General features: G+C 55.0%; 4 protein-coding genes across 7 annotated transcripts; all 4 read right to left on the bottom strand.

Annotated features, from left to right (window-relative positions):
• Positions 1–26768: 26768 nt before the first annotated feature.
• Positions 26769–57679, bottom strand: UBE2G2 (ubiquitin conjugating enzyme E2 G2). Of its 2 annotated transcripts, none has more exons than XM_081234449.1 (6): positions 57568–57679; positions 42918–42953; positions 42779–42824; positions 32973–33091; positions 29945–30085; positions 26769–28596 (listed from the first exon to the last, which is right to left on the bottom strand). In XM_081234449.1, the coding sequence occupies exons 1-6, from the start codon at positions 57608–57610 to the stop codon at positions 28484–28486; spliced, it is 498 nt and encodes a 165-aa protein (XP_081090575.1). In that variant the 5' UTR covers positions 57611–57679; the 3' UTR covers positions 26769–28483. The 2 variants fall into 2 exon arrangements, with proteins under 2 accessions (XP_081090575.1, XP_081090574.1); XM_081234448.1 differs by having other exon boundaries at positions 29961–30085.
• A 3595-nt stretch (positions 57680–61274) lies between these two features.
• Positions 61275–72576, bottom strand: SUMO3 (small ubiquitin like modifier 3). Its single transcript, XM_081235983.1, has 4 exons — positions 72435–72576; positions 67659–67787; positions 63791–63862; positions 61275–62581 (listed from the first exon to the last, which is right to left on the bottom strand). The coding sequence occupies exons 1-4, from the start codon at positions 72453–72455 to the stop codon at positions 62489–62491; spliced, it is 315 nt and encodes a 104-aa protein (XP_081092109.1). The 5' UTR covers positions 72456–72576; the 3' UTR covers positions 61275–62488.
• Positions 72577–80837: 8261 nt separating this feature from the next.
• Positions 80838–98408, bottom strand: PTTG1IP (PTTG1 interacting protein). Its single transcript, XM_081234146.1, has 6 exons — positions 98194–98408; positions 91100–91152; positions 89166–89274; positions 85407–85581; positions 84541–84587; positions 80838–82618 (listed from the first exon to the last, which is right to left on the bottom strand). Exons 1-6 carry the CDS (start codon positions 98291–98293, stop codon positions 82572–82574), a joined length of 531 nt encoding a protein of 176 aa, XP_081090272.1. The 5' UTR covers positions 98294–98408; the 3' UTR covers positions 80838–82571.
• A 7265-nt stretch (positions 98409–105673) lies between these two features.
• ITGB2 (integrin subunit beta 2) lies at positions 105674–131274 on the bottom strand. Of its 3 annotated transcripts, none has more exons than XM_081235610.1 (16): positions 131165–131274; positions 121382–121442; positions 120959–121047; positions 118071–118251; positions 116622–116792; positions 116144–116385; positions 115088–115243; positions 114228–114323; positions 111775–111864; positions 110836–110976; positions 109390–109577; positions 109062–109306; positions 108632–108851; positions 108235–108437; positions 106301–106467; positions 105674–106139 (listed from the first exon to the last, which is right to left on the bottom strand). In XM_081235610.1, exons 2-16 carry the CDS (start codon positions 121437–121439, stop codon positions 106077–106079), a joined length of 2310 nt encoding a protein of 769 aa, XP_081091736.1. In that variant the 5' UTR covers positions 121440–121442; positions 131165–131274; the 3' UTR covers positions 105674–106076. The 3 variants fall into 3 exon arrangements, with proteins under 3 accessions (XP_081091736.1, XP_081091734.1, XP_081091735.1); XM_081235608.1 differs by lacking the exon at positions 131165–131274 and adding an exon at positions 121741–125332; XM_081235609.1 differs by lacking the exon at positions 131165–131274 and adding an exon at positions 121741–125332 and having other exon boundaries at positions 116159–116385.
• Between the last annotated feature and the right edge of the window lie 1131 nt (positions 131275–132405).

The following is a 132405-nucleotide window of genomic DNA, read 5'->3' as shown; positions in this document are numbered from 1 at the left end:
TGATACAATTTCAATTTTCTTAAAATTACCGAGGCTTGATTTGTGACCCAAGATATGATCTATCCTGGAGAATGTTCCATGAGCACTTGAGAAAAATGTGTATTCTGTTGTTTTTGGATAGAATGTCCTATAAATATCAACTAAGTCCATCTCGTTTAATGTATCATTTAAAGCTTGTGTTTCCTTATTTATTTTCATTTTGGATGATCTGTCCATTGGTGAAAGTGGGGTGTTAAAGTCCCCTACTATGATTGTGTTACTGTCGATTTCCCCTTTTATGGCTGTTAGTATTTGCCTTATGTATTGAGGTGCTCCTATGTTGGGTGCATAAATATTTACAATTGTTATATCTTCTTCTTGGATCGATCCCTTTATCGTTATGTAGTGTCCTTCCTTGTCTCTTCTAATAGTCTTTATTTTAAAGTCTATTTTGTCTGATATAAGAATTGCTACTCCAGCTTTCTTTTGATTTCCATTTGCATGGAATATCTTTTTCCATCCCTTTACTTTCAATCTGTATGTGTCTCTAGGTCTGAAGTGGGTCTCTTGTAGACAGCATATATATGGGTCTTGTTTTTGTATCCATTCAGCCACTCTGTGTCTTTTGGTGGGAGCATTTAGTCCATTTACATTTAAGGTAATTATCGATATGTATGTTCCTATTCCCATTTCCTTAATTGCTTTGGGTTCGTTATTGTAGGTATATTCCTTCTGTTGTGTTTCTTGCCTAGAGAAGTTCCTTTAGCATTTGTTGTAAAGCTGGTTTGGTGGTGCTGAACTCTCTCAGCTTTTGCTTGTCTGTAAAGGTTTTAATTTCTCCATCAAATCTGAATGAGATCCTTGCTGGGTAGAGTAATCTAGGTTGCAGGTTTCTCTCCTTCATCACTTTAATTATGTCCTGCCACTCCCTTCTGGCTTGTAGGGTTTCTGCTGAGAGATCAGCTGTTAACCTTATGGGGATTCCCTTGTGTGTTATTTGTTGTTTTTGCCTTGCTGCTTTTAATATGATTTCTTTGTGTTTAATTTTTGACAGTTTGATTAATATGTGTCTTGGTGTATTTCTCCTTGGATTTATTCTGTATGGGACTCTCTGTGCCTCCTGGACTTGATTAACTATTTCCTTTCCCATATTGGGGAAGTTTTCAACTATAATCTCTTCAAATATTTTCTCAGTCCCTTTCTTTTTCTCTTCTTCTTCTGGAACCCCTATAATTCGAATGTTGGTGCGTTTAATGTTGTCCCAGAGATCTCTGAGACTCTCCTCTGTTCTTTTCATTCTTTTTTCTTTATTTTGCTCTGCATCAGTTATTTCCACTATTTTATCTTCCACCTCACTTATCCGTTCTTCTGCCTCAGTTATTCTGCTATTGATCCCATCTAGAGTATTTTTCATTTCATTTATTGTGTTTTTAATCGATGCTTGATTCATCTTTAGTTCTTCTAGGTCCTTGTTAACTGTTTCTTGCATGTTGTCTATTCTATTTCCAAGATTATGGATCATGGAAATAGAATCTTGGATCAGCTTTACTATCATTATTCTGAATTCTTTTTCAGGTAGACTGCCTATTACCTCTTCATTTGTTAGGTCTGGTAGGTGTTTATCTTGCTCCTTCACCTGCTGTGTGTTTTTCTGCCTTCTCATTTTGCTTATGTTACTGTGTTTGGGGTCTCCTTTTTGCCGGCTGCAGATTCGTAGTTCCCGTTGTTTTTGGTGTCTGACCCCAGTGGCTAAGGTTGTTTCAGTAGGTTGTGTAGGCTTCCTGGTGGGGGGGACTAATTCCTGTGCTCTGGTGGTTGAGGCTCGATCTTGTCTTTCTGGTGGACAGGTCCACGTCTGGTGGTGTGTTTTGGGGTGCCTATGGCCTTATTATGTTTTTAGGTAGCCTCTCTGCTAATGGGTGGGGTTGTGTTCCTGCCTTGCTAGTTGCTTGGCATAGGGTGACCCGCACTGTAGCTTGCTGGTCGTTGACTGAAGCTGGGTGCTGGTGTTGGGATGGAGATCTCTGGGAGATTTTCGCTGCTTGATATTATGTGGAGCTGGGAGGTCTCTTGTGGACCCGTGTCCTGAAGTTGGCTCTCCCACTTCAGAGGCACAGCACTGGCTCCTGGCTGCAGCACCAAGAGCCTTTCATCCACCCGGCTCAGAGTAACAGGGAGAAAAAGTAGAAAGAAAGAATTAGTAGAAGAAAGAAAGAGAGAGGGAAAGAAAGGAAGAAGGGAAGAAAGGAAGGAAGGAAGGAAGGAAGGAAGAAAGGAGGGAGGGAGGGAGGAAGGATGGAAAGAAAGAAGGAAAGAAAGGAGGGAGGGAGGGAGGAAGGAAAGGAAGAAAGACAGGAGGGAGGGAGGAAGGAAAGAAAAAGAAAGTGGAAAGAAGAAGGGTGGGAGGGAGGAAAGAAAAAGAAAGAAGGAAAGGAGGAGCGGAGGGAGGAAGGGAGGAAGGGAGAGTAGGAAAAAAAGAAAGAGCAGGTAAAGTAAAATAGAATAAAGTATGAAATATAGTAGCGTTATTAAAATTAGAAAGTAATTATTGAAAAAAAAAAAAAAAAACCGGACCGATAGAACCCTGAGACATATGGTGGAAGCAAAGCTATACAGAGAGAATCTTACACAGAAGATTACACATACACATTCACAAAAAGAGAGCAGGGGAAAAAATAAAAAATCTTGCTCTCCAAGTCCACCTCCTCAATTTGGGATAATTCGTTGTAAAAAGAGGAAAAGGGCGAGAAGTCTGAAATCTTGCTCTCTAAGTCCACCTCCTTAATTTGGAATAATTCGTTGTAAAAAGAGGAAAAGGGGGGAAAGTCTTAAATCTTGTCCTCAAAGTCCACTTCCTCAATTTGGGATGATTCGCTGTCCATTCATGCACTCCACAGACGCAGGGCACATCAAATGGACCGTGGAGCTTTAATCCGCTGCCTCCGAGGCTGCACAGAGAGATTTCCCTGCCTCTGCTCTCACAGCTCCCGGGTCTCCCAGCCTATTATTTTGACAACAGCATTTATAATAAGTGTTCATACAGACAGATAAAGGATATATGCGCTAGTTTACACTTTTCAAGAATGTATTAGCAATTCTCACGTATTGTCCCATATGACCTTAAAAACGATTGGTTCTCATCTCTGCCTTTCAAATGAAATTTGAACAAATGAGCAAAAAGCATTACAGGAATCCCTATTGGAATGGCAATAAGTTTATAGATTAACCTCAGATTACTGGATATTTTTGTGATATGGAGTCGTCCCACTCAGGGATATGTGTATCTCTCTGTTTATTCCAATCTTGAATTAAATTCATCAAAAAAAGTATAGTTTTGACTATAGAGATCCTGTCCTTTTTCTGTAAAGTCTTTCCTGTAAATATCCTATAAATTTATTTATGATGTTATCATCATCATGAACATAATGCCCCCATTTCCACTTGTCGTTGGTTATTGCTAGTATAAAGAAAATTGGGGGCTTCCCTGGTGGCGCAGTGGTTGACAGTGCGCCTGCTGATGCAGGGGACATGGGTTCATGCCCCGGTCCGGAAGGATCCCACATGCCGCGGAGCGGCTGGGCCCGTGAGCCATGGCCGCTGAGCCTGCGCGTCCGGAGCCTGTGCTCCACAACGGGAGAGGCCACAGCAGTGAGAGGCCCGCGTACCGAAAAAAAAAAAAAAAAAAAAAAAATGTTGGAAACAGTGACAATAACGAGCTTTTCTCATTCCTGAGTTCAGTGGGAATCACAGTAGAGTTTGGAAGCACTATCATATTAAAGAATTTTTTCTCTTTTCCTCTTTTCCTTAGAGGAGGAAGGGCTGCTGCGTTTTCTCAAATGCTTTTGCACCTCGATTGATATGATTTCACATATTTTCTATTTAATTTGTCAATGGAATTAATCACAAGATCTCTTCCTAATGTTGAACCATCCTTACATGCCTGGGGTAAAGCACACAGGGCCGTGGTGCATTCTTCTTCTAATACACTGCCGAGTCCACCCAACGTTGCACTTGGAATGCTTGCTTTCATACTCACATCCTTCTCTTCTCCTCGCTCTCTTCCCAGACAAGCCCCTGGGTCTCAGTCTTACCCCCCGGACGCAGGGGACACAGCCTGTACCTCTGTGCTGAGCATCAGGCTGTATTTGCAGCTACTCACCTGACATCCCCCACCCGCCGGCATCTCAAAGGCACTATCCCAGTGCTCCCCACTCAGAGCAGACCCCGTCCTGGGTGCAGGCTAGAAACCCAGGACTCATCCTTGGCACCTCCCTCAGGAAGTCCCATTGAGTTTACCCCCAAATACTCCTGCCTCCTGCCCCCCGCACTCCTGGTCCAGCCACCCCCGTCCCACAGTGCCTCTGCTCAGCCATCCCCCACGCCCTCTGGGCCTCCTGCCCCTGCCAGTAGCCACCTCTGCAGACTGAGACCTGGCCTGGCTGGTCTCCCTTCAGTGGCTCCCAGAATAAAGACAACATCCAGGGTGTGGCCTGGGGGCCGGCCCTGCCCGCCCCCCAGCTGCAGTCTCACCTATCCACACACATGCCATGTCCAGGCTGTGCCTCTTCCTGCCCTGGCCTGTTCCAGGTGGGGCGGCTCCCCAGCACCCTCCGCCTCCCTGGCCTGATTAACTCCTGTGGGGAAGCCTCCCTGCAGGAGCTCTCTTGTTCAGGTGACTCTTTGAATGATGTCTGAAGCTCCAGCACCCAGGCCACACCTTGTAGGGCTCAACCTTGTATCCTGGCATTCAGAAACATGTAATCAATGAGTAAAGTTACTATCTTGATCATAGGGTGATACTAAGGTTAGCCCAGCTTTATAAAACTAATCGGGGTGCTTTCCAGGCTTTTCCATGGTCTAGAATACTTTGACTATGGTAAGAATTTGTTTTCTGGTGATACACTGGGCCTCATTTGTGAAAATGTTTGAGCCTTCTTCTTCTTGCAACATTTTAAAAAACTTTTGAAGTCTACAGAAAATTTGACAAAAAACGTGCTTTAATGCAACAGTTGTTCACGCTTTGTCATATTTGCTTCTCTCATGCCTCTATGTGCCTATAGAAACTCTTTTTTCTGTTGAACCATTTGGACATAACTTGTTAACATGATCTTCACCCCAGATATTTCTGCATGTGTCTCCTAAAATAAGGACACACTCCAATGTTTCTACAATAAGATTATCATACCTAAGAAAAATACCATCAATCCAATAATGACCATATTTAAGTTCCAGATCGGGACTCTTTCAATGATATATGTTTCAAACAAACTTACAATTTCTTTGATGTTTGTTTGTTTACTCTTTATACCTCTTCACGAGTTAACATTGATGACTTATTTGACGAGAGATCAGCGAAGCGGCCTGCGAGCTGACTGTCATCCAGGCCAGTGCGCACAAGGAACCCTGCTGCAGCCCCAGAAGCATCAAGACCGAGAAAAGATCTCCGGGCTTGGAAAGCGTGGGAAACGATGGAAGAACGTGAATCCTCTTCTCATCCTTCAGCTGTGGAAGAGGAGCTTCACAGAAGAACTGGAATGAGCCATGTAGTAGAGATGCTCGTTCTGCCTTGAGATTAAAGGTGTTTATAGGGGGGTCAATGCCAGTCTTTTCTTTGCCCTTAAGAAACGTTTCACTCTACAACAACTACTTTACCCATAAAACATTACTCATTTTCATTGTATAAAAATACAATTAAGCAAAAAACGGGAAAGGGTGTCTCTCATTCTAGACAATCACTTTTAAAATTTTAGTCTAGATCTTTCCATAAGCCTATATGTAAATATATAGCTGATACAGTTTCACAATGTGATATTATGTCATACATCTTTACCTAGACAGAGGCAATGTAGAAAGGTGGTTAAAACACAGACACTTAAGCAAGAATTCCTGGCTTTGAATGCTGGCTCTATTAATTATTAGCTGAGCAGATCCTAGGCAAATAACTTAACTTCTCTGTGTCTCTGTTAATTCCTGGGTGAGATGGGCATAATGACAGCCCCTGCCTTGCCAGTTTGTTGGGAGGGTTACATGAGGTGGTATATACAGTCAGCGCTTAGAATAGCCCCTGAAGTACTGTGAGCACGAGACACAGAGCCACTGCTGCTTCTGTTGTTCACCTACTGTACTGTGAACAACTTTCCAATAAATACACACCAGTCTCGTCCTTCTAACGGCTACTCCCTGATTCTCCGTGATGACACTCTTGCTGGTTAAATAAGGAGAGTTGCATCACATGGCATTTTAAAACATATGCCTTGAACAGTGCACAGATTTTGGAATTAGAAATTAGAATTAGGGCTTCCCTGGTGGCGCAGTGGTTGAGAGTCCGCCTGCCGATGCAGGGGACACGGGTTCGTGACCTGGTCCAGGAGGATCCCACATGCCGCGGAGCGGCTGGGCCCGTGAGCCATGGCCGCTGAGCCTGCGCATCCAGAGCCTGTGCTCCGCGACGGGAGAGGCCACAACAGTGAGAGGCCCGCGTACCGCAAAAAAAGAAAAAAAAAAAAAGTACCAGGAGAGCCTACAGGAGGGCTCTCCCTTTGGGGACTTGGGGACAGAGTCACGGGCAGGAGACATTTGAGCCCATCCTGAAATTAAACAAAGCCCCATCACGAGGAGCTCAGAGTTCACTAATGAGCTTCACATCAAGTGAGGCCTGAAGCCCAGTTTGTCCCTACCCTTTGCTTTTCCTCGTAAACACCCATTTACCACTGACTGACGGGGAGGTACTGCCCACTGGTGCCCATGACGCACACACAGTCAGGAAGGAAAGGGCTGACAGTCGAGCCCCACACTGTCAGGAAGGCCTCCAGGCTCCCGGGGGGCTGGGACTGCCCGCTCAGAACCCACAGGAAATGTCCTGGGAGCAGGTGCTCCATTTGGGAAATGAATGATGCCCTGAAATTTGCTGGCGTGATGGTTGATTTTATGTGTCAACTCGGCTGGGCCACGGTACTCAGATATTTGGTCAAACATGTCTGGATGTGGCTGTGAAGGTGTTTTTTAGATGAGATTAACATTTAAATCAGTAGATTTTGAATAAAGCAGATTACCTGCCATAAGGTGAGCAGGCCTCCTCCAACCAGTTAAAAGCTTCAGGAAAAAGACTGATGTTCTTTCAAGGAGGAAGGAATTCTGCCAGAAATCTGTATTCAGACTGGAGCTGCAATATCAGCTCTTCCCTGGGTCTCCAGCCTGCCAGCTTGCCCTGCAGTTCTGGACGTTTTGGAGTCGCTAATCCCCACAGTTACGGAAGCCACCTCCTTAAAACCAGTCTCTCCCTCTCTCTCTCCTATTGCTTCAGTTTCTCTGGCGAACCCTGACGACTATAGCTAAGGCAGTGCTTCATAAATTATCTTCAGGACACACCCCAGGGTGGAGAGGGGAAAGCAGAGGGGCAGGGGAAGGAGGAAGATGAGCTGAGAGGGTGAGGCTCCTGGACACTGACCCCTCTGCAAGCAGAGCTCTGCTTTTACTGTGCTTACAAACTGGAGCTCCATGTAATGTCCCTTTAGGGGGAGAGGGTCTCCTATGTTAAGATTTAAGTCTAGAAACCACGGTGGTAGGGAAGTTCAATGTGATCCATTTACGTGGATCCAGATGGGAGGATCTATTCTCAGTGGGCACTTCTATTCCTTGAGCAGGTTACCACACGCCTTAGGCACTTATTTACTGTTTTCTACATTATTCTGCCCTATGATGACATCCCAGAAACTTCTAAGGGACTCTTTGTTATAGACTCCACCTAGACGAACCCTGTCCAAGAGCTCAGCATTATGTCACATTTATGGTTCAAGGAGGCCCTGGCAGTTTTCCTTTGAAGGTCCTGGGCTCAGCCAGGTTTGCCGCAAATGTGGCCCAGGGAAGCCCATTCCAGAAAGAGGGAAGGCAGCTCGCTGTCACCAGGAGCCTGCCTGGAGGAGGAAGGCATGCTGACTTTCTAACACCACAACCCCCCTCCCAACCCCACGTAATTGTTTCTAGAAGCATGTTTACTGCTGGAGTGGTCATCTGTAAAGGCTCCACCCATTATGTTGGGACCAAATGTGAGATGGCGGAGTGGAGTTGGGTAGAAGGAAGTATGACCCTGCTTTTCCCCCACTAACAGGCTTTTGGCTTATTTTAAATACCAAAAGCTGGCTTCCCTGGTGGCGCAGTGGTTAAGAATCCGCCTGCCAATGCAGGGGACATGGGTTCAAGCCCTGGTCCAGGAAGATCCCACATGCCGCGGAGCAACTAAGCCCGTGCACCACAACTACTGAGCCCATGTGCCACAACTACTGAAGCCTGCGCACCTAGAGCCCATGCTCCGAAACAAGAGAAGCCACCGCAATGAGAAGCCCGTGCACCACAACGAAGAGCAGCCCCCGCTCGCCGCAACTAGAGAAAGCCTGCACGCAGCAACAAAGACCCAACACAGCCATAAATAAATAAATATAAGTAAATAAGTAAATAAATTTAAAATAAGTAAATAAATACCAAAAGCTGCATTAGTTTAATCACTCAAGTTCGTTTTATTAGCTGGTCATAAAAAGGGAGCAGACGTGAAGTGGCCAGGTAGCCAGGGCATTCTGCTCTGTGCTATTTCTGTGACTGCTGTGCCCCAAAGGCAGGACAAAGGACGTCGCACATCTGCCCTGTGGAGGCCAGGCTGCACCTCTCAGCCTCGGTGCCGAGGCCACCAGGCTGCTTCCTCCCCCTGGCCCACCAGGCCATCATTTCCAGCTGGCCGGGGGCACCAGTTTCCACCTCCAGGCCAAGCCCATCCTTGCCACACAAAGCATGTTCTTAAAATTCTTTACAGATTAACCCATATTAATCTAAGCCCGATTAAAGCATAGGTTTTACCTTCTACTCAGAGCTGCACTGTAATTTCCCCCCAACAACCTGGTGAAAAGACCAAGAAAACGTAGCAACCGGCAGCAGGGCCTGGAAGGAAGCTGCAATTACTGGGGTGCGAGGCCGAGGCCGGGGGACAGCACCCACTTCAAAGGCTGGGGATGGGGGCGGAGCAGGCAGAGGTGTAATTAGCGAGCTGAGGAGCAAGAAAGCCTTGCTGCTCAGAGCAGCAGGGACAAAGGCCCCACTGCTTGATGTGAGTCAACCCGAGTCCGGGAGGGGAGGCGTGCACCTCCACCCTGCACCCTGCCCCGGGGACCCCGCCAGCCGCCCTCCCTCTGCCGAGTCCGTGCAAACTCAGGGGTGCAACAGGCCAGGCTCTGGGGAGACCAACGGGACTGATCCGCTCCCCATCCGTGCTGGCCCGGGTGCCCCAAAGCAGGATGGAGATGGGCGTGGTCTGCCTCCCACCCTTGGGGGGCATCTGCCAGGACAGGGCTAGGTCTGTGCCCTGGCCTGCACCCTCTCAGGACCCCAGCTGCCCTTGGCAGGCAGAGGTCAGAGCCTCCCTGGGGCTGGGTGTCCCGGGCACCTGAAGAGCAGGGGCCCCGCCCTCCCTGCCACGGGGACCTTGGGATCTGGGGAGGGAAGCCAGGCTTGGGGGGCCTGCAGAAGGACCTACCAGAGAGAAGAAAGCTTGGGGTCCATGGTGACCATCCACAGGCCACTTGCCTGATAGCCAGTTGGCCCCAGACTGGGCCCAAATCACAGTATTTTGGCCTCCATGTTGGTGTCCTATCCTTGTTACCTTAAGACATTTTTAAAACCGTGTCTTCCAAAGACACAGGCTGTGCGAATGCTGCCCTGGGGCACCGTGTGCTCAGATTTAGATGGGTTTCGGGGTAGTGATGGTGAACGCATAGTTTTATGGCTTAACTAGAACTGGACTTTGGGGCATTTGTGGACCCTCAGTCCTGCATCGAGATCTTCTCTCGCGATGTCTTCTTGCCCAGGCAGGCATGGGTGTCACGCTGCCTGGTCAGTGAGGTGGGGGGGCCGGGACCCAGCCTGCCTGGCGGCAGCGGACGTGTGCCAGAGTGCACGCGGCCTCTCCGTTATTCCCACAAACGGCGCCCCGGCCTCGGCCTCCTTGCTGCGTGGGGGACCGCGGGGGACCGCGGGGGACCGTGGGGTCAGAGGCCGTGTGCCCTCCCGGGATCCCGGCACAACCCCCTTCTTCCTCAGCTGAGCTGCCTCACTCTTACCTGACCAGGCCCACACACCTGCCCCCTTACCCTGCAGGTGAGACCGAGTCCCTGGTCGCTGCAGCCCCCGGGGGTGTCCAGTCCCTCCTCCTCTCCAGGCCCTCATTCCTGAGGGCGCCCCTCCCTCCGAGCCCCTCCCTCTCCCCCACAAGGGCCATTCACTCCACCTGCTAAGGGAGGCTCCAGAACAGCAGTTCTGAAAGCCCGGTGCCCGGCATCCCTGTGCCCTGACCCGGGGTGCAGGCTCCTTCCCCACCCTGGAGAGCCCCGTGCACCCTGGGCCCCTCCTCACCCACCCCCTCCTGTTCCTCCCTCTCTCCCCAAAGTCTGCGGAGCAGCACCTCCTGAGAGGAAGGGCTGCGTGCGCCCTGGAGCGGCAGGTGTCCGGGGGTGGGAGGCGGGGAGCCAGCGTGGGCTCCCTGGCCCGGGGGGCTGAGACCCGTCTCAGGTCTGCGAGCAGCTGACCTCCATGCCCGCCGTGCCCGCAGCCTCGGTGTCCAGGCTCTGGCTGCGCCTCTGCCCCGATCACTGGCTTCTCCCTGGTCTGTCTTCTCACAGCTCCACTCAAGGGCGCCTGCTGTTGGTTTAGGGCCCACCCTGCTCCAGCCGGGAAGGTGAGCCAGGCCAGTGCCACTGTCCTTGCGGCGGAGGCCTGGGCCTCACGCCCCCGGTGGGAGCTTGGCATTGAGAGCAGCCAGCCCTCTGACCCAACGAGTCCCGCCGGGGACACGGTCACAAACTACTCCCACAGAAGCACAAGGACAGAGAAGAAGGCTGTCAGCAGCACCGGGTGGGGGGTGGAGGCATCCTGGCCGTCAGCCGGAGGGGCCTCGATCGGGGGGCAGGTGCATGGAGGAGCTGCTGGAGGAGGGGGCTCATCGGCACGTTCGGCACGCCGCCTGCGGCTCTGGAGCCTGGACGGCACCGAGGGCGGTGAGCGCCAAGCCCCGCCGGGCGACCCCAGGGGACCTTGCACCGCGCAAGCAGCTGCAGGCCCGGCGAGGGGAGCTCACCGCTCCCCCCGACCCCGGGCACTGGAACCAGGCGGATGCACTGCCTCTGGCCGCTGCCCCATGTCCCTCCGCAGGGGCCGGCCTGGGACCCGGGAGACCTGGCCAGTCTCCCCTCCCCACCGGCCCCTGTGAAGCAAGGAAGACCATCTGCACCCGAACTGTGCCCTGTCCCAGAGCCCGGCCTGATGCCCCGAGTGGCATGGGCCCCAGGGCCAGCTGCCAGCCTTTAGCGGGGCAGAGGGGAGGGGTGCGGGATGTGCCATGCACAGCCCCTCAGAGGAGGAAGCGAAGATCCCAGACGAGAGATGTGGCCCCAAGGTGGTGGGGGCGGCCCTGGGGGTGCGGGCCGGGAGCTTCGGGGTCGGCCGGCCCAGTGTCTCCCTGTCTCTGCCCAGATCTCTCCCACCCTCATCTCTCTGTCTCTCCCCCACCCCCTCTCAGAGCCCAGCCGCCACGTAAAATGGTCCAGGCCACCCCGCTGGAGAGGCCACGAGGCAGGGCCCTCAGGCACCCAGCTGACGGCCAGCACGACAAGGCTAACCCCGCGAGGCAGCCGTGGACCCTCCAGCCCACGGGAGCCTCCAGACGACGGAGCCCGGCCAACACCCTGACGGCAGCCTCGCAGGATGGCTGAGCCAGAACCGCGCAGCCCGGTGGCTGCGGGTTGCCCGACCCTCAGAGACAGAGAGGAAACGTGTGCCTGTCTCGAGTAGCTAAGTTTGGGTGACATGTCACAGAGCAGGTACTCAGGCAGGTATCCTATTCTGTTCAGACACAGCCTTTCCTCCTGTCACCTGACGGCCACCTTCACTTCTCCATCCAGCCCCATCATCTACCGATTGGCTGTGGATCAAACTAACAGCAATGCAATGTCAACCCCAATTCACGTGAGACACTCAGCCAGTCATCAAAGTACTCGCGTGAGCCCCGGACTTCTGCGTGGCCTGTGACGTGGTCATCAGTTCAGTGTTAATGTCCACTGAGCCTTGTTTGATCCTATCAGTCAGTGACACACGAACCAGAAAAAAACCCAGACAGCCGTCTAAGCAAGAGATGCATTTCCCCCAAAAAAAAGCCTACTGTGGTTTTAAATATTTTATCAAAAGATATAATTAGGACTTCCCTGGTGGAGCAGTGGTTAAGAATCCGCCTGCCAATGCAGGGGACACAGGTTCGAGCCCTGGTCCGGGAAGATCCCACATGCCGCAGAGCAACGAAGCCCATGTGCCACAACTACTGAGCCCACATGCCACAACTACTGAGCCCGTGTGCCTAGAGCCCATGCTCTGCAACAAGAGAAGCCACCACAATGAGAAGCCCGCGCACCACAATGAAGAGTAGCCCCCGCTCACTGCAACTAGAGAAAGCCCATGTGCAGCAACGAAGACCCAATACAGCCAAAATATATATATATACATATATATATATAATTATATTATTTATGCAGAGTTATGCATTTTGTACTAAGATTAATTTAGGGGAAAATCCAGAAAGATCCAAAAGAAATTACTGAGCACTGTGGGCCTGATGTTCACAGAACTGTTCAAACGCTCGTTTCGATGGGCACACCGACTTCCGACTTCCGTTGCAGAGAAGTGTGATAGGATGAACCACAAAAGCCTTTCCCAGGGCTTCCCTGGTGGCACAGTGGTTGAGAATCTGCCTGCTAATGCAGGGGACACGGGTTTGAGCCCTGGTCTGGGAGGATCCCACATGCCGCGGAGCAACTACGCCCATGAGCCACAACTACTGAGCCTGCGCGTCTGGAGCCTGCGCTCCGCAACAAGAGAGGTCGTGATAGTGAAAGGCCCGCGCACCGCGATGAAGAGGGGCCCCCGCTTGCCACAACTAGAGAAAGCCCTCGCACAGAAACGAAGACCCAACACAGCAAAAATAAATAAAAATAAAATTAATAAACTCCTACCCCCAACTTCTTCTAAAAAAAAAAAAAAGCCGTTCCCAGCCAAACAGTGGGACTCTGGTTAAACTGTGAGCGTGGGCAGCTCTGCTGAGGAACAAGCTCCCCGGGCTCCGTGCTGTCCTCTGGGTGTCAGTTAGACAAGCCTGCTCTCGGCGTGCCACATGCAGGCCCCCCGCTCTGCCGGGCCGGCCAGACCTGAGTCAGACCTGCGTCAGAGGTGGGGCAGCACCTATCGGTGCCTAGGCAGGAAGCAGTCGGGGACCAGGCCTCCCAGAGCAGCCCCAGGGGCATCACCTGGGTACTCCTTAGAAATGCAAAGTCTCAGGCCCCACCCTGGGTGCGGACTGGGAGCAGCTGTGGGGAGAGGGAGGGACACGGAGGCGGGAGGAGGAAGAGTGGGGTTTTGTATCTGCGGCAGAAAGGCCGAGAACCCAGACCCTCAGGTGCGGGGAGGCGTGGGCCAGGACGGGCTGCGCTGCAGAAGGCGCCAGGGCGCCGGGACGTGGGAGGGAAGGTCAGAGCCGAGGCAGAGCCCCGGTTCCCCGCGCCCCCCCCTCCCCCCACAGCCCCAGCGGGAGGCCGGGCCAGGCACGGATTTCCCTCCAGGCCACTGTTCCGTAAAAGCCACGCGCCATGCATCGCGGCCAGACCTCAAAACCCCAAGCTCAGCGAAAGCAGCCAGGCCCCAGGAGCACGTGTGCGACTCTGTTTCTGTGAGGTGCTCAGAGGGCAGCTCTGCAGCAGCAGAGAGCGGATTCTGGGGTGCCAGCCGGGAGAGAGGAGGGGAGTGACGGCTGATGGGTGCGGGGTTCACCTCTGGGGACCAGACAGAGGTGATGTCTGTACGGTAATGTGAACGTGCTAAATGCTGCTGAACAGTCACTTTAAAACTGGTAATTTTATGTTATATGAATTTTCCCTTAAAAAAAGCCCGCTGGGGACCACAGCGTGATTCCGTCTGTCTGTCACCCCCCCACACTTCCATTGTCACTTTGGTCACGAGCTGTCTGAGATCCCTTCCCGTCAGCACAGCTGCCCCAGTACCAGAGACCAAAGGCCTCGTTGATCAGCGGGTCAGTGATGCTGGTGGGCTCTGCCCGGCCCCGTGGCCCCAGGAGGGTCCCAGACAGGAAGAACCTCTTAAGGCCTTGGCGGGGGGATGGCACTGCAGGGCTGGATGGAACCAGTGCTCAGGCTGTCTCTTCCCAGGGACTCCCCAGGATGGCAATGGTGCAGCTTCCCCGCGGGGCTGCCCTGAGGCCGAGGGCGCCCGGTGCGTGCTTAGCTCAGAGGCCGGGGCTCTGGGCCAGTTGCCATCACCACTGATAGCTGTCACCCGATGCCGTGACCCAGATCACTGCCTGCAGCCCCTAAATGGGGACATCAGGAACAGGAAAGGCAGGTGCCAGCGCTCAGGCTCAGATGTCAACGGGGTCTGGGGGAGCACGGTGATTGTGGTCCCCTTCAGGGTGGGTGGCTCTTGTTCTCCCCACATGGCAGAGCCTGACCAGGCATCTCCAGACACAGAACACTCGCTGCTGACCCAGCCGACCCCTGACTCCTCTCAGGCTGGTCCCAGGAGTTCCCACCCGGCCAGGGTAGCCTGCACCGTGCTGGCCCTGCCCCCAGTCACCTGCCAGGGACCCCACGTGAAGCAAGGCTGCCTGAGCCAGCCCCACGTTGGGGGCCGCATCCTGCGGTGTCCGTGCTTACAGGGCCCTTCCACCAACCAGAGTCCACCTGAGCCTCGAGTGAAAAAGTCCAGAGGCCTGGCGGCTGGGTCTTTGGAGCCTGTGACTAGAGATAACGTGGGCCACCCAGCCCCTGCCCAAAGCTGTGAAGCACTTGGCTAAATCTTTCCAAGATCTGGGCAACAATCTTGCAGTTCATCCCCCTGCACCACCAGGCTGAGCAGAACACACTGTTCATACCAGATGAGTGAGTGAATGATGTCCCTGCCCCACTGACACGTCACTGAGGAGATGGCGGATTCCTGGGGCTCCCCCAAGCCCCACGAGGCCTGGCTGCAGCCCTGCTGCGCCCCTGCACTCCCCCTAGGACTCAGACCCTGGTCTGGGGCACCAGCCGGCTCTCACTGGCTCTGGACGGCAGGAGGGGCTCCGCTGGAAGCTCTTACGTTTCTGGCGATGGACAGAGACGCTGGGCTGTGGACACAGAGGCTGAGCCGTGTCCCCTCTGCGCATCCAGGCGACAAGTGTCCGCCCAGATGCTCTTCCTCACAAACCAACACAACGCCCCGCTGGTCTCTTGCACTCTGAAACTAGAGCGGTTTTAGGCAGGGTTAACCCCTCGCTCCCGGTGGCGGGTATCGGCGTAAAACAGGCAGAATTAAACGCCAGGCGTGCGTGTGCCAGACGGTCGAGCCAGGGCCACAACCCACAAGTGGAGCGAGGGCAGTGCCCCCACAGAATCTACCGGAATGCGCAGACCAATTACAGGTGAGCACCGCAGACAGGAACATCCTCGTGGAAGCTCCGGCCCTTTCTAACGCCCTGAGCGGTTTCACTCCCTGGGATTTGTGCCTCTGACCTGCCGTGGTCCCCTGAGCTCAGGCAGGACACGTGTGTCACACACTCTCGTGGTGAACTTGCAGAGGCCCCAGAGACGGGATCCTCGGGTTGCAAAGAACAAAATCTGCCCCTGGGGGCGGAAGTGGATGGAGGGCCCCGGGGTCACAGACCACAGGACGTCTGTCCCGAGGGGGACGTGCTTGCGGTGTGTCTGTCCTGGGACCCTCGGCTCAGGGCTCCAGCCCCCGAGGCACGGCCTTAGTGGCTGAGGCATGGATTGCAGGCTCCCCGTCCCACCAACGGCAGCCATGGAGGAAGGCAATTCCCAAAGGGCGCTGGTGGGGGGTGGGGGCATGGCCAAAATAGGGGAGAAGGGGCCCAGGGCGCAAGCAAGCACCTCACGTGTCACACTGCCCCAGCTGTCCCCGTACCCCCAGCCGCTCGGCCGCTCCAGCCAGCAGCCTTAGTCCCTGCCTCTGCTCCTCCGCGGATCCATTGGCAAATCCCGTGGATTCTCCAAAACCAGCCTCGAGTGCCTCCAGTCTCCATCTTCTCTGCCCCAACCCCCTAGCACAGCCTCCAGCTGACCCAGCTTCCGTGCCCCCTGCCCCACCTGTCCCCCACCAGCAGGAGGGGCCTTTGAAGACGCCACTCCACGCAGGTGGCTCCTGGGACCTTGAGGGCCCCACCACCTGCAGAGGGACAGCCACGCTGGACACGCCGCCCACGGTGCCACGTCTGGGCCGCTCCGTCCAGCCTCACCGGGGCGCCCCGTTCCCAGACATCTCTGTGCACATTTGCGTGTGGGCATGTATGTATGCATGTGCCTGTGCACACGCGTGTGGCCGTCTAACCAGTAAGGACAGGGCCCCACGAGATTCCAAGGCCTGTGCGTCTCCTCCAGCCGCAGGTGATGAGCGCTGGGGGCAGGCCCAGCTTTGATAGGATCTGGGCAGACCAGGTGCGCAGGGCAGCTGCAGGTGAGGGAGGGAGCTGGACAGGTTCCGAGCACGCCTGACTCCTGGAGGGTCATCGCTAATGAGGGGCTGGCGACTGGTCTGGACACGCAGTGAGCCCGCCTCTCTCTGTGTGTGTGTGTGTGTGTGTGTGTGTGTGTGTGTGTGTGTGAACATATATACACGAGGGTGAGGGTGGGGCTCCCCATGCCGGTGCTCTGGGCAGAGGTGGTGGTGGAGGCACCCTGGAAGGCAGCTTAGTAGAAAGTGCCTGTTACTCAAGGCCCCCTGCCCTCGAGGACCCCGGGGAGGTCAGCCCCCTGAGCCATAGTGGGCGACGACGGTGACAAATGACAATAACAATGGTCACGGGTCCTGTTTACGTCGGGCCCCTGAGCGCCAGGCTCTAGCTCCAGCAAGAAGGATCCAGGCCCAAATCCAGGTCTGGCTGCTCCTAAGCTAAGTTCTCAGCCACCCCTGGGCAGCTCTGCGAGGCCCTCCATGGGGACTCCACGGTCTGACCTCAGGACGAGTCCTCCTGGGGTCAGTTTCAATCACTACCTCACAGCCAGCAGGGCGGCTCCTCAGGGAATGGGAGATGGGAGGCCCTGCAGCAGCAGACGCGGCTCCGCCTTGAGGACAAAGGCTCTGGACTTGAAGCTGGGCCGAGGGAAACAGAGGAGGAGCCGCAGAGAAGGATGCCCCTCCCTGGGGCCCCCTGGTGCGGGAGGTTCCAGGAGCTGGGACATTCACGCCATCAAGGAGGTACCAGGCCAGTGGGCACTGCAGGGCCCAGACGCCAGGGATGGGGAAGGGGCTGGGAGCCTCCACTGCAGCGTGCTGGGAAAGGGGACCGCTCGCTCCATGAACACTTACAGGGCAGGGAATCCAAGCCAGGCCCGGCTCTCTGCACGGGGCAGGAGGCCGTCATGTCCCCCAGATTCACACACTGAAGCCCCAGTGTGATGGTGTTTGGAGGTGGGAGCTTTGGGTTGTAGCCAGGTCAACCGAGGTCATGAGGGTGGGGCCCCAGAGGGATTCGTGTCCTTGAGAGAAGAGGGGGAGACCTGAGCTTCCACTCCTGCCCTGAGAGGACGCGGCACGGAGGCTGCGGGCCAGGAAGAGGCTTCTCCCCAGGCCCGACCGTGCAGGCATCTGGCCTCAGCCTCGGCCTCCAGGCACCGACCCACGAGCGGTGAACGTCCATTTCTCAAGCGGCCACCCGTGCGTTTCACGTGGCAGTGCCATGCCTTCCCCATGTGTCTCCATAGAGACAGACAAGAGACTAGACAGAAGGGTGGGATGCTGGGGCAGACAGTGGTGGGGGTACGAGAAACACCCCCCAGTGCATTCAGGGCCGAGTGACAGCAGGAGCCCGCGGGTCGTGTGGTGGGGGGGGGACCTGGGAACCCGGGCTCGGCTGGACCTGGGAACCTGGGCGTTGGCTGCCCAGCCTGGCTGAGCCCTCACGTTGGAAGGCAGGACCCCGGGCTCCTGAGAAGAGGCAGGACACCCCGCAAAGGGCTGCACTCTCTGGGTGACCACAGTCCCGAACGCAGGGAGTCTAGGAAGGTGGCCCTCAACGCAGCAGAGCCAGGGACCCCGTCCTGGAGGAGCGGCACGCACGGCATGCTGGGACGGGAGTCAGGACAGTCACACTTACTCACGTGCATTTGCAAACTTTAAAAGGAAACAGAGTTCGAAAATATGCATACAGCTGAGCGAAATCTTGGCTGGTCCACTCCTCCCCAGCAGATATCACAAGCCCCAGGTGAGCCCACGGTCAAGTGCAGGGAGAGGCTCCAGGGGAGGGAGGGTGTGAGGGGAGAGTCCTGACCTAAGACCGGCCACCCCCCAATCCTTCCAGGCCCGGGAGGCCCCATCCTTGTCCCGAGCCCTGTGGGTGACTGCTTCTGGCCAGTGGGCTGTGAGCGAGGTGACCGCAGGCCAGAAGGGTAGGCGGCGGGGGTGGTCCCGGCCCACGTGCCAGGCACCTGCAGGTCACACTCACTGAAGACGGGGAGGGGACACCCGCGAGGGACCCAGCACTGCTCGGTGCAGCCAGCACACCCAGGCCCCGGGCTCAGGCCCTCATCCCGGGAAGGGCTGGCCTGTGGCTAGTGCGTCTGCAGAGCTGGGCCTGGGCCCCGGAGGGACGGGAGGAAGCTCCGGGCGTGAGAGGACCAGGTGAGTTCACCTGTCCAGTCCTGGCCACACAGCAGTGCGGGTCTGGCTGCCCGGCGCTTCCTCTCGTTCTGATGGGCGATAGGTCTCAGCGTGCTCGGGGATTTGCGGATTTGCAGCCCTTGCTGCTGAGACCCAGGGACGTTCCTCGTGACGAAGCACCTCTCGATGCCAGCCCGGAAGGACCCCTGGCTCCTCCTTCTACATCATAGTCAGATGGCAAGTCGCTCCTTTAAAGCACCTTCAGTAAGATTTAGCTGCATTTTCAAAAGAATTAGATTTGCAAAAGCTGAATTTTAATAATTTTGATTTCCATGTTATAATCATTAATTATATTTGTATTTTGCAAATCATCCATTATAATTCGCACTTTCACTTTTTTTTTTTTTTTTTTTTGCGGTATGCGGGCCTCTCACTGTTGTGGCCTCTCCTGTTGCGGAGCACAGGCTCCGGACGCACAGGCTCAGCGGCCATGGCTCACGGGCCCAGCCGCTCCGTGGCATGTGGGATCTTCCCGGACCGGGGCACGAACCCGTGTCCCCTGCATCGGCAGGCGGACTCTCAACCACTGCGCCACCAGGGAAGCCCTGCACTTTCACTTTTAATAGGTACCTTTGAATACCTCGGAAGAGAACTTTTTGAAAACACTGAAAAGTACTTTGTCATTTATCTTTCTATTTAACTTTACTTATTTGATGGAAATGTATTCAAGTTTTGTACACTCTGAATATAATCACAGCTTTCAAGAATATTTTAGAGCAACACTGTTAATAGATATTAATTTAGTGAAAATCTTGAGTATGACGTGATTACTGATTCTGTTGAAATGAGGGAAGGAATATACATTTTATGGGATAAATGCACAACAACGAGGGAATAAACCGTGTCTCTGTTGATTACACATCCGACGTCACCAGCTCATCAACAGATGCCCCAGACCCAAGCGGCCACAACTAAACTGTGTTTTCGTACTTTGCCATCGACACCTCCTGGTCGGGATGGGGACAGACGTGTCTTACTTCATGGTTTATTGTCTCCCCTTCGTCCTTCCCATGCGCAGACCCGACCCCCCACCGCCCCACCCGGTCCCCGCCCCCTGCTGGCTCTGAGCCCCTCCCTTCCTGGAGGGGCCCGTGCAGGGTGCAGGGGAGGAGCCCGCAGCCGAGAGCCCCGGGATGGACAGCGAGGGGCAGGCCCACCCCACCCGCGCCGTCCTGGAGCCCCGCAGCCACCTGGCCGCAGCACGAGTGGCCACCCAGGCCACATCTGGAGACCCCGCAGGCTCCTGCGTCAGAGGACGCCCCTCCCTGGAGCGCTGGGCTGAGGGGCCGGCCACTGCCCAGGCAAGCCCACGGGGCTCCAGGCAGGGGCCCCAGCCTCGGCCACCGAGGCGGCCTGGCATGTGTCAATGCACCAGGACCTCGTCGGCCACCTACGGTCAGCAGGGACGCAGCCGGTGGGCAGGGGCTTTGGCGGGTCCCGGTCCTCCGGATGAGGCTCGGACCCCTCCCCCTCGGCGGCGGGCAGCTGTCTCCCCAGCGCCCCGAACACCTGGAGCCCGGCGTGCACAGGCTGGCAAATCACAGGTGATTCATGTGGCTAATTTCTTTATGACAATCAGGCTAAATTAGGTTCATTATTTTTTAATCATTCTCTCGAGGGTACATGAAAATACCTGAAGCCAGTCCACGAACGTGGAGCGCTGCCGGGTACGGGGCGCTATCTATCTGATGGACAGGATGCCCGCGGCAGGGAGCGCCAGGGGCGGGGGGCGGGGGGCGGCGCTGGGTCCAGGCCTCTGCCCTGCTCCGGGAGGGGACTGAGGGCCCCTTGCGGGGTGTCCAGGCACTTAGCTGTGAGTGTGTGCTCCGGGCACCGTCTGCCTGCCCAGCCCTGCGGCCCCTGCCTCGATAAGCCTGGATGCCAAGACCGGAGTCACCAGCGGGCCCCTGGGTGCTGTTACCATAGTGGGGTCCCCACCCCAATTCCTCCGTCCTGGCCCCCTCGTCCCACCCACCCTCTTCCATTCAGCAGCACAACTGAACTTTCTAGATCAATCTAGAAACCGTGGGATGCAGGGCCCCCCCCCCGCCTGGCTCCTCCCCTGAGACTTCAGCCTCCCCGACCCCCACCCCTGGTCAGAGCCCCGCTCCGGGCCACCTGCCAGCTCAGCCATCCCTCTGAATGGTCTGGCTCCCCCAGCTGACCCTGCTGGGGAGCTCGGGGGGCTGCACACAGCCAGTCAGAGCACCGGCCACGGCTGGCTCCTCCCACCATCAACGCAGAACCTCTGGCAGCCGAGGTAGCCCCGCTGCCCCACGGCTGCCCCGTGAACCTCCCCCTCGCTCACCACTCCATCACTGTGGCGGGAAACCCTGCCCTGCTCCCATGGCCCGTACCTCCTGGGCGGGCTGCCCCACGGACGCTGGGCGCCCTCCGTGCACTAGTCGCTGACCACACCCACCACAGTCCCCGGGCCAGGCACACCTGCACGGTGGCCTTGCCGTGTCAGGGGCTCTGGTTCTTGCTGCTTTGGGTCTTTGGATGGGCCTGACACCAAGGTCTGTGCGAGGCCCCAAAACAGAGTGTGGGTTCATACAGAGGACGGTCAGTCAAAGCCAAAAACTAATGTGAAGCACACTTTAAAAGTAACCTCCAGGAGTCCAGGGTGAGAGAGAAGATGGTGCAGCAAAGTGCCCCGGAGCAAGGATGGCTGACAACTGCTCAAATCTGGCAGACACACCAATCTACACACTCACAAAGCTCCATGACACCCAAACAGGACAAACTCAGAGGGGCCCAGGGCCAGACTCATCCCATTAAGAGAAGCGGAGACGGAGGCCGGAGCCTGGAAGCTGTCAGAGGGATGGAGTGCTCAAGGGACGGCAAGTCCAGCCACGACGGTTCCTCGCCGGATGTGGAGGCCAAGAGGCAGCGGGGACGGCGAGTCTAGTCCGAATCCTACGTGGGGTGCAGCATCTCCAGGAACAGAGGCAAACCCAACAGGCTGGGAGGAAAGAAACCAGGAGGACGTTCTCGAGGCAGAAAATGTCCCCAGGGGGACGAGGCCCCAGAGGCAGGTGCAGAAAACAGAAAGAGTGAACATCTCAACAAGGATAAGACGTTATTTGTCTCCTCGAAAGCCTTTAAAATAACTAAATCCTGAAAGCAAAAACCAGAACATCGTCTGGGTGACCCCCCTCCACCGTGTGCACATGTGGCACGGATGACAAATGGGGGGGTCCTGCACGGCTGTATGGGTTCTGGGTGTCACTGAAAGTGGTAAATCATTAACAGAGACTGTGCAAAATCAGGTATGTCTACTGTAATCCCTAGAGCAATCGTTAGAAGATTAACACAAATAAATATATTTTAAAGCTAACAAACTAAATAGAATACTAAAAAAGATTCAAATAACCTAAAAGAGGGCAGGAAAACAGGAGCAAATACCCCAACCAGAGGAGCAGACAGAAAGCAAATAAAGCTGTAGACCAGATCCAAACACCTTGATGACTTCATTAAACAAAAATATACTAATTAAAAGAGAGATTGTCACATCGGATAAAAATAATAAAAACAGAGAAACAAGACCCCAGGACATGCTATCTATAAGAAATCCACTTTAAATATAATGTTATATATGGCTTAAATGTTAAAAAAAAGAATTCCCCAAAGAAACCAACAAGTCCAGATAGTTTAACAGGTAAGTGCTACCAAACTTTCAAGAAACAGGTGATCCAGTAAGAAAAAAGAACAGAGACTCCCCAAACCATCCTTGAGGCCAGTCTGACTCTGATGCCAAAACCAAGACACAGAGAGGAGAAGCCAACCCACTCCGTCTTCAGTGTAGACAGAAACCCCTCAGCCAAACGCTGCCAGTCAAGTGGAGCAGACAATTTCAGGAAGAACACACTGATTACCCCACAAACACAGGATGGTGCAATTATAGAAAAATCCGGAAATGCAACTCACTTTACGGATTAACAGGAAAAGGGTGCTCACGGGTGCAGGTGGGCGGCAGGGGCAGGGCAGGCATCATCAGAACAAGTGAAGTCTGAGCAGCACCCCGAAAACTACCCGGAGTGGGGGCTGCATCTCGCATGGGGAGGGGGTCGGGGGGCAGGCTCTCCGGCCCGTCCTGTCCTCCAGTGACCGGGAGCCCTCCGGTTTCATAGCACAGGGGCCGCAGGACTCAGCTTCTGCTTTGAAAGACGAGTGATCTGGGGGGAGCTTTGCTTTCCCTGCGGCGACTGGCAGCCCCACTCCGGGTCCCCTTGGCCCTGGGTGGCAGCGTGATGAACACCCAGCGGGCACCTCACCGTACTCATCCACCCTGATTGCACGTCCACAGCGGGGAGTGCTGACGCGACGGGGTGGCCCCGGCCGATGGGGGCGAGAGGAGACCCAGAGATCTGCGCTGAAGGGCAGGCTGCGTTCTCCCCAGAGGTGTTCCAAAGACCCCCCGGGGCCCTGGCCCAAGTACGCACTGTGACCACTCTCTCGACCTCCCACGGGTCCCAGCCCAGAAGAAGGCCGGCCCCGAGGCCCCCCTGCGCGCCCCACCTGCAGGGTGCGCTGAGCCCCAGGACCCGGCCCACCCCTCCTCCCTCTGCTACCCTGGCTCAGGCTCTGCCCTCGGGGGCCTTGGGCCAGGTTTGGCCGAGGGAAGCTCCAGCATGTGCCCGTGGCCCGGAGGAGAGGGGACAGATGGAGGATTCACTCCCACCCTCCCCCGTTGCTGGGCCCTGGTTGGCAGGGGCTGGGCCCTGGCTGGCGGCCGGTCACAACCTGGTGACCTCAGCTCCGGCGCAGCAGCAGGGCTAGGACGCCCTCCGTCTCTCGCCCAGGCCTCAGGGTCCCTGTAGGACTGCCGGGCTCCTGGCGGTGCCCAGGGGCTGCAGGGGCGGGACATGAAGACCGAGCTCCACCCCCCGCCCCACACGGCCGGACCTCGGGTGGTCTCATCCTCCCTGGACACCAAGGCTGCAGTGTGGGCACACGTGGCGGGGGGGGCGGGCACCGGCCTTAAGCAGACAGGGCCGGCTGGGCGAGGTAGTGCCCAGGTCTGCGGGTGGGACCTCCCTGCCACCCGCCGCCCCGGGGAGCTGCTCCACGGGCGGGAACTAGTCCAGGAGGGAGACCCCGGTGAGAGCCCCCAAGTCGGCTCTGCCCTGAAGCTGCAAGTGTGTCCTGTGGTTCCAACGCGTTTAGTACATCACCCAGGATTTCCAAAAGCCACCGGCAAAATATCCTCGGTCTCTCATCTCCACCGGGTCGGTTCCAGCGTCAGGTCCTCTGCCGGGAAGGTAAGTCCACACGTGCGCACACGCTCACGACCGCTTGAAAGGGACGTGTCGCCACCGTTCCCTGGAGCGAGCACGAGTCACAGGGACGTCCAGTCGCTCACACACAGCTCCGCCAAGCCGCGTGGGGTGGGGACAGGCCCAGTCCACGGCCCCCACTCAGCAGGCCCGGGCGCCCTCCCAGTGCTGTTGCCAGGGCCCAGTGGGAGCCGCTCAGACAGGGCAGCCCACAGCCACGACCTGCGCGGAGGGGTGGAGGTCATGCGGTCTCACCGCCAACCACCGCCATCCCCCCCGGACCGTCCCCCGCAGCCTGCACCCCTCCAGGGGCCGAGCTCAGCTCCGTGCAGGGCTGGATGCCCAGGCCTGGGGCTCATGAACACGTCCACCCTTCTCTGGGTCCCTGAAAGGAGATGACACCACCAAGACGCCCTGAGACTCGAGGGAGGACCTCCACCGCGCAGCTGCGCCCCTGCTGGCTCCGCGAGCGCCCCTCGGTGTCACAGCAGACACTCCCCGCCCCGGGGACCTTTCCCTTCCATGCTCCGTGCGTTTTACACGTCGTCCTTCACTTGGCAAGTGTAGTCAGCAGAGAAGGTGAGGCCAAGGACGCCCCACGTGTCGTGTCCGAAGGGCTGCAGGTCAACTTGCCCCAGCAACGCTGCGTCCGTGGGGACACAGCGGAACACGCCCCATGGGAGCCGCGCCCCACGGGAGCCACGGCTGTTCAGATGAGGAGCCCGGGGCGGCGGGGGCCTGCCAGCTCACCGGGCTGATGAGGGCCGCCGGGACGCAGGCCGCAGTGGGCTCCGGGGCCCCACCCTGGCACGGAAGGAGGGGAGTAGCCGGGCGGAGGACGGAGCACCGCTCCCCCGAGGCTGGCGGCGGCGCAGACCGCTGCGGGGAGCCTGCGCCCAGGGCACGCGCGGCGGCCCCAGCAGGGCAGGCGCTGTGGAGAGAGAGGCTCAGGGTGACAGGGCTGGGGGCCCAGGCCGATGGCGCTGAGGGGAGGCTGGAGGGGCGGCCTCGGTGACCCGGCCGGGCTGGCATCCTCAGGAGCTGGGCTTTGCTCGAGCGGGGAGGTGGTGGGCCCGGGGTGAGGCCACACCCAGGACACAGGCCAGGTGCCGCGGGGCCCGGGCAGCGGGGGCAGGGCTCGGGGACTCGGTCAGGGGTGGGGAAGGCAGACTTCTGCCTCTGCGGGCACTGGACCGTGGTCCAGGGCCCTGCTGTGCTCTGAGCTGACTTCCAGGGCCGGGGCATAGACTTCTGGCCACATGGCCTGCGGTCAGGCCTTGGGGGGTGCGGGGGAAGTGGCAGCAGGCGACCCCGAGCCTCCCCCACGTAACCAGGGTGGGGTCTGTGTTCCACCCAGGAGCCCTGACTGATGCACAGGACGAATGAATGCATCACACCAGCACGACCCCTGAGAAATCAGCAACCTGACCTGTACAGAAACCAGACGGAAGGCAGCCACAGCCACACGTGGGAGGGGAGGGCAGAGTGGGCCCCGCGGGCCCCGGGCTTCCAGTCATCCGGGGCCGCAGAGCCGGCAGGGACGCGCCCCTCCCCCAGGACACGCCCGGACACCGCAGTGGGGCTCCCGCACCCAGAAGATCAAACCCCAGAACACCCCCTTTGCGCGCAGAACCAGACTGGCAAACAGGAAAACAAGGGTGGACATTCGCCTCAAATATCCAAACACCCGCAGAAGACCAGTGCCACGGAGAAGGGGCACCAAACACATGAAAAATGAAACACAGAAAACCTAACGGAGCAAACCAACCTTCTCAGGTAAACCTACTTAACATCCCCAAAGGGGAAAAGTTCAGGAGACCTGTGCAAGAAAGAGCACGGCTGGCCTGGGACGGCCGTCCTCAGGCAGCTGGGGACGTGTGCTTGGGGAGGGGGCCCCACGTGGTGGGACGGGAGCGCCTCACTGGCCTAAACGATCTGCACCACGGTGTGGCGTGCACTGCACACCTGCTCTCCCTCGGGGGGCTGGAGTCTTGGTGCCAGGCAGAGGGTGCCCACGTGACCAGCCCCCGATAAAAACCCTGGGCGCTGGTCCCCCAGGAGCTCCCTGCTGGGGAGTCAAGCGCACGCCGTGTGGCTCCGCTGGGGGGTGCTCAGGAGGCCTGTGCCTGGTGCCCCCCGACCCCTCCCCACACCACGTTCCCTGTGGCGCTTGAGTCCCTGGGCCTTTGGCTGTAATAGATCTCAGCCGTGAGGCCTCCCAGGGAACCACTGAACATGGGGGTGGTATCGGGGACCCCAACTCACGATCACGTTGGAGATCTTCAATAGTAAGAAGTATGCTGGAAACTCCTGGGCAAAAGGCAGAATGAAGGCTGCTGGAGGGCGGGCCGAGCCCCTGGCCCGGACACGGCACAGAGGGCGCTGCGGGAGAGGAGGCCGAGGGACATAAGCCGTGACGAGACTGGAGACTCGAGAGCAGGACGGAAGCGCCACCTCCGCACCTGCTGGTCTCTCCTCGCCCGACGGCCATCTGCTGCCAACACTCACAGCTCAAGGAAAGGCCGAGGGTCAGTCGAGGCTGGTGAAGACGTCTGCCGACCCCGACAGGGACACCCGGGAATTCCAGGGGAGACCAGCGGGCAGAAGGAACAGAGAAGAGTGAAGCTTCCCAAAGCTCAGGTGTCTCGGGAAGGAGGCGGTAGTGGGAGTCCTGGCGGCTGTGCCACCTGTGGGGGGGCGCCCCCGCCGGCCACGGGGTTCCCATACGATTATATTAAAATACGACAGAGAAAACACTGCTCGGGACAGGGGGAAAATATAGCTTTATTTTACCATAGGAATTAATAAACTCCGTCACAGAATAAGGACACCATGGGACTCCTTCTCTTTTGTTTCATTTAATAAATACAAATGAATAAAAATACTTTCTTTTGCAAAAAGACTGCCTTTCTTCCTTCTCCAGATTTCCTGAGCCCCCATGGCCACCTGCTGACGTGGTCACAGGCCCACACTCCACCACACCCACCTTTTCCTCTCTATGGAGAGGGCTACATCTCATCCAACACGCCCGCAGATACTATGTAGGTACAATACCTCTCCTTTCCCCATGCCCTTCCGAATACAAGTCCTCGTACTGAATTTCAACTTTTAAATGATTCCCTTCTGAGAAGGAAAGTCTGGTTTCCACAGAAGCCCTTTAGCCAGTACCACTTAACACCAAGAAATTAGCGAGGTTTCAGTAAATCAGACTCCTGCCCGCGGGCACATTGTGAAAGGGAAAGGATAACATGAAGTAAAATGTATTGTACGCCTTGTAGACTGTCCCTTATTTCAAAAATAGAAACTCCTGTTTAAATTTAACCTGTTCAAAACAGGCCAAATATTTAACTGCATGCAACAGATCTGTTATTGCTTGAAACGGAGCTCTGGCCCCTCGGCTGAGCTACCCACGCCAGAGGAATCCAGACCACCTCAAAACCACGAGCCGCAGCTGAGCGCCCCCCACCGACCCGGAGACCCCGGGGACCCCGTGTGCCACGCTCCCACGAGCGCTGGTCAGGTCTGGGATGAAGCACACCTCTGTGCTCTGCGCTAAGACGGGAGGGAGCGTCCCTTCCCAAGCTGCGAAGAACGGTTCTGTCCCGATAGCTGAAGGTCCTGCTGCAGTCACCACGTACAAACGCTTAGCACTTTCCCGTTTTCGGATTGGAAAAGCAAAGCTCCGACACACCCAGAAGACACTCTGACTAACATCTCGGTCTCACGTGCCCCTGCTCTGGTAAATGCACTAGGAACTGAGACACGAGCGTGAACTGTGATCAACACCAGCAGGGAAATCGCCGGTCTTCACGGCCAGGAGAAAACTTCTTTTCTATGTGCCCAATTTTTCATTAGTCCACATTTTAAAAAAGTATTTATTTCCTGAAGTATTTCTAAATGTGATTATTTGTAACATACAACAAATGAAAAATGTGACTAGATTTCAAGAAAAAAATCTGCTTGTAAAACAAAGTCCTGAAACAAAGTCATGTCCTCCTCACGGGGGACAAGGGAACCAGGAGGGGCCCCCAGAGACATCGGCCGCCACCCTCCTCCTGGTCTGCAAGGCCCCACGTCTTCGGAAGGAGCGCTACTGGTTCTAGTCCTTGGGGGCCGGCGCGTACGCCCCTCCCCGCTGCGCACTAAGCGCTGGGTCCGCAGGCACGTCAGCCGGAGAGGTAGTGGTGACAGCTCTCATCACCTCCCTGGGCCACCTCGGCAAGAACGAGGGGCGTGTCCCTCAGCTGCACCCAGCTGTCACCGTCCGACAGAAACCATCACTGCAGAAGAGAAGGCTGTTTGGGGTGGGAAAGGTAGGAGAGAAATAGATGCTGTGGTTCTGCAAGCTTGCCTTTTTTGGTACCAGCACAGAGTGTCACTGTCACTAAGTGTTTTGGAGGAGAAACTCCAAAAACTGCTCGGTGGTGTGCCTGCACGCACGCGCAGGCACACGGCTGTGCACACGTGGGCAAGGCTCAGAGCCCCAGCGACTTCTGCACGATCTGCTTGGCGATCTTGTAAAACTGTTCGCGGTCATCCCGCCACATTTTGGAGGCATCCACGTTGGCCCCACTTTCATCGTTGGGCTCTGAAAGAGAAGGAGACCCTCCAAGTGAAAGGGGCTCAAGAAGGAAGGACCTGGCAAGGCCACCCACCCCCTGTAAGAACATCACTGATCTTCCCAGAGAGGTAACCACAGACAAACCAGAAGCGCCGAGGGATGTGGAACTCCGGGCAAGGACATCAGTTCTGTGGAGACGAGAGCCTTCTCCTGAGGGACGGGGCTGAGCAGCGACGAGAGGGCAGCGGACAGACCCACCCTCAGGGCTCCTCCACCCGAGCCTCCCAAGGGCCCACACCAGCCAACTCGGCTTCACTCAGGAGGCACCAGCTGAGCCGATCAAGCGGCCATTGTGGGCCTCCCCCTCGGGCCTCCTGTTTCGCCACCAGCTCTCTTCGTTCGAGGCTCCTCCGTTTCATGGGCGTTCTCTTCCCCCAGGGCTGCCGGGCTGTTCCTCCCTCGGCTCCCTCCCACCACGAGCCCTGTCTACCTGGACAGGGAACACACCCTCACCTCCACGGCCAGTCCCCGGAGAGCCCCCGTCAAGGTGGCCACTTACACAACACCCCGAACTCTTCTCTCCCCCAAATCCTGCTCCCTCTGGAGTCCTGTCCCCAAAGTCAGCACCCCTCCACCCAGCAGTGAGGGCAGGAGCCCCCCCCAGGACGCTGAGCCCTAGAGCCGGAGTCTCCAAGGTCCCCCCAACCTCCCCCATCCTCTTGGCCTGGGACCCACCCCGCCTGTTTCAAGCACGTGGGCTGCAAGGGCGATCCGTGGTCTAACAGCCCCACGAGCGAGCGTCAGCTCCAGGCCAGTGCAGGTCCACGGGGCACCCCACCCCCAGCCGGGCTCCAGCCATACCTATAGTCCTGGCGCCGCCGCCAGAGGGTCCGTGCCCCCCCCAAGCCTTGTTAACTCCCACGTGTTCTAAACTCACCTCGGGAAGTGGCCCCTGTACCCTGATCTCAGGATTTATCACAGTGGCCTGCAATAGTTGGTGGCTATGAAAGTTCCCTTAGAACGTGGGGCCTTAAGGCTGGGGTGTCACCTGAGCTTTACACCCCAGGACACGGTGTCTGCAATATAGTGCCCACTGAATGAATGAAATGCCCACGGATACTCATGGCCAACAATGTGATACACACAAGACATCTTTACATCCGTAATTACAAAAAGCAGCTTACACTTGGAAAAGTGTGCATGAATAACATTACATGAAAAAGCACAAAAGAAAACAGTATATATCGACTCCTCACGGTGGACAGGGAGTTATAAGACAAGGGTTAACGAGGAAAGAGAAGCAGCACCGAGTGTCGGGTCTCCCCGTCTGGACGTGAACCTGCAGCGTGCCAGGAGCTGGCGGGGCGGGCGTTACCTGCCAGCATGCTCACCACCGACAGGAGGATCTTCTCCACGCTCTGCACGGGGCTCCACCGCTCGGCACTGCTCTCATAGCCCATGGGGTCGTCACCGGGAGCGTGCAGGATGGAGATGCAGACTCTGCCGTCAGGGTAGACTGCGGGGTCAGAGCACACCCGGTGAGCCGAGGGAATGGGCCCGCGATAGGGCGGCTCGGTCAGGCCCACAGAGAAAAGGCAGCAAGCGGCGCAGACACCGAGACGGAGCTGTCTGCACGCGGCACCACCTGCGGCCCCAGCGCCGCGTTCACGGCCATGCTCACGTCCACGCGCTCCCCGCGGGCCCGGCCGGGCTCCCAGGGCACCGCTCACGCACCGACAGGGTGCTGGGCCGGTCTGAACGGCTCTAGTATCATGGGGTGATTCCACCTTCATATGGATTTTAAAAGCATTATATCCAAAGGGGATAAATGAAAAGCTACCTGGCAGCCAGATATTCCACCAAAATATCTCATGTAATTAGACTCTTCACAACACTTTTCATAAAAAGTTTCCTAGATATCCCTCGTTCTGCCATTAAATCCCTAAAATGGACTGTGTAAAATATACGTTGCCATAGCTGGGAAAAACGCTACAGGAATTACTTAAATATACGGAGAAAGACAGATACCGAGATTTCTCTTGGTAACTTACTGTAACAGAAAAACGACCGCCTGTCTTCTCTGGAAATCAGCTATGCCTGAATCTAAATGCATCTCCCATCAACAGCATCACTAACAAGACCCTCAAGATCTGATTCAAGAAAAATAAATTTTTAATTCAAAGTCTAGGGTTGGTCCTGTCAGGAAGGTCAAAAGCATCTGTTATCTTTCTTTTACACATACTTGGGGAAATTCTCAGATGATTTAGTATATGCTCAGATATCCAGGAATCACTTGTAAAACTGTAAGGCTATTAAGTTATAATAATAAGAATACCAGACAATTTTAAATGAAGTTATTTAATTCACCCTCACTCATGAACTCCGCATCTCGTGACCATTTAGAAATGTGAGTCGTTATAAACAGCCTTTCTTTTACACCTGGTCCCTCATTTTCCCCATGCATCCCTTGTTCTAGTGGTTTCTACGCTTTGAAAGTGTAACACACACTCTCACTGAAGGGTTAGGAAACCACGTGCGATCTGTCTCAGACACCAGGATGTCCGTCTGAAGTCCACACACACGGGACCAGGGCGCCCAGAATGCTTTGAACAGTTCTCTCTGCCACGGACAGAGAAGAGGTGTTGCAGAGTTTTCAACTTCGGTGTCACTTCCTCAAGGTGACACACCACGTGATGACACCACTGACCCCAGAAACATCAAAAAGCAGCTGTGTCCCTGTCACCCCCCCCCACCACACCACAGCAGCGTCATTTCCTAACCCTCCCAAGTCCTCGCCCAGCCACAGCGCTTCAGCGCCAACAACTCCCACTGGTGCCAGGCTGGCGGTCTCCCCTCCAGGCCACGGCAGCGGCCCAGCACGCGCTCCGCTCCACCTCCAGCCTGCACCACAGTCACCCTTCAAAGGCCATGCTGGTCATGCCGCCCCTCACGCTCACTCCCAGCCCCTCAGTGGGCCTCCACTGCTCCTCGGATAAACATCAAAATCCTTAATGTTGACCAAAAGGCCTGAACTGGTTTGGCCCCTCCCCCTCCCTCCTCACACTGGGCCTCTGCACCTGCTAGACCCCCTCCCCGCCCCAAACAGACCCCTGGGTAACTCCTACAGCTCCTCCTGCAGGTGGTGGGTTCAACCACCACCCCTGCAGGGGCCTCCCTGGCCTCCCACGTGGTTTCACATCTCTCTGTATGATTCCTTCATCAGAGTCCATCGCTGCCCTCAGACTGGGAGCTCCTGACCGTCCAGCCCCCCACCTCTGACGGTCTGCTCACCACCCCATCCCAGCAACTCTCAGTGAATCTGCTGGATTATTTTTTTAAGTATTTATGGACTGACCAATTTTTATGACATTGGTAGACCTACTGAATAGCTCTTCTCAAAAATAATTTTTACAAAATAAAAGTAACACATACCCACTACAGTAAGGCCAAATTTAAAAACTATTTGCTTTGGGGCTTCCCTGGTGGCACAGTGGTTGAGAGTCCGCCTGCCGATGCAGGGGACACGGGTTCATGCCCCGGTCCGGGAAGATCCCACATGCCGCGGAGCGGCTGGGCCCGTGAGCCATGGCCGCTGAGCCTGCGCATCCGGAGCCTGTGCTCCGCAATGGGAGAGGCCACAGCAGTGAGAGGCCCGCGTACCGCAAAAAGAACAAAAAAACAAAAAACCAAAACTATTTGCACTGATTACCTGAACATCAAAAATAATATTATCAGGCTATTCTTAGTACACACATAATTCAATCAGTTTATTGGCCGTATTTGTCTTTAAACCGCATCACAGGTATCGTTCTAAAGAATGTATTTATCTTCAATATAATCTTATTATTTACTTATTTATTTTTGCTGCGTTGGGTCTTCGTTGCTGCGTGCGGGCTTTCTCTAGTTGCTGCAAGCGGGGGCTACTCTTCATTGTGGTGTGCGGGATTCTCACTGTGGTGGCTTCTCCTGTTGCGGAGCACGGGCTCTAGGCACTCGAGCTTCAGCAGTTGTGGCACGTGGGCTCACTAGTTGTGGCACGTGGGCTCAGTAGTTGTGGCACACGGGCTTAGTTGCTCCGTGGCAATGTGGGATCTTCCTGGACCAGGGCTCAAACCCATGTCCCCTGCATTGGCAGGCGGATTCCTAACCACTGCACCACTAGGGAGGCCCTTATCATTCATTTTTTAATTACCCACAATCCTCTTCATAGTCATATCTTATGGTTAATCGCCTTGAACTTGTTGACTTCCTCAATCAACTCTTCTGACCATAATGAATTTTTAAACTTTGTATTATGGAAAATTCCAAACACAGAGCAAAACAGCAGTATACCATGAATGCCCACATGCGCACAATCTCTAGGCCTCTCCTGGAACCATCGAAACTACTTCAAAAGCACTTACTGTTGGGATGAAACATCTCACAGGTAAATCTCATCTTTGGAGGACTTAACGGGTAATCAAGTGGGAAACTCAGGATGGCAGGAAAAACCCCAAACTCAAAACAGGTGTCTTCTGGGCCCCTAAAAGATACAAAATACAGAGACAGAACTTCAAGGTAGATTTTTTTCAATGTCTACCACACTTCAGAAACGAGTTAAGGAAATATCTATTGCTTTACAAATGTGCATGAAAAGACTATCTAAATATTATAATAACGATAAATTGGTATTTTTTTATGGTTGGAAAGTAACGTGTCATTGTTCCATTCCAATGAGGTTTTCATCACAAAGAGCGGATCACAGGCAGTTTTCACATTAATAAGGTTGCGGGTGGGGCAGCAGGGATTCTGTTTTCTCTGTGGTACAATTACACATCAGGATAAAGATACAGATCCTGGTACCTGTTAGAGCAGGACTCTACTGTACTAATGAATGAGGGGTTCAGAGTTGTTACTTCAAAGGCTACTTTTAATTTTTAAATGTGCCTGAGAAGTGGTTTCGTAACCTTCGAGAAACAGATACAGAGAACAGACAGATCACTGATGATGCTCGTGCGCACGTGCATCAGCCACAAGCCCTGACCTGCAGGCCTGGGCTCGTGCCACATCCTGGGACGACGTGGTCACCTGAGTCCTCACCGTCACCAGGCACATGCCTGCCTGCCTGCCTGCCTGCCTGCCTGAGTTCACGTCCTCCTCATGTGGAAAATGGTAGAAACGGGCCAAACCACTTCCAAAGTCCTGTCAAATTTTAAAGCTCTATGTGTATAAATTAACACTATCTTGACCAACAGACAAGACGTGAAGGCCAGCCGGAGAGGGAGAGGGAGAGGGAGAGGGAGAGCAGCTCGCACCTTAACAGAGAGAGGAAGGCCTCCTCCCCTTACAAACGTCCTTTATAAAACACGCACAACAGCAGTTTAAAATCTCGTTTAAACTCGAAGACCATCTTTCCTCCGTACATCTTTATCAGGAGGGCAGAGCTGCTGAATGACAGCTACACACAGCGACGCCAGACAAGCACTCTGGGAAGACCGGTCAGTTCAACAACGGAAGAGGAATCCCGTTCTCTTTCTGGGCGCGGAGAGGGCAAGGCCCCAAGCGCGTAACACACGAGCCCCGACGACCGGCACAGGGGCCGAGACCCCGCGCTACAGCAGCAGTTCAAGTAGACAAAAACTTCTCCAAGAAACTGTGCAGGCGGCTTCACTTCCACCTGGTGACAACGCCTAGGGATTTCGATGGCACCTGTGCAGTGGAGGCCAGGACTGCATCATGGGGTGGGGAGGGGCTGGTAAAATGGCCAAAACAAGAACAAGGCAGCAAGTGTTTGGTGGAGCCACAGTTTTTTCAATTGAAGACACACATCTGGATTCTGAAAACTGCGTCCTCGCCACTTCTGGGGAAACCAAGAGTGGAAAGCTAGGACTCTGCCGTGGACGGATGAGCGTCCCCGGACAGCGGCACCAGAGCCCCAGCAGGAATCAGGGACAGGACGGCCACACGGAGAGGCGAGCTCGGGGACCGGGGCTCCCCGACAGCCGCCTTCCCCTCTGGAGGGGGTCAGCGCCGACGGCAGGGGACAGCCTGCGTTCCCCGCCCCTCTTCCAGCCTACAACTCACAGGAGAGGATAAACACCACTGCGCCGGCTCTCACACGGCCTCCCGAGGGGAGGTGCCAGGAAGCAGCGCTGCCACCTCAGCGAGGGTCACCTGACTCAGGCCAGGTCCCAGATCAGGTGGCTCAGCGGAGGGCAGAGGGCGGCTCAGGCTGCTAACCCAGGAGCCTGTAAATCAGGGCTGCGGCCACACCAGGAATGCTCGCAGCGCCTCGGTATTCCTGGCACCTCCAAGTTAGAACAGAAAAGAATGTCTGGGTAGTTAAGTGTTTTTGCACTGAGCCAAATGGTATTTTCTCAAGACTTTGATATTTGCTCAGATCTTTGTTTCTCATAATAGAGCTTTCTTAAAAAAAAAAAAAAAAAAAAACCCCACTAGGCCGTCCACAGCTTCAGAAGCAAGATCAAACATTTCCTAAAGTGCTCGCACACCTGAAATAGCAAAGCCATTTTCAAATGCTCTGGTTTGCTACTAGTTTGAAACGGGGGCTTCTTTCTCTTCCATAATGCCCAGTGCCTTGGCCCAGCACACAGGTGCGCCCACGTGCACGGGGGCCTGTCCGCTGGCTTCATGGAAAACGCTATCGAGTAAATTCCTGGACCGAGACGGGAGACATAATTCGTGTTATTTTTGGACAAGCTTTCCTGTCATACTCAGGACAGCCTCACTCCTCTTTCACCAAAGAAGGCCTCACCTCAAAATCAAATTTATCTGAGGCAAATACAAACTCTTCAAAGCCTGCAAGTTATTTTCTATCTTAATTGATTAAAATAACAGCCTGAATTATTTCAGAGCTCTGAGGTAAGTGTTTTATTTCTTTTCTGAGACTCGTATTAAGAATAAAGCAGAACGCCCTTGCTCTCCTCTGTAAAGGCAATAGTGCACTCTGACTTCCCGGCTTTAGGGCAACGAGAGGCCAGGGAGCCACTGGGAGAGCTGCACCCACAGTCCAAGCCCAACCAGGACCCAGCAACGCTCACTCTCCCCAAAGGACAGTGCTGGCTCAACACCTGCAGCCGCGCGCCATCACTGGTGGTCGGTCACTTGCAGAGCAAATAAAAACTGGAGACACGCTTGGTTAGTCTTTCAACATTAAACTCGAGTGAAGCGCCGTTCTTTGCCTTTCATCTCTAAAACTGTACGGAGATGACAAAAGAAGCCCACGGCCTGCATACGGAAGTCGGCAGGGAAGCCAGGGTGCTCCACCGTGGAAGCTGGGTGTGTCTGGGCGTCAGTGAGCCATCTGCCCGCCAGGCATGTTCCAGGACCGCAGCCTGCACGTCACTCCAGCTGCAGCAGGTGTGGAAGAAGCTGTTTTTGCGCTGTTCTTTTTCAAGTTTGTCATAGCACACAGACAAAATTCTCAGACATACATACGAGGCTTGAAATAATGGAGACCGTGAACCCATTCACTGGCGCACACTTGAACTGGATTACCAAGGGACAAGTATCCTCCAAAGCCATGACCACCTGAAGCATAACAAAGCAGGGCCCACGGCTTCACAAACGCCCTCCAGTCCAGGCGAGGGTGCCACTGCCCTCGCTCTCTCGCTGCGGAACCCACACAGAGCACCCGGCGGTGGCATGAGGGCGCCTGGCGTCAGAGCAGGGGCACTGCCTCCTTCCTGCGCCCCTGGCTCCGCAGCTCGGCCGAAGCTTCTTGCCAAAGCCCCCACCTCCCCAGTGCAGGTGGGCTGCAAGCACAGCCCCCAGGCCAGGGGCTCTAGAAGCCACGACTCCAGCTCCGGGGTGCCCTGCTGTGCCTCTAAGCCCCCAAGTCACTGAAGGAGCGCCTGCTGCGTGAGAGTCACCCCGCCAGCAGCGAGGCTGCACAGAAACTGACCAGAAGTTCCCGCTCACAGGACCTTCACACCTGCAGGAAAGCCAGGACGAGCTGCAGGGAGCTGTCGTCCCCGAGACAGTGCCCTCACTGCCTGTCTCCTTGGGAGCCTGGTGGTCTCGGCCGGACTATGTGTCTACACCCATCTGGCACCAGCCCTGACTCAGCGCACAGTCTCTGGGGATGGACCCAAGAGCCGCTTTCCTCTTTTGTTGTGTGCTAAGCACCCTAGCGATCCTGATGTAGAGAACCAGCGCTGGTTTAACTGTGAGGGAGGAGAAGGACAGGGCCTTCCATCTCAGGAACGCACGTGGTGACAAATACAGGCTTCCTTCCATATAATTATTTTCGTGATTAAATCCGTCTGAAAGGAGCCTACGGTCATCCCCTAATTTTTGCTTGCAACAGAAATTTCTGAAAACTTTACCTCAAATATATTTGAACTATATTTAAAGTTCACTAAGTAAGTTCATCAATTACAAGAACTTTGTAGTGAATTCTGACATGGACAATAACTTCTGCAACATAAACTTTGACTCTAACTGGAAAAAATATGTGTGTTAGAAAATACTCAAATACATAAGTAAATAAAGTAAAAAGCAAATGCCTCCTTGCCCCCTTCCTGAATCAGCTCTGAGGCAGCCACTACGGAGTCTGGTCACCCTCCCAGGCTTCCCCTCCGAGTGCATCCACTCACATACCTTCATCCGCAAAAACTGGATCTTTTTTTTTTTTTTTGCGGTACGCGGGTCTCTCACTGCTGTGGCCTCTCCCATTGCGGAGCACAGGCTCCGGACGCACAGGCTCAGCGGCCATGGCTCACGGGCCCAGCCACTCCGTGGCATGTGGGATCCTCCCAGACCGGGGCACGAACCCGTGTCCCCTGAATCGGCAGGTGGACTCCCAACCGCTGCACCACCAGGGAAGCCCCTGGATCATTTTTTATTAAAAACGTATCATGGCATCGCTGAGAGGAATTTTTAAAGGCCTGAATAAGTGGAGAGACACTCCATGTACATGGATTGGAACACTCAAGATTGTTAAACTGTCAACATTCCTCAAACTGACCTAAAGCCTCAACACAATCCCTGTCAAATCCCAGCTGGTTTCTTCACAGAAAATGACAAGCTGATCCCTAGATTCCAATGGAGACGCAAGGGACCCAGAATAGGTAAGACATCTTGAAAGAGGAGAACAAAACACCTCCCAATTTCAAAACTTACTATTGAGCTGCCATGACGGAGTGTATGGTGCTCATGGAGGGTCAAGCACAGGTCAACAGAACAGGATTCAGAGTCCACAATGAACCCTCACACTTAGGGAACTGATTCCGACAAAGGTCCAAGGCGATTCAATGCAGGAAGGATTTTCTTTTCAACAAACGGTGCAAGACAACTGCACAGCCACACGCCAAATAATGAGCCTGGCTCCTACCTAATGCTATACTCCAAAATTATCCAAAATGGGCCAAAAACCTAAATTTAAGAGCTATAAGTATAAAACTTCTAGAAGAAAACACAGGAGAAAATCTTTTCAACCTTGGGTTATATGACATCAAAGGCATAATCTATACAAGGAAAAACTGCTGAACTGCATTTCATTGGAAATGAAAACCTTTGCGTTTCAGAAGACCCCATTAAGAAAATGAAAAGCAGGGACTTCCCTAGTGGTCCAGTGGTTAAGACTACACGCTCCCAATGCAGGGGGCATGGGTTTGATCCCTGCTCAGGGAACTAAGATCCCGCATTCCGCACAGCTCGGCCTAAAACATAAAAAAGAAAAGAAGGGCTTCCTTGGTGGCGCAGTGGTTGAGAGTCCGCCTGCCGATGCAGGGGACACGGGTTCATGCCACGGTCCGGGAAGATCCCACATGCCGTGGAGCGGCTGGGCCCGTGAGCCATGGCCGCTGAGCCTGGACGTCCGGAGCCTGTGCTCCGCAGCAGGAGAGGCCACAACAGTGAGAGGCCCGCGTACCACAAAAAAAAAGAAAGAAAGAAAGAAAAAAACAAATGAAAAGGAAAAGGAAAGCTGCAGACTGGGAGAAAATATCTGAAAATCATATTGATACATCTGATAAAGGACTTTGTATCCAAAATATATAAAGAACTCTTAGGACCAAATAAGAAGACAACCCAATTAAAAAATGGGCAAAAGTTCTTAAGTTCACCAAAAAAGATAGGTGAATGGCTCATAAGCCCATGAAAAGATGCTCAACAGCATCAGTTACTAGGGCAATGCAGTCCAAACCCACAATGAGACCCACCTCACACTCAGCAGGACAGCTGGCATTAGATACCACCAAGAGGGTGAGGAAATGGAGAGCCAAGAACTCAGCACTGCGGGTGGGAGTGTAAAATGGTGACACTATACGCCGGGAGGCCCACTCCTGTGCATCCAGCCGAGGGAGGTGGAAACCCGGCTGCACAGACTTAGGCCCCGTGTTCGCAGCTGCACCGTCACAACAGCTGAAGAGGGAAGCAGCCAAATGCCCATCAACGGGTGAGTGGGTCCATTCACGGTGGACACAGCTCAGTGGTGACGGGAAGGGGCCGCTCCCACAGGCTGCGCCGGGAACCTTGGAGACACCATGCCCAGAAAAAGGAGCCAGACACCGAAGATGCTGCATCGTGTGATCCCACTTGCAGCAGAAGTCCAGAAAAGGCAAATCAACAGAGTCAGAGGGCAGATCAGAGGGTGCCCGTGGCGGAGGGGGAGTGGGGACTGAGTGCACAGGGGCATGAGCACGTGTTTGGAAATGCTCTAAAAGTGAAGTGTGATGACTGCAAACTCTATAAATTTAATTTACTAAAAATCATTGACTTGTGCACTTAATACAGGTGAAACTCTGCATGTAACTTCTATCTCAATAAAGCTATTGAATGCACCCGGCCACACCAGGCTCTCTCGGCCTCAGCACCACTGCCACCTCGGGCGTCCTGGGCACGGCGGGGCGCTCAGCGCTCTCCCACCCGGGGCCAGTAGAGATCTCCTCCTGCTACCCAGTGTGACAGCCACAATGTCTCCAGACACTGCCCAAAGTCCCTGGGGGTGAGGCCACACCTGGTGACAACACTGGTCTAGACCCGTCGTCCAGCGTCTGCCTGAACCACAGCAGTGCTGCCGGCATCCTGCTGATTGGATGCCCATAACTTATACTGGACAATGATGTTTCCACTTTCTTTGATGACTGCAGTGAATGTTGTAATAAACTTCCTCACACAGAGGTTTTCCTAACAGAATGTCTGACGAAGACATTCCCAGGGTGGGAACCGCTGGGTCAGAGAACATACAGTGCAAATCATAAACATCTACTGCAATATCTCAGGTTTATCTGAGCAGGCACAATCCTGACAGGAGCCAGGCTTCTGTAAAGAAGAAAGCCTGGTGTAGAGGGTGGTGCCGTGACCGTGGCCTGGGCACCCAGCATGAGCCAGGCACAGCCTAGGAGGAGCCGCAGCCGGGGGAATCCTCCCCGCTGCAGGTGTGAACCAGCTGGGACCCAAGTGCGCCAGCAGAGATGCGGGGATGGGGTCAGCCAAGGGCCCCCAACCATTGGGGAAGGGAAGGGCCTTCTCATCTCACCACAGCCTTGGGGCCCTGATCTGGAGACGGGACAGCGGCTCGGCCACAGACCAGGCAGGGAGGTCACCATGCGGCTGCTTGAAGAAACCTGGGGCAGGACAGAAACGGGGCAGCAAGACGCCAAGGGCTTCACGCCTCTTCCAGCCACGGAGGATAAACCGCCGTCCTGCACGGCAGGGCTCCTCCTGTCCTGCAGAAGCTCGCGTCGACCCTCCACAGCTGCCACGCCGCAGCCAAGGGCCAACGAGGTTGCACAGGCCAGAGACCCCGGAGCTGGAAGAGGTGGAAGTGAAGCCACTGGTCTAAAAAGGTGTCGAGACTCTGTACTGATCCAAATAAGTGAAGGTCAGAGAGGCAGAGTGACTGCCCAAGACCATAAAGCCAGGCCAGCCACACACAGCTCAGGGGCCCGCAGCCGTCAGTGTCACTGACCGGAAGCCCCAGCCCTCTCCCACTGGGTCACAGGTCAAACTCTGCCCTAAGCTCGGCCGGGAGTCACTAGAGTTCTGTCTCCTTTTAATCAGAGAACAGGCTGTGGTGATTTTATTACTGTTGGTTAATTTGTTGTGTTCCCCATCCTAGTCCCTTAATCTTGTTCTTTCAGGGCAGAGATTTGGGGTCACCTAGGACACGCCTGTATCCTCAGACGAGGGCCCTAATATATAACAGGCACTCAGTATTTGTTGCCTGAACATCTGAAAAGATGTTCTCTTCATTGCACAGCTGAGGCTCCGCAGGTAAGCACTACTGCAACAGCAGCAGACTCCCAGAAACGGAGGCAAGTGTGGTGTTTAGAAGCACTAGGGTACGGAAGAAACTCTGGAAACAATCAGAGAATAAAATGAGAGAAGAGAAAACCTATCACTAAGGAGTGAAACTCAGCCAGCTGGCTGCCAAAACAGCGGAGTGAGACAAATCAATAGGAGGACAGTTAATTCCTTAATAGATGTTTTAAGTACGTTTGTAAACGGCCTCTTGTTTGTGAAAGGATCTGGAACAGGACCAAAACCCACAAACTCACCAGATCGTGAAGCAGGGGAATTCCATACTAACGCAAAAGCCTTATTCAAACATAAAAGTGTTCTACATAAAAACAGTTCTAATTACTTTTTAAAATAAGTTTTCAAAATATTGGTTTAATTTTACTTTATTTATCTATAATTAGTAATATTTATCCTAACAGATTCTTAAGAATAAACCCTTAAAAGGAAACCGTACTGGAAGGCTCAAGTGTCCCTGGAAGGGCTTCTCAGTCGTCTCCTGTGGGTGCGCACCAGCCACATCTTCCAAAGACAGAAAAACCGTCAGGGGCCCGCTGACCTGTGCCCTCACAGAGGCCTTCCAATCATCTGTGCACCCCAGCCAGGACAGCTGCCCTGGGGTGTACTGTTTCCCTAAAGATAAAAAGCTATAGCTGACCCGAGTGCACAATGCCCTGTTACATGAAACGAAGGACACCGCTGACCGGGAGACCCACCACGCAATTTCTAAGTGCTTTAGGGGGTGAAAGACACAACACCATATTAGATACAAACACAGAGTGTCATCATCATGCCAGAAACATTTAAACACAGAAAAAAAAATGGGTATCACAGGCCCAAGCAATTAGGGTATAACAAATGATCAGGAAATGTTAGGTGCACTGTACTTTCTCTGGATAGTGTTTATTAATGATTTTTAAAACAATTTGCTTATGAAAGAAACTCATTTTCACACCAATTTTCATGTATTAATCTAAGCTCCACAGACAACGTTGAGCAGCAATTTGTTTTTCAGACTAAATGGGAAACAAGCACAGGGCAAATGCAGAAAGTCTGATGAGGCTGACACTACATACCCCTCACACATCTTCCAGGCCCACCCCACTAGAGCACGCCTCAGCCCAACGAAATCCCACCTGAAAACTTTCTAGCTAATTTCTCATTTTACTAACGAGACTACTGAAATGGATTATAAATTTCAACTTCCTGAAGTCTACCTAACCACATTTTGTTAAAAGTACAGTCTAAGAATGGCCAAGAATTGTACATCTAAGGTAGAAAGATGAGAAAAAAAGGGCCTGGGTCATAGGGCCAAAGAATACTCTGGAATCAGGGGTCCATTTGGCTCTTTCCAAGCAACATCACTGTAAGTGAAATATGAAATCCAGTCAGGATCTTTCTAAAATGAGGTCAGGAACCACACTGCTCACCTTAGAACTAAGCCGAATCTCTAAGTCAGGGACAAGGGAAGGCCAGACAAGGTACACAGAAAAGGAGCAGCAGCAGACGAGCTGAAGAACTGGGAAGGGAAGGGGAGGGCGAGGAGGAGGGGAAGGAGGAGGGGGACGAATCCTGGGCAGGGCCCAGGCTGCACCGATAGGCCTGGGGCGTCACCCGCACCCTGAGGACCCCTCCGCACCGTCAGAGCCCCAGGCTCACAGGGACTCCTTGAAGCCAAAGCCCGTTCTGTTTGACGCTCCAACCCAACACGCAAACGTCATGACTTTGAAACTCTACAAATACAACACTTACAAGTAAACCTTTCACTGGTTCTAAGGAAGTACGTGCAAGTCTTCTGGACGAACGCACGTGTTCAGATCAGCCGACACAGAAAAGCTCAACGGAAGAGGCGCACTTGGCCTTTTCTCCCCACTGACGCTCCTGATCACTCACACTGCAGCATGGGACTCGTGGCTCTAATTTCCAATAAAGGCTTAAAACCAAACAACACATATGATTAACTTACATGATCAATGCCTCCCATTCAAAAAAATTCTCTTCATTCATGGGGCCTGCAGGAAAAGAAGAAATTCCACAACTTTACTTTGAAGGAAACTTGGCAATCAGGAGTAAATGATAAAGAGGCGAACTTCACACTACCTTACCTGCCACAATTCCTTCCGGAGGATTCAGTGTTAATTCTGCAAGGTTAAAAAGTAAAACCATTATGAAAAAGAATGAATATTATGTTGCATTTTAACAAAAAAACATTAAAACGTATACAAGGCTATAAATTATATGGCATACATATTAGCAGATGAAAATTAAAATTCTGCTTGTCCCAAGTGAACACCTGCTGCAGTTCCATTTCTGATCAAGACTATGTCAACTGTTCTTTACACCAGCAGAATTCCAGAACTGCCAACACGTTCAACTCACAATGCAGAAACAAACAAAAGGTGTTGTTAACTCTCTCTCCAAAATACTCCTGCTGGTTATTTTGATTAAAGCTCATAAATCAAACACAGTATATTATTTCCTAACTGAAGGGATTTCCTGTCATTTTGAGAGTGGGCACACAGCTTTCTGAATGCCACAAGGTAGAGCTATGAGCCCGCGCCAAGGTTTCAAAAGGCTGGTATTATCGAGTCCGTCAGCACCGTACAGGCTGGCTGTCGACCTCCGACACCACGCTACAAGATCCATGAGCCCCCTCACGTGCGAGGTCCCACAGAAGAGCAGACTGCGAGCAGAAACAGGAAGAAAGCATCAGCAGCAGCATTCCTCAGCAACTGAAGGCTAGTAGTTGTTCTAAGGCTTTGCCAACCCGGAAGCTGTCCTTTGCACTCCTGGCCTCCTCACTTTGTATGATACCCGGGAGGCTACAGAACGAAACCACACCTGCGGGCAAATCTGGCAAATCTGGCAAGGCGAACACCGGGAGATGGAGGAGGACTCGGCAAGAAGGCCGGCCCCGGGAGCAGGGGGTCAGGTGGCAAGGGCACCCCCGCTGGGCCGAGTGCAGGGCTGGGACGTGACTGAAACAGTGAGACACACACAGAAGATCAACAAAACAAAAGCTAGTTCTCTGAAGAGACATAAAACTAACAATTCCCTGCCAAGTAAACATAAAGCGTAAGGACTGAAAAAGAAAAAATAATCATTATTCACAGATGCTCTGCTTACCTACATAAAGTCCAAAAGAGTCAAAAGATAAATTATAATAAAAAGTGAGTTTGCCAAAGTTGCTGAATACAAGGTCAATACATACAACTGAACTGTGCTTCTACATATCAGCAAGTTAGAAAAGTCTAAAAAAGACACCAATTATAATGGGAAACATGCAGAAATTAGCTTTTCAAAGATGTGCAAGATCTGTAACAGAATAGAAAACATTAACAAAAAATTCTAAGAGACCTTAATAAACGGAGATTATATCAAGTTCATAGACTAAAAATTCAACATTATCAAGTGATCAATCCTCCTCAAACTGAACCTACGGATCGAGCACAACCTCAGCCAAAACCCCACCAGGTTTTCTTGTCTGACTCTGACTAGGTGAACACACATGAACATGTGAACGACCAGAACAGCCAAGGCATTCTTTAAAAAGGGTAAACTGAGAACCATCCATGGGCCAGCAAAACTCATTACAAAGCTGCAGTAAGCAGGCAGTAGACACTGGCACAGAGTTCAATAGACGATGGAACAGAAGTGAGCACGCCCAGCGCAGGCCAGGCAAAGAGAGGTCCTCCATCTGCTAGGCAGGTCGCCCCACAGGAAAGAGGGGAAAGAACAGAGGTGAAAAAAGAAAACCCTTTTCCCTATCTCAAACCACATACAAAAATCAAAGTATACAAGGAAAAGGGGAGAAGGGGCATGAGAACTAGTAGAAAATATACACATGGGCCTCTGCCCCAGTTCCCAGCAAAGCTCCTAAGTCCCTCGTGAATTCCCAAGCGACAAGAGCACCAGGAGCATCTCCCACTCTGGGTGGCTGGCGGCCCCAAGACCGAGCCATGGTTAGAAGGTTGCAGGCCCACCCCCCATTCTCCAGCGTGTGAGGGGCTGGAGGCGGAGTTACTGGCGAGTCAGGCCCCCCGTGAGGAAGCCTCCACACAATCCCACCAGCGTAAGGTCAGGGAGCTCCCGGGTTGGTGAGCACGCGGCGGGGCTGGCGGGGAGAGGCGCCCAGAGAGGAGGAACCTCGGCCTCCTCACCGCCCCTGCCCCCGGCTTCTCCTCCAGCCGGCTGTGCCCGAGTTCCACCCTTCTACAATAGACTGGATGTCACGCATGTAAAATGCTTCTCTGGGTTCTGTGAGCTGCTCTGGCAGGTTGACCAACCCCGAGGAGGGGGTCACGGAAACCTCCAGTTTATAGCCGATCAGTCAGAAGCACAGGCAACACCCTGGATTTGCAACGGGTGGGGGAGGGGGAGCAGTCTCGTGGGACTGGGCCCTCAGGCTGTGGGATCTGACACACTAACTCCAGGTAGGTAGTGTCAGAACTGAGTGCAATCGTAGGACACCCAGCTGGGGTCACAGAAGTGCCAGGTGTGGGAAAACCCCCATGCGTCTGTCGTCAGCAGTGCTGTGAGTGTGGCAGTTGAAGGAACGTAAAGGAGAAATGCAGGACAAGCGAGGTTTTCTAAACAGGGCAAGAGAATGCAACAGACCCATCACCAAAGAGGGCACGGAGGCAAAGGAGCACATGAGAAGATGCTCGACATGGTGAGTCAGAGGGAAACGGAATTAAGACACTAACAGACACCGCTATACAGCCCTATCGGTGAGAGTGTCTTCACTCAGTACAGAAGAGCTAACATTTAAAAGCCTGCTAATACCAGCGTTGGTAAGTTCGGCAGCTGGGTCTCTCACGCTTCACCAGTGGGAATGCAAAATGCTTGCTGCCCCTGGCAAACAGTTTAAACGTGTACTCACCCTGAGAACCCGCAACTCTACTACTGACTGCCTACCCAAGAGAAATGAAAACTTGTTTTCTGGACTACTTTGTGCACACACAGGAGCCCTGTCTTAGTGGTCAGTGAGCCCCTTCATAGCAGCGAGCAGAGCTCCTGGTATGAAGTGGGTGTTCAGGAAATACTTGACTGACTACGCTGTTTACAGAAGAGGTTTACACTGTACTTTCATTTGCTTGCTTTGGTGCTGTAAATCTGTAATATTTTCTTATTCTTGATTCCCAGGGATTAAAGACTGTGGACAAAGCAAAGTACCTCCTTTCCCTTCCCCAAAAGAAACGTGTATTATTTATCTTAACACAAAATGCATACGTTCAGTTAATAAAAATGATACAAATAGTAGTTTTATCATCAAAATGGTACTGCGGCATTAAGGATCCTGAGATCTCTTGCATTCCTCTCTGGGATCTGACCCCCGGCTGCACCAGACCCAGTGTTCAACACCTGCCGCTAAGGTAGATCCTGCCACACTGCTCCTACCGCGGAGCCAGCGAGCACGAAGCCCGAAGAAATCCTGGAGCCTTGATACCAGCTGCACGGCTGAAACCAGACATAACAGACAGCGCGTGCCGAACTCTGTAGGCAGCTAAGGACCAGGAGAGTCAGGGATGCAGTTGCGCGTCTAACTTGAACCACAGGGAGAACGCGTGCTACTGAGTTGGAAAACCCCACCAGAGAAGCATGTTTCAGAGGGAAGAAAATAGTCTAGTTCTGAAAACATCAAGTTAAAGATGCTGGTAAGTCATCTAAGTGCGGACGGTCAAAGAGAAAACTGGACGTGAGACTAGAGCCCTAAACAGTAGTCCAGGCTGGACACATAAATCAGGGGTCCTGAAACAGGATGGTACCTGAAAATAGGAATGGAATACAAACAAATAAAATTCAAACTTTTGTCCCCACGGACTCGTATGTGAATGTTCCCAGCAACTTTACTCACAACAGCCCCACAGTGGAAGCAACCCAAATATCCATCCACTGGTAAATGAATGAGGGGTGACCCTTCCACACCAGGAACATTAGGCAGCAACAGACAGGAGCAAACCACCAGCACACGTGACAACAAGGGTGACTCTCAAAGCACTGGGCTGGGTGAAAGAACCTGACACACAGGCTACACTCTGCGTCTATTTATACCAAATTCTAAAAGAAGCAAGCTATAGTAATAGAAAGCAAATCCAACATTGCCAGAGACCAGGGGCCAGTCACTAGGGAACTTTCCAGGGCAATGGAAACAGTCTGCCACGATTGTGTTGACAACTATACACAGCATACACGTGTCAAAGCTCAAAGAATGGTATACTTGGGACTTCCCTGGTGGCGCAGTGGTTAAGAATCCACCTGCCAATGCGGGGGACATGGGTTTGAGCCCTGGTCCGGGAAGAGCCCATGCCGTGGAGCAACTAAGCCCGTGCGCCACAACTACTGAGCCTGTGCTCTAGAGCCCGTGAACCACAACTACTGAGCCCATGTGCCACAACTACTGAAGCCCACACGCCTACAGCCCGTGCTCCACAATAAGGGAAGCCACCGCGATGAGAAGCCCACGCACTGCAACGAACAGTAGCCCCTGCTCGCCGCAACTAGAGAAAGCCCGGGCACAGCAACAAAGACCCAACGCAGCCAAAGATAAATTAATTGAAAAAAAAAGGTATACTTGAAATTGACACATTTTATAGTGTGTAAATTTTATCTCAATAAAGCTGACCGCCCCAAATTAATATTTTTTTATGAACTATAAAACAGTAAGTCTCCTAGAGAATAATGCAGAAGAATCTCTTCGTGCTCTTAGTGTAAAGACTGCTTAAACAGAACTAACTGTGAAGTTAATAACCAAAAAGCATGAACATAAAGGAAAAGACTGATAAAATTAACAGGACTAAAATTAAGAACTTCTGGGAATTCCCTGGCGGTCTCGGGGGAGGGAGGGAGGGAGTCAGGCATGGGTTCCATCCCTCGTCCGCAAGCCGAGCAGCGCAGCCAAAAACAAAAGAAACAAACAAAAAGTCTGACGTCAAAAGATATTTTTGTTTTTAACATTCAAAAAAGACAAGGCAAGGCCACCCCCCGCCCAGGGCACAGTCACAGAGCCTCGCTGGAGACATGGGAGCGGATCAGCACTCCCGGGCCTGGGCCTCCTGCAGCCTGACATCCCCTTGAGTCCTGGGAGCCAAGGCCCGGCCACCACCTCCTCCTGACACTCGAACCCACAGTTCTTTTTACCCAGCTGACCCCTGCTCTACCCCTGCCTGAGTCAATGGCACCGACCGCCAGGCCAGCTCCCTCCACTCCAGCCAGGGGCTGCCTAGCCCCAGAGCCACCTCTCCTACCTGCAGAGCCCGCCCTGAGGAAGCACTGCTGACATCCAAGCCTGCACTCCCTCCTGCCCACCCACTCTTCCTGCCTTTTCCCCTGAGAAGACCCTTCTCGGAGGACCCTTCTCAGGAAGGCGTGCTTCTCCCCTATTGCCCACTTTATACAGTTTAAAGCTTGTTCTTATTTTAAATAATATTAAAATAGCTTCATTATCCTAAAAAAACCCCAAAAAACAAAATAAAACCCACCTCTAAGAGAATGCAAAGGTAAGCCTCGGAGAGGAAGAAGACATCTGTAACAGATACAGCCAACAAAGAGCTACTATCTGAACTTCGAAAGAATGCCTTACAAATCAATACAAATATATAAACAACCCAGAAGAAAATCAAGCACAAGCAAGCCTTGAACAGGCACTTCACACACACACACACACACACACACACACACACACACACACACACGACATCTAAGTGGCCAATAAACCTAAGACAAGGTGTTCAACGTCATTAATTGGGGGAAATGCGAACCAAGCCCACAATCAGAGCACCACCCCAGCCAGAATCACCCAGTGGCCACAGCTGAGAGCGCTGACCCTGCGAAGTGTCCACGCAGAAAGGAGCCACAGAACCGGAGTGCCGGAAGGAGTGTGAATCGGTACAGCCACTTTGAAAAGGACGTTGCTCTCACCTCCTATGACCGAGAAATTCCTCTCCAGAGTGCAAACCCACAGATACATGTGCACATGTGCACCAAGAAACATGTCAAAGAATTTTTTTTTTTTTTTTTTACTGTTGATGGCATGACTTAGAAGACTAGCTTCAGAATCTAGGTAGCAACCAACATGCAGAGCAACTTAAAACAAATTACAGCAATCCCCGTATGTGTCAACTTCTGAAAACATGGGGAAACAGCAGGTGAAATGTCACTGGATGTAAGGAGCTTTATATTGTAACATGTGGCAATTCTCCCAAAAGGGACAGAGAATGGGCTCTGACCAAGGATAGTAGCTTAAGCAAGAGTAAGGAGGAGAATTCGCCAGTACCACTGCTGAAGAGTCTCGATGAATCTACATCTTGTAAGACAAAGGACAATCTAAGTATTTCTCCACTGTCATGAAAATATTGTTCTCACTGGTGGTTTAAAGGTTGGTAATGTGTCTCTATTTTGCTATATAATGGTTTTTTGTTTTTATTTACTTATTTATTTTTGGCTGTGTTGGGTCTTCGTTGCTGCACACGGGCTTTCTCTAGTTGCAGCGAGCAGGGGCTACTCTTTGTTGTGGTGTGTGGGCTTCTCATTGCGGGGGCCCCGCCCGTTGCAGAGCACAGGCTCTAGAGTGCAGGCTCAGTAGGTGTGGCGCTCGGGCACAGGCTCTAGAGTGCAGGCTCAGTAGGTGTGGCGCTCGGGCTTAGTTGCTCCGCGGCATGTGGGATCTTCCCGACCAGGGCTCGAACCCGTGTCCCCTGCATTGGCAGGCGGATTCTTAACCACTGTGCCACCAGGGAAGCCCCTATATCATGTTTTAGTTACAATTCTAATCACAGAATCATTCAACTCCAGGTGGTATTTTTCTCTTGACGCTTGCTTTGTGGTGATGATATCTGAAGCTCTGAGGAGCTAGACAAGCCACAGGGCAATGGCTTGAGCACCCACACTTGGCCAATACGATCAGAAGTAGCCAACCACTAATCACATATCAACTGACAAATATCAACTACACTTGCTCTCTGCAAAGCTATTCCCGGCAGCGGGGGTGTCGTGGTGAATGAGACAGACGAGGTCCTGCCTCCAGTGAGCTTCAGTTCTAGGGGCGGAAGACAGGCAGTGAACATGGAGACGTATAAACACGAAGAGTGTTCCAGATACTGACGAGCGCAGTGAAGAACACCATGAAGTGACGACGGCAAGACGCGGCCAGTGGCCAGGCAAGGCCTGCTGGCAGGTGGTACTGCAGGTGGGCTCTTGTTTGTAAACTGAGGTATAACCGACATTGAACATTATATTCATTTCAGGTGTACAACAAAGCGATTCCATACTTGTATCTATTGTGAAATGATCCGCACAGTGTGTCCAGCTGACGTCCATCACCACAGAGAGTTACAGGTTTTTTTCTCGTGGTGAGAACTCTTAAGACCTACTCTCTTAACAACTGTCAAACACACAACACAGAGTTATTTACTACAGTCCCATGCTGTACATGGCATCCCCAGCACTTCTCATCTTCTATAAGAAAAAGCCCCGCGCCAGATTAGGGCGGATGAATTGCAAAGTGCTAAAGAGGGGCGGAGGAGAGAATGACAGTGGGAAAGGGAGCGGGGCACCTGGAGCCTCGAGGAGGAGCTTACACCAGAAAGAGCTGGCCTTACTTCTCCTGTGCGGAGATCCCCTGGGCACTCCCCTCCATGACACCCTCCCTTCAGGGTGACAACTGCCACCTCCAGCAGCCTGCCCACCTGCATCCTGGTCAACAGCGGCATCTACCGGTCAGCAAAGAATTACAGCAACCGAGTTCTCCAGATGGAGGGAATGTTTCTGGATTACATTGTTTCCTTGTTTTTTGTTTTTAAAACACACACCCACAACCATATACTTTCATGTTTAATGATAAAAACAACTTCAAAAAGAGAAACAAGGGCCTCCCTGGTGGCGCAGTGGTTGAGAGTCCGCCTGCCGATGCAGGGGATACGGGTTCGTGCCCCGGTCTGGGAGGATCCCATATGCCGCGGAGCGGCTGGGCCCGTGAGCCATGGCCGCTGGGCCTGCGCATCCGGAGCCTGTGCTCCGCAACGGGAGAGGCCACAAGAGTGAGAGGCCCGCATACCGCAAAAAGAAAAAAAAAAAAAAAAAAAAAGAGAAACAAAATCTTAACAATATCAGAGAAATTTGCAACGACCATTCTTTGCCACTGATTCCTTGAGAACGTTAATTGGTTAATAAAAACACTGCTTTAAATAAATAGTGGCTTTAAAAATAGATACCATGCAAAATAAAATGTAAATATAAACTTTGACCAGTAGTCCCACTTCTCAGAATCCATCCCTCGGCAAGAAAAGACACACGCATAAAGTTATTCATTTCAGGACTTTCTGTAATAGAAAAAAAAAAAAAAAAAAAAAAAACGGGAAACAACCCAAATGTCTTTCAATAGGGGACCAGTCAAATTATGATACGTCTACTGATGGGACACTTTGCAGCTGTAAAAGGGAATGTTGAACACCTCTGTGTCCTAGTACAGAATGAACTCCAGGACATAGTAAATGACAAAAAGTGCAGAAGAGTGTATAACTAGGGTCTTTAAAAAAGAAGTAATTAAATGAGGTCATCGGGTGGGCCCTAATCCAGTCTAACAGATGTTCTTATAAGAAGGAGATTAGGGCACAGACATGGACAGAGGGACAAACGCTGTGAGGACACACGGAGGGGGTGGCTGTCTACATGCCCAGGAGAGAGGCTTCAGGAGGGACCAGCCCTGCTGCAACTGGATCTCTGACTGCAAGGAAATAATTTCTGTGGTTTAAGCTCCTTAGCCTGTGGTACTTTGTTACAGCAGCCCAAGCAAACTAATACAGTGCCCAAACAACTGGACGGCCAGTTGCAAATCATCTGCAAATAAAACTTGACCTTTATCTCATACCACATACAAAACTTTACTCGACGTGGATCACAGATTGAAACGTAAGAGCTGAGAGTATAAGGAAATCATAGGAGAAAACCTTAGTGATCTTATGTTAGGCAATGATTTTCTAAACACAACACAGAAAGCAAGAAATGTTTTAAGTCAATCAATTGGATGTCACTGAAACTTTTAAAACCTTTGCTCTTTTAAAGGCAATGTTATAAAAAAAAAAAAAAAGGCAATGTTATGAAAATTACAAGGCAAACCACAGGAGCTGTCGTTCACGGGACAGAGCCTTTCCGTGCAGCCTAGTCAAGGAGCTGCAGAGCCCTGCCACACAACCACATGCACAGAGCTCAAAACACTGCACTGTACACTTCAGATGGCAACAAGACAACAGTATGTGCTTCTTACCACAATTTTTTAAAAGGCAAGCTACAGTCTAAGTGAAAATATGTACAAAATATCCAACAAAACACCTGTACCGGCATTATATAAAGAACTCTTACAACTTAATAAGGATTAAAAAACTCGATTGAAAACTGAGGAAAAAGGCTTCCCTGGTGGCACAGTGGTTGAGAGTCCGACTGCAGATGCGGGGGACACGGGTTCGTGCCCCGGTCCGGGAAGATCCCACATGCCGCGGAGCGGCTGGGCCCGTGAGCCATGGCCGCTGAGCCTGCGCGTCCGGAGCCTGTGCTCCGCAACGGGAGAGGCCGCAACAGTGAGAGGCCGGCGTACCACACACGAAAAAAAAAAAACTGAGGAAAAGATTCAATACACATTATCAGAAAAGATATATGGATGGCATATAAAAACATAAACTAAAACCACAATAACATGTCACTACACACCCAACAGAATGACTAAAAACTTTAAAACTGACTATACAAGTGTCGGCAAGGAAGTGGAACTCTTGATACGCTGCTGGTGGGGATGTAAAACGGTACAAACCACTTGGGAAAACAGTTTGGCTACTTCTTAAAAATTAAACACACACCTCACATATGACCCAGGAATTTACTCAAAAGAAACAAAAGCATATGTCCACGGAAAGAAAGGTTTAACCCTAACCCTAACCCAAACGTTCACAGCAGGTTTATATGTAATAGCCAAGCACTGGAAACAATCCAAAGGTCCACCAACAGGTGAATGCAGCAACAAGTTGTGGTCTTGAAGGGACTACGGACCCAAGCAACAACCTGGACGAACTGCAACATGGTTAGGCTGAGTGAAGGGCCTCTGACAAAGAAAGTACAAAACAACCACAGGAGCGACCGAAGGCAGCTCAGTCACTGCCTGGGACCTGGGGGCGCAGGCGAGAGAAGGCCGAGCCAGATTACGAAGAGGCAGGAGGAGACCAGGGGGCGGTGGTTACTCAGCATCCTGACTGTGGCAATGGCTTCACAGGTGTGTGCACGTACATCCAAACTCATCAAATGTACGCTTAAATACATCAGCTTACTGTATGTCAATTATACCTCAATAAAACTGTTTTAAAAGGGTGGCTAGAAAAAAAGACACCACAAAGGTTGAAAAGACAAAGCACAAACTGGGATAAAATACTTGTAACACATATAACCAACAAAGGATTAGGAATATAAAAAGGGATAGGGAATTTATAAAGGACTTCTACAAATCAGTAAGAAAAAGAAACCACACTACGGAAATCTGGTAAAAGATACGGACATTTCAAAAAGGGAAAACACAACAGGATGCTCACCTTCGTTCATTAGTCATTATCTACAAATTAAAACCACAAGGAATCACATCACACCCACCGGGTGGGAGGAAACAGACCCCGCACAACACCAAGGTGTCGGTGAACATCCACAGCAATGCACGTGGAACATGCACACAGGGAAGCCTCATCCATAAGGCCGACCCGTGAGCGCTCCAGGGCTGCGTCACACTGCGCACAGGCACCAGAAATGTCCACAGCAACCAATCTGTATAATAAGCAAAGGCTGGAAATAACCTACATGCCCAGCAGTAAAGGACAAATTGTGGCTTATTCATGAAATGAAATACTATGCAGCAGTGAAAAGAGACACAGCTATATGTTTCAACATAAATGAATCTCAGAAAGAGTGCTGAGCAAAGATTCAATCTGCAGAATACATACTGTGCAATCCTATTTCCACTAAGTGCAAACACAGGCAAAAGTAAATAAAATGTTGTGTAGGAGGATATTAAGTGACAAAACTATAAAGAAAAAGAAAAGAACAAGTCACACAAAATTCGGTGGTGGTAACTCCTGGTGGGGGTGGGAAGCAGCACAAACCAGACTGCTCAGTTCCTGCTAACGTCCTACTTCTTAAGCTGGTGTCACGGGTACAGGTGTTCATTTCACTGTTTCATCTGAAAGTACACCTTTTATATCCTTTTCATACGTAACATACTTCACAATAAAGGATGCTTTAAAAAACTAAAACGGGTTAATGACAGTGATGGGAAGGACAGGCTGAGTCTGGTGGCTCAGAGAAGGCGTCTCCAGGGGAGCAGGGCAAGGAAGGGCCCACACCCCAAGAGGAGTGCGCTGCTGCAGCCGCCAAGTGGGGCTGGGGAGACGTGCCAGGGCACAGGCGTCAGTGAGGTCAGAGGCGAGAGAAGGGCCGGGCCGGAGCACACAGAGCCTGAGGAGTCACTGCAAGGGCTTCTGGACAGGGCGACCCGATCTGACTTTGCTGTGCTGAGAACAGAGCCAAGCGGGGCAAGAGAGAAGCAGACCGCCGTCAGGACTGGGCTGCAGTTACGCAGGCCGGAGGTGAGTGGCCTGAGCCAGCACTGGACTCCAGATAAATGAATAACGTCTGAAGGCAGGTCAACAGGTTACACCTGGATACAGAAGAAAGTGAGTCCTCAAAAGACCAATCTAAGGTTTTCAGCCCAAACAGCTGGAAGAATAAGGCCGCCACCGAGACGGGTAAGGCTGTGGGACAACAACGGTGCAGGAGCACAGCGGCTCGGCGCCACGCGTGTAAGTTTGGGGTTCCTACTAGACACCGTACTGGGTTGAACAGTGTCCCCCAGAACCTGTGAAAGTAACCTTATTTGGAAACGGGGGCTGTGCAGATGTGATCAAGTTAAAACGAGATCTCGCTGGATTAGGATGAGCCTAACCAGTGACTGGTGTCTTTATAAGACGGAAGACGACCACGGGAAGACAGGGGCAGAGACGGGGGTTCTGCTACCACTAGCCAAGGAGCGCCGTGGGCTGCCAGCAATGCCCAGAAGCCAACAGAGGCAAGGAAGGATCCTTCCTAGAGCCTCTGCAGGGAGCCTGGCCCTGCCGACACCTTGATTTGGGACTTCCGGCCTCCAGAGCTGTGAGAGGACACACTTCTGTTGTGTTAAGCCCCTAGATCGTGCAACTCTGTTACGGGAACCCTGGCAACTAATACCTAAGTCCATCTCTGATACTCCTAGAAAACGCTAGACGATGCACGAAGATAAAACATCGAGAAAAGATATCGGTTTAAGACACCTTGTTTCTTTTCCCATCTTTCTTTTTTTCTGGTTATAAGAACCTGGGCAAATCATTTTGTCTGCTATTCAATCTCCTATAAATTTGTAAAATTAGGGGCCTGAATGGAATCATATCCAAGGTCCTACCAGCTCTGAGTTTCTGCAGCTCTGTGACTATTCCAAATACAAGACAGGGGGCCTCAACCCCATCCAAATCTACCTAAACCCATTCCGCACAGAAGTTGCTTCTGTAAAGCCTACCTTTCTACTGGATGTGCCACCTTAAAATGCGGTAGGAGGGCAAACCAGATGCTAAGACACAAAAGACAAGAATCACTAAGTGGGATTTTATCATGTTCCTAAGATACCGCATCAACAACCCCCGTCCCCAGCAACACACTGGAGTCATTTTCTACGGCTGACGTGACGATGACAACAAACTCAGTGGCTGAAAACAACACCCACTGATGGTCTCGCGGTTTCTGTGTGTCAGAGCCTGGGCACCGCACAGGCCACTTGGTTCTCCGCCGAGAGCCTCACCAGGCTGCCACCCCAAGTTCATTCAGAGGGTTGGTAGAACCCTGCTCCCTGCGGCTGCAAGACCGGGGCTCTAGGGCCCTCACCACTGTCAGCCGGGGTCATTCGCAGATTCTAGAAGCCACCCGTGGTCCTCAGCTCCTGGCCCAGCCACGGCAGGGCGTCCTCCTCCTGCTCTGGGTCTCCTGCCTCCCCTATCCTGTCTCCTCTCCCGTCTGGGGGCCTCACATGACAGTGGGGTTCCACCTCCATAACCCAGGACACTCTCCCCATCTTAATGTCAGCTCATTAGTTACCTGTAACCAACATCTCCAAAGTCCCTTCACACGGTGCCCAGGTCAGTGTCTGACTGAGTAACCAGGGGACGGGAGTCTTAGGACGGGAGACACCTGTAGAGCTCTGTCTGCGACACACTCCAAAATGTCGTATATTTACACATAAAAACACACATGATACACTTCTGTGATACAGCTTTGGAAGTCAACTGCTATTTACGTTTTATTACTACAAATTGACAACATGGTTGAGATACTGGATGGGACTTTTGTAAGCACAGAAAAGGGGAAAATATTAGGAAATACAAGCTCAACAACGCAAAGACTGGGCTGAAGCAGCCACCTAAATTCCCCATGCAGGGGTTTAACAGAGTCCTTCTCTACAGAAATGAGAAAATAGTACCTGCAGGCAGTCTAGAAACGGGGCCAAATAAACTAAAACAGATGCAGCGACACAGACCAGGATGGCAGGAAGTGGCACGTGTTCCCAGACATCTGACCCCCAGCCAGGTTTCCCATGAGGAGACAAAGGCAACGGCCCCCATCTCCAACCCTCTGTTCAGGGGGAACCATCTCTTCCCCCACTCTGGCCCCCCAGAGTCTCCTCTAAATATACATTCTTACTTTAGAGAACACCAGATGGTTATCTAGTGTTATCTAACCATTTATTTTAACGAGCCTGCATTTGCAACTCCGTGGTTTGCTCTAGCCAAACACTGACACCTGCTGCGCAGGGCCGCCAAGCTGGTTTAGGAAACTCAGCTGCGTGCGTATTTACCAGTTAGCTTTACGACATTAGTTATTTTAGTTTATGTTCAAGTTTCTTCGGAAAGTGTCCTCAGTGTAATGACAACAGGAACAGCTCACGCTGCGGACAGCCAGCTGTCAGGTACCTGGCTAAGCACCATCTTCACAGACGGGGAAAGGCAGAGGGCGACGTCCGAGGTCAAGGTCCACAACTAACAAGCAGAGGCAGGTGTGAACCCCCAGCAGGCTCCCTCCCACCTTGCGCCCAGCAAACACAACGGCATCCATCCCCGGCTTCTCACAGCGACTCCTCCAAGGAAGCCTCCACTGTAAAAGGGAGAACACGCTTCTCGCTTCTCCCTTTGCTTTCCCCAAATATCAGAAAATTCTGCGGGCTAAGAAAGCACGAAGGAGGCTTTTGCAACGCTACCCGGGAAGAATGGCAGGTGGCACTGTCCAAAAACCCTGTTCCCTCGTTAAAGAGAAAACCCAAATCTGACCTTTCGCCTCCGCCTCATCAGTACGTGATTACCCTACTAGGACGCTTCCCGCAACTTCTCACTAGGCCGGTGAGCTGTCCCTCCGCCCGGCCCACCGGCGTCCGCGAGGCTGGGTCGGGGAGCCCTCCGGTTACCGGCAGAGCCGGAGCCCAGGGTCCCCAGACCAGCGCCGCGCCGGCTTCTCCCCGCCCGGGATCGCGGGCGGCCGCCGGCGACCACACGAAACCCGCCCCGACGCCGCACAGACGGGCCGGGCTCGGCGGCAGACCGAGTCCACGCCCCGCACCCGGACGTCGGGATGGCCGCCAGCAGCGGGCGGGCGGGCGGGGGCGCGGGGCCCGGCGGGGGGCCGAAGGGCGGTGCGCGGCCCCGAACTCACGTTTGTACTCGGCCATCAACCTCTTGAGCGCCGTCCCCGCCATCTTCCGGGCAACAGCTGCGCCGTCGGCCTCGGCTCCTCAGCGCTCCTCCCTCCCGCCCGACGACCAGGCCGCTTCCGGGTCGCCGCGGGGGCACAGGAGCCCTTCCGGGACGCGAGGCGCGTGCGCGGGGCGGGGCGCGTGCGCGGCGGGGCGGGGCGCGTGCGCGGCGGGGCGGGGCGCGTGCGCGGCGGGGCGGGGCGGGGCGCGTGCGCGGCGGGGCGGGGCGCGTGCGCGGCGGGGCGGGGCGCGTGCGCGGCGGGGCGGGCCCTAAGCCGCTTTGTGGGATCAGCGCCGCTTCCGGGGGGATCCGGGTTCCAGTAGGGAACGCTGCAGAAGATCCCGGAGCAGCGAGGGCCCGCAGAGTGTGTGTGAACCGCCTGTTCCATCCTCATGGCCTCAGGGCGGCCCCGACGCCGGGGACGGGGATGGAGGATCGTGGACAGAGGATGGAGACGGCGGGGAGGGCGGACGAGGGGGGCGGTGGGCAGGGCTGGCCACTCGCGGGCCGGATGAGCAGATGTCGTTCAGACTATTTGCTGAAGGTACACCGTGGACCGTGTCGGGGCTCCCTCCTGTCACCCGTGCAGTTCAGAGGAGGCGACTTTCAGGCCCAGCTGCAGTCCGAGCGAGAATCCACGCAGAACACATTTGGTGCCCCGGTGGCTACCCTCACACCGCTTTAGGTTTGAAAAAGTGAGATTGGCGATTGTGGCGGTTTTATGCCGTGTCGGCGTGGTTCTGGATTCCACTCGGCCAAGAGAGGAGCTTTGGGAGCTCGAGGAGGGAACAGAGCAGCGGCCAGACCCCTCCCCCGCCCCAGGTGTGGCTGGGCTCCCCTCCCAACCGCGAGCCTGGGGACCAGCAGCTCCCAGAGGCAGTGGGTCCAGACTTCCCCACGGCGCCCTTGGCAGTCCCCCAGGCCACTGCTTCAGGAGGCCAGCAAGGGGCTGTCATCTTCCTCAGGCCATACACCGCCCCCCCCCGCCCCCGCTGCTGCTCTGGCTTCTCCACTGAGTAATGTGCATCGGATAACTAGACGGGCGAGTCTTTTTTTTTCCGAAACATTCATGGTGGTTCTACTGACTGGCCCACTGATCTATCTGTTGATCTGTTTATGCCTCTTAGAACCCCATTCTTACTTCAGAGAAAGTCAGCACCTTTAGTGCTTTGTGGCAAGGATATATGCACCTTTTAAAAAAGAAAAGTTTTCATCTTCGCAACACATATCCAACGTACTCCTCTATAGAATTTCTCTGTAACGTCCTGTATAATTTTCTAGCGCAGTACACAACTTAGCTGTCTCCTGTGACCAGAAACATGTCCCATGAGGGCAGGGTGCTCTCTTCCCGTGTGTTCCCAGATGCAGCCTCAGTACCTGGACGTGGCAGGAGGTCTCTGTCGAGTTGAATAAAATGAAACAATTCGCACAAACCTTACAATGGTGCATATTTTGCGGTAGAGGTGTCACAAAAATTCAGTCTGACACTGTCTTTTCAAATGACCATGGTGATTTATAAAACAACACAGTACTTTTGGACAGTTCCAAAGAGTAGTGGGTTTACACAAATACTCATGTTCTGTTCAAGTAGTTGCCCTCTCTGCAATCAAACCACACCCCATCCCCGCAAGCCTGTCAGGGGTCAGAGGGTGTGGTTCCCATGGAGACTAAAGGAAAACTCCACTTGGTCACCTAAAGGAAGTGTGGGTGATGAAAAGCATTGTCGTCAACATTACGACGCTCAGACAACAGCACCTGTCAGATGCTGGGTATTTTCTTAGCTGCGTCCACGTCTGTGTCGCTGCTGTCTTTGTCACATCATTTTCCTGTTGTAGAGCAGTGTGTGAATTCACAGCTTGTACCAGGATTAGTTTCAAGTGACAAAAACCCAAAATATGAGGTGCTCAACATAACAGAAGGCTCTCACCTCACTGTGGCTGGTGGGACAGCCTCGCCTTCAGGGAAGCAGGCCCCCTCCACACGTCTTCTCTGAGATTCAAGTGTAACTGGGCACCCTGTATTTTATTCACTCAATCTGGCAACTCTCTGCTCGGTCAGTCGGTCCTGGTATCCCCAGGCTTCTGAGTAGCAGGTGTGTGATATCAATACTTAGAGGCTTTGGCCCACTGGACAGGCCAGCAAGTTCAGAATAAACTAGTTTCTTTGGGAACTGAAGTTCTGAAGTACAAAAAGGATCTGCTTTTTGCAGTTCCTTTCCATGGAAGCTGTGTCTCGTGGCAGAGCCAATATTAACACATGCTTCCCCACCTGTGCTGTGCAGCACAGCCAGGCTGGCATCGCCCGTGTGCCTGGAACTGAGGGGTCCTGGGACATGGGGCTTGCAGTACCGAAACTGAGAAAGTGCCAGCTGGGACCCAGGGCACCAATAACAGCATCAATAGGGCCTGTCTCCGACTGAAGCATCCATTTAACCCAGAGATTCTGGGAGTTGGGTTTAGGTAACAATATTTTAAAAACATTGATATCAACAGATTATTCCGAATGCACAATCTGCATACATTTCTAAGATAAAAGACAACCTCCAGGACACTGCCTGCTCTTCGGTCAGGCAGCACTGATCTCAGGCTCCCAAGGAAACAGCGCTGCTCCTAACCTAAGGCCCCCCGACGTGCCCCTCTCGGCACAAGTACAGGGGCTGCCCTGTTGGGCTTCACCACCCGCCGCGGCATCTGGCAAACGACCCAATCCCTGTGCTGTGCCTTGATCCACCTCCTGCTGCTGCTGTAAGTGAATCGAGGGCTCCGTTGCCCGGATGCCCTTGACCTTTTACCTTGTGCTTTACCTCACCTGATGCCCCCGGATGCCCTTGACCTTTCACCTTGTGCTAACCTCACCTGATGCCCCCGGATGCCCTTGACCTTTCACCTTGTGCTTTACCTCACCTGATGCCCCCGGATGCCCTTGACCTTTCACCTTGTGCTTACCTCACCTGATGCCCCCGGATGCCCTTGACCTTTCACCTTGTGCTTACCTCACCTGATGCCCCCGGATGCCCTTGACCTTTCACCTTGTGCTTTACCTCACCTGATGCCCCCGGATGCCCTTGACCTTTCACCTTGTGCTTACCTCACCTGATGCCCCCGGATGCCCTTGACCTTTCACCTTGTGCTAACCTCACCTGATGCCCCCGGATGCCCTTGACCTTTCACCTTGTGCTTTACCTCACCTGATGCCCCCGGATGCCCTTGACCTTTCACCTTGTGCTAACCTCACCTGATGCCCCCGGATGCCCTTGACCTTTCACCTTGTGCTTACCTCACCTGATGCCCCCGATGTCGTCACAGCGCGGCACGCAGGGACGTTCTCAAATTAGTGCCAACTCGCTTCCGTTCCAAACAGATGAGTGAGAAGGTTGTCAGCTGCACCAAGGAAAAGCCTTAAACACCAGAAAAGTCAAGAAGCCCAGAGGAACAGCGCCCCTCCACCCAGGACGCCCAGGAGAGGACGGAGGAGGGTTCTGAGGGTGAGGGGGTGTCCTCGGCAGGAGACGCCACCCGCCTGGGAAGCCTGCGCGGGCGCAGGAGGGGGGCAGCGGTGAACCGGCCTTCAGATCGAAGTCTGAGTGGCCTCGCTGGAGGGTCGCTGCAAATACCGAACGGGACCCAATGCCCAAGCTCCAAACGCAGTACTGAATACAAGCCGAGAGACCGAATACCAAACTATGTTTACTGTTGACAGTAGTAAAGAACAACAGATAATGTACAAACGGGAATAAACACAACAGAGCCGGCAGACGCCCCACCCGCGCCCGAAGAGCGAAACACAAAGGAAAAGCAGACACCTTCAGCGAGACGCCAGCCAGACGAGATGACGGCGGTCGCGCTGCCCAGGTGATCCGCACAGGCAGTGCCGGGCCATCCGGCGGCAGTGGGTCCACACATGAGGGCAACAGGACAACTATCGGAGTTTAACCAGGACAGACCCCAGTGCTTCACAGAACTGAAATCACGTGTAACACGTAAACTCCACAGCAACGCGGGGAGCAGAACACAGTCCACGGGGAGAGCCCGGAGCCGTCTCACTCGTCACCACACTGGGAAGCAGCTCTTTTACACAAAAACGTGAATTGCAAAATCAGCAATACTCCATCTTCCTTTTTTATATACAGACTATCATTATTCATCAGAAGCAAATACTGGAAGAAATCTGAGGCCCCGGCAGTATTACCAGGTGAGACGTGTGGGAATTACTTTTTTCTCTGTTAAGGAAAGGGGAAAAGCCAACTTTCACTGCCCCTGAACAGCATCACCGGCCATGCGTGGCGATGGGTCCTGGCTCCTAGGCCCCAGGCCCCATCCGGGGCCACGTTATTGAAGAACTTCTTAAGAAACATTCCAGTATTTTCCCTTCAACTTTACTATATTCTGACAAAGCTTACACTTGTAATATTTAGCATTAAAAAAAAACTGTGCCAGCAAGAAACAATAAGTGAAAGTTTGTCTCCCATCTCGACTGTGTCCCCAAAACTCGCCCCACAGAAACACCCCCAGAGCAGTGACGTGAGTTCTCTACATGACTGGAATGGGTAGGGGCCAATACCTGGGGTAAGAGCCCCACCTGGACGGAAAGTGGGCACTCGGGCCACAAGTTTGGGGGAAATGTCATAGGAGGGAGAAAAAACAAAAATGAAAGTAAAACCAAAACCAAAACCCCTCGCCATGCATTTTACCCAAACAGAGGTACCGGGGTGATAGGCTGGGGGAAGCCGTGGACGTCCCCGCGGCCGCACTGAAGTGCATCAGAGAGCAGAGTCCTTCTGGGGAATGTCCTCGGTGTCTGAGCCTCCCTGGTGTGAGCACGGTCACACCTTCACTGTTCAATAGCGAACACAAGTGCAGTGACACGAGGGGACGGTGGCTCTAGAGGCTGCACCCAAGAGGCAGCTGGCCTTTCCAGACCCCCCCCGTCTGCTGCTGGAACACGTCAATGGTGTCTTCGTCCTCCATCTCCAGCTGCAGGCACAGAGGGGGCAGTGAGTATCCTCACGTCACAGGAAGAGGTCCCACCCCGCTGAGCACCAGGGTCTTGGAGCTGCCCCCGCCCACGCCAGGGACACCACTCTGAGGTGCCTGAGCCCCGAGCCTGCCCTCGGTGGGCACCCGGGGACAGAGGCTGAGCTGTGGATTTCCAACAAGCCCGCTTATTCCCCAAGCTTCCCCTAACAAAGGAACGGTCAACATTGGGGACTTGACCTGATAGAAACACTAAGTCCTGTTACAAACAAGGACTATAAACAAGTCTCTATAAAGTTTTACTGAAAAGTACAAACTGGCTAACGTTGCAGACCCAGTATCCAGGCTACAAGTGGGTGGTGACCGCACGTGCCCGGCTCGCCCGGAGCCTGCAGACGGCGGCGGGCATGGGCAGGCCCAGGCCTCGTCCCTGTCTCTGGACCACCTCTGCCGGGCACCCAGCCCTCCTGGTCCTTCTCCCAACACAGAAGAGGCTGACAAAGGACAGCTTCCTCATTCGAAAACTGAACCTCAAAATTACAAAGTCAAATGATCTAATAATTAAAGCCATTAAGAAAATGTAGGGACTTCCCTGGAGGTCCAGTGGTTAGGACTCCACGCTTCCACTGCAGGGGGCACAGGTTCGATCCCTGCTCAGGGAACTGAGACCCCACATGCCACAGAGCACAGCCAAAAAAAAAATTTTTTTTTTCGATAAATAAAGAAGATAAAAGGTAAGGTGGGTATTCCCTGGTGGTCCAGTGGCTAGGACTCTGCATTTCCACTGCCGAGGGCCCAGGTCTGGGGAACTAGGATCCCGCAAGCCACTTGGTGCGGCCGAAAAAAAAGAAAGAGAGAAAATGTAAGATATTCTTTCTGGGCTTCCCTGGTGGCGCAGTGGTTGACAGTCCGCCTGCCGATGCAGGGGACACGGGTTCGTGCCCTGGTCCGGGAAGATCCCGCATGCCGCAGAGCGGCTGGGCCCGTGAGCCATGGCCGCTGAGCCTGTGTGTCCGGAGCCTGTGCTCCTCAACGTGAGAGGCCACAACAGTTAGAGGCCCGCGTACCGCAAAAAAAAAAAAAAAAAAAAAAGATATTCTTTCTATGTGAGAAGCAATCGGTGACTCTCAAATGCAAGTATTCCAAATGGCAGTTATGAAATGCAGATCGGAAGAAGCCCTCAAGTATAGACAGGGTTGGCTTTCCTACCTGTGCTGGGGTGTCTGTTTCATTAATTGGTTGTCCATCAAACCTGAATCGAATCTGTCTCATTGACAAGCCCTGAAAAGAAAAAGCAATCATCATTAAACATTTTCAGCTAACACATTAATTCAAAAAGAATCACACATTTGGGGCTTCCCTGGCGGCACAGTGGTTGGGAGTCCGCCTGCCGATGCAGGGGACACGGGTTCGTGCCCCGGTCCGGGAAGATCCCACATGCCGCAGAGCGGCTGGGCCCGTGAGCCATGGCCGCTGAGCCTGTGCGTCCAGAGCCTGTGCTCCGCAACGGGAGAGGCCACAACAGTGAGAGGCCCGCGTAACGCAAAAAAAAAAAAAAAAAAAAAAAGAATCACACATTTATGTGGAAACACCAGATTTCTGAATATACAGATTTACGATGCAGTTGACTACGAAGCCTCACCAGTGGGGCTGCAACCTAGTTCATGTGATGCACCCAGAACCACCTTTCAGACATTGCTGTTCTAGCACCTTCTAGCTCCTGGGGCTCCGCCCTCATCCATCTCTCTCGCTTCCCTCCAGGCGCTGAGCAGAATTTCGACACGTTGGCACCATCACTTCCTCCCCTTTAAACAATTCTCAGAAATAGGTCAGGCGACCCTGAGGCATGTGATGAGCCGCCAGCCTGAAGCTGGGAAGAGGCCCTTCTGCCTCCTGAGGGAACAGCTGGACGTGGTCGGGGGCACAGCCAGTTCATCAGGACAGACAGGATTAAAACACCCATCTCTGCTCCCTCCTGAAACCTACTGATGTGACATAAAGAAACCAAGAAAACAGGAGAGGGGCCAGGCCAGCAGACAAAGGGCGTCACCTCCAGGCTGGAAGCTACAGGGCTGTGGACCCTAGACCCCAAGGTCCGGATGCGGTGCGCTGGGGGGCCGCAGGGCGGACAACAAGAGCCCCGAGAGGGGCAGGGGCCGGGCACACAGGTGTAAGAGGCAGCGATGCAGTTGATCTGGGGTGACTGCGGGAAAGTCCATATCCGACTCCCAAAGCAGGGCCCCCAACCCCAAGGTCGGGCACTGTCCCTCCCACGGGCAGAAGGTCCCCGTTCTGGAGAGGTGGACTCAGAGCCCTGGGCTGGGGACACAGGTACAAACGGGGCAGTGACAGGTGGCCGGCGGAGGCAGGCAAGTGACGCCCAGTACACCCGGCGCCCCGCCGAGCTGCTCCTCCCGGCCGCCGCGCTCCCAGGGCACAGGCGGGAGCCTGGGGGCCACTCCGGGGAGACTTAAAGACTCACAGATTGCAACACTGGGACCCCCACAGAACACCCACCCGGGCAGGCCGCCCTGCGACAACATGCAGGCCCCGTCCACACACCAGGTATGCAGCTTTCCACCAGCTTTTTAGTGCTTCGTGCTTAAACACGAGCCGTCACCCAGGGAGAGAGGACAGTTAAGGAAAGACCAATGTGTGAGGAGTCAAAGCAAAGAAGAAAGAAAAAGGGGTGAGGAGGGCACAAGGGGAGGAAGGATCAGAGGACGCCGGGACACGCGCGCACACACACACGCACTCAAAGATATGCACAGAGACACAGCCGCGCGCACACGCACACATACACACACGTGCACACACGCGCACACAGATGCATACACACACCCGAAGCTTTTAGGGAGATAGAAAACAACAGAAAGTCCCCCTGGGGAAAAAGGAGCCTCAGAAAACAGGAAAGAAAAAGAACTTTTTTTTTTTTTTTTTTTGCAGTACGCGGGCCCCTCACTGTCGTGGCCTCTCCCGCTGCGGAGCACAGGCTCCGGACGCGCAGGCTCAGCGGCCATGGCTCATGGGCCCAGCCGCTCCGCGGCATGTGGGATCTTCCTGGACCGGGGCACGAACCAGCATCCCCTGCATCAGCAGGCGGACTCTCAACCACTGCGCCACCAGGGAAGCCCAGAACAAGAATTTTAAAAATCAGAAATCATGACAGAAACAAGACTGTCCATAAAAAGTGGGAACATGAAGTTGAGAAAACCTCCCAGAACAGAGACCAATAGCAACAAAACCCAATGCACGATGGGAGGAAATGATCCAAATGAACACACCTGGAGCAGGTAACTGCAAGCCAGATGGACATTCCAGTGAAGAGGGACACAAATTACCAAAGAACTAACAGAAGGTCTAGTTCCTGAACTAAAATGAGTTTCTAGACCGAAAAGGCCCAGAATGTGCCCAGAAGAGTAAAGGGTAACACTGCCTTAAAGCACGAGAACAAAGTCCCAAAAGCTATCAGAGATAAAGCAAGCCGCAAACAGAGGAGAGAGAATCAGAATGCCATTGAACTTTCCACACCAGCGTTGGAAACTAGACGAAAATGATGCAATAGCTCCAAGAAAAGAAAATGAACTGCAACCTATGTGCACTCAAACATTCAAGCGTGAAAGTTTATAAAGCAAATCACTTTCCGACGTGCAGTATTTTTCATACCCTTTCTGAGCAAGATACTGGAAGATATGCTCCATCAAAACAGGGGAAGAAGACTAATCCAGAAAATACACAGGAGGCGGCTCTGGGATGATGGCTGAGCAGCAGTCCAGGTGGGGCAGGGAGGGCGGGGCCCTGGGAGGGACGGTGGGAAAGCAAAAGACCCAGGAACACGGGGGACGGTGCAGCACGGCGGGAAATTCAGGGCATAAATTCACAATGGGCCCCCAGAAAATGACACACACAACCACCACCAGACCAGGAGAAACAGGACTCAGACAAGAGCCAGAAATCTTCACAGGCCACTGTGTGGCTCAGGGCTGGTGCTGCCCCAGTTAGGACAGAAGCAGGAGATTCCAGAGCGATGGTCTGGAGCCCAGGGAAGGAGCCATGTGCCAGCGCGGGCGGTGGATGTGCGGACGGCGGGCCAGAGCTGAAGTCCCACCTTTCACAGGCGAAAAAAATCTCCAAAATCAAAAAACGTGAAGAAATAGAAGCGCAAGCATATTTACCAAAGAAAAGTGAAAAAAAAAGTTGGAGTTGAAAGTGATCTCCTCTGAGGAGCAAGCTCTGAAAAGTGGGGTTTTTGCGGTACGCGGGCCTCTCACTGTTGTGGCCTCTCCCGTTGCGGAGCACAGGCTCCAGACGCACAGGCTTGGCGGCCATGGCCCACGGGCCCAGCCGTTCCGCGGCATGTGGGATCTTCCCAGACCAGGGCACGAACCCGTGTCCCCTGCATCGGCAGGCAGACTCTCAACCACTGCGCCACCAGGGAAGCCCTAGGGTGTTTTTAATAATAACAACAAAAAGCGCAAGGCAAGGATTTATCAAAGCCAAGAACGGAAACTAACAAAGGTCCAGTATTTCCGAAGTATCCTGAGAAAAGCTGCCTCACCTGAAAGGACAGGCTCAGGGGGAGAGACTGGGGAGGAGCATCAGAGAGCACAGGGGACCGAGGGGACCGAGGGCACAGTCATGCTCACACGTAACACACACTCCACACTCCACGCGGTCAGTCTCTCTGGTCACCGTGGGAGAGCATACGAGCATCGGCTCCTTATTTTGAAATGTAGTAAACAAAGGGCAAGAATCAAGCATCGTCTGGAAACTGAACTGTGTCGAGGGCAGTGGCCCCACAGACGCAAAGGTGGAAGGATGGAATCCCAGGCGAAGCCACCACTCTGATTCCAGCAGCACCACGAAGACATCACCAGACATCCACCCCTGACCGGGAACAACCGGGTGGCTGAAGAGGGAGTGACCGGCCAGCCTGGAGGGGACAGGTGGAGGGGAGCACCTCCGGGGGAGGTGTGCACACACAGGCACGCGCACACACACAGGCACGCGCGCACACACAGGCACACGCGCACACACACAGGCACACGCGCACACACTCCGGGACCCCTCCCCACACCTGGCGCTCGCAGTAGGCCTTCATCAGCTTGCTGAGCGGCGTGTGCCTCTTGATCTTGAACTGGACGACGGAGCCGTCCTGCCCGGCCACCTTCAGGTTGATGTGGTCGTTCTCCGTCTTCACTCCCTCCTGCAAAGAGACATGAATCTCGGCCTCCAGCCCGTCGCCCCGCAAACACCACTTTAAAGGCAAGTGTTTGCGTGGCTGCTGGTCTTTTTTGAAGTCATTAAAACCAAGCTACTTCTTAAAATTCCCCAGCAATTCAGTCACTCGAGTGATTGTTTGATTTCTACACAAAACTTATTTTTAACTCCTACTTGCTGAGTCAGGAAATGCCCTGCCAGTCTAGTGTTTCCACAGACTGAGGGGGAAAATCTGCTCAATAGATCCAGAAAACAGTGGAGAGAAGATCCATCTTTGTTCTAGGATCGTTCTCATGAGACTAGGAGCCGCATGTATGCACAGGTGAGTTATACTTACGCACGTGGATGAATGAGACCAAACGACAGACGTTTCCGGTTGGGAAAGCGGGGTGCGAGTGGCTTGGGGTCCAGAAGGCCCACAGCTTCCCTGCTCGCCACCCAGGGAGGGCCACCCTCAAGTCCGTTCTGTGCCACCAGTCCCACCTGGACAGGGTCACCGCCATACTCTATCCTGACATGATCCCGTAGTGGGGGTCTCTGGCCCCTGGAAACTACTGGAAGTTGATGCAAGAAGCTCGTGTTCAGAGCAGAGGCTCAGCCTGAGAGGACCGTTGGGGAAGACAGGAGTTGTTTATTTTTTAACAAAATGATGAAGCTGACCCCTGAGTCAATCTGCAGACGAGTTGGGATGGAGACCAAAGCGGGTTTGTACGCTGTCCAGCCACACGCTCTCGTCCTCCTCCTGAGGCTCCGGCAGGTCCGGCCGCCGCAGGCTCTCTGCTCCTTCCCTGCTGCTTCCCCTTCCTCCCCCGGGACCCACTCCCCGCTGTTTCCCCGCCGCCTCCCTGCCTCACGGAGCGGGAGACGAAAGGAGGCCACTCAGCACTCTGGCCCCTGGAGGCCCCAGTAGGTGAGCTCGGGCTGGCCCGAGAAGTGGCCCCAGGAGGTGAGACTCCGGCCAGGAGCCTCCTCTGATGGAGCTGGGGCCCCAGGACCACCCCCCAGAGACTGAGGATGCAGTTGCTTTTCCATTTTTTCAAATAAAGGTTTTATTTTGGAATAATCTTACATTTCCAGAGAAGTTGCAATACCGAGGCACAGTGCGCTCCTACACCAGCCCCGCCCGTTAACATCTCACGTACTGCAGTGCCCATCACACCCGAGAAACCAACACTGGCACACCGCTGACAACGGAATTGCAAGCTCTTTTGTATTTCACCAGGTTTTCCACTAATACCCTTTTCTGTTCCAGGATCCAATCCGGGGTACCACCTTGCATTTACAGATAAGGTTTCTTTTCCATTTATTCATTGTGTTAAAATAAAATGCACATAAAATTTACCACCTTCACCATTTGCAAGCGTACCGTTCAGTATAAAATACAACCATTGCCGCCATCCACCTCCACAACTCTTTTCATCCTGTAAACCCGAAACTCTGTCCCCACTGAACACTAGCTCCTCCCCCTCCAGCCCCTGGCCCCCACTGTTCTTCTGCCCCTATGAATCTGACTCCCCCAGGGACCTCCTGTAAGTGGAATCACACAGTATTTGTCCTTTTGTGACTGGCTACGTCACTCAGCATAATAATGTCTTCAAGGTTCATCCCTGTTGTAGCATGTGTTTAGGAAATCCTAAAAGGATTTCCTTCCTCTTCAGGCCTGAATAATATGCCGTCGTATGCATAGACCAAGTTTTGCTTATCCATTCATCCACGGACCAACTGACACTTCCGTTCTTCCACAATTTTACCTATTGTCAGTAATGCTGCTATGAACATGGGCGCACAAATCTCTCTTTGAGGCCCTGCTTTCAATCACTTTGGGTCTATATCCAGAAGCAGAGCTGCTGGATCACATGGTAATTCTACTTGTAACTTTTGAGGAATTCCCAGACTCTCTTCCACAGCAGCTGCACCATTCTACACTCCCACCACCAGTTCCAACTTCTCCTCGCCAACACTTCTTGTTTTCTCTTGTTTTTTGAAAGCAGCAATCCTAATGGGTGAGGTGGTATCTCACTGTAGTTTTGATGTGCACTTCCCTGATAATCAGTGATGTTGAGCATCTTTGCATGGGCTTCTCGGCCATTTGTACGTCTTCTTCGGAGAAATGTCTATTCAAGTTTTTTTTGCTCATTTCTGAATCAGGTTGCTTATTTCTTGTTGTTGAGCTTTAGGAGTTCTCTATATATTCTGGATACTGATCCTTTATTAGATATACGATGTGGAAGGAAAATCAAAATGGAGTCAGTGTTGCTCAGAGAGCCTCTCAAACAGAGCCAGGAGGCCACTGAGGACGGACCTTACGCTCATCTCAGCCCAGACGGAATCTGACCCTGTGACCACGTCCTGTCCTGATGAAGGCATCCAGGACACCTGCCAGAAACCCAAGATACCTGTGGGACCCAGACCCTAAAACAACTCGTGACAGCCATCCCTTAAGGACAAATATTTCCTTCCTTGAGTCAGAACTCAGCCTCGTGGCTTTCACCTTTATTATAAAGCCCCTGATTCTTTCTCTTCCTCGGAAAGCTCTTTCGGCTTTACCCAAATCTGTGTCTCCCAAACTGCAATTCTTAACACCCCAAATAAATTATTTTCTTATCTGCAGCCTTCTGCGGTTCTTTTTTTGGTTGATAGTGATTTGAAAATATCTTCTCCCCTTCTGTGGGTTGCCTGTTTACTCTGTTCACAGTGTCTTTTGATGTACAAAATTTTAATTTTCATGAGTCTAGTTTATTTTTTTCATGTTACCTGTGCCTTTGGTGTCATATCCGAGAAATCATCACCAAGTCCAATGTCATGGAGCTTTTGTCCTATGTTTTCTCCTAAAAGTTTTATTGTTTTAGGTCTTACGTTTAAGTCCTCCAACCATCTTGACTTAATTTTTGCATACCGCGTTAAAAAAGGTCCAACTTCATTCTTTTGCACGTGGATAGAGAAGGCATTTGCTTTTTTAATGAAACAATATGGGTGTGTTCAAAACAAAGAGATTGCAAGGGCCAGAACACAAAACAAACAGAAAGAGGGCAGACCAGGCAGAGAAAGACACCAAGAACAAATGGCCTGTCCCAGGCCCCCAGTGAATCCCTAATAAACAAAGGAACTTAGGGGAGGGGAAGGGAGGGGAGGGGAGGGGAGAAAAAACCAAAAACCAGAACCACACTTCACACTATCAGTCCCCTGCCTGGGCTCTTGAGGGGAGGCAAACTGTCTTTCCCAACTGATCCACAAGGTTTTCTTTCTGCCAAGATGGCCTGGGAGTGTACCTCCTACCCTGTCCTCTCCAGGCCCAGAGGAAAGAGTGGCTCCAGGTAGGGAGCAGTGCCCGGCAGGCACAGTGAGCACTGGTGGGGCATGAGGCACAACCATCCAGTTGCCTTGGAAGTAGTTAAAACAAGTTTATTCTACTGAATTGGGCCTTGGACGTTGACCACGTGGGAGAGTTAAGTTTAAACACACTGAAGGGATGGTACTGTGTGTATTTCGTTGCCTATAAACTACAGTAAGAGGAGGCCACCTAGAAATCATAAAAGGGCATTTACATTTGGCCTCCCCAAGCGTGAAAAGCAAAGGCAGTTCCAACTGCACCTGGAGGGAGGACCCTCCTGGAGGGTGACTTTTTCTCACAGGAGAGGGCAGCGTCCACCGGAGCCCCACCGTGTGATCCCGACCGGGGGGGTGGGGGGCTCCGTGACCAGGGGCCCCAACTTCAGCTCAACCTCCAGCATCAGCGGGGTCTGCGGGAGCCTGCACGCAAAGCACTCAATGCGCAGCAGATGGTCCACTTCAAAAAGGCAGACCCCAAGAGTGCAGATGAAGAGCTCCAGAAACCTGTTTTTAAAACTAGTTAGCACAACCGCGGGCCTTCGCGAGGACTGCCGTCCAGGGCACCAGAGTGCGGAGCGCGCACCAGAGAGCCCGGTGCGCAGGGCGTGGCGCACACCGGGTGACAGCGACGGGAGGTGGGCGCACACCCTGGGGGCGGCAGTGCGTCCAGACAGGTCCGGCCTCTCAGAGCCCCTGCCCAGCCTGCGCCCTCTCGGCGCTCCGCAGTGAGGACTGAAGAGGGGGCCCCACGCACGCGGGACAATAGGGCCCAGGCCGGCCCGGACCGTGGGTCCCCGCGTAAGAGGCGTAGTGGGGGTGGGTCCCGGCGAGGGAAGAGGTCCTGGGGAGAGGCGGTCCCAGAGAGGGACTGGGGACGGGGTGGGGGGGGGCGATGTCAGCAGAGGGAGTGGTCGCAGGCAGGAAGGCCCGGGCTAGAGGCGGCCGCTCTTCGGGACTCGGCCCACTGGAGGGGTGGAGCTCGGACCGCGGAGGAGGAGTCTGGGCGGAGGAAGCCGGGGGGCGGAGCCCGGGCAGGGGGAGCTCGAGGGCGGGGCGGCCCCGTGGGGCGGGGCCTGGGCGGAGGGCGGGACGTGCGGGGGAGGGGAGACCAGCGGAGCCGGGCGATGCGGTGAGGGGGGGCGGCGGGTGGAGAGGGGAGGAGGGAGGAAGGCGGGAAGGCCTGGCGGCGCCGCTGGGCCTGGGCCCCGGAGGCCGGCGGCGGAGGGCGGCGGGGCCCGGGGCACGGGGGCGACGCGGGCGGGGGGGCCGAGTCCGGGGCCTGGCCCGCGCCCGCCGGCCTTACCTTGGGCTTCTCCTCGGACATGGCTGCGCGCGGCGGGCGGCGGGCGGCGGGGCAGCAGGCAGCGCCGAGCGGGCGACTCACGCTCTCGGCCCGCCGCTCTCCCGCCGCAGCTGCTCGCGGGGCCGCGCTTTGCCCCCAAATCCCCGCGCGCAGGTTGGCCGGCGCGGGTCACGCGGTGGGGGCGCGCGTGCACGAGGCGCGCTCCCGGGCGTGGGGCGCGTGCCCGGCCGGCCGAGGTTCTTGGCGGTTCCAAATGCGTCAGCCGGCGGGGCTCGCGCGGTCCGGCGTCCGTACTTCGGGGGGCGCGCTGGGAGCCGCGGGAACCCAGGGCAGCTAGGGTCGTGGGGGAAGGGGGGAGCTGTGTGGGTGGGGCGCGCTGGGACCCCAAGGGTGCACGGAGAGCCAGGCCATCAGCCCTACAGGTGCGGAGTCGGGGGCAGGCCTGGCACATTATCTTGGCGCCTGAGAATGGCCCGCCCGTCCCCCGAACTGGCCCCTCACCTACTGCTGCTCCGCCAGCTGAGACCGGGTGTATCCACTGGCTTCCTCTGTGATGAGTGCGTCTCACAGGGAAACAAGGAAAATAAAGCCAGCCAGGTGAACTACCTCCAGTGGCCCCGGCGGGGACGACCCCAGGGCTAGGAAAGTCTCGGTTCACCTTCACAGAGGAGCCGAGTGTCAGGTCCTGAGGAAGTGGGGGTGAAGGAAGAAGGCCTACCAGGCTGACCCACCGGGCAGCTCCGTCCACTAAGGACACCCGGCACGTGTTCATTCAGCGAGGCCGCACAAGCTCCAGCTGCTTCCACCCAGAGCTCCCAGTGGACGGAGGCCTAAACGGGGCTTTTCTAGGAGGGGGTCAGGGAGGTGGAAAGTCTCTCACTCCGTCCACTTCTCACTGAGCGCTTAGCCAGGCTGACTCTGCGGCTCCTTTGTCTCCCCTTGTCCAGCCCCCTTTGGGGCCTTCTGAGCCCAGCCAGTGGAAGCTGAGCATCTGGGGGAGACAGCGACCTAGCCCCCTGGGTTCAGCTCATTTCCTGTTAACACTGAAAGGCCATAGAGCCAAGTTTTCACGGGCCTTAATTTCACAAACCAATTTTGACTCTTCAGAATTCATTTCCTGGGCTAGAGGCACCATTTAGGAGAGGGGAGTGCCCCCCCCCCCCCAGAATGGAGCTGCCATGTCACAGGCTGACGAAGTCTGTCCGTTGAAAGTTCTGGTCAGAGCCGACCTCCATCTCAGCCAGGTCCAAGGGTTTGGTCCCTTTCACCCTGGACTGTGGTGCCTCTACCAGGGGATCCCCGGGCACAGTGGCCAGCTCGAGCTGTGCTTCCTGGAGAGGGGAATCTCCAGGAACTGGCCCCTTCCAGGACAGGTGGACAATGGGAACCAGACGCCCCCCCACCCCAGATTATTGGCTGTGGTGTAACTTCAGGTAGGCAGAGCTTGGACCCATCATCCATCAAGGGATGTGGTTTTCCTTTTGAGATATTTAGCGATTAGTATGATGTTTCAGTCAGCTCAGCAGTCGTAACAAAATACCACAGACTGGGCAGCTTAAACAAATATTCTCTCACAGTTCTGGAGGCTGGAAGTCCAAGATCAAGGTGTGGACAGTATGGGTATCTCCTGAGGCCTCTCTCCTTGGCTTGTAGATGGCCGCCATCTCCCCATGTCCTCGCATGGCTTTCCTCTGTGTGTGCAGGGGAGGGGGAGAGGGAAAGGGAGGGAGGTAGACACACAATGCAGTCCCTAATATGTGCAGCACACAAGAAGTTGAGACACTGAGCACACTTTTGAGTCTCATAGGATGGGGGATACAATAATTGGGCAGGACCTACTGCAAGATAAACTGGTCGGGGGTCTTTGATAATAACCTGGACCTGCAGCTGGAACACTGAAACCTACAACAAAGGAGTGAGGCTGAGGTGTAGATCAATCCTCACAGACTGAAACCCAGCATCCAAACGGCTCACTCCCAAATTGCACCAAGCTGATCTGCTCTCCTTCCCATTGCCAGCCTGAAGCCGAAGGAAACCTCTGGAGGACAGCAGCATCACCTGGGGCCTCAGGTGATCCAGAACAGAATAAAAATTCTCAAAGAAAACCAGAAAACAAATGATCCAAAACCAAGGGAAGAAATATGTGTATATTAGTAATAAATCCACAGGAGAACAGTATATTGGCATTATTAGATAGATTTTTAAATAACTCTAATATGTTCAAGGAAATAGACTATGAGATGGAAATTTTCAGCAGATAAGTGAAATCTATAAAGAAATGGAAATTTGAAAACAAATACAATCACTGAAACTATGAATTCAGTAGATGGGTTTAACAACAGATTAGACACAGTGGAAGAGAAGATTATGAACTGGAAGGTAGGTCAGAAGAAAACAAGCAGAGGGAGAGGATTGTCCCAAGGATAGGAGAAATAACTTTCAAACCACTGCAAGAACAATGCAACAAAACTCAACCAATCTGACAACGTCATAAAAACAGATAAAAGGAAACAATAGAAATAACAGAAGACATTTATGTAGCACTTATGTGACCTGCACTCTCATACCTTCATACACATTAATGGAATGAGGTAGGTACCATTATTGTACCATTTCACAGATATGGAAGCTGAGGCACAAGTTCACATCCAAGTTTACCTGGTTACTAAAAGCAGCAGAGCAAGGATTCAAGCAAAGGAAATTATACCAGCTCTACAACAAGAAAGTAGAATAGAGCATACAAAATAAGATAGTAAGAATAAGTAGGGCTTCCCTGGTGGTGCAGTGGCTAAGAATCTGCTTGCCAATGCAGGGGACACGGGTTCGAGCCCTGGTCTGGGAAGATCCCACATGCCGCAGAGCAACTAAGCCCGTGCACCACAACTACTGAGCCTGTGCTCTAGAGCCTGTGAGCCACAACTACTGAGCCCACGTGCCACAACTACTAAAGCCTGCAAGCCTAGAGCCCTTGCTCTGCAACAAGAGAAGCCACTGCAATGAGAAGCCCACGCACCACAATGAAGAGCAGCCCCCGCTCGCCACAACTAGGGAAAGCCCATGCGCAGCAACGAAGACCCAATGCAGCCAAAAATAAATCAATAAAAATAAATAAATTTTAAAAAAAGACTTTACCTTTAAAAAAAAAGAATAAGACCAGCAATCATACTAGATATGTATGGATTAAATTGTTCTATTTAAGGACAGTGGCTCCCTACGTGGGTCAAAAAAATACAACTATGTTTTCTTCTACTGTAGAGTAGAGGAAGGGTAAAAATAAAAGGCAAAAATGCTATAGCTTATAACAGTTTTCATATCAGATGAAATACATTTCAACCTGCAAAGCATTAAATGGACAATGAGAGATATATTACATTAGTAATGGGTCCATGCCACCAAGAAGCAGGTAGAAAAATGCAAATAGGGTCTGTTTTTTTTGATGTTTAACAGCTGACATCTTTAAAGCCTCATCCCTGCCTCTTCTCTTTCTTCCCCACATCTTAGCACGCAGATAAAGACTGGGCGCTGCCTCCTTTGGTACCGGTGGGAAATTCAAACCACTCAAGCACCTGCCCATGCAGAAACCCTCACCATGGCCCCGCCCTAGCACGATAGAAGCCCCAAGTGCATCTCCTTTCCTGGCTCTCAAGCCATTTTCAGGCCAGCTTGGGAGGCCTGCACTGCTCTTCCTAGAAAGCCTCCTTATGTGAGGGATGAACATTTCCATACCCTCTTGGTGTGTGTGTGTGTGTGTGTGTTGTCACCAGTCTTGACAACTGGACCAAATTTTGGGTGAGGTTCCCTCTTCTTTCTGAAAGGTGTCACAATGACAAAGACTAAGTAAGCATATAGAAGATCTGAATAACATAATCAATAAACTCATGATAATGCATAGAGAAAGAATCTGGAAACCAATGAAAAATTTATGTAATATTTTTAATCACCTGTGGAATATTTACAAAGTTTGAGCAATGTTAGGTCTTTAAGAAAACCTCATTAAATTGTAAGAAGCAAAATCATACAGAGGGCGAGTTCTGCCTAGGATGTAGAAAGCTGGAATGATCATTACCCCCGTCTAAAAACAAGAAAAGCTGAACAAGCTCAAAATCGTAACTTTTCCCAAACCTCTCAAAAAGCTGGGATTTCGGCTTCCTTGTCTTTAAGTTTGGGGTCCTCTTCCTAATCTGCCTGCTATTATTAAGCTTTCATAGTCTCAGACAGTTGCTTACTTTGTCTTGTCCACGCCAGAACTCTCTCCATTTTTGAAGGTTAGTTTTCTGAGTATAGAAATCTGAGCTTAAGGACTTCCCTGGTGGTGCAGAGGTTAAGAATCTGCCTGCCAATGCAGGGGACATGGGTTTGATCCCTGGTCTGGGAAGATCCCACATGCCTCAGAGCTACTGAGCCCACGTGCTGCAACTACTGAAGCCTGCCTGCCAAGAGCCTGTGCTCCGCAACAAGAAAAGCCACCACAATGAGAAGCCCGCGTGCAGCAACGAAGACCCAACCCAGCCAAAAGTAAATAAAAAATTCGAAAAAAAAAAAGAAATCTGAGCTTAACATATCATTAAGGTCTCTATACTCAGCAAACCAGCCTTCAGAAGCCAAGGAGAGACTTCTGGTGTGGACAGGACACAACCCTCCGAGGACTCTGAAAGGTCAGTAATAGCAGGCAGCTTGGAGAGCAGACCCAAAACTTAAAGACCTGATGGGGTGACTTTCCAAGTGTTCCCCCTCTTTCATCGGCCAGCTTCGACCAGAGGTCGACCCCAGTGTGGGATTACATACCAGTGCAGGTGTCAAAACCTCCAAGAGAAAGCCTCTCTCTCTGGCCAGAGGAAGGGAGACCCTGCGAGCCAAGGCATGTGAGTGAACCCAGGTTTTGGTTGGTTGGTTGGTTGGCTGGTCTTGTGCTTTTTACTCACCGGATCCTGTCCTGAAGAGACCCCGATCCTGGAGCTGCACTGTGGCCGTAGACCAGGCACCCCACACCTCAGGAGAAAACCCATCCCTCTGGCCACAGAAACCGGGAAGAGGGGTCCTGTGGTCCAGGGAGCGGCGGGGATCCTTCATTTTATCACTCTTCCCTCCCTGCCTGGCCCTCAGGCAGCCCCAGGCACATGACCCCACCGGCCCCTCCCCTAGGCAGGCGGGGCCCCTCCGCTGACCTCCTGCCGGCCCCAAAGAAGGGTCAGAGGTCCACACGTCTACCTGAAGGTTGTGGGCCCTCACCAGCTATATTGGCAGGGTCTAGGAACATCGTAGAACCAGAGCTCACACCTGTCAGACCAGGGAGATGATGCACAAGCCTGACTGGGCTGAAGGTACCTCCGTGAGAACCGCCCCAGGATGCGGGGATGGTGTCACCAGTCTGGCTAACGGAAATGTGGGCATCACCGGCATCCAACCGCTGAGAATAACAAATGTCCCTGGCATTCTAGAGCAATCTTCCCAACGTCCCTGGACCAGCAGCATCCACATCTGCTGGAAACGTGTTACAAGTGCACACTCTGGGGCCCCTCCCAGACCCGCTGGCTCGGAAATTCGGGGGCGGGGCCCCGCCATCTGGGTTTTATGAGCCTTCCAGAAGGTTCCGACGCAGCTCAAGCTTGAGAACCCCTGGTGGACAGCAGTGCTGCTCAGATGGGACACTGTAGACAAATCGTCAGGGAATCTTGGCGAAATGCAGGTTCTGACTCAGCAGGTCCTGGGTAGGGACTGATGTGCTGCAGGTCTATCGAGCTCCCAGGTGATGCCAGTCTACTAAAACTTGGGCCACATCATGAGGAGCAAGCCTCGAGGGCAGTGGTTCTCAGCCTCGGCTGTGCATTAGAATCACTTGGAGATGTTGGGAAAAAAACCACCTGTGAAATGAGACCCATGAGATGAGCGTGGCTGGGAGTGTGGCCTGGCACTGGCGAGCGCAGCGAACAGCCGAGGTGCAGGCCCGCTGCTGCGGAGGAAAGGCCTGGGCTCCCAGGAACGGGGGTGTTGGCGGGCCTATTACATGAGCCTGCGCACCTCCCCTCCAGCTGATCTCAGGACGCTCCCTGCACAGTCATGGAGAAATGCATGGGCAAAGTGCCCTCGGTGGCTGTCCTCTGCAGACCGGGGAGGCTGCCATGGAGCGGGGTCACCCGATCTCCCTGGGGATGAGGGGTCCTGGCATGGTGGTACCAGATGTCAGTGCTTAACACTAGAGACAGACGCAGAGCAAATAATCATGGAAGGAGAGGAATCAGAATTTTTTGAACCTATGGCAGGGACCCTGGGAATGAAACTGATGCACAGCTGCTAAACTAGCAGGCAGGATAATTCTAGGTCTTTTGGTCAAGCCCCAACCCGTCACTGTAACGGGGATGCCTGGCTCTTGCCAGCAGCTTCCAGGACTGGTGAGGAAGGACCCTGCAATTCAGCCACAGGTGAGACCAGCAAGTGGCTCTCAGGGCTTCCTCAGAAGGACTGATGACCATTTTCAAGGGTCACTGTGTCCTGGAGCAAAGGAAAGCCCCGACCCTCAGGGGTTACTACACACCAGCTCTGAAGAGGCCCGGTCAGCCACTGAGGTCCACTGGCCAGAGTGGGCTTGTGGAGGCCGGATGAGAATGGGTCTCACCCCGAGTCTAGCTCACCGTGGGCCCGTGGGAACCATGGACCCAGAACGTGTAGTGGGGACAAGCACACCTAGCACCCTATGGAGTCTCCCCACTTGTGCTCGGGGCCGGAGCGGAGGCCATGCTGTAGAAAGGCCCCGTGGAAGCCCGCGGAGCCCTACCCCCTGCTGCGGGAGGTGGCCCAGAGGCGCCACATCCCCAGAGGGAGTGCTGCAGGTCAGGGCGCCCCCGAGGCTCGAACGCAAGGCTTCCTGCCTGTGACTAGCTGGACTGTGTCCCCCCAAGTTCACAAGCCAGAGCCCTAATCCCAGCACCTCAGAATGTGCAGAATCTGGAGAGAGGACCTTTAATGAGTTAATGAAGTTAAAACGAGGTCGCTGGGTGGGTCCTAATCCAACCTGACCGGGTCCTTACGAGGAGAGACGAGGACACAGACACACACGGGACGAGCACGCGGGGACACGGGGAGGGGACGGCTGTCCACAGGCCCAGGAGAGGCCTCGGGAGGGACAGCCCTGCGACCGCTGGGCCTCGGACTCCCAGCCTCCAGACTGTGAGACGATACATGTCTGTTGTTTAAGCCCCGAGTCTGCGGTGCTTGTCACGGTGACCTGAGCAGATAGCCCACGGCCCACTGAACCCCCTCTGTGGCTGTTACAGACCACGGGTCCTGAAGAACGGCTGTGGGTCACTGCCAGGGCCCTGGGGTCGCAGCTCCTGGCACCCGGGCTTTGCTCTCTTCTGGCCCCGCCGACCGAGGTCGCCAGCCGGCGGGTGCCTGCAGGGGCTGGGAGAGCAGAGCGCCTCCACGCTGACCTCGGCCGGGTGACCTTCTGGTCCGGTCACTCGCGGCGCACTCCGACATCCCTGGAGGTGGTGGGCCTGGTGCACAGGAGGTGGCGGCAGCCCAGACGCTCAGCTAGGACCGGCGGGGGGCCAGGGTGGGGGAGGAAGCGGCCCCGGCTCAGGACACGTGACCCTGGTGGCTCCCCCACTCAGGGGGAGGGGCGGGAACGTGGAGTCGGGGTCTCCGGGGCCTGAGCAGGGGGAGGGGAGGGAGCTGGCCCGGCTCTGAGGCCGGACCCTCGGCCACCATGCTCTGGAGCCCAGGACCGCGGGGTCAGAGTCGCCAAGCGGGCAGGCTCCTCACCGGCTGGCACGACCTCTCCATCCCTTGGGCAGGGGGCGCCCGGACCCTCCTGGGAAAGCGGCCAGCTCCCCCAAGCAGCCACCCAGGCTCGCTCCCACCACGGTTTCCCTTCCCAAGAAGCCGGGTCCTGGGGTGGGGCTTTGAGCCGCTCGGTTCCGGGCGTGGATCGTTCCACCTCCTCCCGGGGGAGGCCGGAGGGGCCCCCCTTCCAGTCACCGTCAGCAGCCCTGTCGCTGAAGGCAAGCTCCTGTGCCCAACGCACAGTGAGGCCAAGCCAAGCAAAACATTGCAGATTGGAGCAGAGAAGGGCCTAGCAAGGAGACGGGGGGCTGGGGCTCAAAAAACCTCTGGGCGTTAGGGTGGGAGATGTCTGTTGCTGGTCACTTGCTTCAAACAGGAGAGCCAAGGACTCCGAGCTCAAAGGTACAGCTGCTTCCCCTGGAGCGCTCTGTACCTGATCCCAGCGCTGCAGGAGGAACACACGGTGGGGCCGATCCCCGCCGGCCGGGTGTTAGGAGGGGGGCTGCTCATTCACACCGATGGGTGCAGAAGCCCATCTTTACCCGGACAGTCCCACTGTCCTCACCCCCCAAGCAGTCACGTCCACACCGCCCAGAAATGAAACACAAGGAACGCAGAGCATCGTCAACAAAAGCGTGTATTAATCTGCCGATTGGAAACTGGTTAAAGATTAAGGCACTCAGGCTTACGGTCTCCGCGAGGTTATGGTTTATGGCTGCTTGGTAGCACTTCAGAAGCTCATGACTACGGCGACGCTCCCGGGGCGGGCTCCGTGCCCTGTGGGAGGGCGGCGCCCGCCGTGACGCCTCACTCTAACCACTCGCGCTCTCAACCCGGCTCTGCTTCCAGCTCGGCAGCCTCAGGTCAAGAGAGTGATTTTACATCCACACAAACAAGTTCACTGAAGTCTATCACAAAGTTTCTTTTCTGAACAAACAGTAGAAAGTAAAAATTTGCAAAATGTTATAAAATACTTAGGAATGTTTCATAATACTTTCGTTGCTATCAAATGCCCAAGAAACCAGAGAAATAAGACTGAAGAGTTTGTTAAAGGTTGTTTGTGAAACTTAAAAGGTAGAATTGTTAAATCAAACAGATCTATGCAGCTAACAAGGCACGTGCAACCGTTTGATGACACGTCCTTTGATCGCTGGGTCCGCACGAACTCACTCACTGCATGTGCTTGTTCACCCGCCTCCCTGAAGCTCAATGATTTTCACATTCAAAGCAATTTGGCAACTAGGACTATTTTCAGATTTAAGAAAGGCCATTCACGGTGACTCCACGGTCTGCTGGCCCTGCCAGGAAGCGCTCAGACCATTTACTGCAGTCATGCATCTTGATCTAGAAGACAAGGAACCACCACGTGTGGCCACTGAAGGAAGTTCCCAGAACACGGCCGAGATAAAGGAGCAGGCCGGAGCTCAGGTTGTTGGCCAAGCAGGAGAACCACCAGCGTCTGTCGTGTGTGGAGATCCCATCAGCGGCCCCGCAGAGCCTGGCCAGTGCAGGCCTGCCGAGGGCGGACCTGCGGTCACCCAAGAGCCTAGGTGACCATCGCAGACGGCAGGGAAGGTCTGATTCAGGAGACTCCGCCCCTGGGGCCTGAGGCCTGTGGTCACGGGGCGGGAAAGAAGGCAGGCGGAGCCTCTTAGACGCGCCCCCTGCCATCCACACGCCAGCACCTGACCGACTACCACCCCTCAGAGAGGTTTTATAATTCAAACTTTTACTGGAAAATTATCTTGATGTTCCAGTAAAGAGACACACTAAAAAATCATCCCATAAGTGGCCTGAACTTTGACAGCAAAGCTTTTTGGTGGAATCTTTTAGGTGGGAGAATAAAATCCAAGAATTATTAAAAAAAAAAAAAAAAAAAAAGACGTAAGCTGAGTTTAACTACGGCTCAATGCTATTCGGTATAGTCAAGGTCAGAAAGCAAACCCTCGTCCAACTGCGTCCAACCCCGATGTCAACGGCAAGTCGTCTGTGCTTTTCTGGGGAAATGACAGGGGCTGGGGGGTGGCCCCAAGACGGACTGCAGACGCCCCACTTCCTGCGCGTGGAGCTGCACGGGCCCGGACGCAGGGACACGCCCTGCACTGGCTCGCAGACGGAGCAGAGGCCTGGGATGTGCAGTTTCCTCCCCAAACGAACAACAGAAAAGCCCTGACGGTCTTAATGTCTCAAGTGACTAAATACAGAAATCAGAGAAGAGGGAACAGAAGCTCCCAGGCCTGGGCCTGGAGGGCAGCTTCCCTCCCCAGGGTCAGAGGCGGATGGGGCAGCGGGTCCCTGCTGACCCACAGCCCGAGGAAAGGCGTGGAGACCGCTTGCCGTGCCACGAAGTGCATCTCAGTTGTTCTCGAATCTAGCGTATGGGTTTTCTTCTCTAAACAAACCTGAAAACAAAACGGGGCTGATTAGAAATGCACTCAGCCAACAGGAAACGAGGGTCAGAAAGCAACACGTGGTGTCTTATATGAAGATTTACTGAGGCCAAAAGGAAGACGGGTATGCTAAGCAAGTTCAAACACTACCCTTAACCTTTTCGTGAAAGTCACACCACAGGTGACTTTAAAACTGAAGTGGAATTTATTGGAAACAATATTTCTAAGAAACACAGATCCTAAGAAATAAGACTTGTTTGCCGATTCTCTCAAAGAGAAATAAGAAATTTAAAGCCACCGTTTCTTCCCTCAGTGGTTGGCTAAATTATACAGAAGAAAACAAAACAAAACCACCTTACTTTAGATATTCTTATAAATGCTGATTAATTTTCAGAATTAAGGCCACACAAAGCAGGTGACTGTCAGTTGAACTGTGAAGGAGCCAAGTACCCAGAGACTCGGAGTTTGCTCTCTGCATCCTGGAAACACACCCTCTCCCCTCTTTAAACATCTGGACTGTACACACACCTATCCGGAGCCACTGCAACAAATCGACATACCACAGGGTTTTGCGGGGTGGGGGACAATGGGGGAAAGGTAAGGGCAGAGGGGAGAAGGCCCTTCCGTCAGAGGAACAGGGTGAGCTTAGCCGGGGGGGGGGGGAGCGCTCAGCCTGGGGGGGGAAGCACTCAGCCTGGGGGTGGGGCGGAACACACAGCTGGTTTTGGGTAAAAAACTATCATGTGCCAAATACCAAATACAAGCAGTCTTGTTAAGGCCCTGTTGGGAAAAAAAAAAAAAAAAACAACCCAAAACCCCCAGCTCCTGGCTCTACTTCTAGTTTAGAGGGTAAAACAGACACAAACTGCTTTGTGATAAAGAAACCAAAGGCCTTGTGAAGTCAAGAGATGGTTTCGTCTGCGGTGCGTTTGGTGTTAATAGCGGCAAGCACCTCCCTCCCCCTCCCACCAGTAGCTCGAAGGTTCCCCACAGCTGAGGCTTCCTTCCAAAGTCCAGGCCACTCAAAGGGCTTTACACAAAGGGCACAAGATAATTCTATCAGTGCAATTAAAGGGCAACTGACCAGCTCCAAGATAGGAACACAGCGAATCCGTGACTGTTCCAGAAAAGGCCTCGTGCAGGCCGGGCAGAGCAAAGCTCCAGGATCCCATCACTACCTGTGCTATGTTGTGTGTGTGCGTGTGTGTACACGCACACGAGCACACAACCATCCTGTCTTTTATTTCCATTAATGTTAATCAGATGCCAAAGCTCCAGGATCCCATCACTACCTGTGCTATGTTGTGTGTGTGTGTGTACACGCACACGAACACACAACCATCTTGTCTTTTATTTACATTAATGTTAAAATAAGATGCCAAAAAGCTCCTTTCCATAATTTCCAAATTTCGTTGGAAACCAAGTGCCAGGGAGCAGAAAACACCAATGATATCAGTGGTTTGAAAATCAGTACAGAGCCAGCTGAACACAGGAGCAGGTTCAATGCTCTCAAACACCGAAAACATAGTCCCCCCACCGAAAACCTCACCAAACAAAAACCCAGCACAGAACCAGGACACAGCTCCCGGGAAACAAGCGGTCCGAGGCCTCAGTGTGGCTACTGCCGACTCGGTCAGGAGGCGGGCCGGGAGCAACTCCAGCACAAGGGAGAAGGCGGGCAGAGCCCCGCAGGTAAGGCTCTCACCCCACCGTAGGGCAAACAAGACCACAAGGCGGCAAAGGGCAACAGCACTTCACCAGCAAGCAGGTGCCCGGAAGGCCGGCAGAGGCAGGAGCACTCGCAGGCCTCGTCTCACGGGGCACTGCTCCCGGTGCAGCCCACACCCCACAGCAGAGCCCGCCGGGCGCTGGGGGCGGCCAAGACGGCCAGGCCAGCTCCTGCCAACGGGAATGGAGAGCCAGGCAATTCTCACCATATTTCCTTCTGATTTCATCGTGTCTTGACTTCATCTCTGCTCTCCTAGAAAACACAGAAATCTCGTTCAGCAGCAAATTACAGTGTCAGTTTCGTGTGTGTATGTGTGCGTGTGTGTGTGTGTGTCTGCACGGCTTGTGGGATTTTAGTTCCCCGACCAGGGATCAAAGCCGGGGCCCTTTTAGTGGAAGCGCAGAGCTCTAACCACTGGACCGCCAGGGAAGTCCCCACAGTGTAATTCCAACAGCTGTGCCTTTCACTCCCTTGTGGCCTCCGGGAGCCAGAACTGAGTGGTGGCGGCTCTGACGTGGCCATGGCCACGCTCCCACCGGGACGGGCAGGGTACTGAGCACGGACCCCTTCATTTCAAGAAAAGCAATTCCAATACCCCGTACCGTGATTGACGACATTTTTTTCCGTATGAAAACGAACCAATCGGCAACGATCTTACTCTTGGTTCTGAAGGTGGTCAGGAGCTCACAGGAGCCTCGGCCCAGCAGCCATGGGCTGACAAGCCCCCAGCCCCCCGCGCACACGCCAAAGGGCTCTGGAACCTGGGACGCACGGTCACCAGAGCACTAGTCACACAAAAGGCCCGGTGTGGCCTCGGACAGACAGGAGACCCCAGGCAGAAGCCTTCCTCCTGCTGAGCCCCCGCGGGCTCAGAACCGGACGGGCCCCCAGAGGCCTCGCCGGCCCAACCCTGAAGTCCCGGCTGGTGGCCACCGGCCAGGTCCCTGCCACGCGGCTTCCCACCCTCCACGTCACCACCGAGAAGCCCCCTCGGACGCCCGACACGGTCCTGACTTTTCCACGTGGAGAAAACTGGGACCGAGTAACCGCCCCCGAGTCGCGGGGCCTCACCGCTCCTCCTGGCGGACCCGGCGCTCCTCTCGCTCCCGAGCAGCCCTCTCCTCGCTCTTGTCCGGCCGCCGGCTCCGCCTCCTCCCGTAGCAGCAGCAGCAGCAGCAGCAGGCGACGGCCAGGAGCAGGGCGCCCCCAAGCACCGACAGGGCAATGATCAGGGCCTCGAAGTTCACTGCCAATGCAAAGGCGCAGAGTCAGGGCCCCGCTCACGGCCACGCCCCCTCCTCGGCGGGGTGGGGGGTGGTGGCGGGGGACACGGACGACGACACCCCCACCTTCCTCCAGCCTGCTTCTGTGACTTAGTCACCATTTCCATCCACCTGAAGCAACAGGTAGCTTTTCTCATCACCTGATGCTGAAAAGCGGTTTCCAACCTGAGAAAAGTTAACAGAACCAGGAAAAAAGAGAAGCTCCGCAGTGCACTCAGCTGCTACAACACTTGAAACTCAATCTCACGCCATCGGATGCTAAGCCCGACGCGGCTTCCGTGATTATCTAAGTCAAAGCCCAGAGCCTCCCATCTGCTACCGACAGGACACACGTCTGCCCGCGTGGGCAGAGTACCAGCTGGAGCCGCGGCCCAGGCCAACGCCCAGGGGCTGGAAAACGGTGACTGTGATTTCCTGTCCAGACCAAACGCACTCAGAACAAGTTGCAATTCTTTCCAACTTCTCTTGAGGATTTACCAATTAAGACCCGTCACTCGGTACTTTTCCACTCCATTCAAGCCAGAGCCCATCACAGGACGGGCTGACACCTTCCAGTTAGCACCGCCCCGCCCTGGACAGCGGTGCGACCATCACAGGACGGGCTGACACCTTCCAGTTAGCACCGCCCCGCCCTGGACAGCGGTGCGACCATCACAGGACGGCCTCCTGCAGCACAGAGCTCGTAAGCTCGGGTGCCACTGGTTTCTTGGTTGGCGGGAGGCGGGAGCGCTTCCTCGGGTCAGGGAGGGGGACACCAGTGCCCCGGTGCCCCCAGCCCCCCTCAGGCTGCCAGCGTGACAGCAGTCGCTCTGCCTTCTGACCTTTGAACCACGTGGATTTTCCTCCTCGGACCTGTTCTGGCAGTGCCAGAACTGCAGGATACAGTAGTAACAGGCGACGGCCACGAGCAGGTGGCGTAACGTTTTGACTAGAGGACTCGAGAACAATCAACTGTATTTTTATTTACTTTTTAAAATAAATTCATTTATTTTAGTTATTTATTTTTGGCTGCGTTGGGTCTTCGTCGCTACACGTGGACTTTCTCTAGGTGCGGCGAGCAGGGGCTACTCTTCATTGTGGTGCGCGGGCTTCTCGTTGTGGTGGCTTCTCTTTATTGTGGAGCATGGGATCTAGGCGCGTGGGCTTCAGTAGCTGTGGTGCACAGGGTTAGTTGCTCCGCTGCATGTGGGATCTTGCCGGACCAGGGATTGAACCCGTGTCCCCTGTGTTGGCAAGTGGATTCTTAACCGCTGTGCCACCAGGGAAGTCCCGAGAACAATCAACTTTAAATACTGGCGAGGGACTTTCCTGGTGGCACAGCGGTTAAGAATCTGCCTCCCAGTGCAGGGGATGTGGGTTTGATTCCTGGTCAGGGAACTAGATCCCACATGCTGCAACTAAGAGTCTGCATGCCACAATTATGGAGCCTGCGAGCCACAACTAAGGAGCCTGCATGCCACAACTAAGACCCAGTGCCCCCAAAATAAATAAATAAAATAAAATTAAAAAGAAACCAAAAAAACCAAAAACCCGTAAGACCAGTAAGACAGTTGGCTCTAAAATACACCTACCCCCACAAGAGCTTTTCTGATTAGCAGCTAAACCCAGTTATAAAACAGAAACAGAAATCCCACCATGATGGGAAACAAAACTATGGGCTTCTTTCCGAGAAATCTACTCTAGGACGTACTAGACCGGAACGGAGAGGGACACCTGTTCCCAGACGAGGGTTCAAACGGTAAAGATCTTGCTGTTCTCCAACTGAACGTGTGTGTGTGTATTTTTGTTTGTTTGTTTTTTGGCTGAGCTGTGCAGCATATGGGATCTTAGTTCCCCGACCAGGGATCGAACCAGGTCCCCTGCAGTAGAAGCGCAGAGTCTTAACCACTGAACCACCATGGAAGTCCCCTGAACGTATATATTTAAGGTCGTTACAATCACAACCCCAATTCTGCCTAGAACTGGTTAAGATTATTCCACAGTTACTTGTAAGAATAAAAGCACCCGTGGCCCAGGGCTGAGTTAGTGAGAGGCGGTGGCCCCACGGGGTGGACCAAGAGGGTCTCCAGTGGCCTGACCGCAAGGCCCCACCGCTCAGCTCCCGTGGATGAGGTCCCAGCTCCCTGCAGGCCCGAGGAATAAACCCGACAAGGTCAACGCACCTTCTCTCAGGAACCGGGGTACCGCACCCTCCTGTTACTACAAAGTCTGCCCCCCAGAGCCCCTGCTCACCCCCCGTGAGCCCATGTGCCCCCATGCTGCCTGGTGTGGCATCAACTGGGGCAGCCACTCTTGAGAAACGTGCGGCCGACCAAGGCTAGACGTGAAAGGGGTGCCAGTCAGCAGTCTGCTCTGAAGCGCACGCCCAGGGCGGGTGGGCGTCTGTGTCCAGCCCCCGCGGGAGCACACGGCAGCTCGCACACAGCCCGGTGTGCACCAGTGCACTGCAGCAGTCGCCCACGGGGTCCTGAGGGACAGGCGAGCACTGGACGTGGTCTGTGTGTTCTGCTGAGTGGCGATAACCTGCAGACTCACGGGAAGATTCACTGAGTACACGGGCATTTGTATATGCACAAGTGTACGTGCATGTGTGCACGCATGTGTCTGTACTTGCACGTGTATACGTGTGCATGTCCTCTGGAGGCCAGGGCCCAGAGAGAGGGAGCGAGGGCTCACGTGTGCACTGTGTTAGAGTCATGCTTCAGTTTAAAAGCATTTTAACAGTTAAGGTCCCAGATGCCGATGGTTGGTTCCCTGGTGCGGGAGCCATCTCTGCGGAACAGACGGGGAGGGAAGGTTCCACGGAGGAGGCGGCCGCCAACATGGAAGCAGACGGCCGTGTGGCCCAAGGAGCCTTTCTGGAGTGAGGGCAGCAGAGGGAACGGCCAGCTGGGAGGACGTGACGGGTGTGTCTGCACATGTACACGCACTCATACACACACACTCCCACAGACACAAACTTCTGGGTTCCCTGGGTTTCAGCTGGTGAAATCAGAAGTGATTTCAGAAATGAAATCAGAAGTTTCAGACGGAGGCTGACAGATTCTGAGATGGAAATCAATTAGAAAAAAGACAGATAAAACAGCTCATCACAATTCTCTGTGAGAGCACTGGCTCCTGTGACCTGTAGCCAGGCGGCCTCCCGATGGCCCCAGACCTGAAGCCATAAAGGAGAGGATTAATAAGCCCAACTCATAAAAATGAGCTCCACGTGGCAACACACACCACAAACCAACTTAAAAGGCCACCTAGGAAACAACCTGGGACTCACCTAGGGATCACTTCCCTTGGAGAAAGAGCACCACTGAGACAGGTGCTGACACACCACCCGCATGGCCCCGGGACGTGGGGCGATGCCTGCAGAGCAGAGCCAAGGCCGTGGCCTTCAGGGCAGCCTCCAGACCCGGGCCGGCCACTTTCCCAGCCGCCACCGCTCTCACCGGCCTCCCCCACCTCCCCACTTCTGGCAGCTTACATTAACTGAGCACAACCAGAATTTTCAAAACGGCACTGGTTTTGCAAGAAGCCAGTGAGAACAGCGACTTACCCCAGCACACGCCCCAGCGCGCAGAGCTCAGCTTGCAGAGAGAGCTGGGCGGCAGGATTTTGGTCACCGGGTAGTCCAAGCACGCCTTGTCAGTGTTGCACCAAAGACACTGCAAGAGGCGATGACAGGGCATCAGACGCGTAAATGCTGAAGGGCAGACGGGCCAGGGTCCGACCCGCGCCAGCCCCGCCGGCCCCACTGCTGTTCCCCCTCGGCCCCCTTCCCAACACTGGCTCAACGCCGCCAACCCACCAAGGCCCTCCTCACTCAAACCTCTTCCACCGGGTGCCCTGCCTGCCTCGCGGCCTCCTTGCTGGTCCCCGCCCGGGGCCTCTGCATGGCCTGCTCCTCCCGCCCGGACGCTCCCCTACCTTCCGAGGCACCACCTTCTAGCACCCAGAGCACCCAGGCGTCAGCCGCCTGAAGGAAGGCAGGCCCTTGTGCCCTTCTCCACGTCCCCCTGCAGGAGGGACCGAGCCGGGCATGGTTGGAGTGGTGTCCGCCCATGGTCATCACCCTGTAAAGATCCTAATTTGATCTCTAGGACTGAACCAAGCGGTCTGTCTTATTGCTGGCTGTCTTAAAGATGATTCAACTAAAGCGCAAGGGCATCTGTCCAGAACCGCAGAGCTGGAGAAAACCTGGCAGGTGTGCCCGAGTCCCTGGAACGCACGGCAGAGACCTGGCCAGCACACCAGCCAAGGGGCCCAGAGCCGGGCAGGCACTGGCACAGATGCTGAGGTTTGGGTCAACCTAACAACCCACCCAGGTCAGGACGTTCAGGATATTTTCAAGCTTGAAGGTAAAGATTTTACTAAGTTTTTTTTCTTTGAGGTTTTAACAGGATGGAAGGTTATGGTATGTTTTGGTCCCAAGTTAGGGTGAAAATCTATTACAGAAAAATGTTTTACTGAAACCTGGGGTCCCAGGGCCACTGACACGGTGTCCACTTTGGTGTCTTGTGTTCAAAATGACGAACAGCAGGGAGGCCCTCTTCATTTTGGCCGTTTCAGAATACCTTCCATTTCAGTGGCTCTTTCCTGGCTTAACAATTTCTGGGAAATCCACCATCTTCAAACAGCTCAAGTTTTAAACACCTAATTTTCCGTTTTTACATGACAGTTTTACCGAAAGCCGTGTGAGCTCGCTAGGAGGATAAGTTCTCTTTGTTGTGGTGTCGTGGCTGTCTGTCGCCCTTGTGTTTTAGATTAATGAGGTACACGCACGTGGTGAACAACGCAGGGGCGCCAGCAGAGCCTTCTGGAAGCCCATGTGCATTGAGGATGGGCACGCGGCGGGGTCTACCCTGGCCCTGGCTTTCATCTGCACTTCTGACCTCACCTGTCTGGGTTCAGAGTGCGGGTCAGGCCTTCAGAGGAGGTGGCGCCCCACTGTGGTCTGGGCACCCCCCAACCCCACACAAGGAGGCCGAGCACGGGCACTCCAGCTCGAGGCCCCCTCAGCACTGCGAGAGCCCGGCGGGGGCTGGGAGGGCTCCGAGCACACCCGCCGCGTCTCGGGGCCCGTCTGTAAGACAAGAGGCCTCCAAGGTGGAGTGAGCCCCGTGGGAAAGCCCTGGGCACAGGTCAACAGTCGCAGAGGAGGGGCTAAACATGCTCCCGCCTCCCTGGCCCCCACCCTGCTGCCGGGCACCTCTGCTCACGCCTGCGGGCCCTGGGGTCTCACACAAGTTCCAGGCTGTGTGAAACTTATGTGTTTTATTTCAGGAGCGGAAGTAGCATGTGAACAACACTCAAGTGGTGTGTGCAGCTTTCATGAGATGGTTTAATATGCCTGAGAAAGGCTGTTAAGAGCCATCATGAAAAATACCTCCACAAACCCCAGACCACAGAACCCGGAACACACACAAGCGGCCCTGGAGTCAGAGACAGCGGGTCTGCTTCTGGATCACGTGCTGACCCTGTGATACTTACAGAGACGTTCTTCAGGCACTCTTCACAGGTTCTGTTTGTGTTCTGAGAACAACCTGCAGGGGAAAGAACAAACATCACTGAGAATCCTGCGGCATCGACGCGGGGAAGGGCAGGCAAGTGATGCTCAGAACCCCGAAGGGACGGCCCCTCCCGCACCAAGCCTTCAAGGCACATGACTGAGCCTCTACTAGCAGGGCCCTGGGAGGACACACAAGCAGCACACATGTGGTCCTGACCCCAGGGGTCTCCTGGGAGAGAAGACGGTGCCGCCCAGCAAGGCCGGCCGCCTACGTCTCACCTGCATGGTCGCACACCACTGACCAGCTTGTCAGCAGACACCCTGGAGCCAGAGGCCTCAGCGATGCCAGGCCAGACTCAAGCCAGGCCGTGGCCCCCTCGCCGGTCCCAACCCTGCGGACACCCCCTGCACCCCCGGGCACTCTTCACTGTACAGGTGCTACGGGAGGGGCTCAAACCCCGAGCAGCTGACAGCTCCGGAAGGCAAGCTAAGCAGAAGTGAAGAGCTGGTGTACGAATAAAGGATTCCAATCCACCACCAAGCAGCCGCGCTTCACCCCACGCCGCCCCTTAAGAGACGCACACACTGGGAAGAGGCCTGAGCACATCCCATCAGCCACCAGGAAAGGCACGTGAGAATCGCAATCAGGCCCCACTTCACACCCACCAGAACGGCTGCATTACAAAGACTGACGATGCTCATGGTGGTGAGGACGGGGCTCAGCGGCTCGACAACAGGCTCGACAACAAACACGTGCTCCTCCGAGACCTGGCAATTCCACTCTCAGTCTCGTACCCACGACAAACCAGAACACACGTGCACAGGGGCACGTGCACAGGGACACGTGCACAGGGGGGCTGATGGCAACTTTACGTATAGGAACAGCCGAGAGCTGAAAATGGCCCAGATGTCCAGGCGCCCCGCACGCCCCTCGGCCTCCCCACTGGTCCTGAGAGCTGCCAGGTGGCTCCCTGGCCAGGGCCTCTGTGCGGCCTGCTCCTCCTGCCTGGATGGAGGACCCGACCCTCCCCGGGACCACCTCCTCCTAACACGCTGCACCCAAGGGGCAAGGGGACGGAGGTCGTTGGAGGATGGACAGGGAAACCGGTCCAGTCCTACAGTGGGACGCTCTTCAGCCCTGAAAAGAAGTGCGCCGTCTACGTCACACACAATGACTCTACAAATGACGTGGGTTGGGGGAAGCCTCCCGCAAAGGCCCGCAGCGCAGGGCTCGGGGATGGGTGAGACTCATCTTCAGGGGCGGAGCGGGGAAAGGATGGGCTGGGTGGGGCCCCAACCCCCTGGAGAGGCCTGTTCTGAGGCTTGTAGGAGGTCAGGGTCTCACAGGTAGGATTCCTGCATTTCACTGTATGTAAACTTGATCTCAAAAGAAGGAGACGAACATTGAGCTCTTAGTGATGAGGTGCACGGCTGGGGGGGGGGGTGCGCGGCTGTAACTTCAAAATGCGACAGACCTGGTGGTGGGCAGAGGGCTGCTCACTGCCCAGCTCTCCCAACTTCCCTCTACTTTCCAAGATTCTCCTAATAAAATGCAGGGGGAAAGAGCTTTAGCTTTAAGTTACAATTGTATTCATGTTTGCTAAGCAGGACTCATACAGTAAACTGCTACTTTGAAATCGCTAGAGAGTTCTTCTATTCAACAGTCTTCTACGTTCCATTTTTAAAAACCAAAATCCGGGCTTCCCTGGTGGCGCAGTGGTTGAGAATCTGCCTGCTGATGCAGGGGACACGGGTTCAAGCCCTGGTCTGGGAAGATCCCACATGCCGCGGAGCAACTAGGCCCGTGAGCCACAACTGCTGAGCCTGCGCGTCTGGAGCCTGTGCTCCGCAACAAGAGAGGCCGCGATAGTGAGAGGCCCGCGCACCGCGATGAAGAGGGGCCCCCGCTTGCCACAACTAGAGAAAAGCCCTCGCCGCACAGAAATGAAGACCCAACACAGCCCTAAATAAATAAATAAATAAATTGAAAAACCAAAATCCTATTTTATTTGAAATGAAAGCTCATCTGTCACAACGCACCATTCTACGGCAGTCGTTATTGAGTAGTACCCTCCTCAGGGCCTCTAGCGGCGTGCTGCCTGGTTTGTGTTCAAGCCGATCCTAAACTGCTTTACTCCCTCAGCCCCAGGAAGGCAGAGCCAGTTGGCGGCCCCCGAAACACCTCCACTTCTCAGAGCACTGCCGAGAGGGGCCCCGGGGCCCTGTGGACCGGCAGGAGGGAACAGCCCCGAGGACGGTTTCACTCACGAGCCGGATTCCCAGTTCTGTGCACCAAGGGCCTGAGAGAGGACGGCACACATGTTGCCAGGTCTGTGGTCTCCAGCCACTGTCCCCACTGAAAGGAAACGGGCGGAACAACAATGCCAGAACCGGGACAGAGAAAGGACACCCCGGCCTTGGACAGCTTGCTGAGCCAGAAAGTGGCACAAGGACCCAGAGGCCGGCGTGGCTCAACGTAACATCAGAGTGAATGACAGTAACAGACTCCCAGCTCCTGAACGCCCATGATTCCACACGGATACAGAACAAACACAGGGAAGGACAAGTAGCCAAGAGTCCCCGTCACAGTCAACAGGGACACCAAGACCACTGCGCCGTCTGCGGAGGGTCGAGATGCTGTGTACGGTCTCAGAGCACCCCCCGCCCCGGTCTATTTATACTTGTGAATAGAAAATGGCACCTGAAAAGTGATCGGAGATATCACCAAGACAACCTGTGACAAGACAACGGCACAAAGTGACAGGAGGTGCCTCTGAGGGGTGCAGGAAAGGGACAGTCACCCAGTGGCTGAATCCTCCCCAAATGCACCCGAATCAAATCAGAGGAAACCAGACAGGACCACAGAGGGGCCTCTGAGCACAAGGACAGGCTGAGGAGCTATTCCAGGGGAACAGAGGTTGAGAGACATGACACCTAAAAGCAACACGCCAGCCGGGGTCAGAGGACCGAGGACGCTATTGAGGTAAGTGGTGATCTGTGTGTACAGGCGTGTGTTAGATCAAAGGTCCGGGATCGTACCAATGGTCTCTGTGCAGACTTGACCGTCACGTTCTGGCTAGGTCCTTCTTAGGAGGTGCACCCTGGCGACTTTAGGGTAAATGGCCACATTACAACGTGCTCTCAAACGGTCTGGTGACAACACTAACAGGCAGCGGCCTCCCCGGTGGCCCACTGGTTAAGACTCAGCGCTTTCACTGCGGTGGCCCGGGTTCAATCCCTGCTCGGGGAAGGAAGATCCCACAAACTGCCAGGCACGGCCAAAAGAAACAGAAACAAGCAGACACAGACAAGGAGCAGCAAGGCAAATATGGCAAAGGCTGTAAGAACAGAAAGGGACTCAGGAGTTCACTGTACCATTTACTCCTTCAACTTTTTCTGCTAAAGCGATGGGCAGGGAGGTATGGTGGGGACCTGCACGACGCCTGCCACACCCACTCTGAGGCCTTCTGAAGCACTGTAAGAGAGGCCCCAGGCAGCAGGTGATGAAGCATGGGCATTTTTTCTCAGGCCTCTCCAATTTAAAAGTCTGTGTGATAACTGGCCTTGCGTGAACTAACAGACCTCGGCTCCAAGATACACACCATAAACCCGTCCACCCTGGGGTCTCTGGGTCACGGGCCAGATGAGTCAACAGAGAGGCCTGGGAGGGGAAGGGCCAAGGAGCCGGCCTCGCCCTTCTCCTGCTCCCAGCACGGCCGGAAACCAGGCAGGTCCTCAACCCGGAAACGCCCACGTTCAACAGCCCTCCCAAAGCAGGTTCAGAGCCGAGAAAAGGTGGTTCCCTCCTCGCCCTTGAAAACACCAGGGTGTTTTGCGTAGTAAGACAGGGAAATACGTTAACCATTTGCAGCTGCTTCAGACTGGGCATCAGCAGTCACTCACTGCATCTTATCTCATCCCGGAAACAGAAAACTTTGTGCCGAAAGCCAGAGACACGTAAACATGTGGCCTGAGTTTCCGAGGTCTAACGCTGAATGTCACTGTTCTGACTTCGGAAGGCCCGTGGCCGGGACTCTTCAGCTTGGACTCCCCTTACCAGTGACTAGAGACCCTTCAGTCTCATGCTCTTGGGAAACTAAGTTAAAAAAAAAAAAAAGGTTCTCAGGACACACTAACCCATGATACATTTGAGTTCCTTCCTAAAGTTTCGGGTGAGTCACTGCTTAAGCACAAAAGGGCACACACTAGTGTGTGTAAAGAGGTATGGTTTTAAAACACAAGGAAGTGAGTAAATATATTTACCGTGGAACACGACAGGCCAGAGGGCTGCATTCGGCAGTGCCCTCGGCAGTGGAAAAGCCCCAGAACCGGGCACTACGGCCGTGCCGCACGGTGACAGGGCACAGAGTGCCTGCGCTGTCCGTTTCACGTGAGGAACGAGGCAGAAAGTTCACCTCGACAAACAGTCCTGGCTGTCCCACCGCCTCAGCAGAAAAGGGGGAGTGAGGAGGGCAGAGGGCAAAGGCTCGGACCCGTGCACACACCCAATGCCCCGCAACCTGCTTGGAAGCCCCAGTTCTCCGCAGCAGGACCGCTGTAAGGAGCCCCCGCCCCCAGCTACCCTGGCCACCACCAGCTCCTCCGGACCCCTCTGTTTAGGACAAGACTGAGGTCCCTTTAGGGGCTGCCTTCCCTCTAGATGTAAAGGTGAAACTCTGGGGTGGAGTCTGACCCCACACACAATTAAAGCGGGGTCCGAAGCCCCTGAAACTTCCTTAATTCAGTGAACTTCCGTCTGAAGATCTCCAACACCTTGTCGGTTCCTAACGTCTCCCCCCCACCCAAGTGCACAGTAGAGAAGACAGACGTTAGACACGGCTGGGTTTGGACTGGTATGATGGTCTCTGAATTCACACACCCGTGACGGTTAATTTCATCTGTCAACTTGACTGGGCTAAGGGATGCCCAGAGAGCGGGTGAAACACTTTGTTTGTTTCTTTCTTTTTTTAAGGTTTTTTTCTTTTTTCTTTTTTTTTTCTGTGGCCTTGCTGTGCAGCTTGCAGGATCTTAGTTCCCCAACCAGGGATGGAACCCGAGCCCCCGGCAATGGAAGCGCAGAGTCCTAACCACGGGACTGCCAGGGAATTCCCCAAACACTGTTTCTGGTAGTGTCCGTGAGGGTGTTTCCAGAAGAGACGAGCATGAGTTGGTGGATGGATGAAAGCACCTGGCCCTCTCCAAGGTGGGTGGGCATCACCTAACCAACTGAGGGCCCGAACAGAACAGAAAGGCAAGGAAGGAGGAGTCTGCTCTTTGTGTGAGAACCGAGACGTCCACCTCCCCCTGCCCTTGGGCCTTCAGGCGTAGACTGGGCCGTATCCCCCAGGCTCCCCGCTGCCTGGCCTTGAGGTGTGGCCTGGACTACACACCAGCTCTCCGGGAAAGCAGACGGCAGCTTGTGGGCTCCTCGGCCCCTCAGTCACGTGATCCAGTCCCTCAAAATAACTCTTTCTCTATAGCTACGTATATCCTGTTGGTTCTGTTTCTCTAGAGTGATTTTTCCTATACACACAGCATCCTTGCGAGGAAAACAAAGTCTCTTAAACAGTGTAGTCACATTCCTATAGCATGACAAGCGGTAAAATCTCACAGCAAGCCCAGGCTCAGTGTGGCTAGAAGAAGAGCCACTTTTCTCCTGAAATACTAGGGTTCGAGTCCAGTTTCACTCCCAAACTGTCACAGGACATGCCCACTCAACCCACAGGGGTCTCTGCCCTTAAGTCCAGGGCTAGGGCGCGGTGAAAAGCTGGCAGTCAAACACACCTGGGGCATTTCCTGACACACCCACTTTAACAATATACAGCCGGTGGCCACCAAGGAGAGGTTCTCGGGTGACTGAGGACTCCTGGCTCTCAGCCACCCAGTTTGGTAAAAAAGCACGCACCACATTTGTGCTGAACAATCCATCTGGACCGAAAGTTCCCTATTCTGTGTCACTCGACTGCTGCATTAACGAATAATATCACAAACGTACACACAAGTATGCTTAGAAGGCGATGAGAAAAGACTCAAGCAGTCCTGCCCTGGAACCGACACCCCAAGAGGTCACAAAGAGGAAAGGTGCTTTGCTGTGATAAACAAAAGGTAACGAAGCCGCAGCTAACTGGCGCTGAGAAAACCCCCGGCCCCTCAGGCTGGCCCAGGTCGGCTAGGCCACCGGCCCGAGGCTCGATTCCCCACACTAGCGACCACGCGGGGATGCCACACACAGCAGCCAGATCAAACGCTCCCAAGATTCCCAGCAGCCTGCAGACCACCGACAGGAAGCCACCCTCCAGCACCAGCGCTTCTGGAACTGCTGGGCCCTTAGGTCATGCACTCCCCTCACCACACCCCCCGACTCTTAACTGCCGTTTCCTAGTCAGGCCCCCCAGGAACTCGTCGCCTCCACTTGCCGGTCACCACCGTGGGCCCGGCACCTGGCACAGGTATTTAGTTACGGAGAACAGGGGGGATCGCCTAGCAAGGCCGCCCACCTGCCCACGGAGCGCGGGCCCGCAGAGCCCAGGAACCAGCGGCAGGGCGGGCTCAGCCCAAGCACCGGCCGCTATCCCTGGAGCTCCTCGGAGGGGCCTACTCCGCACGGTGGCGGGTGTAGGGGCCGCATACAGGCCTCCTCGAAGCAAGCAGGGCCCCCAACACACCAGTCGCGCCCGCACAAGAGCCCGGCCCCTGAACTCCGGCCGCCGACCCGCTGTGGGACAAGCGAGCTCCCCAGCTCTGCTTTCGACCCCGAGTCCACACCCGAGACGGCTCTTTCCGAGGGTCGTGGCGCCGCTGCGTTCGGCCAGGCCGACGCCGTGGTCCTGGACCACCCCGCATGCTGAGCCAGGACAAAGGGCCGGCCCACCGCCGTCCCCGAGCCCCGCCGCCCCAGGCTGGCCCCCCGGCCGCAGGCCGCGCGGGCCCGGAGCAGCGACCCAGAGCGGCTGTGACCCCCGGCCCTCCGCCCCCCTTGACCCCGACACCGCGCCCCCCGCGCCCTCCCCCTCCGCCGCGACCCCGCCCCGCACCCCCCGGCCCCCCCACCCCCGAGCCCGCCGGCTGCCCTCACCCTGCGCGGCGGCCGCCGGGAGGAGCACCAGGAACAGCGCGGTGCCGCCGAGGGCCAGTCCCCAGCGCGGAGTCGGCCCGCGGACCCTGCCAGACGCCATGGCGGCTGCAGCCCCGCCGATCGGTCGTCGTCCTCGTCTGCCGGACGCGCAGCACCTCGGACCCCGGCCAGGCGCCTCCGCCCGGAAGGGCCGCGCGCCGGAGGTGGGCGGGGCGGCGGACGGGCCAGTGCGGAACAGGGGCCCGCCCCTCGCCGCTCGCGGTCCCGCCTCCCGGCGCGCGGATCGGTGCGCCTGCGCGGCGGGAAGGCCGCGGGCTGCGGAGGGCCGCTGAGGCTCAGTGCGCTTGCGCGGCTGGGAGGGGCGCTACGCAACCTTGACCGTAAAGGGGTGGAGGATCGCTCAGGGAGTGGAGGGGAGCCGTTGCTTTCTGTGCTGGTCCCGCGGGCCTCGCAGAGCCAGCACGCTGGGCCCTGACCCCCGCCCGGAAGACCTTCGTCCCGGAGGTCACCTCCCCCGAGTCGGGGCTCGGGCCGCGGGGAGGGAGCGGGCGGGCGGCGGCCGGCTCCTGGGAGGTCCGCTGGATCCCGGCCCCGGACGGCGTCATGGAATGATAAAAACATATACTGCCAGAGTCCAGTTGCTTTCTTTTTAAGATTGTGTTTCCACAGCCAAAGTACAGTGGTGCTTTGGGTATTGTATAGGGAAGCCAGGGATACTTCTCCTAAACTTCCTGGGGTCACTGGCTTGTGGCTTCCTGGACCAGCCTGGTAAGACCACCTTCCCAGTAGCAGCAGTGCTGGGATCAGGGGTGGGCCGTCCGTCACGGGGGAGGTGTCTGCCATCTTTGACCTAATTCAGGGCCCCAACGTCATTTACTGGGTCGTGTTCCACTGCTGTCCCACACCTACCTCAACTCTGAGGGCTGTGGTGAAATCCGGGCAGTGGGCTTTGCAGTCCAATACGGAATCTAGCTGACCCCGGCGAGGTAGGTGTGGTGCAGACTGATCAGAGCATCCCTCCCTCTCAGTGTGCTGGGATTCAGCGGTGTGGCCTTTAAAATCTTCCATACTTGCTCTCCCTGAGACGGCCCCAACTGGTTGGAATGTAACTGGCCCTCAACCCCCAGGGTCAGTGTGGAAAGACTTCTCGGCCAGGAGGACACAGTTGGTTGCAGTGTATTTGTGCCTCTACCATGTGCAGGGACCAAAGGCAAGGTGACCTCATCCTGCCCCGCTGCCAGATGTGGAAAACTGGGCCCAGCAGGGTGCCTGCAGAAGGTCATAGGGCCAGGAAAACAGCACATCAGGACTGTGAGGCTGGCATCCCAACCCCGCCAGTTCCTACCTCCATGACCTCAGCTTTCGTGCGCTTTAGTGGCACAGCTCAGCTCACAGCACTGCTGACCATCACAAGGTCACGGGGTCTCGCACAGAAAGGACCCGAGGGCCACAGGTTGGGGCCCAGTGTTAGCGTCCCTGTGCCTGGCGCTCCTGCACACGGTGACTGCACATCGGTGACGTCACACCAGTGTGGATGTCCAATGTTTTAACAAGCATGCCTTCAACTTGGCTCTGGCTCTTTGTAGAGGGACAAAGTTCCTTCCTGTTATGTGAGGCAGCAAAGCGCCCTTGACTGCAGTAAGCTGTGTCTGCCCCACATCCTCCAGTTCAAACACTTCTTATCTCCCTTTGGTTTGGATCTTCTGTTATAGAAAAAGATGTTTAAAGACTCATTTGCCATTGGAACTGGAGTAAACACCAGCCCGAGATAAACAACAAGGTCCTACTGTAGAGCACAGGGAACTATATTGAATATCCTGTGATAAACCATAATGGAAACTAATATAAAAAAAGAATGTCTGTAGGTGTGTAACTGAGTCACTTGGCTGTACAGCAGAGATTGGTACAACGCTGTAAATCAACTAGACTTCAATTTAAAAAAATTTTTTTTAAAAAGAAAGTTTTGGAATTAAAAACAAAAACACCATCCTGGGCTTAGAACTATGGCCCCAGAAAGCAACATTTTTTCATCCTAACAACCACACAACCACCATGTACTGGCATTTGAAGGACATTGGACATTTGTAAACATTAACCAAGACGCAGTGAACGCTACTGCATCTCAAACAGTGCCATCAGCGATGGCATTTTAAAATACAACTGAGCTGTGGGACAATTCTACAATGAGGAAGTTCAAAAAACACTCCGTAACTGGAGCCCAAGTCCCTGTGAAAAGGGGGAGGATGGGGCAGCATTAACTTGACACAGTCGATTGTCAAAGAGCTTCAAGCTGATAGGAAAGACCCAAAACCACACAGGATGAGAAATACGAAATACAGTGACTTTTCAGAGAAACAGAATGATGATTCTGTTTGCCATCTGGAATTTAAAAAGAATGTATGGTTTTTCCAGAACAGTGGTTAAGGGATGAGATTTGATACAGTTCATGGTGTTAACTTAGGAGGAGTGTCCAACAGCAGCACCATGGACAGGGCTGACCGGGGGTGGACCGGCCACGGTGGGCTGAGGCCTGAGCCCCACTGGCTCTGGAATCCCAGGGCCCCCGCCCCTGGACTGTGCCTATGGGAATCACACAATTTGGGCCTTTTCACCTGAGTTGTTTTTATTTGGTGGTTGAGTGTGCCGTCTGATTTTTTTCATCACTGTTAGTACATTCTTTAGTAAGTTAAATAATTACTTCCAGAAAGGCTGTGTAAAAAGATCGAAGCTTCTACCTGGGCCGGTCACACTTTAACCACCGTAATCTTTATTTAACACTGCAGAGAGCTCATTTGCGGCTCAGCTGAGGACAAAGGGTGCACTTGAGGGCCTCAGACTTTGGAGGTGCCTCGGAGGGATCTGGAAAGGTCTGTGGGTACTCTCAGCCCTGGGGGGCAGCGGGCCTCTGGGGCAGCGGGAGGGATGGACAGAAGCAGAGGACTGTGCCGACAGGCCAGAGCCCCTTTTCTGTGGCTGGGTTAAGAGATGGGACGGACCGTGCATGCACCCAGGGTATGAGGATGGCTCCAAGGGGGGCTGCAATTGGGAAGGGCTCCCTGGTCCCTGCCAGGGTGGACCTCTTGGAGCCCAGGGATTTGCCCTGGACTGAGACACAGAAAACTCTGCCACCTGCCCCCTCCCACGTGGGCAGTCATGATCCTCAGTGCACTTCCTCTCAGGGACAGGGAAGGGGGCTCTTGTGACCCCTTCACCTGCACTTTGACAAGACAGAAAACTTAATTCTTTCAAGGTCATGCAGCCAGCGAGAGGCAGGGTGGGCAGGTAGGGGGGTAGGGGGGCGGGAGGGGAGCGCCCTCTGAGCCTCCTCCTGAGGGGGCATCACCCCCTGCACCCACAGCACCTGCAGCCCCCTTCCACAGAGGCACCCTTATGTACAGAATTAGATCTCCATCTGCTTGCTTTGCCTGACTATACACAAACTATGGAATGTATCAGAATCACCTGCAGGACTTGGCAAAACTCGACTGTGGAACTCAAGCCTGTCCCAGAGCCTCTCATTCAACAGGTGGGGGGCCAGGCCCAGCATCTGCATCTAACAAATGTCCTGGTGAAGCTGAGCCTGCTGTCTGAACCAGCCTTTGAGAAGCATGGTTCTGGGCCAGCAGGGTCTCAACCTCAGCTGACATCACCTGAAGTCCATTTAAAAGTGGCAATGCCAGCTCTCTCAGACAGACAGACAGACAGACACACACACACACACACACCAGCAAGGAAGTCAGAACTTGGTGGGCGAGGTGTTGTCTAAAGCTCCCCAGGCACAGGCTGCTGAGACCCTGGGCTGGGAAGTGCTGCTCTGGAAGGGCAACGATAAGGCACCCGCTATTCTAGTTCCTCAGCTGCCCAGGTGGAGAGTCCCAGGTCCCATACAGTCCAAGGCCCTCAGCAGTTAGAATTTAAAATAAAAGTAGCGGACTCCAAGCCAGATGCCCTCCAGATGTGCCCATTCGCAGGTCTGCTGGGGGCCCAGAGGGTGGTGTGATACTGTGATAGAATAAGAAATATATATTTGGTCTTCATCTGTTCAAGGCACAGAGTTCCTAAAACCCTTGGAATTTCCCAAGAGTGATACAGGAGTGTCTTTGTTATTCATAACAATCCCCTTTCAAGCATATCTGAGTTTGTTCATGTGGTGACCTTTGGAAAGCAACTGTGGAAGGCGTCTGGTTGCCTGGGGAACTTTCAGTCCCCTCTGCATCCCCTGCCTTCAGGGAGGGGAGAGGGGCTGGAGTAATTTGATCAACCATGCCTACGCCTGTATAATGGAACTTCCTAGAAACCCAGAAGCATGGTGTTCAGGGAGCTTCTAGTTGCGGCGGGGAGTGGGCTCAGAGGGCTTGGGGGCCCTGTGTACCTCTTCATCTGGCTGTTCATTTATTACAAAAATAAACTGGTAATCTAGTGAGTAAACTGTTTTCCAGTTCTGTGAATCCCTCTTGCAAATGAACCGAATCTCTGATCTATAGCTGGTTCGTCAGAGGGACAGGTGACAACCTGGGATGGGCAAGGGAAGGGGGGTGGTCTTGTGGGACTGAGCCCTTAATCTGTGAGATCTCCAGGTAGATGGTGTCAGAATGGAGTTAAATTTGTGGGACTCTGGTCAGTGTCCTCAGAGAACTGAGTTAATTGCTTGGCTGTGTGGGAAAAACACACATACCACAGATGGCCCACCGTCCAGATTTGCCCAGACTTCAGGGTTTCCCGGGGTAAGGGACTTGGAGGGTTAAAACCATGACATCCCTTGGGAATTCCCTGGTGGTCCAGTGATTAGGACTCCGCCCTTCCACAGGCTCATCCCTGGTTAGGGAACTAAGATCCTGCAAGCCACACGCATGGTCCCCCCCCAGAAAAGGGACATTCCAGGCCACCCCGGATAGCTGGTCACTGGCACCTGGCTGTAAACGATGCTCCCACGTCATTCCGATACCACCGCCCGCCTCCCCCACCCCCAGTCTGGTGTGTGCCACCTGCCGCAGGTCACAACCTGCCCGTGTGGGAGCTCAGAGTTGTTCACAGCACAAACACCCCGGGGAGGAAGGGCTGGGGGAGGGGGAGGGCCCAGCTGACCCGGGGCCTTAGCAGCGTCCAGGTTCCCACATAGGTGCTGTGGGCACTGGGATGGATCTGGCTAAGGAGGAGACACTGCTGAAGCACAGGATGGTGCACGATGGAGGTTGCATTAAAAAAGGGTAAAACAAACCCACGAAATGGGTTTTATCCTGTTGAAATGCACCCACAGTCCAGAAACAAACGCCCATCAGGTGACGGGCCCATGGTGAGTGACACAGGGTTGTGACCCTAATTGAGTCTCTAAGCCTGTGTTTAAAACAGAAGGTGAGGGTTTCCCTGGTGGTGCAGTGGTTGAGAGTCCGCCTGCTGATGCAGGGGACACGGTTTCGTGCCCTGGTCCGGGAGGATCCCACATGCCGCGGAGCGGCTGGGCCCGTGAGCCATGGCTGCTGAGCCTGCGCGTCTGGAGCCTGTGCTCCGCAACAGGAGAGGCCACAACAGTGAGAGGCCCGCATTCCACAAAAAAAACAAAAAACAAAAAAACAAAAGGTGAATGAGGACACCGCCGAAGCTGGAGGGTGCAGCTCGGGACGTTTTTTCTGGTCCACTGGCTTGTGCTGCCGGAGGAAGAAGGGCACTCGTCTAGCTGGAGTTTTGGGGACCAAGGGGCATCAGGAGGGAACTGCACCCCAGTTGTAACAGAGGGAATATGATCATTGTCTGTGGATGCGGATGCACAGGAAGGGCACGGGGACTGCATACAGGGGACCCCAGAGGAAGGAGCCGTTTGAGAGAGGGTACCAGACTTCCTTGGACATGCCTGTGTGACATGGTGGTGGGCGGGGCGTCTGCAAGGGCTTGGGACCAGAGTGAGGACCTTTGGCTTGCAGACCACGTGGGAGGAGGGGCTCGCCTTCCGGGGGTTATGGAGGGAAGGGTCAAGGCTGGGAACGTGCACAGCCATCCACATTTACCAGGTGGGGAGACTGGATGACCTGCAGCCCAACGTTGTCTGCAAGTGATTCCATTTTGTTCAATTGGGTTTTAACATTTTGGAAAAATAAAGCCTGATTCTTCGCCTAGGTGTGGAAGGATGCAGCACCACTAAGGTGGTAGAAGATTAACCTTTGGTTATTCTGTTTTAAACCCGCTTGTTTATGGACAGGGCAGGAAGGAGGGATGCCAGGGGCACTAGAGTGATGGGCAACAGGCGGGAGCACCCGTGGGCCTTAGCCACACTCCTCGCTTGGTGCGTGGATGGAGAGGCGTAAGAGGCCTTAGGTGGGATGAGGCGACACAGGACGAGACAGGACGGGGTGCTGACATCCAAGCAGCTGTGAGTGGGCTCGAGCAGGGAAGGCAGAGCTTCCCCCCTGCAGGGGAACAAGCAGCAGTGAAAGTTATCAGCTGCGGGAGTGTAGTGGGTGAGATGGTCACTTTTATTTCTTTAAACCTTGCTCTCAATCCTGGACCACGTGCTTTTCCGTCTCAGCGGGCATCGTTTATCATTTTACACTGGCTGTGAGGCTACCCTCTGTGTACCTCCAGGAGGGCAGTGAGGGTCTCTGCTTTTGCCCACTGTTCTCTGCACAGAGATGGGCATGAGCAGTACTCTGTAAGTGCCAGGGCAGACTCTTAACCACTGAACCGCCAGGGAAGTCCCTGAACTGATGTTTTTTTAATAAAGAGTTATGCTGGGGTTTTAATAAAATATTATACATTTTACGGAAAAATATAAGGGAAAATATCATCTGAAGCTATGTCTATGCATGTGAATATATATTCCCAGATATGCACCCCGTACTCACATCTGTCTGCTTCCCTCAGGTCTGTGTAACACGAGCAAAGAGCCAGCATTGGCAGGGCTGCAGAGGATGTGAACAAACCGGAATAGAACCCTTTCCTTGGGGACCCAGGACTGCCCCACCCTGACGGGCCCTCACGGGCCACACCCGGACCCTGACCCACACGGACCCTGCAGAGGTTGGCGGACACGCACACGGCTAGGTGATCACGCTGGGACCTGCCACCTACTACCATCACACCGGATCACCTTGACCTCCAGGTCACCCCAGGAAACAGCCTGTGAGAAACACACTTACTTAAACTCTCTTCCACTCATTATCCAAGAGCGGGTGTAGACAGCCAAGAGCGTGACAGACGCCCGCTTTCCCATCTTGCCTCGGCCCCGTTCAAGCTCTGCAGGGGGACCCCCTTATGCTGGGGCTGTCCCCTGTCTTCTGAAAGCTGCCTAGGAGGTGGCGCCGGGACAGGGACAGAGAGGGGCTTGCATGGCCAACAGGTGAGGAAGGAGAAAAAGAGAACCCTGAGCCGCGGCCCAAAGTCTACACGGACCCTCGGAGTGTGTGAAGAGCAGTGGAGGTGGGGCACAGAGCCCGGCTCCCAGGGAAGCCCCCGCGGAAGGGTTATTAATTTTTTTCTGTACACGTGATTGGGGGCAGCATGATCAATGGGATGTAATTTTACACCCTGAGAAGTTCACATATAAATAAATCTGTACCACCTTTCACCAGACTGCTGTGCTAATTTTTACAAAGGACAACACGTGTCTAACCTTACAGGACGCGAGCAATTCCTTCTTCAGGTTGCTATCAAAAGTCACTCGTATTAGAAGGGGGAGGCTGGCCCTTCCAATGAGTCCCTAGAATTATCTGGCCGCCATCTGTCATTCTGGGGGCAGGAAAAACGGTGGATTTTCAGTTAGTGGTGAAGCTGTCAAGTGTCGTCACCCAAGTCCACCGGGCGACGGGGTCACGGTCGGCCTGCTGGAGCGGACGTGGCGTGGGGTGCTCCCACCTGGGCGGTGCAGGAGGCCCTGTCTTCACCAAGCAGTCCTAACTCTCAGCAAACTTAGGGTTCATGACTGTCGTGGTGGCGCTCTTGAAAAGGGGGTTATCCTGGTGAGAAAAGCAAGCATGACTTGTCAGCGCAGGGAGGAAGGCGCTGGGCTCTGGGGACGAGCTGCGAGGGTGGGGTGAGGCAGGCTCGCACTCCCGTGGGCATGCCCTCGGTGCAGAGGGTGGGAGGTGCGCCTTTGCGGGGGCCCGGGGCCACTCACGTTATTCCACTGGGACTTGAGCTTCTCCTTCTCGAAGCGCTTGTACTCCCTGAGGTCACTCAGGTGGGTCAGGACCTTCCAGATGCCCAGCAGCAGGATGCCGACGAGCACGACTCCGGCCACGGTGCTCCCCACGATGGCGGCGATGTTGGGGCCCTTCACGCACTCTAAGGCAAGGAGGCACACACACGGGGGCGTCAGGCCCGCCCCGTCCCTGCACGGTGTCGGGGCCCCACTGCTGGCTCTCAGCGACAGGTAGTGAGCAAACTGGCCCTGGCCCCGGCCCCAGCCCCCAGCCAGGGAGGGTGCAGAGCTGGGCACAAGGCCAGGCCCTGTGGTTCCAAATGAACTTGAGAGGCCCTTTGTTCATGGAGAAGGAAGGGGGGCCGTGGTGGCCAGTAAGTAACCAGGGCCGGACACTGGCCTCCCACTTGGACAGCCAATGACCCAATCACTGGAACCTAACCTAACCCACGCTGGATCAGAGTTTAGGGATGGGCGCTCTCCTCATAAAGGCTTTCCCAGGAGAACCAATGGCAGCAGCCTTGGGAATGAGGGGGGTGGGGTCCCAGTGCCCGAGGGGCTGCACCCAGCCTCCTGCTGAGCTTGGGGGAGGGGGAGGCTCTAGGCTGCAGCACGCCTGCGAGGCCCGACCGAGGCGGTGTTCAGTGTGAGCCCGTTTGCCTGGCTCGTGGGCACTGGGGTTTGCGGGCACTCCCCCCGCACCATCCTGGCCTCTCCAGGGAGCCTCCATGTCCTCACAAAAGCGGAACAACTTAGCCAGTGCGCACAAAACCAGACCTGACCCCACACGTGCCTGTTAAAACGCCCGCCCGGGGAGAGCTGCCTGCACCAGCAGGCTGGGCTCTGCCGCCCCGGTAACGAAGGGCTTGGGCCCTACCTGCCTTCCTGGGGGTCCTGTCGTGGGGAGGGGAGCTGGGAGCAGGTCTCAGTCCTGCAATGACCCCGGGGTGGACTGCTGTCCCACGTCTGCTGCGGTCGCCCGAGAGGCCGGCCTTGCAGCCTGTGCCCCATCCCCGCAGCCTCTCTGAGCAGTCAAGGGGCGGGGGTACCGAGAGCTGGTATGTCCACACGGCTCCGCGTGCCGCTGATGTAACCCTCAAGCCCATCCCCTCGTGGGTGTGGTACTCTAAGTCCCCACGTTCCACACACACTTTGTCATTGTCCACTCAACCTACCTCCTCGACACTGACCTACCCTCCGTCCCCACTTGTTGCCCTCCCTCCCGATCCCGCCCAGAGCTCCATCCAAGGGCAGGCTCTGTCCACGCCGGCCCCAGGACCCCAGCCCAGCCCTGCTCAGTGCCCGGACTGGGCAGTGGCCTTTCCCAGGTCTGCACCCGGCCTGTGAGAGCACAGCTCACTCCTCTGAAAGCCGGCTGGCAGCCCTCCGGTGTGTCTGGGAAGAGACATAGGCCAAACCCCTCCCACCCCACCCCCGCCCCCGGACTCACAGGGGCCCAGTAAGAGCCCAGCCCAGCACCTCTGGCCCTCTCATCCCCTGATCTCAGCTGCAAGTGTCCTCCTCAGAGAGACCTTCTGATCTCTGAGACACGACCCGCCGGTGTCTTTGCCCCTGGGAACAGGTTCATGTGTCCCCACCCCGTGTCCCGGGAACCTATGAAGACAGAGTCAGCCTCTGGGTCCCCGGCGAGCAGGGAGGCGGGCGGGCCGCAGCACCTGGGGAAGCCGGCTCCGGCTCCGCGGGCCCCTCCAGGGCCAGGGCCGGATGTGGGTCCGGCGGCCCCCATGGTCCCCCGGGCCGGCTCTCGGGGCTTGCGTTCCAGGCCGCGCTCAGCGCCAGCGCTCCAGGCAGCGCCCCTGCGGGACAGCCGGCCGCCCCAGAGCAGAGCGCACGGCGCGCGGGCTGAGCAGCGCGAGGACCCGGTCCTGACTCCACCCGCCCGGGCTCACCGCGCGTGTCGTTCACGTGCACGTCGTATCTGTCTCGCCCCTCGCGCTGCAACAGGGTGTAGGTCATCCAGCAGCCCTCGGAGTCGCGCTCCTTGCACGTGCGGCCGGGCAGTGGCTTGGGCAGCAGCTTCGTCTCCCCGCACGCTGCGCTGCAGTTCTTGGCGAAGGGGCCCTGCTCGAACTTCAGACACTCGGCGCAGTTGCTGTGGGCGAGGCGCGGCGTGACCGCGGGGTCCCGGGTGTCCGCGCGGCGCGGGGCTCGGGCCACCCGGAGCTTCGGGGCCGTGCAGGGCAGTCGGGGGAGGGCCGTACCCAGCGTCCCGCGCCCCGGGTCCGGCCGGAAGGCGGTTCTCCCGGGCGCGGAGGCGCGAGGCGGGCGGGGCGGCGGGACACTCACGCGTAGCGAGCGCAGGGCGCGGGGCAGCCCGGGCACTCGAGGCACAGGGGCGGCTGGTAGCCGGGGTCGCACTGGCACACGTTGCAGCGGCACCGGCCGCGGCCGCTGCACTCGACGCCATCCAGGCTGAGGCAGCCCTTCGTAGACTTGAGACACTGGCACGCCGAACCCTCGTAGCCGTGCTGGCACCTGCAGGTGCCGCAGAAGCAGAGCCCTCGCTCTGGAAGACAGGGGCCCCCCCGCAGACTGAGCCCCGCCCGAACCCGCCCCCCCCCCGTCCCAGGGGCGGCGGAGGCTCCGCCAGTTGGCTTGTCCCCCGCGCTCACTCTCGGCCCCGCAGACTCAGTCCCGCCCGAACCCCAGCCCGAGCCCCGCCCCCCTCCCCAGGGGCGGCGGAGGCTCCGCCCGTTGGTCTGTCCCCCGCGCTCACTCTCGCCCCCGCAGACTTGGCCGTCGTAGCGCTCGCAGTTGATGTTGTCACACTCGCAGAACTGGCCGTAGATCTTCTTGTTGGGCACATCGCTCGTGTGGCACACGCACTGCCCGCAGATGCAGTCCCCCAGCCCCGAGCAGATGATGGAGCTGTTGTCCTTCCGGCAGCTTCCCTCCAGCTCCTGGCTGCTCCGGCCCTGCGTCTGGCACTCGCAGTTCTTCCCCATGTAGCCGGCATCGCACCTGCAGAGGGATGTGAGGTCAGGGCCCTCCCAAACCGGCTCTGCCGCAGCGCGCCTGCGCGGGGGGCGGGGCCGCGGCCTCACCTGCAGACTCCGCACTCCATGGAGCCCCTGCCGCCGCAGAGGCTGTGGTCCCGGCTCGCGTCCCGGCACCGGCACTGGCACTGGGGGAGGACCCGCACAGTCACCATGTCCGTGAAGCCCAGCGCCCGGATGACGAATGACTGCTCCTGGATGCACTCTGTGGCTGTGACCTTCACCTGGAAGGTGATCTGTAGTGGGAAAGCAGGGCTCAGGTGAACATTGGACCCCGGGCACACAACCCTGCTCCCATCTCCTCCCTGGGCAGCGTGGACAAGGGCACGGCCTAGCAGGGTGAGGGTCAGCGTCCTGGGCTCCCAAGCATGGAGGGGACCGCCTCTGCTGGGCCCCCGGGGGAGTGCATGGCGGTGGGGGGAGGGAAGGACATGGACACTCCAGGTGGCTCCAGGACTTGGGAGGGGAGATGAGGGAAGAGAGGAGGAGAGTTGGAAACTCAGAGTCAGAGATGCTGGAACATGCCCCCCAGCCCTCCCGCAGCTCCCCCACCCACCATCCTCTGGTGGCCTGGACTTGGGCAGGGATGTCTTTAGAATACTTTTAAAGAATTTTAGAGTGACTTTGTAAATGATGTATATTTTCTCCATGTATTTTGTCCTGAAGCCTGGAGGCTAAGATGCCAAAATCGCACAGGAAGTCCTAAGTTCTGCAAGTGGGGTTGTATTCTGACCCTGAATGCCCAAGGGGAACCGAGCGGGCCGGGAGAGGTCCCTGCCACTCACACAGCACTGCTGCTCAGCCAGCACTGAGCTTCAGGGAGCACCGGCTTGTCCACGGCAAGCCTCACTGCAAATCAATGTAAGTGAATCTCCAACCCATATGTTAAGACAGAGCAGAAACATCAGGGAAGTAATCAATCAGTCACAAGACTGAATAAATTCCTGTATGGATCACCCAGTATGAGGGGGATACATTTCACTAAAAGGTCACACACATTTAGTAAGTCACATAGTTGAAAGAATTCCGATGTCGTTTAGAAGAAAAAGCAAGTATTTTGCTGAATATTAATTCACAGCTGGAGAAAGGAAAAGTTTAATTGTTCTGGTCACGACAAATTTAAAATATCAGGGAAATAACTCAGTGCCTGTTTATGATCATTTGTGTGGCCTCTACTTTAATGTGTTTGTCAAAAAACAAAAACACAAAAATCAAGAAAATCAAATCAAAGCAGATGGCCCCGTGTAGAAGGAACGCCCTTCTTAGGCGGGTGGCGCTGTACCCGGCATCTGCCCCCAGGGGGCGCTGCCGTCCTCGCGGCGGTCGGTGTACACCAGGCCGCGAACAGTGTGTGTGGATTTTCAAGGGAAGGAACTGGACCCGCGGTGGACTGGACCCCACCTCCTGCTGGTCCCTGTGAAGCCGTGTGCCGGGGTGCACCCGCCCTCGCTGTCCCTGGGGGAGCCCCTTCCAGAGGCCGGGAGGGAGCCTCACCGGCACGTTGATCTGGACGCCGTCGCAGTCCCCTCTGGGCTGGTCCACCTTCAATACCCCGTTACTGCAGAAGGAGTCGTAGGTGACTTTCAGGGTGTCAGGGAGGGTGTTGTGATCCAGAAACACTCTGGAGGACAGTTTCTGTGGGCAAAGAGCATCATGATCAGGCTCATCCCGCTGTCCCCGACCCTTCCCGCCCCTTCCCAGCCGATGGCTGGCACGCCTCTCATCCCCCTCCCTCCACCCGTGTGTCCACTGAGAGCTCCATGGGTGCCGGGTCCTGCACCCCATGCCGCTGGTTACGGGTGGGTTACCCATGCCACGCCCCCCGAGACAGGCCAGTGGAAGGGACAGACGTGGAGACAGGTCATAGCCCTGCAAGAACGGGAGCTTGACCGTCCACCCACCACTGAAACCCCAGTGCCTGGCACAGGGTGGGAGCTGGAAAAACTGTCTAAGTGAATGAGAGAGAGCGAGACAGACCGTCAGACAGGAAGAGAGACAGAGAAACAGAGACAGAGAGAGACAGAGAGAGAGAGACACAGAGAGGTGAATGAGCCACTCACTGAAAGTGGCATCATCGGTGCAAAGACAGAGCCCCCCACGGGCAGCACGTGGAGTTTGGCAGGGCCTGCTCGGGGTGGGGGGCGGCTAGGGCTCCAAGAGGGTACGAGCAGCAAACGGAGCTGCCTCAGTGGGGCTCTGACTCAATGCAGTGTCATCAGCGCTTACTGGGTGCTCCCAGCGAGCTATGCTCGCGAGGCCAGCAGACCCTTTGGCTGGAAGAGGGCCTGATGCTTGTGTCCCAGGGAAGGCACGGAGGGCCTGGGGAAGTGCCTGAGGATGGCCCCCAGAACGCAGGGGCTCTCCTCTCCAGACCATCCTCCCGTTGGCCTGCAGCGGGGCGGCGTCTTGGCTGACTACCCAGGGAGCACTTACGTTGTAGGCGTTCTTAATAAGCTGGACTACGTTGCTGGAATCGTCTGACAGCTCCCCGACTGCAGACTTGGGGATGATCTCCGTGAGCTTCTGTCAGGGAAGAAGACAGGTGGGCGTGGCCAGAACCCTGGTACCAGGACACCTCAGCATCCACCCAGTTTTGTAATAACACCCCAGAGGGTTTCCTTCCTGCTTGTGAGATGGCTCAGACAACCCTGCCCCCGATTTCTTACTGTACTTAGTTAAGACAGCACGTAGTCAAGTGTTGTGCAGGCAAACGTTTAACCACTGGCTCTCAGGAAGGAAAACACCGTGAACTGCAGCTTTTGCCGATTTCCTCGGTAGAAATACTCCACCCTGGTTGATTTCCCAGCATTGAAGGCAGAGCTGGGAAGATCTGCCTCGCCATGGTTAGATGCCACCCCAGGGACTTCCCCGGTGGTCCAGGGGTTAAGAATCTGCCTCCCAATGCAGGGGACACGGGTTCACTCCCTGGTCGGGGAACTAAGATCCCACACGCCACGGGGCAACTAAGCCCGCGCGCCACAACTAGAGAGCCCACGCTGCAACGAAAGATCCCACGTGCCTCAAGGTCTGACGCAGCCAAATAAAATAAATAAATAAATAAAGTCTATTAAAAAAAAAGATGCCACCGCATCACGCAGATGTGATGGGCACAAACAACCCAAGGGCACAGGTAATCATGAAATGTGGCAAAAGATCAGGAAGCGATGTATTCTGAGCATGTGCGTTGACATAATTGAACTTTCATAATGGCTGTGTTAAATAACATTGTGACAAATGGCTCTGGCAGGCGGGGCCAGCTGGTCCAGCGGCACCTCTGGGGTGGGCAGGCCGGAGCCCGGGGTCATGCAGACAAGCCTGGGGCAGCCTCCAGGGAACATCTGTGTCCCCTGCCACCCTTAGCTTAGCCCATCTTTCACGGGAAATTGCACCATCACTTTATCTTGCAGAACCAAGGGTGGGTCACGTCCCTGCCACAAAGCCCTGCTGTGACGCCCCAGAATGGAGTCCAGTCTCCTCCACAAACCTCACGAGGACACACTGCCTGGCCACCCCACCTCTGCCCTCTGCCACCCTCTCCCCTCCTCCTCTGCCTCGGGACCCCGCCAGGGCTCGGAGAGCCCTCCTGGCCACCCGCTCTCCATTCGGTGCAGAAACACATACTGAGGAGGGTCCAGCGTAAGCTGCCCATACACACTCGGGCCTCCTCGACCCCCCCTCCCTAGGAGCCCCGGGAATGGGGTCAGGAAGCTAAGGCTCAGAAGGGCCTGTGACCTGCCCAGGGCCTTGTCCCTGCTGTCAGGGAGCAGGGTCTGGGGTCCGAGGCTCCCGTCTCCAGCTTCTACCCCATCACCGCACTGCCTTCTGGGACACGACTCCTGCACCTAATAGCAAATTACTGGGACCTGCCACCACCTGGCGAGGAGGAGACTGTTACATCCCGTAATACGGTCGGGGACACGGCAGCTGTGAGGCCCTGACTTGCCAGCGCTCGGGCAACTCGTGTGGGCGGCTGGTCTCTCAGCGGCCCCCGGCCACCAGCCTTGCTGTCCTTGTGGCTTGGCCAGCTCCCACTGCCAGCCCCCGGGGGGTCTTCCGGACACCTGCCCCTCCTCCCTCGGCATCCCCTGCAACCTGTCCCCAGTCTGGGGTCTGGGAACGCTCATGGCAGGCGCGGCTGGCCCCACTGGCAAACGCCCCACACAGGCACAGCACGCCACAGGCCTCAGCAGGAAGGGGACCGGGACTTAGGGAAGGAGAGGGGCCAGGAGGCGCTCCCAGCCCATCGCAGCCAGAGGCCACCACGCTGAGCCCGGCAGATGAAAGCACAGCAAGTAAAACAGCCCCACCGTGACTGGGAGAAGGGAGGACGGATGAAAAACGCTCTAAGACAAAAGAAAATTCCCCACGAGAATTCCACGGCACAGAAGACTTTCGTAAGAACAGCAACTCAGAAAAGTCAGGACGGACCCAGGTCTCCTGAGCCGGGAAGGAAGTACTGTCAGCTGCTGGGGGGCCCGCGCGCCTGCTGCTTCCGAGGGTGTTTTCCTCGCGACACCGAGCTGTGCGCTGGGGGTTCCAGAGCCTCCTGTGTACACCTTACACTGCACGCACAGTGTTGACGTGCAAACGTATGTGGACACAAGACAAGGAACTCTCCCTGACGTGAAGAATGGGGTCTGCAGACCCAAAGGGTTTCGTTGAGGCAAAACCATGATCACTGAAGTACAAGGACTTCTCACTGTCATGTGGCCTAAAGAAGCCTCAGCTCCTCAGCAGCAGTGGTCACTCCCCGAAACTCGGGGCCGCCCGCGTGGCCACAGCCCACGCACCCAGCACGGAAGCAGAACTCAGGCTGTGGTCACCCTGGATTTTGTCACCATTCAGTTGCGACACCTTGTCCTGCCAGATTGCTCAAGCCCACCTACCTCGTACGTTTCCACCATTCTCTTGGTCACAGCAAAGATGGGCTGGATGTTGCTTTCTGCCAGTTTGTGCGCCAGCTGGCCCACTGATGGGTAGTCCTAGAGAGGGGACCCCCGGTCAGATGGCTCCCAAGGCTGGGGACAAGCTATCCAGGCTGCCTGTCCGCTCCTGTTGGCAGAAGTGACGGCCCAGGGCGCAGAGGCTCCGCCTGCCTCCTGCTGTGATGGGGCCGTTCCCAATGATGTTCGCAAACGTGTGAGATAATGGGATTAGGAGGGAAACTGACAATATTGAAATATGCTCAAGAAAATATTAAAAGCTGAGAAGTGCTTCCTGATCAATGCGCTAAAAAAGAAATCCAGTGGCGAATAACCGCTCCCAGACACTCAAAGTGGAGAAGGGTGAGCAGCATTTTGCGGTGTCCGCACTGTGGGGCACTGGGGAGACACCTCTGACTTCTCCTGGGGGTGGCATCTCAGACGCTGCCCCCAGCACAGTGGCACCTATTTTCACAACCTCATGACATGCGCAATTTCAGGCAGAGGCTCAGTGGAGCCTCAGATGTCACATCTGTCCTGTCCCAGTCGGTGGGCCCGAGAGCTGCCACCAACACCCACCTCGAGTCTGGAGGCTGCAGGTGGAGGACCCCAAGGGTCACATCTCTAAAGTCCTCTGCAGTGCCTGGGGTTTATGATTCCAGGGTGCCGAGCATCATTGCACAGCAGCCCTGGACCAGAGAATTCTGACCTCTTGGTGCCATTAAAGTGCTGCCCCCAGAGCGAGGGCCCCTCCCCACCCCTCTGGAACCGGGGCTGGGAGTGAGCCTACCTCCCCACTCTGCCCCCCAAGACACTGCACTCACGAATTCATTGCTGCTTTTGTACACGTTGTCCTCCAGGTGGCAGCGGCCGTCGTTGGGAGTCAGGATGGCGCCCAGCTTCCCGTCTCCCGCAAAGTGGAAGCCATCATCCGTGGCAAACACCAGCAGCCTGGTGACGTTGCGCCAGCCGATTTCCTCCTGACAAGGAGAGGGCATGGTGACCTGCCTCAGCTTCCGCAGCGGGGACCCACAGACTGGGGGAGCCAAGGCAGAGCTTGCTGTGTTGGCCTCAGGGCTGTGTGCCCCCCACTCCTGGGTTTTCTGGGGAGCAGGAGGACCAGAGACAGGACCCAGCACCCAGGGGAGCTCGAGAAATGTCTGTGGGACGACAACCTCCCAGATGCCCAGGTGAATGTGTGGGACACCGAAGGGACAGGAATGCACGTTTACATTTGCACACTCTGTGGCCCAGTCAGCTCAGACCTGGGACCACCTCCTAAGGGGATACTCCCAAAGAAGAAAAAATACTTGGAAATGTTTATCTCAGGGAAAAGCACTGCAAACACAGAGGGAGGAACCCACGGACACCGTGATGAGGGGGTTGCCAGAGCCAGGGCACAGGCGCATCATGAACCGTGACATCACACGGAAATGAAAGTGTGTGTCTGCGATGCGGGATGCTGCACCCAGGGACCAGAGAGGCTGGAGGACTGGGGTCCGGTCTGTGAAGGTGGCAGGACTGCGTGGCTAAACACGGGTCGATGTGTTGCAACACATCACAATACAGCAGCGGGACAGGACCACGTGGCAAGGGGTCAGCAGCGGGCAGGGGATGGCCGGCACCGACACTTAAGCCACATAACTGTCGGGGAGCCTGGCCAGGACACCCTCTGTTCCTTGAGGGGCACTGGAAGTAGGGGTGATTCTACTGCAGGAACCACCAGGGTTAGGTAGCTCAGGGGTCTTGCTTAATGGGATCATTTCCTTGTATTTAGGCTTCAAAAGATTTGCACAGGGTCGCAAGCTAATAGTGGAATCTGTGGGTGTCGTGACGGAGGCCCCCAGGTCTGGAGAAATCAGGGCAGGCAGGGGCCTCACCGGGCATGCAGCGACCTGCATCATGGCGTCCAGCCCACCCTCGGGGGCGTCCAGGTTTCCCGAGATCAACTGCTTCCCGACCTCTGTCTGGAACTGGTTCGAGTTGTTGGTGAGCCTCAGCACGTGCCTAAAGGCGAACGGGGCCTGGCACTCCTTCTCCTTGTTGGGGCACGGGTTCCGCAGCTTCTCGGGGTGCGTGTTGACGAAGGGGAGCACCGTCTTGTCCACGAAGGACCCGAAGCCTAGGGGTCGGGCGGGCTGTGAGCCCCGGCTTCCCCACCTCATGCCAGAGGGCGGTGGGGTTGGGGGGAGGAAGCAAGGTGGCACTTGGGGGGTTGCACCCAGGGACACTAGGTCTGGAGCCCTGGTGCCCTGCCCTCGGGACGTGGGGGCACAGAGGTGCCCAGGGTGGGGGCCTGGGGGGTGTGCAGGCAGCAGGCTGGCCGGGGCTCAGGGGAGGAGGGAGCGGGCAGCTCACCGATGCGGCCGGACTCAGTGATCTCGTTGAGGGCCCGGAGTAGGTCGCCCCCCAGCTTCTTGACGTTGATGAGGTCGTCCAGCATGGAGTAGGAGAGGTCCATCAGGTAGTACAGGTCGATGGGGTAGCCCTTGGCCCGCTGGAAGGTCACGTTGAACACAGCCGCCTGACCTGCAGGATGTGGGGATCGCGGGAGAGTGAAGGCACGCCACCGCATCTAGCGGGGCTTGGGGGCACTGGTGCCCCCTGCAGGCCTCAGGACCCTCATGACTTCCCCACTCTCTGAGGCCTGCAGGTAAGATGTAGGGCGCCTACTCAGATTCGAATTTCAGATAAAGAGCACATTCCCAAATAGAAGACTATTTGGGCACAGAGATACTGAAAAGTGTTCGTTGTTTATCTGGCATTGTTGAAATTCAGATCCACCTGGATCTCCCTCAATCTCCCCGGCAAGGCCTTCTCTACCACCAGCCAGCAAGCAGATCCGTCCCGTCCCAGCACGGGCTCCCTGGCCACCCTGGGGATACACCCCCTCCTCAGTCACATCCCGCTGGCCTCCGCTCTTCCTCATCTTAATCACCACCTGTGCCTGTAATTACTTGTCTATCTGTCAATACGAATAGCCTGTGTCCCCAGCTCCCAGGACGGTGCCTAGCACACAGCTGGTGCTGGACACAGACGTGAGGAACCGAGCTCCAAATCGAGTCCCCTCTGCCTGGCCCACCTTCCAGCACCAGCTCCCACGTGTGGCCGCCCCAGCCCTGCCCAGGCCCGCCCGCCACGTCCCCCCACTGCTCCACCGCGCCGCCTTCCTGAAGGGCGTTTCTCGGAGCGCTAACAGGGAGCCATGTCCTGAACCTGGGTCCGTGGTCAAGTCAGGTGGGCAACACTGATTTAAATGGTTACTGGGGTTCCTTGGCTGCAGGACTTGTCAGAGCCTTTACTTTGCCAAGAGTACCTGGCCTTCTGAGAGTGGGACAAATGAGTGCTTTCCAGATGGTTTGTTCTCCCTTTTAAAAAGGACACAGAACTCAGGGTTAAAAGAGACACTAGGGTGCTTCCCTGGTGGCGCAGTGGTTGAGAGTCCGCCTGCCGATGCAGGGGACACGGGTTCGTGCCCTGGTCCGGGAAGATCCCACATGCCACGGAGCGGCTGGGTCCATGAGCCATGGCCGCTGAGCCTGCGCGTCCGGAGCCTGTGCTCCGCAACGGGAGAGGCCACAACACTGAGAGGCCAGCGTACCGCAAAAAAAAAAAAAAAAAAAGAGAGAGACTAGACACGAGCCGCAGACGGGGTTCTTGGGGGCATCCTCCCCTGGGCAGAGAGAAGAGCTCAGACTGGTTCCCAGCAGTCCCAGGGCCTCGCCCAGCCCACCTGGCTGTCTGACCTGGACACATGGATATGTGGCCATCAGGGGCTGGCTCACCCCCAGCCGAGGCCAAACCTACCTGGTCTCAGGTAGAGCGTCACTTTCTGTGGGGACAGCTGCTTCTGGCCCCCCACCTGGTCCTCCTGGGTCGTGGCGTGGCTCCTGGGGTCCGTGATGTCATCCGTCACACAGCCCTTTGACAGCAGGTGCTCCCACGTGTCACAGCGAGCAGAGTCAGGCTCCCCTTGCCCCGTGAAGTTCTGGGGGAGCCAGGGGTCAGGGATCAGGGGCAGAGAAAAGATGGGAGCCCACACTGTGGGTGCTGTGCGAAGCTGACCCCCTCATCTGCACGGGATTCAGGTCAGGAGTCCCCGTGGCAGCGGGACGAGGCAGGGGCTGGGCGGCCTCCAGAGGGCCTCTTCCCGAGGCTCCGCAGCCCAGGAGAGCCCGCGAGCGGGCAGAGGCGACTCAGGATCCTACGGCTCCAGCCCCAGGTGGAGCCACGGGGACTCTCTGCGGCCCACGGAGCATCTGGCCCCGGGTTTTCAGGCCCTTGGGCAACGTCAGCAGCACCCGACGAAGGAGGGAGTGGTTCCCTCCCAAGGGGACGCGAGCACCCCCTCTTGGCCCACGTGTTAGCCCCCAGGCACCACGCGGACTCGGAATACAGGCCAGGGCTCTGGGCCAGGCAGCTCAGAAGGAAACAGGCCGAAGGGGAGCGTGGGGGTCCTGGGTCTTCCCTCGTGACCACTGTGCCCCCACGAAGGCCCCCTGGATGTGGACACGGCAGGGAGAGAGAAGCGGCCGCATTCGGAGGGTCCTGCTCTCGGCTTCCTCGACAAAAGGAGGCTCGGAAGAGCAACCGCAGGCAGGAGACCAGGCAGGTGCAGGGGGCGTGCCCAGTGCCTGGGCGGGGCCAGCAGGGGGGCGGTGCTTCCTGAGCTGCCTCTGAACTGTCCTCGCTTTTGGAACCCTATTAATGCTTTAAGTACTCGAGAAAGAAAATTAACAGGAATGGAGAGGGAAGAAACCCCTAAAATGGAATCCACTCGGAAACGATTGAACCTGACTGCATTTCAAATGCATATGATAAACTCAGGAAGGGGAAGGGAGAAATTCAACCTGAGGAGGGACTTTTTAAGCCGGGACTATGACGGCACCCCAACAAGAGGAGACAACACAGACCACACCCGATCTGCCCCCTGCAGTGGTGTGGGCAGCAACTCTGTAACCACTTTCTGTGAATCGTAGGATTAAGAAAATGGGGAAATGTATTGCGGATGTTGGGAACCTGGCTTCTCATGAAGGGGAACCAGGAACCCTCAGAGAAATGTCTGAGTCCCCAGTGGGGGCGAGGCAAGTGCAGACGGGCCTGGAACTCTGCCCATCCCAGAGAGTAAGAGAGCTCAGGAAGTGATGCTGGGGCGTGCTAACAGGACACAGGGCCGGCCTGGGGGCTCCCAAAGGCCAAACGGGGAACAATTCGAGCTTCAAAATGACAAAATGAAAGTGATAGCTTATAAGCTACTGAATAAAATAAACATCTACAGGTTCACACCGATGAGAGAGACAGAGAGAGGGAGATTGGGGGAAGGAAACATTCCTCCTTACATTAGAAGCCATTAGAAGGAGTAATGAACAGGAATGTCACCATGTTGCAACCATTCCAGTGAGAACTGATTCAGGCACCCAACACCAACAGATGCTCAAGTTAGTGGGTGTAAGCCTGATGGGAAGCAGAGTATTTCCTGGCCTCGGAGTATCTCCCCACAAATTACTTACTATTGCAAAAGGGAAATGGTGGAGAGCCTGGCAGACGCCACCTCAGCTGAGTGGTCCAGGCTGCACCCCCAATATCAGGACGAAGTGAGAACAGGAGCCTTGCATGGGGTTCCTGCCAAAGCACACACCCTGGGCTGAATCAGAGGGAAGGCCAGACAAACCCATATGAGGGGCGTTCTGCAAAACTGCTGTCGTGAACTCCTCAGAACTGTCAAGGGTGTGAAAGACAAAGAAAGCTGATGAATGTTCCAGATTCCAGGAGATAAAGAGACATTTGAATGCAATGTGCGGTCCTGGATTATAATATTGACCAGTGGGGCAGGTGCGGAGTAGGGGGGGAAGGGGGGGATGATATCAAAGACATTATGGGAACAATTGGCAAAATGTGCACAAGGTGTGTAAATGTGATCAGAGTAAAGTACCGTGTTAAATTTCCAATCTTTGATAAATGCATTGTGGTTTTGTAACTGAGTACCTTGTTCTCGGCAAAGTCCCTGGAAATATTAAGGGACAAAGGGGTTTGTGTCTGCAACCTACCCTCAAACAACTGAGAAAGAAAATAATATGTGTGCATGTGTGTGTTTCCAAACAGACCTGTGGCGTCAGAACCTCAGGGACCCCCATGAGGAGGGCGTGGTCAGGATCTGGGGGTCCCTAGGGAAGGGGTCCTCCCCAGGAGGAGGTGGAGCTACCCCCCGTCCTGGCCGTCTTGGGCCTTTGCCTTTCTTCCCAGAGGGTCTCACAAGTAAAATATGAAGTAACTAAGGACAGCAGAGTTAGGTTTCCAGCAGGGAACTTCCCCAGTCCTCCGTGTTCTGGGCGTGGAGAGCGGGGCACACGGGCGGCTGGTAGCAGCTGCCTTCCTGCTGTAAGCATCTCTGCCTTGTCTCTGGCCAGGGCTCCTGCCTCTGGGGCTCGGGCTGCACCTGTCCAGACCCAGCGGCTTCACTCTCCGATCTGCCTCTGCCCGGCTGCCTGGGGACATGCTGTGTCAGCCTGTCTCTCCGACAGCACTGTGTCCCTGGGCTGCTCCTGCCCCACTAGAAAGCAGAGTGGTGAAGCTCCTGGAGGCCAGCAGTTTCAGAGGCAGAGAAAGGGGTCCAGCCCAGGAGGAGGGAAGGGGGGAAGGGCAGGCCAGGCGTGAGGACCCTCAGGGTGGCTGACAGCATTCAGTGAGGCTCTTACCAGCTTCTGGCACCAGGCGCAGCCAGGCCCTGACTCAATGCAGTCCCGGCAGGTGCTGACCTTGTAGTTGGTGCACTCCTGGGAGAGGACTGGGGGAGAGGAGACAGGCTGGTGGGCGTAGCCTGTGGCGGGCACTGGCCGACCCCCCCAGAGACAGCTGGCCCTCCAGGGACAGCAGTAATGGACGAGGGGTGTGAATGGGGTGGTGGAGAACAAGGGGCAGCGGGAGGACCAGAAGGGAGGGGGGAGACCAGGGCCCCAGGGGAAGCGGCCTCCAGCAGGCTGGGCCCCACGGTGGGTGGGGGAATGGAGGAGGGCGGCAGAGCAGGGCCCTTCCTAAGCCTCCACCAGGGGACTTCGGGGCAGGAGGGTGCCAGGGCGGGTCCCATTCCTCCCATGAGGAGCTACCCCCGCGGGACTCACCGGACCGGAGGGCAAGCAGGCCCCCCAGGAGCAGCAGCTGGGGGCGCTGGCGCAGCATGTCCTGTGGAGGGGAGGGGGCGGTGACAGGGCCTGGGACCCCAGACCCTGGGCCTAGAGACGCAGCGCTGGGCGGGCCGTCCCTGCTGCCAAGGGGTGCTCAGCGCTGGGGCGTAGCCAGCACGGGTCAGTCTCCCCGACCCCCCCACCAACGGGGCCGTGCGGACCAGCGGGAGAGGAGGGCTGCGTGGGGCCGCGTGCGCTCCGTGCAGCTGAGCCCCCAGCCCCCGAGGACCAGCAGGGGGTGGGCCTCCTGACAGTGACCCACGCACACATGCTCACACGCACACGTACACACTCACCACGCATGTGCGCACACACGCGTGCCCAAGGTGCCGTGCGCTCCGGGTCAGGGCCCCGCGTGGCCTTCGTGGCCCCGAGTCCTCAGTGAATTGAGCTGAGCTTGGAGCAGAGACTCGGCTGGCCCAGGTCTCCTGGGAGGAGGCTGAACCAGGACTTGGAAGAGAAGCCAACTCTGAGCACCTACCGGCGCCAGGACTGTGCCAGCTGCCCGCTGGGCGAGGATGTGTAATCGGGAAGGACATCTGGGTCCTGCCTGGGACAGGCCCCTCCCCCCATGTCCTCTGCCTGCCTCTTGTCCGTAGAAAAGCTTAGTCTCCCAGGCCTCCCGAGTCACAAAAGCCTGGCTGGAGAATTAACAATTGAAAGGATGTGAACACGTCGTGACAAAAGTAGCAGTTGGAAAAAAAAAGTAGCAGTTGGGCCAGGAGAACTGGTCAGAATTTAAACAGTAAATCAGCCGTAGGGCAGTCACAGAATCTTTAGTTCCTCCTTGAAGTACCTAGCTAAGGGTATCTGATGCACATACCCTAAGCTGTTTTACAGATGCTAAACCCCCTACCAAATGGAAGAAGTTAATTGCACGATGACCATGAACATGCAGCCCCCACACCTACTGGAGCCTAAAGATTGATAATGTGAGCCTCTGTGACCCCGCCTGGTTACCCGGCCATCAGCCAATCAGAGAACTGTGCACAAGCTGATGGCACACCCTGCGACCCCCCTCCCTCACCTGGCCTTTACCGAAACGCTTTGGGGAACTCGGGGTTTTCTGGGCCTGAGCCACCCGTCTCCCTGCTCGGCCCTGCAGTAAACCTTTCTCTGCTCCAGACTCCGCTGTTTCGGCTTGTTTGGCCTCGCTGTGCATCAGGCACTCGAACTTGGGCTGTCTGACAACAGAAGGGCCCGCAGAGCCATCACCTGCTGTGCCCAAGGCCACGAGCTCTAGGCGACCATTATTTAGCTCTTCTTCGTCCACACCTGCTGGGCCTGGGGTAAGGCGTGGACAGGATGTTGGGCCATCACCGGCTGGTCCTGATGCTCCCAGAGGCAAGAGCATGGGGGCGGGCTGGAGGCCTGGCGCTGGGGCTCCAGGTCTTGGAGGTGGAAGCAGCACCTTCAAACCCGCTGCGCAGGGGCCAGGAGGGCAGCTCCACCCTCCCCCGGAAGTGCCCCGAGGGACCCAGGCTGGGCCCAAAGCAGCAAGCCTCCTCCAGGCCAGCTTCCGGGACGGGTGGCAGCGCTTCGTCGGCCCGCGAGCCCCCACGTGTGAGAACCTGGAGGGCTGCTGCCTTTTAATCTGACGCCAAGAGAGCGGAGAGGGTGCTGAGCCGCCAGCAAACCAGAGGCAGCAGGCAGGAAGGGGGGTGTTTTACCCGAAACCAGGGTCAGCAGGCTCACCCTGAACACCCGCAAACGCCAGCTCCTCTCCCCAGCACACTGCTCGGCAGTGCTGGGCCAGCACGGTGGGCTCAGGGTCCCAAATCTGTGCCGGCAGATGCTCCAACCCAAGGCCCGCTTGTGTTGAAGACCATGTGGCCCCTGCCGTGGTGGCCTCTGCCATGGCCTGTGGGCTCTGGGTGCACCTGGAGGTGGGTCCTGCCCTCGCCTCTGCCCTCGCATAACCCCTGCATGTGTACCAGGGGCTCTGGGGTGCAGGAGGACCCCAGGGGGTCCCACGGGGGGACCCAGTGCTTAGAGGTCCCGCCCAGCCCCACTCTCCGGTCGTTTTGGGGGTGACCCCGCACCCCGGTCCCCACCAAGCTTGTAACCAGGAGCTAGAAGTGTCAAAACAGAACAGACCCCTTCCCTTTTCTTTCCTGTTCAGGTCAAAAGCAGAACTCACGCCCTGCTCTGGCTTCCGGGGTCACAGAGCGGGAGCTGGGAAGGTGCTTTCGGTTTACAACACGCGCACCCACGTCTGAAAGCCCCGTGTTGCCCCAGAGCCCCCAGGGTCCCTAACGTTCCGCAGCCGGACGCCCCGTGAGGTCCGCGCGTGCTCACTGACCCCCCGGCTGACCTGGGCGCCGCCGGGTCCAGTCGGCCTCAGGATAGCACCCCACTTCGGAGTCAGAGGCTGCTCCCAGTAGAGGTCGCGGAGCCCCCGCCCCAGGCGCCCCAGCTGTGCACGTAGCCGGCGGGGGGGCAGTCCCGCCAGGGGTGGGGAAGGCCCTCCAAAAGCAGCTCGACGCCCGTCCCTGTGGCCACGGACCCCAAGCAGTCACAGCAACCAACAGGCAAACCCCGGTCCGGTCCCCACCTGCGGAAGCCGAGGCCCCAGCAGCAGCAGGATGCGGACCCGGGGCCGCTCACAGCTGGAGCACCCTCCCAGGCGGTGGGGGGAGCACCTCGGTTATGGCAAGAAGACCCACAGGCCACGGGAGGGGTGGTGCCGCTCTCTCTTCCCCCTTAAGCACTGGGACTCCTGCTGCGACCGGCTCTGTCCCAGCCCCAGTGCCCACGGCCCCTCGGGGGCAGGGCGCCCGCACACGCAGCGGCTCTGGGAACTCGGAGCAAAGAGCCTGCAGCCAGCCCTCCTCTCGGCCCTGGGCAGGGGTGCCAGCGGACATGCCCGGCAGCCAGGACTGGCCATCAGAGGCCCCGATGCCGCAACCAGCATGGCGGGGCCTCACAGACCAAGGCCTCCTCTGGGTGTCGTCCTGGGGCCCGGCCCCCTGGACGGCACAGGGCAGTGCCCGTGCTCGGGTCCCTGGCTGCCCCAGCGGCATACTCTGCCTCGGCTCCCTCTGCGTGCCTGGAAGGGCTTGCGGGCCCGGTCCCGCTCTGGGGGAGGGCAGGCTCGGACCGCCCTCGTGAATGTGAGGCCCTGACTCAGACTCGGCTGGGACAGCTGGTCCGAGAGCAGGGAGGAGGGCGTGGGCTCCAGCTGGGCCACCACCCTCCCTGCCACTCCGACGGCCCCGAGGCTGCACCCTCCCCAGATCTAAGGGCAGCCCCGCCCCAGGACTCAAGGTGCAAAACCCCAAGTCGAGGTGGCTTGAGAAACCCAAGGCCCCACGGGCCTGTGAGGACTTTGCGTCAGAGCTACCCCTGAGCTTGACCCTGCCCGGCAGAGGGTTGCTGGCGCGACCGAGCGCAACTGCAGGAAGTGGCGCATCCCCGCGGGCCCCGGGCACCCTGAAGATCACCCTTCACGATGAATAAAACTCTGAGTGTCGGGGTCCGTCCGGGAACACCAGAAGAAAACTAGGATCTATTCCTTCCAAATCCCACACACTCCACAAAAGCCCATAGTCCCTATTTCGTAAAAGACAGAAGAGAAAGAGGAAACATCAAAAAAGAAAAGTTTAAGAGGCAGAGGAGGGTCCGAGGCGGAATACGCTGTCAGACCAGGCTTGCTGTCAAAAACACGAAAGCTTTGCCAAAGGCAAAGGCCCTGCGGGGCCCCAGGACTCACCCACCGTCAGGACTTCGCGTCAGAGCCTGCCCTTGACTGTTCAAGGTCAGACCGTAAACCACCTGGTGCTGGTTTCCAAGAGGCACGGCCAGCGTGTGACAAGGAACAGAGATGCTGTCAGGAAAAGGTTACAAGAGGGGAAGGCAGGGGTGCGGTATTCATCCCAGGAGCTGAGGGTGCAAGGCTGTTTCATGTAGAAAAAGGCCAGTGCTGACAATGGATCTAAAATAGGCATCAACCTTTTTAAACCAAAAGACAAAGTTAGGATGTGGTCGTTTCTGCTTTATGTAAAGACGAAAAAGAACTGGACAGAAGCGGATTCCAGTGGAGGCTGGAACCCCTTCCCGCCCCGCCCCAGGTCACGGAGTTTCCAGACAGATCAGAAGACAAGGGCAGAGGGGATTGAGGAGGAGGCCACCCACGTATTCTCTGAACACACATTCTCGGCCCCAGGAGAATCCACTGCACGTGTTCATTGCTGCTCCGTTCACCACCCGTGAAGGCTGATGGTGGAAATTTTAAGGGCCGCAGTTTCTGACCAAATGGAATAAAATGAGATGCCCCCCAACATACACATATTAATTAGAACCTTTAAAACACTCTGCTCAATATCCCTTAAGTCCAAGAGGAAATCAAATTTATATGTACAGACACTTCAGAAAAGAGACAACACAACTTTCTCTGTTCAACGGGTCCCCGATGGAGAGAGAAGCCCGAGGCCCTAAATGTTTTTCTGCCTGACGGAAGGGAATGATAAACGTGCAGGACGGAAAGTTCAGACGTGAGAGAAAGAGCCACAAAGCTCAGGAAATAAGGGAAGGGAGGTGGGAAATACACAGACAACAGAAAAAGTCGATGAATCTGAAAACAAACAAAAAAGCTAAAATTGATAAATACATCAAAAATCGTTTCTTTGGAAAAAGCAATAAAATGGGTCATCTGGAAGAGAGCATGTATGGCAGTCGCCAGGGAGCTTAGGAAAGGAAGAGGCAAGGCAGCAGTGAGCTGTGCACTGGCCTGTAAAATGCATCCAGAAGCTTTGGGGACAGAGTCGGTGTGACCCTGGCCCTCAGGCCGGTGGCCGGGGGGAGGGAAGTGAGCAGCGGCACTCCGGCCTCAAAGGCACCAGGCAGAGCACTGTTCCCGGGAAGGCACGCGCCCTGCAGTGCCCCCTCACACCATGGGACCCGTGAACCCAGGTTTAGGAAATAAAATGATAAAAGGAATAGAAGAATGTGTATCTCAGAGTAAGGACATTGAACGTAAAAACTAAGGGAGAAAATACCAAGAAGATAGACTCAGCCTTCCCTGGTGGTCTAGTGGTTAAGACTCTGCGCTCCCAATAGAGGGGGCCTGGGTTCGATCCCTGGTCAGGGAACTAGATCCTGCATGCATGCTGCAACTAAGACCCAGTGCAGCCAAATAAATAAATACCAAAAAAAAGAAGATAGACTCTAAGATGAAAACTCTAATTCGAAAAGATACATGCACCCCAGTGTTCATAGCAGCAGTATTCACAATAGCCAAGACATGGAAGCAGCCTAAGTGTCCATCAACAGAGGAATGCATAAGGAAGACGTGGTACATATATACAATGGAACACTACTCAGCCATAAAAAAAGAATGAAATAATGCCATTTGCAGCAACATGGATGGACCTAGAAATTATTATCCGAACTGAAGTAAGTCAGACAAAGAAAGACAAATAGCATATGATATCACTTACATGTGGAATCTAAAAATTGATACAAATGAACTAATTTACAAAACAGAAACAGACTCACAGACATAGAAAACGAATTTATGGTTTAAAAGGGGAAAAGGGGGAGGGATAAATTAGGAGTTTGGGATTAACATATACACACTATTCTGTATAAAATAGATAAACAACAAGGACCTACTGTATAGCACAGGGAACTATATTCGATATCTGTAATAACCTATAATGGAAAAGAAACTGAAAAAGAATATATACATACGAAACGGAATCATTTTGCTGTACACCTGAAACATGGTAAATCAACTACACTTGAATAAATTAAATAAATAAAAAGAAGACAGGCTCTAAAAACAAATTTTGTACATAAAAAATTGAATAGATGAAAATATTTAGTATCTGTCTCATGCAGAAGGTGAATGGTAATCTTTGTGTCCAAGGAGATTTTAGAAATAATAACAAAAAGGCAAATACCCCGTAGAAAAGGATCTTGTGAACAGATAATTCACAAAAGAAAAAAGGCAGCTTGTTACCAAACATTTGGAAAGGTTGCTCTGGCTGATAATTGGGTATTGTAATCAAAATATCTAGATTCCTGGTCTAGCTGTCAAACTGGACACTGTTTTTAACATCCATGAGGCCCACCCAGTGGAATCTACATGGCATGAAAATCTGTGAATGGCTGATCGCAGCTCAATTTCTACAGTCAAAAGTCGCTGAGTGGGAAAACAATAAATGTAAATAACCAAAATAGGCCATGTTTCTTCTGTGTGGTGGCATTATAAGTATTTTCAATTGTCTTCATTATTCTGGTTTGTATTTTCCAAACCTGCTACAATAAACATATATAATGATTTTTTTAAAATTCATACATTTAAGAAAATCTGAATATCGTGGTGGTTGAGGAATTGCTTGGGAATGTCTCTAGATTCCTAAAGTGGTCCGTTTCTCTGTTCCCACTGCTGACACTTCTGAGGACAGTGACTCCCTGCTGGGACATCTGCTCATAGCTCGTTTGCTCACTCATTCATTCACTGAACAAGTGCTGCCTGTCTGGCCCCTGGGCACTGCTCTCCCGGATTCTAGGATTCCGACCTCTGCCAAGACCTTAGGGCATCTCCACACCCCACACCTCCCCCGGATTCGCATCACACCCGAAAGCCCCACTGCTACAGACACCAACGCATGGCCACACCTATACTACTTAAAAATGAACTGGTGGGTTTTCATCACTAGGTGTTCAGCAAGGGCCTCCAGACCACCGTTGGATGCTTCCAACTTGCAACAAATTATAAAGCATTTGTTTTGTCTTTTGTAACCATATACAAATAAAAATATGTTTACAAAAAAAATAAATTGGTGGCAGCATGGCTCCCGAGGGGCTGCCTTTCTGTGTGCCCCCAGCCCCTGGAGCACTGTGAAAGAACGCGTGGCCCCGGGGCCCACGGAGGTCCGTCAGGCAGGAGCCCTGGCTCGCGGAGGTCTCGTCCGTCAAGGAGGCTGACCTCAGCCCCTGACCTTAGCTCCTCAGCCAGCAGGGAACCCTTCCAACTACTTCTGGCTGCAGCCCAGGGTGTGACACACCCAGATGACCTTCCCATCCAGAAGCTTCCAGAGCAGCGGAATCAGGCCACATGGGTGTGGAGGCCTCTGCATCTCAGACTGGCCAGATCTGAGCATCCGAGGGGCCTGACGCCACATCTGCCAATGGGAAAGGGGCTGTGACTTGCTCTGTGACGACTCCTGGGCAGGGGGCAGTGGCTGTGCAAGGCTGGGCCACAGCGCTGGGGACCACGGCAGACACGGTCAGTCCTCAAGGGAGCCTCAGCTAGTGGGCGGCGGTCCCTGCCTGGACAGCCACTCAGGACCCCAGATACCAGAGGGATCCCTGCCCATGGCAGCCACCCTGCTGGCCTGGCTACATTCTGCACTCACAGCCTCAATTCGCCCGCAGCTGCCCTGGGGGTGGACCAAACCTGCTCCCTGTTCCTAGGGAGGGCTCTGAGACGGTCAGCCCCTCAGCCACACAGCCAGGACAGATGCCAGGACGGGGGCCCACATCAGCCTGACCCCAGGGCTGACACGCTCAAGTCTACGCCCAGCTGCCAAGTGAGTGTGGACAAGTGACTTCCCCTTCTGGACCTCAGTTTCCTCCTTTGTCACAGAGAGCCAAGGGTGCTGTGATGGTGAATTTCACATGCCAACTCCGCTGGGCCGTGGTACCCAGAGGTTTGTTCAAACCCTGGTCGGGATGTTTGCTGAAAAGGTGTTTCTTAGATGAGCTCAACGTTACAGAAGTGGACTCTGAGTAAAGCACATGGCCCTCCATGATGCGGGCGGGCCTCATCCTACCAGTCGAAGGCCTTAAAGAAAAGACTGATGTCCCCCAAGAAGGGGAGACCTCTGCCTCCAGGTGGCCTTTGGGCTCGAGCTGCAATGTCACCTCTCCTCTGGGTCTCTAGCCCGCCCTGCAGATTTGGGGTTTGCAAGCCTCCACAATCGTACAAGCCCCGAAATAAATCTCTGCCTCTGTACACACACACACACACTCACACACGCACACGTGCACACATCCTATTGGTTCTGTCTCTCTGGGGAGCCCGCACTACTACAGACCCCAACACGAGCACCCCAGGTTCAGGGGAAGCTGCTGGAGGGGTTTTTCAGCACCGCTTCGAGGTGAGCGGGCAGAGCCGTGCTTTCCTGCTCTGTGGGTTTCGGAGGCAGTGAGGGTACCGGGCTCCTGCTTCTCTCCACACCCACCAGAGCCCTGCGGAGGTGGCACCCCACCCCTGGGCCTGCTGCTCGACTGCTGGGAGGGTGAGCCGCCCGGACACCCCTGGCTTTTGGTGGGGGGGACCTTGGACCAGGCAGGACAGGCCTCTCCCATCCCCTGGACAGTGGTGCTCCCTCTGCTGAGCTTCTTCAGGGCCCGTGGCTGTCTGGGGTGTCTTCCCTCGTGAAAACTCCAGTAAGTGACCGTGACACGCCCAGGGTCTTTGCTCCAGCACAGTGCAAGCTGACAGCCGCAGGCAGACAAATCCATGCGATTTCAGCTGAGAAACCCGAGGCCAGTGGAGCCGTGTCTGGCTGCTGGGCCGAGCCCCTCAAGAAACGTCTCGATTCACTCCCGTCAGGACAAAGCCCTGGGGCAGCCATGAGTCCCCTCTCCTGGTGCTTGTCCGGGTCCTCGGGCCCCAGCCCCCCCACTCCTAAGGGGACAGGCCTCCAGGGGCCTGGTTGTGGGAGGTTTAGGTCACACGCCCAATGCCTCACCCCCTAAAGCTTAACTGTCACCCAGCGTGTTCACATCGTTAGGCCAGAGCTTGTGAACCTTCAGGAGTCCGAGAGAAGCAGCAGACCCACCCCCGAGACAATGTACCGTGCACACACACACACACACATACACACACAGACACAGACACACACACATAAACATATACACACACACAGAACACACACACAGACACACAGACACACACAGACACACACAGACATACACAAATACATACACACAGAGAGACACACACAGACACACACATACACACAGACATACACACACAGACATACACATATACACAGACACACACAGATATGCACACATACATACACACAGAGACACACACATACACACACAGACACAGACATACACACATACATACACACAGACACACACACAAACATACACACACATACACACACACACACACACACACTGCTGGAGGACAGAACCACCCCAGCAACCACAGAGCTGTGAAGACAGAACGGGACCTGCTCAAGCAGGAAGTGGAAGGCGCAGCTGGGGAGGCCCAGGGACCCTCCTGCACAGCCTGGCCATGCCGGCCCCGTACCCACCAGACGGGGGTTTTGCCTGTCCCCCAGCCTCCTCCTGGCTCTGCCCGGTCTCGCAGCCCCCGCGTCGGGGGCTCAGCAAGTGCCTGGGGCTTGTTGAGGGACCCTCACCAGGGGAGCCGAGGCTGGGGTCCAAGTGCATCCTCCCACCAGGCCGGTCACATCGCCTTGGTTACATCCCTCCCATCACCCCGCCACTAGCTCTGCCCACGGTGGGCTCAGCACTTCCCCTTGCCGGATCTCAGCTCAGGGGGCCTAGAGTGGACGATCCCGGGGTGTGTGACACGGACCAGGGCCACCAGGGCCTCTGCAGGCTGGGCCCCTTGGAGCTTCTTGCCTTGGGAAAGGCAGCAGCCATGGCCAGGGGAAGAGCCTTAGGGCTGAGCTGTTCCCCTTCAGAGAAACCAGTCCGGACACAGAGGGGCCTCTGTCCACTGACCTGCTCGATGCCCTGGAGGTCTCAGCAGGGGTGGTCCTGGCTGGGCTGGCAGGGGCTTTGGCTCCGCTCTTCACCAGGCTGGTGCTGCAGCGGGTGTGGGAAGACACCGGCCCGCCCGAGACTCCACTGGTGAAGGCACGATGCTTCCTGTTCTAAGTCAGGAACTGGAGGAAGTAGTTACATGTGGCTGATTGCACCACATGTGTCCCTTCCAACCTCAGCCCCTCTGCCTACAGGGCCCCTGACAGAGGGCTGTCAGAGGAGCAACACACAATGGGAACACACCATCCATCACACACGCTCACAGCTGGAAGTGGAACAGCGTGTGGGGAGGATGGGGTGGGAGCAGGGCCTCTGGCGGCACCAGGCGATGCCCCCATGGGCCGAGGGGGTGGCCGTGCCCCGCAGGGGACAGAAAACCCTGGAGGGCGGTGCCCAGGAATTTTCACCCCGGGAAGGGACCTGGCCTGCAGACTGTGCACACGGGAGGGGAGCATGCACCCACCAAAGAAGAAGCAGACAGGCACCGGGGATTCAAACTTGGGTCACGGAAATAAAAAGGCATCACACGGACCAAAGGGCAGAACAAGAAGCTGGACAGCAAATCAGCTGGAGAGCAGGATGAGGGCGTCGGCTTGGGAGGACAATGGGACGGGGAAGAGGCCAGTCCATGTGCCCGGCCCTGCCAGCAGGAATTCCAGGAGAGAACAGTAAACAGAGAGGGGAGAGACTCAGACAACAGAAGAGAAGTTCCGAGAGAGGGGACCCAGATGAAGAAGCTGCTGCGTGGCTTGGGAGGAAGAACAAAGGTCCCGAAACTGGTTAAATTGTGATGGTATCACAGAACGTTAGTGATAGAAAGAAAACAGGACAGATTCAGAGAGAGACAGAGACAGACAGAGAGAGAGAAGAGGGAAGGGGAGGGTTAGGATGGGAGGAGGGGAAGCAGAAGAGGAGACACTGGTTACATCCACAAAGAAACAGAAAGCGGAGTCTTCAGATGAACCAGGGCTCGGATACATAACTACCCTAAAATCTATTTGGAAGATGCCCTCCAGAAATAAAGACAGACAGATGAAGGAATCCAAGAGGAATCCAAGGGTCCCTGAGGGAAGGGTGACCAAAGAAATAAGGAAAAATTGTTAAGCCTAAGTAATTGTTGATTTTAAAATAGAGGTAAAAATATTAACAATTTGAAACAAAAATCCTAGAGGAGCAGGACAGATGAGTAGGGGGGCATG

Source organism: Mesoplodon bidens (assembly GCF_964165515.1).
Source record: "Mesoplodon bidens genome assembly, chromosome: 5".
In the NCBI taxonomy this organism is placed as follows: domain Eukaryota; kingdom Metazoa; phylum Chordata; class Mammalia; order Artiodactyla; family Ziphiidae; genus Mesoplodon; species Mesoplodon bidens.
The sequence above is the reverse complement of the archived record's forward strand: the minus strand, read 5'-3'. Positions and strand labels throughout refer to the sequence as shown.

Bases quoted from the DNA above. Each gene is read 5' to 3' on its own strand.
- ITGB2 (XM_081235608.1), bottom strand. From the start codon at position 121,983: ATGTCCTTCCCGATTACACATCCTCGCCCAGCGGGCAGCTGGCACAGT. The intron at 121,443-121,740 runs GTGAGTGTGTAC...TCCCCTCCACAG, and splicing joins CGTGTGTGCGCACATGCGTG to GACATGCTGCGCCAGCGCCC. The intron at 116,386-116,621 runs GTGAGCTGCCCG...CCCGACCCCTAG, and splicing joins CACTGAGTCCGGCCGCATCG to GCTTCGGGTCCTTCGTGGAC.
- SUMO3 (XM_081235983.1), bottom strand. From the start codon at position 72,455: ATGTCCGAGGAGAAGCCCAAG. The intron at 67,788-72,434 runs GTAAGGCCGGCG...GTCTCTTTGCAG, and splicing joins TGTCCGAGGAGAAGCCCAAG to GAGGGAGTGAAGACGGAGAA. The intron at 63,863-67,658 runs GTGTGGGGAGGG...TTTTCTTTTCAG, and splicing joins AGGCCTACTGCGAGCGCCAG to GGCTTGTCAATGAGACAGAT.
- PTTG1IP (XM_081234146.1), bottom strand. From the start codon at position 98,293: ATGGCGTCTGGCAGGGTCCGCGGGCCGACTCCGCGCTGGGGACTGGCC. The intron at 84,588-85,406 runs GTGAGGCCCCGC...TGTGTTTTCTAG, and splicing joins CGGGTCCGCCAGGAGGAGCG to GAGAGCAGAGATGAAGTCAA. The intron at 82,619-84,540 runs GTGAGAATTGCC...TTTTGTTTTCAG, and splicing joins TGAAATCAGAAGGAAATATG to GTTTGTTTAGAGAAGAAAAC.
- UBE2G2 (XM_081234448.1), bottom strand. From the start codon at position 57,610: ATGGCGGGGACGGCGCTCAAGAGGTTGATGGCCGAGTACAAAC. The intron at 42,825-42,917 runs GTAAGGTAGTGT...CTTTTCCTGCAG, and splicing joins TCCGGAAGGAATTGTGGCAG to GCCCCATGAATGAAGAGAAT. The intron at 33,092-42,778 runs GTAAGTTAATCA...TGTATCTTTTAG, and splicing joins GAATGGGAGGCATTGATCAT to GGGCCCAGAAGACACCTGTT.